This window comes from Pristiophorus japonicus, chromosome 11, assembly GCF_044704955.1.
Source record: "Pristiophorus japonicus isolate sPriJap1 chromosome 11, sPriJap1.hap1, whole genome shotgun sequence".
In the NCBI taxonomy this organism is placed as follows: Eukaryota; Metazoa; Chordata; class Chondrichthyes; family Pristiophoridae; genus Pristiophorus; species Pristiophorus japonicus.
In genome coordinates, this window is record NC_091987.1 from 57141532 (window position 1) to 57285710 (window position 144179).

Sequence of the window (144179 nt, forward strand, 5' to 3'; positions counted from 1 at the left end):
AATGGTGAATCTATATGAAACTTTAGTAAGACAACAGTTGGAACACTTTCAATTTTGGGTTCCACACGATAGGTAGAATATTGAGGCAAGAGAGAGTACAGCGAACATTCACCAGGATGCTGCCTTGTATGAGGAAATAAAAATACAAAGATTGATTTGAAAAATTGAGGCCGTTATCATTAGAGCAAATGAGATAAAGGATGATTTCATGGAGGTATTTGAAATTATGAAAGGGTGTGACAAAGTAGCTAAAATAGAATGAGAGATCTGGAATAAATGGATACAAGATTAAATGCAAGATTTAGGAAGAGAAATATTTTTATACAGAGCATTGTGCAGTTGTGGAATGTAGTAGATGTACAAAAAAAACCTTGCAAATACTGGAAATGCACAACTGATCAGTAATCCTCTAAGAAGTAATTTGCAGGTTGGTACTTTGTCGGAGGGCAATTTCTCAGAATTCAGAAACTTCACAATTTTAAGACCTCTATTCAAAACGTTAACTTATCTTCAAATCTTTTTTTCAATCCTGATGAATCTACAGTATGATTCCAGCACTTTGCTTTTTAAAAAATTAAGGATTGATTTATAAATGTTATACTTAGAATCATAGAATGGTACCGCACAGAAGGAAGACATTCGGCCCATCATGCCTGTGCTGGCTCTTTGGTAGAACTATCCAATTAATCCCATTCCTCTGCTCTTTTCTCATAGACCTGTAATTTTTTCCTTTCAAGTATTTATCCAATTCCTTTTTGAATGTACCTAGCAAATCTGCTTCCATCACTCTCAGGCAGTGCATTCCAGATCACAACAACTCACTGTGTTTAAAAAACAATTCCTTCATGTTGCCTCTTGCTCTTTTGCCAATCACTTTAAATCTGTGTCTTCTGGTAACCAACCCTTCTGCCATCGGAAACAGTTTCTCTTTATTTACTCTATCAAAACCATTCATGTAATACCTCATGATTTTGAACACCTATCAAATCTCCTCTTAACATCTCTGCTCCAAGAAGAACAACCCCAGCTTCTTCAGTGTCTCCACACAACTGAAGTCCCTGATACTATTCTCGTAAATCTCTTCTGCACCCTCTCCAAGGCTTAAACTTCATTTATATACCATCTGAAGGATGGTTTTGTATTTTTCAAGACAGGTCTTATTGAGATCAACAGAGAATATCCCATACATCAGTTATACTTCATAGATTTTCTTAGAATTAATTATTCAGGCTGTAAAGCAAGGTTTAAAAATTGCTAATTTCTACCTGAATACATTTTTTAATTTTGTTCTATAGCTTGTCTATGTTGTCAATTTAATAGACGTGGCATGTATACTAAAATATTTGTTTCTCCTGTTTGATTTACTTCCCAAAAAGTTAACATGTTTCAATCTGAAGTAAATTTTGCAAATTTCTACAATAGCAATCTGGTTGTAAGACAAACAACTTCAGGTCTCTTTAAGAATGGACCTATTCAGAAATCAATCTTTATTTAGATTATATAGTTTACACAGTTCCACGGTTTTAAAGATATCCATTATTGGCTTATATTGACTGGTCATCAATACAAAACTGCACGAAAGTAACTTGCAGTAAATGACTGCCTGTGATGTTGGCTTGTGTGGACAAATGCTGTAATTTACTGATGTGCAAAGGGATGTTAGTGACAGACAAGTACAAATGCTATGGTACAGGTTGGACCTCTCTGGTCCGGAAACATCCGTGGTTCGGCATTAGTTGGGCCTGAGGGAGAGGAGGGTTTATTAAAAAAAAGTTTTGACTGGCTGGAGCAGCTGTCAGTCAGTGAGTGTGTTCGATGATTGGCTGGAGCAGTTATCAGTCAGTGAGTGTATGCGCGGGTGCTGAGGGAGCCACCCACAGGCTGATAGCACGCACATACACACAGGAGCCCGGGTGCTGTCGACAGATGCCAGTAAGAGTGACCTACCGTGGTTCGGAAAATTCTCTGTTCTGGCACCAGAGGTGTCCAACCTGTACAGCTCTCTGCATATTTGAGTGCTATCAGCACATTATGAACAGTGCTGTTTCAATCTACCTGTTATATATCTACTAATTTTCACCTTAATTACAAATGACCAGTTAAAAATCCCATCCGTCTTTTCAGAGCTTGAATAGATTCAAGATTTCATTAACAAAAAAATAGAAACATCAATAACCAGCACATAAAAATCAGATTGAAAGCGGCACTGCTCACAATAATACTCTGGCTTCTACTGTAACAACTAAGCCTGAATCCTTAATCAAGCCAGTTAATAAATTTTGTTTTGATAAATAGTTCATTGCAGCTGTTAGATTGTTAACTGCTGCTTTTACAAGACAAATTTCACTGCAGTAGTTCTTCAGTATATTGGCAGCTACTAAAATAAATCAAAAAGGATTATACTAATCTATCACTTAAACACACAACTCTTCTCTTTCCCATAGCAGAATGTCACGTCTGTCTTGATTCTCTGTCTGCAACGCCAGCGTTAACGTAGATCTGCACATTTCCAAATACAGTGTTGTTGTCCACACCCTCGGGGAATTCCAGCTTCTCACAGATTAACTGTTTCAGGGGTAAATACTGTGAGATCTCATTCGGATCAGTAAAAAGATATTGTGGAACATTCTGAAAACAAAAGTGAATGTTAGGTTTAGAGAACTATCTACACAAAGTTTTTTTCCCCATCCAGTATCCTGAAATTACACGAAATGGATTAACACATCTGCTAAAATAGCAAACAAGAATATGAAGCATAAGTACAGGGCCCATTTATTTTAAGGCATAAACTGGCACAAGCTTCAAGATGCAGCAAAATGTACAGATCATAAAATAAGCAGTCAGTTCTTAACTGTAGAGACCTCCAACCAACTGCTTCTAGCAGTTATGCTTCATGGTACTCTCTGACAAAATATCAACAGTGTCCCTTTGTTTTTACAATTGATCTGCAAATGGATTCTATGCAGGAAGATTACCCTTCAAAACTAGGGCACTAAAATGCAAACACAAGTAATTCCCCCAACGCCTCCTCTGTTTTTAAAAGGTGAAATTAACAATCTCGGCCCATCATTTAATCAATATTACCAAAACACAACAGGAGGTATGAAAAAAAACTTCCTTGCATTTTACTGATGCAATCTGTTCACACATTTCCAAATGTCTAGTCAGCTTTTAATTCTTAGGTTATTCAGTTGCAAATCTCAGATATTTCAAAAAGTTACCTGAAGAGCTGATATATTACTTTCCCGGGAGCTGTATTCAGAGAGAAGGTAGTTTTTGTCAGCCTATAAAAGAAAAAGAAAATGGTTTTAAGCCACATTAATAGTCTTCTTTATTAAAAAAAATGGCCCAGAATTTGCAGTTGTAATGATGGCAAAACTGTCAGTGTTCATTGTCATAACAACTTCTGGAGTACGCACATGTGCAGTTATAGGTGGAAATCCAGAAGTTACTGTCAGTCATTCCCTGCTCCTCCACAGGACGTGCTGTAGAACTCCCCACAGCTGGCAATCAATTGAAATCATTGAACTGATGAGAATGCAAGCTGTTACGCTGGAATATCGCTCTCAAAAACCCACAAAAAAGTTAAGTCTTGTTGAATGAGGTGTAATTGGATTTTTAATGGTATACTGAGTCATAATTACTGCTGAACAACTGTTCTTGCCCTGAAAAACTAATTTTATATTTGTGGGAAGTCAATTTTTTTAAATTATGATAAAAATTCCATGGTTTTTATAATTTAAAAAAAAAGTTTATGATATTTCAGCTTCTACCTTAATCCCATGTGTATGTCCCAGTCTTTATTTCGCTCTGTAAAACGATTAAAGTGAAGGAAAATCAGTGCATTTTACTTCTTGGTTTGCTGTCTGTTAGAATTCTTTAATGTGATTGGCTGCTTAGCCAGCTTAATGGCATCACTCTTGATGGATGCTGGAGGTCTCCTAGACTTGGCGTCAAATTCAAATTAACATCAGGAGAGGTGAAATCGATGCCAGAGATAGTTAGATCTTTATGGGCAACTTTCTTTGAGGACAACGGCAAGCACCATCACTTCGCCGCTGACTGCAAAATCCGGGCCATTGTAACTTGAACTTCCATGGTTCTTTACTTTTTAAGTTTATATTGTGTTTTTGCATTTATCTCCAAAATGTAGGGTCTCTATTTTTATGGGGAAATACCACTGGTGTTTCAACTCCTTGTTTTTTGTACGGTCTAATTTTTTTCTTCAACATATCCTTTTCAGTTCCTATAAAGACCAAGGTATGGGGGTTCTGATAAAGGGTTATTCTTCAAATGTCAACATGGTTCCTTTCTTTACAGATGTTGCCCATCTTGCTGAGTGATCCCAGTATTTTCTACTTTTGTTCCAGATTCCAGCATCTGCAATACTTTTTCTTATTTTGAGTTCAGGGATGAGTTATAAATGTCCTTGAATTTTGAAAACTGCAAAATAACAGGACTTAATTTTCCCTAAACTAATATAATCTGTTCACTGAAAGTCACACAATTATGGATGAGGAAGACTATTCAGCCTATCTTAGTTTATCCATTCAAAACACTCCTACAGTCCCCCCATTTCTAATAGTTTCTTAAATGGTTCCAGAGTTATCATCTTCACTATTCTATCTGGAAGTCTATGCCAAGGGTTGAATACATTCAACAGAGGAGTGAAAGGAAAAAAACTGAAGGAGAAAAATCAAAAGGTATCTTAAAAATGTCACATTCTTTTGCAAATTAAAACAGAAAACCTCTCAAGACATACAGTACGATTGTCAAAAGAACATCCACATCTGGCAAAAGATCAACTCTTGCCCAGAACAAGACTCAACAGCAGGATGGAAGGTGGCCACATTGTGACCGAATGCCCAAATCTATTTATATTTGGAGACTTAGTGAATAAGGAAGATTTTACAGTTCAGCCCCAAAACTACTGCTATGAAGATGAGACAAAAACAGTGTGTGTCAGCAACACATAGAAACATAGAAAATAGGTGCAGGAGTAGACCATTCGGCCCTTCGAGCCTGCACCACCATTCAATAAGATCATGGCTGATCATTCACCTCAGTACCCCTTTCCTGCTGTTAGAAATTATTGAATGATAGGTAAAGTCCCCTATTTCAGTCTATGAAGAGCAGGAGGAAGGGTAGCAAAACAAATGCTGATTATTCTGTAGACCTTCTTGCAGTATTGGATTGGTGATCATCTGACTAGAGTCTCAATGGCCCAGTGATCTTTACCCCATGGACAATCCAAAAGATACATGGAGGATAAATATGATCAATTTTAAGTTTGTACTTTACAAAGTTAAGTTCACTTGTATGCATTACAGTTACTGAATCATATCTTAATCAATTGTTTAGTTTTAATACCACAATAATATAGATAAAGTAAATAGCTATTATCCATCCTTACCTCATGATAAACTCTGGTGTCATTTGTCCGTATGAGTACACCATCAACTCTCAAGAAAAATCTCAACAGCACGAAGAAACTAGATGGCATCACTCTCTTGAAGTAAAAGATGAATTAGTTACTCAACTGTACTGCCCATTAGCCTCCACTTCCACAGCCAAAATAATTTAACTTTAAACAATCTGCAATTTCTTTCATATATTTGAGCTATAGTAATGAGAAACATTGAAAATCACAACAATCTATTTTGTGACAATGAAATTAAAAAGGTATGCATCTCAACAAAAGATACAGTATCATCTTTCCTGCTGAAGATAACTGATGTCCTTTAAACAACATTCATTACAAACATGAGCTGTACCTAGTCATCTTTTGAATTATGCAGAATAACCTCAGGGTAAGGCACTATAACAACCTTGTCCTATATTTTCTTAAAAACTGTGTCCTTATTTAAGATGGCACTTAAAAAATGTATATACCTCCGACTGGCCTATTCACTGCAGCCATTATATTTATTCAGTTTCATTCATAATGGAGACATTTTAAGATGACTTTACCCCAATCATTCAGTGGGAAAACACTACACGCACAAATCTTTAAAGGTGACAGGACAAGTTGACATGGCTGTTAAAAAAGCATGTGTGATTCTTGGCTTTATAAATAAAGACATAGAGTACAAAAGCAAGGAAGTTATGCTATACCTTTATAAATCACTGGTTAGACCTCAACTGGAGTATTGTGTCCAATTCTGGGCACATATTTTCGGAAGAATGTCAAGGCATTTGAGAGGGTGTAGAGGAGATTTGCCAGAATTATACCAGTAATGAGGGACTTCAGTTATGTGGAGAGACTAGAGAAGCTGAGATTGTTATCCTCAGAGCAGAGAAGGTTAAGGGATGATTTAATAGAGGTGTTCAAAAGTATGAAGGATTTTGATAGAGTAAATAAGTTGAAACCGTTTGCAATGGAAACAGATCGGTAACCAGAGGACACAAATGTAAGATATTTGGCAAAAGAACCAGAGGCGAGATGAGAATTTTTTTTTACGCGGTGAGTTGCCTGAAGGGGTAGTGGAAGCAGGTTCAATAGTAACTTTCAAAAGGGAATTGGATATATACTTGAAATGGAAAAATCTGCAGGGTTATGGGGAAAGAGCAAGGGAGTGGGACTAATTGGATAGGTCTTTCAAAGAGCCTGTACAAGTATGATGATCTGAATTATTCTGTGCTTTATGACTCTATACATGGTGTGCTACAAGAGGTCACAGGTTTGATGTGTGATCAATGGTGGCACTATAATTGGCCTTGGGGAAGGGGAAAAATACTCCAAATCGTGATTATTATCCAACAAACCCTGATGGAAAGTACACATAGGTAGACAGGATTGGGCTCAGTTCTGATGTGCATCCCCTCCACCCCGCGCGCCCCCCCCCCCCCCATCAAATAATCTGCCCACACATTTTAAGAGTAGACACTTTGGCATTAAAATAGGGATCCACCCATCAATAGGATGGGCAATGCCTCCAGCTATGAGAGAAAAAAAGGGTGTGTGGGAGAAAGGGGAATTAAATTCAGAAAATTACTGAAATAAGGCTAAGTTTGTTAACACTTGTACTGCATGATTTATTTCACTGGACCTGGTGCAATGTGATTTCCTCCTGTACTTGATGAAATAATAATGACTTCAGTGCTTTTAAATTGTGTGTTTGGAGTAGGTCATTAGTGACAAACAAGTAGCCACAACTGTTCTCGTGCTCATAATAAAATAAGCAACCATTCTGTTTTCAGCTTTCACTGCTTAATGGGTGAAGTAATTAACAATTTTTGTATGGTTAACTGCCATATAATCCATCTTACCACTTTTACACTGAGCATGGAAACACCATGATCATGAAGTTCATCTTCAAACAACAAAACTTCTTCAAAATACATGATCTGCTCTCTTGTTTTCAATTTCTCCAAATCAATACGTTCGGTTGTGGGAGTAACCTACAAAAGAGATGAATGTATACCATTCAGCCAGCTAAAGAATGACAATATAATATTGTCTGAAGGAAAAAGGCAATTATTAAATGGGTATGATTATCCTTGCATCTCATTACAACGTCGCTGATTAAAAAAAAGCAATGAATCAATAAACTGGATAACATTTTGATGATTCATTTCAACACTGAGTACATTTTTAATTATTACGTATACCCACCTATCAAGAAAACTGTTTTAAACATTAGTAACATTATAAAAACAGGGTTGAATTAAAGTTAATGGGCTATAAATTTGTGTTCGCCACGAAAGTTGCCAGTGTCACCGGCAACTAGAGTTAACAGGCACTGAAAAAGGTCACAATGCTAAGGAAAATAAATTTGTCTGGGGGGCAGGAGATTGGTGGCATAGCGCGAACCTTTCATGCAACGCCCTCCTGGTGGCGTTAGTTGAGAGCTCCGGGCCGAAGTTACTGTCCTTAAGTGGCATTCAAGCTTCACACAGCCTCTGGGAGCATGTCTGTGAAGCTCGCAAGGAATTGTGTGCAATTATAAGGGGTAATGCAACCAATTAATACAAATTAAAATGCAGTAAAAAAAAATGCAGCTTTCAGCCGTTCCTTTCAAAAGGAAAATTAACATTAAAAAAAAGTCCCAAATGTGATCATTCAGCTCTTAAAACTGAATTAGCTTTCAAACCTCAAAAAATGGGAAAACTGCTTCAACATTAACGCAAGTGACTTAGCAAGCCAAGGAAGGGACACCCAGGGTCTCCCACGCAGCACTCCAGCTTTGTGCAGGGGGTCAACATTGCAAGAGAGAGGTCCTCTACCCATAGGGGCCAGGAGGTCCTCCAGAAAGAAGGATGTGGGACTACATCACTGAGGCCATCACTGCCAGAAGTGTCACCCCCACCACCTGGCGCGAGTGCCCAAAGAAGCTTCATGACCTCAGACCACTGATCAAGGTCAGTAAATGCATCTTCAAAAGCTGTCTCCTATCAACTGCATCACTAGCCTCACACACTGCTCAATGCATGACCCCCATTCCCACCCACTCACCTACCAACAATCACGAGGCACATCTCCCATTCCTAGCCTCACCTTACTCCCTTGGAGGAGACAGTGCTGGCCATTCTTGGCAGGGCATGGCTGAACCCTTGGCCAGCGGTGGGGCTGAAAGGATAAAAAATGTTATCCCCCTTCTTGCATGCACCTCTTGCTTTCCCGCCCTTCCCTCACCACAACTCCACCCTTGTGCCTTCATTTCACACACCTGCACACAATGCAGCCTGCTCAGCCAGTGGTTGACCAAGAAGAGGGAGAGGAGAGCGAAGATGATGAAAAAACACAGTCACTTGATTTCACACTCCCAGCTCCTCAAGTTCGACTAGCAAGGCCATTTGCAGTGCCCCCCACTGAAAGTCAACAGACTTCCACCAGCCATGCTGCAGCTATTGGGGTAGCACTGCGTGACATCAGTAGGATAGACAATGGTACACACAAGACAGTCACTAAGAGAATGCACAAGTGATGAGTTGATTTCTTGATGTCATATTGGATAGATAGATGTATAAAGTTGGATTGGAAGCTTTGCTTTGTAGTGGCTTTTATTTCCGCATTGTGGCCAAGAGGACACTGAGATGGTCAGTAACAGAGGGAAGGTAAGGTAAGGTGTGGGACAAATGTGGAAAGGAGAATTGCAATTGTGGTCACTGGTACCACAGGTAGATGATGCCATTCTGGATATCCATCCAGAAAGGGGCAGTCTGGGTTGCATCCTTCATTCTGCTTCCTCCTCTAGTGTCTTCCTTTTACCTCTGCGAGCGAATGCTCTAAATCTGAAATGGCTGCATAAAATGCTGGAAATACTCAGCTGTTCATTCAGGCGGCATCTCAACCTGAGACATGAACACAGTTTCTCTTTCCACAGATGTTGCCTGACCTGCTGAGTATTTGCAGCATTTTCTATCTTCTCAGAGACCTTCCTTTACCATCCGAGGCCTTGCAAGTATCCAGCAGCACTCCCTACACACTTAAAAAAACTTCTAACATCTATTGCAACAAGCCACTACTTCAATAAATCAAAAAAAAACAGTCCAAAAGCTTAAATCCAAACTTACCTGAAAGATGTATGTCTCCCTGTAAGAGGTGCTGACATTGTCACTGTCAGCCTGCTTGCACACTAGGTTTACCTGGCGTATTTAGGATCCAGCACTGAATTCAGCGCTAGGGTCGAAATTCGGCGTGGTGACAGTAAGTTGGCTTTGCACACCGATTGATGTCACCACGCCGCCATTTTATTTCCCAGGGTGCTGTCAGTTACCGGCAGCGCTAAGGGAGGGGGGAAAATGGCGGCCATCGTGGGACACGCCACCAGCTGGCGAAAGAGCAACAGCCACCATTTTTTCGCTGTTTCATTGGTGTTACGGAGTGGCGGTAAATAAATGAATTTCTAACAGTATTTGCACAAATTACCTTTAACTTTAAATCGTCACCAAGTAACGTTCCTTTATAGTCTGTAGTAAAAGTCCAATCATAGGGTTTAACAACTTCTTTCGAGTGTTCAGAATCAGCCCTAAGATTAAAACAGGTATATAGTTTGAAATTAATTATGCACAACTGCTCTGTCAACCATTATGTAATCAGCCACAACTCAATAAACAATCCCCCCCAAAAAATTTAGGATAATCCCAGCACGTGATCATAATGACCATTATGATACAATTTCTTAGTTAAATTGCACAACTAATAAAGTTAAAGTCTGATATAATGGGCTCAATTTTCCCCAAAGCTGGTTTTTGGCGTACTTGAAGAGTTACGCCCATTTTTTGGGGGGCCCCAAGTACACCCCAAAAAAATCATCCAAGTTTCCCCAGTTGAATTCTTCATTTTGGCACCGCCTAACCTGTCGTTTACTTTTGGGGGTGGAGCCCAAGATCTACACCAAAAAGATCGGGTTGCCACGGTAACCAGGGAGACAATGTGGGCTGAGACTGGAACGTGAAACATACAGCCAGCTCACAGCAACCTGCACAAGCACATTACAGCAACTTACCAAGCACATTAAACATTGCAGAAACTTACCTCCATTCCGCCGCCACCCCCCCCCTCCCCCGCTCCTATCCCTGGTAGAATGGCCTCCCGGTCCCCGTCCCCACACTTATCCCAGGCCGAGTGGCCTCCCCCCTCCCAGTCCCCACACCTATCCCACCCTATGCCGGTCCCCGCACCTATCCCTGGCCTAATGGCCTCCCCCCTCCCGACCCGGCACCTATCCCTGCCCGATTGCCTCCCGATGCCAGACCCGCTCCTATCTTGGGCCGAATGGCTTCCCCCTCCCGGTCCCCGTTCCTAACTATGCCCGAAAGGCTTCCCCCACCCGCCCTCTCTCTTACCTCTCCTGCTGCTGCTGCGCTGATTTACTTGCCTGTGCCGATTTTCTTAACTCACCAGAAGATTTATCTACAGAGGCCACATACGCCAGCCTAAGAAAAATTAGAGTAAATCGGAGCTGGCCAAACTTGCCTAAATGGCCAGAATTGGTGTGGTTGGCAGGTTCCGCCCCCATGACTCAAAAAAAAACGAACCTAAAAAAATCGTAACTAACTGAATTACGCTGGTGCACATTGATTGGGGAAACTTGTATTTTTTTTAAAACTTAGGCCAAAAAAACGGCGTAAATCACTGGGGAAAATTGCACCCAATATATCTGAAAATGAATTTGAATGCACTGTGGAAATCAGTACCCGCAAAGCTAAATTCAGTTATATTTAATACAGCAAGATCAAATCAGCACCATAATGGCAACAAATAAAAAATCAGGTCTTATTTATGGACATCACCTACTAAATTAAAGGATAGTTTTTTGAATTTGCAGTATTTGACCTCACCTGCTCTCCTGCCATGCCTCTGCACATGCTACTTTCACCATGCCATGCCCATTATCCACTGTTCTTAAGGCATCTGTAGCATTAAATGTAATTCCAAATCCACCAGCATGTTGCACCTTTAAGACATTATCACCGAACAACATCTCTGGAAGAGAATGCATCTTCATTTCCTCAGCTAACCTGTGTGGTTAATCAGTCAGAGGAAAGTTGAAAACATTCGGAAAGACTGCATCCATTAAGGTGCTTTCACCCATGTTGGGCAATCAGTAACATCCTCACCAATCAGCTGGAAGATCTAGTTTTACATTTGAGTGTAAACTAAAAAATATATGGTACCAACAGGACTCATCAATTTATTTTAACATGCATTCCACTGCTTGAGAAATAGATTTGACCAAATTCATCAAAAATGGTGGCTAAACAAAACTTATATGCAAATAGTTTTTCACATTGTATTTTGCATGTATTATTCCTAATCTACAATGGATACAATAGTAAGCTTTAAGAAACGGAGGAAAGGATATATCAAGTTTAGCCAATTTTGATCCAAGTTGGTAGCAAATCAACTTCAAATTTTAGCTTTGTTGATCATGCCATGAAAGTATCCAGAGGGGGGGAAATTAATCTACGGGAGTTGAAAAAGTCCAGTTGTCTTGGACTTGAATTCAGATTTTAGCAGAAGAACCATCAACCTCACAATACTAGAAGATCATGACCATTTAGTACTGTGCTGTAGACAAACTCAATAGATTTCTTGAGTATTGCTGATGATAAAGCAGCACATTCATCAATTTTGAATTACACTGATCCAGGATCAATAATATTTCTATTCTTACACATTAAGATATTACTAGACAGCAAATAAATTCAGTCTGAAAAGCAAGAGAAACTCATTTCATACTTTTCAATGTCTTTTGATTTCATAATATGGCTTTTGTTGGCAGTGAGTTTCCATGGTCCAAAGTTAAATTCTTGTTTGCTGTTTTTGAAACTGTGTGTTGTCATAGCGGTCAAATATCACCTGAGAGAAAATATCCAGTTACTCTATTAATCACCTCAATTATATTGTACATATACAACGATAATGCAATTGTATCTTTGATTACATAAATCCTTCTATCTGAGGATTTTAAACAAACTCAGTATTCTAGAAGTCACTTTTATATACTGTTGTTTATTGCTAAGAAATCTATATAAGGGACTGAGTCTATACTGTAGGCAGAGGTGACCCTAGAGCATGTTTTTAAGCATTCTGAAATAGCTTTGAAGTATGTAAATTAATTAATTATACCTGAAATATTAAAAGTTTTGTCATACAATACTTGACTTTATTGGGCTTTGCAGAGCTGGCTACTCTGCCAGCAAAATGAAGAGGCTCAATCAAGCAACAGACTGCAACTTCCAGAATGCACCAGTGTCACTCTGTAAGCACTCTGCATGACAGCTCCCCGAATGTATCTTAAGGTTGGCCTCTCTCTAATTCCAATGACCATCACGACATTTTGGAGCTAGGTAGAAACAAGATACAAGATACATCACAAGATACATCACAATGATGACTAACTGGCCTTTCACAGGATATGCCACAAGTCAATGCTCGTAAACCTGGTCTGTCCTATTTATCTTCACCTTGGTCCAGTTATGAAAACGGTTGAGAAAACTGAATGCAAAGAAGCCAATATTAGGACCGCAGAACATAATTCACATTGAAAGAGTCGCATAAAAAAAAAGATAAAAGTAACTGTGAATGTTCTTTTTTGTTTGTATGAAAATATCGAAACAAAATAAACTATGACTTTTTTAACTTTATCTGACATATGAAAGGAAAAACAATATTTCTAACTATATCTAAAAAGGTTATTTATTTATGTTACAGCACACTCCATGTACACATTTATTTATAATTACATGTGAGGACAGCAACTTTATTTCTTTACTTAACTGTTGCCGATGAGGAAAACACTGTATAAAATTCAGTATTGAAAAAATCATTGTTCATCACACAAGCAAAGTATCCATCACAGAAAATACTGATTATTTCTTGGAAAATTTGAACCAATGAAAAAAATTACTTATTTCACTGTCCGAGTACAGCTCTCTCAAACTTTTTTCAAAATCCAATGAGCAGCAATTAGCACCCCCTACCTTCACTTTGACATCAGTTCTTTCAACCACCAGTTCTTTCACCATGAGCAATGTCACAGGTCAGTTACTATCAAAAATAAACTTTGAATTTCCTGCCATTTCCTCATAGGCCAGCTATAGGCCACTGTAAACAAAAACTGCCTGCATCCCAGAGTGGCTCAATTCATTACAGCAGAGTCCATAACTTCAGCTCGTATTATTCAGCTGGACTCATACTTAGACGCAACCAATTAGAAAGAAATTGGGTTGGAAGCAATGATCCGATCATCCTAATATATACTGCATAAAGCAGCTAATTTAACTATTTCATTCTACAAAAAACTATTTCATCCAAAAATCTTGCAGTTATCAGAAATACATTTTAAAGAGAAACCCCTTGTGAACTGATCAGTGTTTTAAGTGTTGATAAATGAAACTCAACTAATTCAGCTTCTGAAAAGTGTTCATTTTAGCTCATTCAGTAGACAGCAAAACAAGTAATTGATATAAATGAAAAGAGAGAGTTATAGATCCCCAAGCAACAGTCAGTGTATCAAAGTAAAGCCTGAAGTCTGAAAACTTGTGAATCCTGACAATATAATGGTCACCACAACAAGGACACAGCATATTACGTGCTCTATGGATAAAGGCTTTTGTGTGCGTATGTTGTAGAAATATGTAGATTTGTGCGTGTATGGATTGAAGGACTACCATATAAGGCAATGCCAGTTCCAGTTTGATAAAAACAGAGTATGTATAAGCTTTTCCTTTGTTCAAGCAGCCGAGGAGCACATGCCTACGTTTGCGTGTTTTGTGACAATACTCCACTTGTAAATTGCTTTGTATGTTGAAGAAACAATACTCTGCTTGTAGATTGCTTTTTATGCTGAAGTTAAAGAATAAAATGTTTGTAACCATAAGACTGAATTTGCTACTACTCAAGCGAACAACAAAAGGTTGTTTATAATAACATTAATATTTACTAATTTCTGGCTGTGTATTTCCACTTTGGTCTGATATTAACAATATGGTACTTTTACTACCTTTGAGTAGACAGGAGAACATGAGATGAGGGACAGCTGTGGAGTTTGAAATCAGCACAATCCACCCATCTAATGCAGTTACATTGCCAATTTACCACCAGCATGCCACAGGTATTAAGCAACTGACCATTCTATCAACACCACTGATAAAGACCTGAGAAAATAATTTCATTGCATTCTTCTCTAATGTATTGGCAGAGCAGTAAGTGATCAGTTATGGCTATTTATTTCTTGGCTTTCCAAGTTCAGTTTCAAACCCTGCACCAAAAGATACTTTGTGGCAGCATTTCAATTTGTAGGAACAATTTTCACCAAGTAGATTAAATGTATATTTGAAAAGCTTTAAACTTCTCTATGAAATAAAACCATCATATCAGTGGGAGTTTAAAGCCCCCAATGCACTCTGGGCTCGAGTTCGATGTTACACCAAGACACCAATTTATCCACGTCCACAGGTCTCAATTATCTCGTTTTTCTGGCTTAGGTTGTTATCGAAACACTACCCAATCTGAGCTCTATCCACCAGTCGCCAGGCTCTTACCTGCATTTTTAACCCCTAATACTTCAACCAAACCCTGCCCTCTCCAATTGTTGCCCTACTCACTAATGTTATTACCAGCAGCCTCCCTCCCTCCCTCGCTGCCAATCTCCCACATTGCCTACTATCCCTCTCTCTCCCACACTGCCCCTCTCTCTCTTTCACTCACTGGCTACTGTCCCTCCCTCACTCACTGTCCCTCTCCCTTACTCTCTCACTCACTGCCTACTGTCTCACTCACTGTACCTCTCCCACTGTCCACTGTGTGTGTCTCTCTCTCTCACTGCCCACTCTCTCACTGCCCACTGCGCCTCTCTCTCTCTCTTACTGCCCACTGCCTCGCTCTCTCTCTCTTACTGCCCACTGCCTCTCTCTCTCTCTCTCTCTCACTGCCTCTCTCTCTCTCTCTTACTGCCCACTGCCTCTCTCTCTCTCTTACTGCCCACTGCCTCTCTCTCTCTCTTACTGCCCACTGCCTCTCTCTCTCTCTCTCTCTCACTGCCCCTCTCTCTCTCTTACTGCCCACTGCCCCTCTCTCTCTCTGCCCACTGCCTTTCTCTCTCTCTTACTGCCCACTGCGCCTCTCTCACTGCCCACTGCCCCTCTCTCTCACTGCCCACTGCCTTTCTCTCTCTCTCTTACTGCCCACTGCCTCTCTCTCTCTCTCACTGCCCACTGCCCCTCTCTCTGCCCACTGCCTTTCTCTCTCTGCCCACTGCCTTTCTCTCTCTCTCTCTTACTGCCCACTGCCTCTCTCTCTTACTGCCCACTGCCTTTCTCTCTTACTGCCCACTGCCTTTCTCTCTTACTGCCCACTGCCCCTCTCTCTCTCTTACTGCCCACTGCCCCTCTCTCTCTCTTACTGCCCACTGCCCCTCTCTCTCTCTCACTGCCCACTGCCCCTCTCTCTCTCTCACTGCCCACTGCCCCTCTCTCTCTCTCTCACTGCCCACTGCCCCTCTCTCTCTCTCTCTCTCTCTCACTGCCCACTGCCTCTCTCTCTCTCTCTCTCATTGCCCACTGCCACTCTCTCTGCCCACTGCCTTTCTCTCTCTCTGCCCACTGCCTTTCTCTCTCTCTGCCCACTGCCTTTCTCTCTCTCTGCCCACTGCCCCTCTCTCTCACTGCCCACTGCCTTTCTCTCTCTCTCTTACTGCCCACTGCCTCTCTCTCTCTCTCACTGCCCACTGCCCCTCTCTCTGCCCACTGCCTTTCTCTCTCTGCCCACTGCCTTTCTCTCTCTCTCTCTTACTGCCCACTGCCTCTCTCTCTTACTGCCCACTGCCTTTCTCTCTTACTGCCCACTGCCTTTCTCTCTTACTGCCCACTGCCTTTCTCTCTTACTGCCCACTGCCTCTCTCTCTTACTGCCCACTGCCCCTCTCTCTCTCTTACTGCCCACTGCCCCTCTCTCTCTCTCACTGCCCACTGCCCCTCTCTCTCTCTCACTGCCCACTGCCCCTCTCTCTCTCTCTCACTGCCCACTGCCCCTCTCTCTCTCTCTCATTGCCCACTGCCTCTCTCTCTCTCTCTCTCATTGCCCACTGCCACTCTCTCTGCCCACTGCCTTTCTCTCTCTCTGCCCACTGCCTTTCTCTCTCTCTGCCCACTGCCTTTCTCTCTCTCTGCCCACTGCCTTTCTCTCTCTCTGCCCACTGCCTTTCTCTCTCTCTGCCCACTGCCCACTGCCTCTCTCTCTCACTGCCCACTGCCCCTCTCTCTCTCTCTCTCACTGTCCCTCTCTCTCACTGCCCTCTGCCACTCTCTCCCTCCCTCTCCCCAATAATGCCCCAGCCTCCGATGCCCCGCTCATACCCTGCCCCTCACCGGCCTGCTCGGCTCCTCCGGCTGCCAATTCGCCGCCGTTGCTCCGCGTTTTCCTAGGCCGCAGTCCGCCGGAATTCTGGCCCGAGAGCGCCCGGGGAGCCGCCGACGGTTCCGCGCTCGCAGCTGCAACGTGCCAGGCGCGGGGTAGCGGCTTCTCCCGGCAAATACACAAAGAGGCTTTAAAACACAACTTACCCTTTGGCCTGCTCCTGTTTGTGGGCAAAACCGTCAAAGCCTCGCTGAGCAATTTGACTGCAGTCCTTCACCTAAAAGTGTCCGGGCAGTCGGAATGAGGAAGAACTTTCGGCGGCGGCGGGTCCGTCTTTAAAATCAACCGATTGCCGGCCGGTGGGGCTCTGTCTCCCGCTTCCCCTTCACCCCTGTCTCCTCTCCTCTCCTCTGTGGCTCAGTGGGTAGCTCTCTCGCCTCTCAGTCAGAAGGTTGTGGGTTCAAATTCCACTCCAGGAACTTGAGTAGAAAAAATCTAGTCTGACACTGGGAGTGCTGCACTGTTGGAGGTGCGGTCCTTCAGATGAGACGTTAACCCTCGCAGGTGGACGTAAAAGATCTCATGGCACTAGTTTGATGAAGAGTAGGGGAATTATCCCTTTACCCTGGCTGATATTTATCCCTCAATCAACATAACAAAAATGGATTATCTGGTTATTATCACATTGCTGTGGGAGCTTATTTGAGCCCAAATTGGGTGCTGCAGTTTGCTACATTACAACAGTGACTACACTCCAAAAATACTTAATTGGCTGTAAAGTGCTTTGAGATATCTGATGGTCATGAAAAGTGCTATATAAATCCAAGTCTTTTTTTTCTCTCCTCTTCACCCCTGCCCCCTCCCCCCCATTCTCATGCCTCCTCTCCTCTTCACCCCTTCTTTGTGCTCCTCTTCACCCTCCTGCCTCCCATCTCTTCACCCTGTTTCTGCTTTTTTCTTCCCCCGTCTTCTCTCCTACCCCCTCTGTCTCTGTCCCTAAAATAGCCTGATTATCCTGTAGTTTCCAGTTCTGATGAAGAGCTTACATCCAAAAGCGCTTTTCAGCTGCTGCTCGATCTGCTGAATGTTTCAAGCATTTTTTGTTTTTATATCAAGTTTCTGCCCTTTGCAGTTTTTTTTCAATTATCTATTCCATGAACTTTCATTTCTGCTTGTTGCATTTCAGGGTGCACATGAGGCCTGCAAGTAGTGTTGTGGATAGTTGAGTCTGGAGGTGCTGAAGACAGGTTTCAGAGGTGGAGAGGCTGAGATAGGGGCCGAGCAGTCAGTTGAGAAATCCGCACGAGTAGATTGGCCTACCTGGAGTTTACACTGTCTTTTAGTAAAGCAAATTAATCAACATCTTAACATGAAAATCAATGTTAAATGTTTTGGTTGTAGACTCTTTGTCAGAACTGGAAACTGGACGCCCTTGATAGTACAGTATCGAATAAAATTGAGGGAGCAGAACAATAGGTAGACATCAAAGGCCCAGAAAAATTGGCACTGTATGTGCGTCTGTGGCATAACCGCAGCATTGTCTGTAGTGCAAGTGGTAAGTTGCATGGAATGAGTAGTGCCATGAGATCTTTTTTGTCCACCTGAGAGGGCAGATGGGGCCTTGGATTATTCGAAAGACAGCACTTCATACAGTGCAGCAGTCCATCAGTACTGTACAGAAGTGTCAGCTCAGATTACCTGCTGAATTATCTGAAGTGGAGATTTCAACCCTCAACTATCTGGCTCATACAAGGGTGCTACTATTGAGCTAAAACTAACACTTAAATACCCTTTTAATTTTTTTCTCAAATATTTATCCAGTCCCCTTTTAAAAACTATTATGAATTCTGATTCCACCACTGGGGAAAAAAATCTGCTAACCTCTCTCTATATTTTTTCAGTGATGATCAAATTTATACCCTCTAGTTAAAGATTCACTGACCAGTGGAAATAGTTTTTTCTGCTCTATCTCATCAAGCTCTTCAAAAATTTAGCACTTCCTCTTAATCTTTGTTGTTCGAATGAAAAGAGCCCCATTTCTCTAGTTTCTTGGAAAATGGGAGAAAAGCCAAAGACCAATGCATCCTCTCAATGGAAACTTTGGGGGTCAGAGAGAGGGATGAAGATTAGGGCAGACAGAGGGGTTACACATACAGAGAGACAGGGGGAATTAAGGGAGACATTAACAGCAGAGGGAGAGGCATTAGAGGTTCAAAGGTAAAAATCTAGGCACACTGAGAAAGATTAGGCTCACAAAGAAAGACATTTGAGCCAAGGAGCATGTTTCGTTCCCAGGGACAGGTCAGATACTTCACCATACAGTTAGCCAATGCAATTAACAGGAATTTAACTTATTGAAAGAGAATTCTCTGAAGTTTGCAAAGGGGTGATCCTAACACCCACCCACTGCTAACCTACAGCTATTTACTCCCAACAACCTCATTAGCCATGCAGGGCAGTTTCAAAAGCCACCATTCATTGGCTTATTGTCTGTGGGAGGGAGGAAAAAATAGTTCTGGTGCAGCTAGTTTAAGGGGGGACCTTGCATTTACAGCTCGAGACACTGCAAGATGTCAAAGAGAGCAGCAGTTAAAGGCATGGCAGCAGCAGTAAGGGCATGAAGATTTACATCTGTGGAGATAATGTTGGCAGAAGTCAGGGCAAAGAAGGACCGTCTATACAAACAGCACATAGTGCTAAAAAAGATTTCATGAACTCACAAAGGTGGCCAAGGTAAGTACGTATTCGTGCTAACACACATCTTCTACCGCTAATAGAGCCTTTAATCACCTCCTGACATCATATATGTTTTCTCTCAGCACCTGCTGGTTAAGGGAACTCAGTAATGCAAAGGGCAACCTTTCTAAGCACTCACCAGCCATTTTCTCAGCTCACCTTTCGTGCAGCTAGTCTTCAAAAAATGTTTATGTAAAGGAAGAATGTATGTCCAATTCTCATCAAAATGGAATGCATGTACTCATATGGGGAAAAGGTTCATGCCAGTCACAGGCCTGGAACACTGCCTTCTCTTCCTCCAAAGGAAAAGTTGGTTTATAGCCAGTGCCAGAGAAATATCACTGTGGGGAAGGACCACTGTAAAGTCCTTACACAATACCACAAATCCACACGAGGCACATTCTATGGACAAGGTCACTCTATGACCTGCACCTTTAATCACAGGACCAAGAAGTGATGACCCTGCGTGGGACCTCCCTTTATATACCAGGATGACCAGGTGAGGAGTGTCTCCCACAAGTTCACCCCCTGTGGTCAAGGTGTACATTTCTCAAGTATATACAGTATTGCAGTGTTGTTACATGAAGGTTACATACATGACAACCACCATGATTGAAGAGCATGGGGTAATTTTGACTTTGAGCGATAGTATAAAATGGGCGCTGGCAGATCAACCACCCATCATATATTTCTCTAGTTTCTCTTTGATCTCCCCTCTTAATCTCTCCAAACTAATCTTATCCATGAGACCCACTTCCTGCACTCTTGACCTTATTCCCACTAAACTGCTGACAACCCAACTTCCTTTTCTGGCTCCCATATTAACTGACATTGTTAACGGTTCTCTCTCCTCTGTTCCCCTCTCCTTCAAATCTGCTGTCATCACCCCTCTCAAAAAAACAACCCTTGATCCCACTTTGCTAGCTAGCTATCACCCCATCTCCAACCTCCCTTTCCTGTCCAAAGTATTTGAACGTGTTGTAGCCTCCCAAATCCATGATCATCTTTTCATGAATTCAATTTTTGAATCCCTTCAATCTGGCTTCGCCCCTGCCACAGTACTGAAACTGCTCTCATCAAAGTCACAAATGACATCCTTTGTGACTGTGACAAAGGTAAACTATCCCTCCTCGTCCTTCTGGGCCTGTCTGCAGCCTTTGACACAGTTGACCACTCCATCAGCCTCCAATGCCTCTCCACCAATGTCCAGCTAGGTGGGACTGCACTCGCTTTGTTCCATTCTTATCTATCTAATCGTAGCCAGAAAATCTCCAGCAATGGCTTCTCTTCCCACTCCCACATCGTTACCTCTGGTGTCTCCCAAGGATCTGTCCTCGGTCCCCTCTTAATTTTATATATATAGATATATATATATGTTGCCCCTTGGCGATATCATCCGAAAACACGGAGTCAGTTTCCACATGTACGCTGACAACACCCAGCTCTATTTCTCCACCACTTCTGTCAACCCCTGCTTGGTATCTAAATTGTCAGATTGCTTGTCCGACATCCAGTACTGGATGAGCAGAAATTTTCTCCAATTAAATATTGGGAAGACCAAAGCCATTATCTTTGGTCCCTGCCACAAATTGCGTTCCCTAATTACTGACTCCATCCCTCTCCCTAGCATCAATCTCAGGGTGAACAAGACAGTTCGCAACCTAGGTGTCATATTTTATCCTGAAATGAATTTCCAGCCACATTTCCACGGCATAACTAAAACTGCCTTTTTCCACCTCTGTGACATTGCCCGTCTCCGCCCCTGCCTCAGCTCTTCTGCTGCTGAAACCCTCATTCATGCCTGTGTTACCTCTAGACTTGACTACTCCAGCTCACTCCTGGCCAGCCTTCCATATTCCACACTATGTAAACTTGAAGTTATCTAAAACCCAGCAGCCCGTGTACTAACCTGCACCGTCAAGATCACCCATCCCTTCTGTGCTTTCTGCCCTACATTGGCTTCCAGTTAAACAACGCATCGATTTCAAAATTCTCATCCTTGTTTACAAATCACTCCATGGACTTGCGCCTCCCTAGCTCTGTAATCTTTTTCAGCCTCACAATCCCACAAGATGTCTGCGCTCCTCAAATTCTGGCCTCTTGAACATCCCTCATTATAACTGCTCAACCAGCGGTGGACGTGCCTTCAGCTGCCTAGGTCCTAAGCTCTGGAACTCCCTTCGTAAACCTCTACACCTCTCTCCCTCTCTTTCTTCCTTTAAGATGCTCGTTAAAACCTACCTTTTTAAACAAGCTTTTGATCATCTGCCTTAATTTCTTCTGTGGCTCGGAGTCAAATTTATCTGTTTGTCTGTAACAATGTTGTGAAGGGTCTTGGGATGTTTTACTACGTTAAAGGTGCTTTATAAATAGAAGTTATTATTATTACATTACATAGAATTAAATAGAATGTACAGCACAGAAACAGGCCATTCGGCCCAACCAGTCCATGCTGGCATTTATGCTCCACTCAAGCCTCCGCTCATCTTTCCTCATCTAAATCTATCAGCATAACCCTCTATTTCTGTTCTCCCACATATGCTTGTCTAGCCTCCCCTTAAATGTATCTATACTATTTGCCTCAACCACTTCCTGTCGTAGTGAGTTCCACATTCTCATCACTCTCTGGGTAAAGCAGTTTCCTCTAAGTTCCCTATTTGATTTCTTAGTAACTTTCTTATATTGATGGCCTCCAGTTTTGTTCATCCTTTCCTGATAGGTATAACCTCGCAGTTCTGGTATCATCCTTATCATTCTTTTTTGCACACTCGCCAGTGCCTCCATATTTTTATAATATTGTGACCAGAACTGTGCACAAGGTTCAATACAAGTTTAGCATAACTTCTCTACTTTTCAATTCTATCCCTCTAGAAATAAACCCAGTGCTTGGTTTGCTTTTGTTACGGCCTTAGTGATTTGTGTATTTGTACTCCCAGATCCCTTTTCTCCTCTACCCCAATAAGATTCTTATTTGCCAAGTAATATGTAACCTCCTTATTTTTCTTACCAAGATGTAATACCTCACATTTATCTGTGTTGAAATTCATTTGCCAATTATATGGCCATTCTATAAGTTTATTAATATCGTCTTATAATTTGTTGCAGTCCTCCTCGGTGTTGACTATCCCTCCCAGTTTGGTGTCTTCCACAAATTTAGAAATTGTGTTTTTGATTCAAAAGTCTAAATCGTTAATATAAACTGTCCATGTGGTACTCCATTTCCTACCTTCTGCCACTCTCTGCGTTCCGTCTTTTAGCCAGCTAGCTATCCATTCTGCTCCTTGTCCCCTGACCTCTGCCTATTTTTATTAGTCTATTATGTAGTACCTTATCAAAGGCCTTTTGGAAATCTAGATATGTTACATTTACTATATTACCCTTCAAAGAATTCAGTGAGATTGGTCATGCAAGACTTTCCCATTTAAAATCCATGTTGACTATTCATTCTTATATTTTTGATTTCTAGATGTTTTTCTATTTTCTCCTTTAGTAGGGATTCCATTATTTTTCCTACTAAGCTGACTGGCCTATAGTTCCCTGGACATGTTCTATCTCCCTTCTTAAATATAGGTATTAAGTTAGGTATCTGGCACTACACTTAGTCCTCTGGCACTACACTTTTTTCAAATCAATTATTAAATATATGCAATAGATATAATGATATACAGCTTTCCCAATTTTTATTTCCATTGACAACCCATAAAATTGTTGCAGCATCAGGATGCCAGGAAGAGCTTCTAAGAATATTGGTGGCTTCCAGAGTAGCAGCGGCTACTGTTTCCAAAGATGCTTTCAGCTGGACATTCTCTTGGGACTTGCAAGAACTGATTGGGACTATTTTGTCTGTGATGATACCTACCAATATCACATCTGAGCCTCTGCCCAGCACCAGTGTGGTGCAAGGAGTGGGTGCAGATGTTGCTATCTCTCGAGAGTGGCCATGAGCCTACTTCCATAAGTCCCTCTCCAATACTATCACCGGAGGGAATTTCAGACATTGCAAGTGTAAGAGTGCAAGAAACTGGTCTCTCTGGGATAACAGTTACCCTGAGATGAGAGTCACCTCAGGCCCCTAAGGCTCCACCTGAACCTCCCAGTGCTCAATCTTACTTCACTGAGGGAGCACCTCATAGGAGTAGTAGATTAGGAGCTAGAACAAGTAAATTAACTGGTACAAAGTGTGATCACAATGTTAAGAATAGTTGCAGATAGGCAGAATGGATTTTTGTGGCACTTTCTGGTGAATGCTGTTTAAAGTAAACACAGCTTGGTCACATGAGTTCATTCCTGTGTTTGCTTTCAACTTTTGGGAATTGGATGATGGCAGGTGAAATGGAGACTTCTGTCTTTTGAAGGAACTTGGCAGAAATCTTGGACAATGAGAGGCTTTGTAAGAGTTGAGGAGAGGGTCACAGGCAGGCGTGAAATTACTTTAGTTTAGTGAGTGAACTCATTTTTTTTAAGTGCAGGGCTATCGGTTATGCTCTTCTTGCTCTGGCTGATGGTTCCCCCGCTGCACTTACTTTCCTTTCTGTGCACCTTCCTCGTTCTGTGACGTTGTAGGCGCTTCCTCCAGCTTGTCATCATTGTCATCACCTACAGGTTCCAGAAACAGCAAGCCTTTCTTTGTGACAATCTTAGGAAGCATGCAACAAGCCACAATGATCTTGGAAACTTCTGCCGGAGCTGTACTGCAGCGCTCCACTGGAATTATCCAGGCACCTAAAGCAAGATGTCAGAATTCCTGTACTCTGCTTTATAACACTTCTTATGATTCTATATTCCTCATTATATCTGTTCTCCCTTTTTATCTGTGGAAGCCTCACTGGAGTCATCAGCTATGAGTGGAGTGGAGGGCCAGTCACCAATTAAGCATGCTAGTACATGGCCTTGAGTTGTCAGGGCTGGAATGGTGGATTGTTGCCTGATGAAAGAGTCATGGCCACTCTTTAGGTATCTGTCATTGACATACAGGGTCAGGTGATTAGCACTGTACACTAGATAGAGGACTTTGAGATCCTTATGATTTCCATCAATTGCTCTCTGCATCAATGGGAATCCAGTAAGCCTATATAACTGCAAATCTCCCTTTGCTTCTTTGGTTCCATTAAGAAGGAAATTGATTATGCAGCCACCCTGAAAAGAATACCAGTGACCTTACTGATTGCTATTATTGCTCCGTGAAGCGCCTTGGGACATTTTACTACAGGTATTAAGAAAGAAAGACTTGCATTTATATAGTGCCTTTCATGACCACTGGACATCTCAAAGCATTTACAGCCAATGAAGTCATTTTGAAGTGTAGTCACTGTTGTAATGTGATACTAGGTTAACGGCACTATATAAATACAAGTTGTTCTTGATGCACAATTAATATGAAAAAAAATGATCTTATTGAATAGCGGAGCAGGCTCGAGGGGCCAAATGGCCGATTCCTGCTTCTTATGTTCTTATGTTAAAAGCCATAATGTTGACATAGGACCTCTGAATGGAAGTTGCCATTTTAATATGTTTTTAGTGGGTTACAATGCAGGAGTGCAATAACTTTTGTTCTGTATACCTATACATGTATATAACGTTAACCATTAAAAAAGTATTACATTCTTTTGTTAATACAGATAATTCTGGAATATAAAGTATTTTCTATATATGCAATAACTCCCTGTTTAGATGAATGTAAAAGCTGTTGTAAATTTGTGATACTTTTCAAAGAAGAATAATAAGTTCTCTCAACGTCTAAGCTGAACACCACCAAAAACAGATTAATTGGTCTTTCATCTGACTTGCTGTGGGGCTTTGCTGCACGTTTGTCTGCTTAACAACTGTGACTACACTTCAAGAGTAACTCATGCTGCAAAGTGCTTTGGGATGTCCTGAGGACAGGATAAGATGCTATATAAATTCAAGTTCATTACTAAAATGTTTGAAGGAAGAAATTGTTAAACCTTAGTAGGAAAGTCAATAAGGAGTCTACACTTTGAAATTAATTTATCTTTTCCTGTATTTTAAGATAATTTCCAGCAAATTTGGTATAATGTTCATAATATATATAGTACAATACAGTTCAGGCTGACATTGCATTCTGTTTGTATATTTCCAGTATAGCTATCTAGAGGATGTCAGCTAAATTCTGTATCAGATTCAAAAACTAGTGAGGTTTAAATTGTTTGTTTCACTTGTACTCCAGTATGCATTCAGGTGCCTTGCACGTGTCTATACTTTGTTTTCATTGAGTTCTGTAATATTCAGCTTCAGTTCTTAGAGAATGTAATCTTACAAAAAAATAGTAAAATTATGTCAGTATATAAAACTTATGAAATCTCCTCAGACTGGACCAAAGGACAGTATATATTGAAGCATTGCTTCCTGTTCAATAAAATCTGTCATTAGTTCAAGATAACATTCCATGGCCTAGAAATTCGGAAGGGCCCATTTTTGAGTCTTAAGCGTAGCGCCTGAAAATGGGCACTATGCAATCCAATTTCTAGGCATCAGTATACAATTCAGAAATAATAAAAAGGTTGGGAATGACTAAGGTTTATGAAAACAAGCACCAGTAAATAAAATTGAAAAGAATAAACAATGCAGGAAATAAAACCCTTGAGTAAGTATCAATAGCATGATTGTTCTTTATAATAATTTCAGTGACATTCCCCTTCACAGATTTCTTCCTGTTTAACTGTTGACCACCTGGATTTGAGCAAGATACACGTTCTCTGGCCTCAGTATTTGTTAATTTTAAACGAGCTTCGGCGTAGGCTGACAGGTCCAGCTGACTATCATGGTAACAGCCATCAAAAGCCATGGTTTGTGTCTGATTCAACCTAAAGGAATCCAAAAACTGAAAAATAAAAGTGCCTTTGTGATTATCACTAATATTGAGACATTTATATAAAAGTGACCGATAGACTTTAAAAGCAATCTTCCCATTTATAAATCAGTTTACTGCAGTCATTTATTAAGTGCATCTTCAACTCTGTAAAACCAAATGACTAAACAGTCAAATAATTTCAGGTTAATTAAAATCAGCTTCTTTCCTCCTTTTCATGTAACAATGGGATGAATTTTCTTCTAAGATTATGGGTCCTGTCATCAGGATTCAGGCCCTAGGATCAGGGAATTGCTGAGAACTGATCCTGGCTAGTTATCAGTTGACAATAGATGTATTTTTCCTGGTTTTTGTTGATCAGATCATGAAGGAATGGTGTTATAATGATTGGCATCAACACCGAGAACCCAACTATACAGAAACTCTTTCCAAGAGTTCTGAAGAACAGAAAGGTTTTTAAAGAAAACAGGATCTGTAAAGCTGCTCCCATAATACCAACATTCATACACCTAAGCTATTGCATCGAACTAGAAGCTACACCAAGTGCAGCATACGTTGGTAAATCACTGTTACCTTACTCAGCAGCCAATCTACACCATACGATTGGAACTATCAGTGGTAGGCAAGGTTACTCAACATTTATGGTGGTGCCTTCTTCCAGTCTAGCATAGGCACCATCTGCCCTGCCAGCCATGTGCCTGAGCCATCCATAGATGTATGAAACTACCGATTGACACCTTTTAAAGGCGAACACAACATGTAGCCACATACCTTTAAGTGACTGTATCCTTTTCCATGTTTTCACAATCCTTCACCAGCAGCCAGCATGAGACATGATATGAGCTGAGAGCTCACTTATACTACAGGTACAATGTCCAGAATCCGACTGTCCGAAAACCAGACATTTTTGCGGCAGCCAAGATGGCGACATCGGGCGGCTAGGGTTGAAGAAACCGGTAAAAACCGCAGCGCCGGGGGGGCCATGGGAGGCGAGAATTAGTGGGAATCAGCGAGGAGTGGTGGGTCGGCGGGCGGCGAGGAGTGCCAACAGCGAGGTCCGAAAACCAGCTCGGTCCCGGTGTTTCTGGATTTGGGACGTGTTAATTTTCTTGTCTGAAATCCGGAAAGATCTGAAAACAGGCACGGTTTCAGTCCCGAGGTTGCTGGATTTCAGACATTGTACCTGTATTATAATTAGAGAGACCCTGGAAATTTCACTGGACGCAAATCTGAGCTCAACGTATTGGCGTTGCGGGAGCAATCACTGACCCCATCAGTGCCGCTTCAGCCAGTATGTATGCAGAGGGTGTGCGAAGACGGGGCATCTGCAGCTGCGACACACCACGTGGATAATGATTAATTCAGCATGGATCTGGCAATGCAGCCTGAGACATTTGAGAGCTCCGAGGAGGAAGTGTATAGTGTACGTACGTTCCTAATAAAGAGCCAACTGATAATGATGGAGATCAAATTAAACGGCGTGCCGGTATCCATAGAATTAGACACGGGTGCGAATCAATCGATAATAAGCCAGAGGACTTTCAAAAACTGTGGGAGACCAAGGCAGAGAGACCCAAGCTGAGTCCGATAAATGCGAAGTTGCATACCTACACCAAAGAGCTCATACCAGTGATCGGTAGTGCAGCAGTAAGAGTGTCGTGTGAGGGAACTGTCATGTATTCAACTATCATTGTAACCCATGTATAAGCTGACCTAAGTTGTACACCTTGAGAACATTGACCACAAGGAGGTGAACTTGTGGGAGACACTCCTAACCTGGACTTTCAGGTATAAAAGGGGAAGCTCCACCCACCTTCATCACTTGAGGTCTTGGTAATAAAGGTAACTAGTCACAGAGTGACCTTCTCTCAAGTACGGGCCTCGTGTGCATTTATACTGTATAGTAAGGACATATCAGGAGCAGTTCATGATCCACCGTTATGGATTATCCCGGGCAATGGCCCATCATTATTCGGCAGGAGTTGGCTCGAGAAAATAAAATGGAAATGGTACGATATCAAAGCTTTGTCATCAGCGGATGATGATGTATGTGCTCAAGTGCTGAGCAAATTTCCCTCACTGTTTGAGCCGGGAATTGGCAGCTTCAAGGAAGCCAAGGTGCAGATTCACCTAGGCCCAGACGCAAGGCCCATCCATCACAAAGCCAGGGCGGTCCCGCACATGATGAGAGAAAAGGTCGAGCTCAAATTGGACAGGCTACAATGCGAAGGGGTCATCTCACCGGTCAAATTTAATGAATGGGCCAGCCCCATTGTTCTGGTGTTAAAGAGCGATGGCACGGTCAGGATTTTTGGAGCTACAAGGTCACGATCAACCAAGTTTCGAAACAAGATTAGTACCCGCTACCAAAAGCTGATGACCTGCTTGCAACGCTAGCCGGGGGAAAATCGTTCACCAAGTCTGATCTAACGTCGGCCTTCATGACACAGGAATTGGTTGAATCATCAACACGCAAAAGGACTGTTTATTTGCAACAGGTGCCCTTTTTGCATTCGTTCAGCGGCAGCCATATTTCAGAGAAACATGGAGAGCCTATGGAAATCCGTCCCCAGGATTGTGGTATTCCAAGACGACATCCTAGTCACAGGTCGTGACACCGCCAAAAACCTGCACAATCTGGAAGAGGTTCTGCGTCGTCTGGACAAAGTGGGACTCAGGCTGAAATGTTCAAAGTGCATTTTCTTGGCACCAGAGGTCAAATTCCTTGGACGAAAGATTGCTGCAGATGGAATCAAGCCTACAGACGCGAAAACAGAGGCCATCAAAAATGTGCCCGGGCCCCAGAATGTGACGGAGCTGCGTTCTTTCCTGGGTCTTCTCAACTACTTTGCTAACTTTTTATCCAAATTGAGCACAGTATTAGAGCCTTTGCACAAGCTGCTCAGGAAAGGAGACGACTGGGTGTGGGATGAACTTCAAGACAGAGCCTTTGAGAAGGCTCGAAACCTATTGTGTTCCCACAAGCTACTTGTACTGTATGACCCATGCAAGCATCTAGTTTTGACCTGTGATGCGTCGTCCTATGGGGTCGGCTATGTACTCCAGCAAGCCAATGAGTCAGATAAACTACAACGAGTTGCATACGCGTCTCGAAACCTGTCCAAGATGGAAAGAGCCTATGGCATGGTAGAGAAAGAGGCTTTAGCATGTGTTTATGGGATAAAAAAAATGCACCAGTACCTGTTTGGGTTTCGCTTCGAGCTGGAAACCGATCCCAAGCCGCTTATATCGTTGTTCTCGGAACAAAAAAGTTATCAATATCAACATGTCGTCCCGCATCCAGAGGTGGGCGCTGACATTATCTGCCTATGATTATGTCATTTGCCACAGACCAGGCACTGACAACTGTGCTGATGCATTGAGCCGGTTACCGTTGCCCACACCGGAGGTGGAAACGCCAATGCCTGCAGAGCAACTCATGGTCAAGAATGCCTTTGAGAGTGAAGGGTCGCCTGTCACTGCTCAACAAGTTAAGACCTGGACCAGCCAGGATCCGACCCTATCAGTTGTAAAATATTGTGTTCTTAACGGGGACTGGTCGATCATCCCCAAGGAAATGGGTGCTGAAACCAAACCGTACAGCCGTCGCAAAGATGAGCTTTCCATCCAGTCTGACTGTTTACTGTGGGGTAATCATGTTGTAATGCCCAAGAAAGGCAGGGCGAGATTTGTACGGGAGTTACATAGTATGCATCCTGGTATTTTCATGATGAAGGCCATCGCCAGGTGGCCTGGCATTGACTCGGACTTAGAGGCATGTGTGCATCAGTGCATCACTAGCATGCAGTTAAGCAATGTCCCAAAAGAAGCTCTGCTCAGTCTGTGGTCATGGCCATCCAAACCGTGGTCTAGAATCCACATTGACTTTGCAGGCCCCATCCTCGGTAAAATGCTTTTTGTGGTGGTGGATGCGTACTCCAAATGGATATAATGTGTGAGCATGTCATCCAGCACTTCCTCTGCCACCATCGAGAACCTGAGAGCCATGTTTGCCACACATGGTCTGCTAGACATCGTTGTCAGCGACAACGGACCGTGTTTCACGAGCCTGGAGTTTCAAGAGTTCATGAAACGCAACAGCATAAAACACGTGCGGTCAGCCCCGTTCAAACCCACGTCCAATGGTCAAGTGGAGCGGGCAGTTCAAATCATCAAGCCAAGCCTGAAACACGTAACTCACGGTTCCTTGCAGACACGCCTGTCACGCATACTGCTCAGTTACAGGACAAGGCCACACACACTCACCGAAGAGAACCTCAAAACCAGGCGCTCTCTTGTGTATGGAGAAAGAGTCAGACCGAACACTGTGAGCTCAAAGTAAAATGTGACCTTAGTCTTTTATTGCAGTCTCCATAGTGCCTCTCCAACCTGTGAAGCCTCCTTAAATACCTGTGCTCCCAAGGGATTATGGGATTCCTTGGGACTCCAGGGCATGAGCCTTCTGGTGGCCGTACAGAGTAAATACAAGTGTACATAGAAAACAACACTCCCCCAAAGTCAATAGGGTAATTATTTACAATGTGAGTCGATCTGGGGCCATTCTTGCCCTGGTTGATCGTCTCGGTGTGAAAGCTGGTGTTGTTGAATCTTTTGTTGGGCTCTCGCTGGGCTGCTATGCAACTGGCCTTGCTGGGCTGCCTGGTGTGTTGGGCCCTGCAGGGCTGCTGTGGATGATGGGTTCAACTTTGTGGTCAACCATGGTGCTGGTTGCCACTGATGTGTATGTTGGGGGATCAAAAAAGGTAGGACCCAAGGTGGGTTGCTCAGGATAGTCCGTGAATCTGAGTTTGATTTGGTCCAAGTGTTTCCGGTGGATGAGTCCATCTGAAAATTTGACCTGAAACACAGTGCTCCCCTCTTTGGCCATGACAGTGCCGGGAAGCCACTTAGGACCTTGTCCATAATTTAATACAAATACAGGATCATTGATTTCAATCTCGCGTGACACATTTGCGCTATCATGGTATGCACTTTGTTGAAGCCGCCTGCTCTCTATCTGTTCATGCAGATCAGGGTGAACTAACGAGAGCCTTGTCTTAAGTGCCCTTTTCATGAGCAGTTCAGCAGGTGGGATCCCAGTGAGTGAGTGGGGTCTTGGCGGTAGCTAAGCAGGACTCGGGATAGGCGAGTCTGCAGTGAGCCTTCAGTTACCCTCTTCAAGCCTTGCTTGATGGTTTGCACTGCTCTCTCTGCCTGACCATTGGACGCTGGTTTAAATGGTCAATGGTGTGACATGTTTGATCCCGTTAAGGGTCATGAATTCTTTGAACTCAGCACTGGTAAAACATGGTCCGTTGTCATTCACCAGGACATCGGGTAGGCCGTGTGTGGCAAACATGGCCCCCAGGCCTTCAGTAGTGGCAGCGGACGTGCTAGCCGACATTGTCTCACATTCAATCCACTTGGAGTACGCGTCTACAAGTACAAGGAACATTTTACCCAAAAACGGGCCTGCATTGTCGACGTGTACCATAGACCATGGTTTGGAGGGCCGAGACCATAAACTTAGCGGCGCCTCTCTGAGTACATTGCTTAACTGTGAGCATGTATTACATCTGTGAACGCAGGACTCTAAGTTCGCATCGCTACCGGGCCACCGCAAGTGGGATCTGGCTATCGCTTTCATCATTACGATGCTTGGATGGGTACTGTGGAGGTCATTGATGAAGGTGTCTCTGCCCTTCTTGGGGACCACTACTTGAGTGCCCCACAGAAGGCAGTCTGCCCGTGTAGATATTTCATCTTTGCGCCGCTGGAACGGCTTTATCTCTTCCTGCATTTCCAATGGAACACTGGACCAGCTCCCGTGAAGCACACAGCTTTTGACACGAGATAATATGGGGTCCTGGCTTGTCCAGGTTTTGATCTGCCAGGCAGTGACGGGTGATTGCTCACTCTCAAATGCTTCCATAACCATGGCTAGATCTGCGGGCTGCCATTTCCACCCCCGTGGTGGGCAATGACAGCCTACTGAGAGCATCGGCGCAGTTTTCTGTGTCTGACCTGTGGCGGATGGCATAGTTGTATGCGGACAACGTGAGCACCCATCTCTGGATGCGGGCCGATGCGTTGGTATTTATCCCTTTACTCTCGGAGAACAGGGATATAAGTGGCTTATGGTCGGTTTCCAATTCGAATTTTAGCTCAAACAGGTATTGATGCATTTTCTTTAACCCATAGACACATGCTAACGCTTCTTTCTCAATCATGCTGTAGGCTCTCTCAGTCTTAGACAGACTCCTGGATGCATAAGCAACCGGTTGCAGTTTCCAGAAATCATTAGCTTGTTGCAATACACACCCGACACCATATGATGACGCATCACATGCTAGTACCAAACGCTTACATGGATCATACAACACAAGCAATTTGTTTGAGCACAACAATTTTCTCACTTTTACAAAGGCGTTTTCTTGGCTTTTGCCCCAAACCCATTCATCCCCTTTTCATAGTAAGACATGTAGTGGTTCTAGCAGCGTGCTGAGACCCGATAAGAAGTTACCAAAGTAGTTCAGGAGTCCCAGAAACGACCGCAGCTCCGTCACGTTCTGTGGCCTCGATGCATTCTCGATTGCTTCCGTCTTTGCTTTGGTGGGCCTGATGCCGTCAGCCACGATCCTCCTTCCCAGGAACTCCACTTCAGGCACCAGGAAAACGCACTTCGAGCGTTTTAACCTGAGCCCAACGCAGTTGAGTTGACTAAGAACCTCCTCCAGGTTCTGCAGATGCTCGACTGTGTTCTGACCTGTGACCAAGATGTTGTCCTGGAAGACCACGGTGTATGGGACTGACTTCAGTAAGCTTTCCATGTTTCTCTGGAATATCGCTGCCGCCGATCGGATTCCAAGCGGGCATCTGTTATAAACAAAAAACCTTTGTGCGTGTTGATGCAGGTGAGGGCCTTCGATGATTCCTCCTGCGTCATGTAGGCTGAAGTCAGATCCAGCTTCGTGAATGCCTTCCCTCCTGCCAGCATTGCAAAGAGGTCGTCGGCCTTTGGTAGTAGGTATTGGTCCTGCAGGGAGAAACGATTGATAGTTACTTTGTAATCGCCATAGATTCTGACGGTGCCATCTCCCTTGAGGACTGGGATGATAGGACTGGCCCACTCATTGAACTTGATTGGGGAAATGATGCCCTCTCTTTGCAGCCGGTCTAGCTCGATCTCTACCCCTTCTCTCGTCATGTATGGTACTGCTCTCGCCTTGTGATGGATAGGTCGTGCCCCCGGAATTAGGTGGATCTGCACTTTTGCTCCTTGGAATTTCCCAATACCTGGTTCGAACAGCGAAGGAAATTTGTTAAAGACATGGGCACACAAAGTGTCGTTAGCAGGCGATAGCGCTTGGACGTCGTCCCAGTTCCAGTGTATCTTTCCCAGCCAGCTCCTGCCGAGCAGCGTGGGACCATCGCCCGGTAGCACCCAGAGTCATAGCTTGTGCACCGCTCCATCGTAGGAGACCTATACCATAGCACTGCCGATTACAGGAATCTGTTCTTTCGTGTAAGTTCTTAGTTTCGTGCGAACTGGAGTTAAGACTGGCCTTGAAGCCTTATTGCACCACAACCTTTCGAAAGTCTTTTTGCCCATGATGGACTGGCTCGCACCTGTGCCCAGCTCCATAGACACCACGAGTCCATTTGGTTCAACATTCATCATTATCGGGGGACAATTCGTGTCCCCATGTACCTCTGCCTCCTCGATCTGAGGCTCTGGTTCGTCATGATCCTCCATGGATCTGTCCTCCTCTGAAACATGGTGGTTTGCAGGTTTAACAGGCTTTGCAGCTCGCCTGCACACTCATTGGAGGTGTCCCATTGTTCTACAGCCCTTGCAAATGTATTCTTTCAATTGGCATGAATGGAAACGATGATCACCCCCACAGCGCCAAGAAGATATTAATGGCCTTGCATTCATCACCCTTGATGGTGGACTCTGAGACATCTGCGGATGTGTAGCTGCAGGTATATGTGAACTGCCCTGTACATTACGATTTGAAAGCATCATCACTTTGTTCACAGTACTTGTAGCAGCACTTGTGTGCTGAGAGATTTGCTTCGTATTGTCACTGGTGGCAATGAACGCTTGGCCTATCGCTATGGCCTTACTCAAGGTTGGGGTCTCTGCAGTCAAAAGTTTGTGAAGTATGGTTTCATGGCCAATGCCAAGTATGAAAAGTCTCTGAGCATCTGCTCCAAATGTCCTTCAAATTCGCAATGTCCTGCAAGGCGTCTTAGCTCAGCGACATAACTCACCACTTCCTGCCTTCAGACCGTTTGTAGGTATAGAACCGATACCTTGTCACCAGAATGCTTTCCTTCGGGTTCAAATGCTCTCGGACCAGTGTGCACAAATCATCGTACGATTTCTCCGTGGGTTTCGTTAGAGTGAGCAGATTCGTCATGAGGCCATACTTTGGTGCCCCACAGACGGTGAGGAGGATTGCCCTTCGTTTCGCAGGACTCTCTTCCCCGTCTAGCTCGTTGGCCATGAAGTATTGGTTGAGTCGCTCCACAAAAGTTTCCCAATCATCTCCCTCTGAGAATTTCTCCAGGATGCCCACTGTTCTCTGCATCTTTGGGTTCGCTATCTGTATCTTGTCACCAGTTGTTGTGTATGAAGAGTCAGACTGAACACTGTGAGCTCAAAGTAAAGTGTGACCATAGTCTTTTATTGCAGGTCTCCAGAGTGCCTCTCCAACCTGTGAAGCCTCCTTAAATACCTGTGCTCCCAAGGGATTATGGGTTCCCTTGGGACTCCAGTGGACGAGCCCTCTTGTGGCTGTACAGAATAAATACAAGTGTACATATATAACATCTCTAGTCTATCCTGACCTTAACGATTATGTCGAAACCCGACGTCGACGCCAGCAGTAGTATCACAACCGTGCCGCATTGTCACGCGACATATCTGTAAATGACCCAGTGTATGTACTTAACCATGGTCAAGAGCCCACGTGGCTCCCGGGCAATGTTATGGATAAGGAGGGTGACCGGGTGTATATGGTTAAGCACAAGAATGGGCAGATGTGCAGGAAACACATTGATCAAATCAAGCTAAGAAGCACTGATGACCCGGAACAGTTGGGAGAAGACACCATGAGCTTTGACGACTAAACAACTCACATCCAGCCAGCAGAAGGACCCACTGAGGTCAACGCCCAGCCCCAAGTCATGAGAGACTCGGAAAGCACTGGGATTGAACGGAGACGGTCAACCAGGGAGTGAAGGGCTCCAGACTGTCTGAACTTGTAATATGGACTTGTGCCAAGAACTGTGGGGGCGAGGGGATGGGAATGATGTAAAGTATGTACATAAAGGTCTGCCCATCATCAGGGGGCACTACCATCGGAGGTCCTAGGCTCATAGGTACACTCGTGCTGGGCCCGGTTTATAACCTGAACTTCACCTTTGCATCTTCACGTCTGAAGCCATTAAAGACTGACCAGGTTACACCTAGTCACTGGCTCACAGTACGGAGTTCATTGTATCATTTCATACACCACAATGAGAAAAGCCAATTTTGTTGGAAAAGGTAAACTCTCTGCATGTTCTGCAAAGCTCATGCCTTTTTAAACTAATACAACTGGTGTTTTTCTACAGCAAGAAAATAAAGTTTTATCCAGTAAAATATCCTAAAACAACCTGTGGGGCCAATTATATAGCTTGTGATCTGTACTGGGGGCATAAATATAAGACAGCCAACTAAGAGAACAAATAAACAATTTAGGAGGAATTTCTTTACACAGAGTGGTGACAATGTGGAACTCACTGTCACATGCAGTGATTGAAGCAGATAGCATTGACACATTTAAGGGAAGACTTGATGCATACATGACAGAAAAAGGTATAGAGAGATATAGGGGCAAGGTGGGAAGAGTGCAAGGAGGCTCGGGAAGAGTAGAAGAACTGGCATAGATCTCAAAGGTCTGTATTTGATTGTTAAATGACTAAATATACTTTGTGTGTGTGTGTGTTTATTTCTGGCTCTCTCTCTATCCTTGTGTATGTCTGTGATTCTATCTGTTCTTGGGTGGTTCTGTGTGTGTGAAACTGGTTCTCACTCTGCATCCTTGCATGTGATTGTGGTTCTCAATCTTTATATTTCTGTGTGATTTTCTCTGTTTGTGTGTGTGTGTACTGCAATTCTCTCTGTACCCCTGTTGGTATCTGTGCTTTATTCTCCCTCTCTCCCTGTGTGTCGGTGGTTTTCTCCCTGTATTCCTGTGTCCTTGTGGTTCTCCCTCTTTTCCTTCTGTGTGTCTGATTCATCCTCCCTCTCCTTGGGTGATTTGGGCTGCTCCAGACCTGCACTGCTGCCAGCTCCAGACCTGCACTGCTGCCAGCTCCAGACCTGCACTGCTGCCAGCTCCAGACCTGCACTGCTGCCAGCTCCAGACCTGCACTGCTGCCAGCTCCAGACCTGCACTGCTGCCAGCTCCAGACCTGCTATCTCATTCAATGTTGGCCTGCTCCAGGACCACTTTCCTCCATGATGGCTACTCCAGATCCAGATTGAACCATAAAATCCAACAAATGGCATGTTCAAACTTTCTTACCCCATCCTCACTGCTGTGCTTCAGCTACCTCCCTCCAACTCACAAAAAGCAAGGTCCCACTCTCCTTGGCTCCCATAATACTGAACTCCCAACTTGTTTTACTTGACTCCAGCAATATTCACCAGCTCTCTTTCCTGGGTCCAGACTCACTGCCTCTCTTTCCTGGACCCATCTCTCTTTCATGGCCTCTCTCTCACTGCTTTTCTTTCCTGTTACCCTGTGACGCAGGCTAATTTTAGTTGATTTAATTCTGCAGCCTTGGAAAGTTCTGCATTTAGGAACGTAGGAAACATAGGAACAGGAGTAGGCCATTGAGCCACTCAAGCCTGTTCCGCTATTCAGCGAGACCTTGGCTGAACTATGACCTTACTCCATATATCCGCCTTTGGCCCATATCCCTTAATACCTTTGGTTAACAATAAGCCATCAATCATAGATTTAAAATAAACAATTGATCTAGCGTCAATTGCCGTTTGCAGAAGAGAGTTACAAATCTCTACCACCCTTTGTGTGTAGAAGTGTTTCCTAATTTCACTCCTGAAAGATCTGGCTGTAATTTTTAAGATTATGCCCCCTAGTCCTAGGCTCACCAACTAGTGAAATAGTTTCTCTCTATCTACGATATCTGTTCCTCTTAATATCTTGAAAACTTTGATCAGATCACCCCTTAACCTTCTAAATTCTAGGGAATACAATCCTAATTTGTATAATCTCTCCCCATAATTGGAGTCCGGGTATCATTCTGGTAAACCTACGCTGCACTCCCTCCAAGGCCAATATATCCTTCCTAAAGTGTGGTGCCCAGAACTGCTCACAGTACTCCAGGTGTGATGTAATCAGGGTTTTGTATAGCTGCAGAATAACTTTTAACCCCTTGTATTATAGTCCTCTAGATATAAAGGCCAGCATTCCATTAGTCCTTTTGGTTATTTTCTGTACCTGTTCGTGACATTTTAATGATCTATGTACCTGGATCTCCCAAAGTCTCTTTGGACCTCCACTGTTTTTAGCTTTTCACCATTTAGAAAGTACCCTGTTCTATCCATTTTAGGTCCAAAGTGGATGATCTCATATTTGCCTACATTGAAATCCATTTGCCACAGTTTTGCCTATTTACTTAATCTGTTGATATCCCTTTGTAATGTTATGCTTTCATCCACAAATAACTACAATGCTGCATATCTTTGTGTCAATTGACAAATTTTGATATATGGCTTTCTATGTTATTAATACATACTGTGAATAGTTGAGGTCCCAACACAGATCCTTGTGGGACACCACCAGTCACATCCTGCCAATTAGAGTACTTACCCATTATCCCTACTGCCTGTCAGCAGCCGCTGAGTAAATTTCCTAACCAGGTCAGTAATTTGCCTTCAATTCCATGGGCTTCCACCTTAGTTAACAGTCTCTTATGTGGGACTTTAGCAAATGCCTACTGGAAGTCCATATAAATAACATCCATAGACATTCCCCTGTCCACTACTTTAGTCACCTCCTCAAAAACCTCATTCAGATTTGTCAAGCATGACCTACCTTTCACAAATCCATGCTGGCTCTCTTAGTGCTGCTTTTGGCTGATTTATCCAGAAATAGTAGCACTGAATGCAACCCATTCTAAGCCAAACAGTTAAAATCGGTTGAAGAAGAAATATCATATAGGGGAGAAATTCAGTTGGGCCTCTGTTACGCCTTTAATCCAGGTGGAGTGGTACTTTTAGCGCCTTGAAAAATGTTGCGCCTCCCGCCCAGAAATTCATCAAAATGGGTCGAAGAGCTGACAGGGGTGATAAATCAGTTGTTGCACACCAAAGCTACGGGGGGGGGGGCGGTGGGGGGGGGGGGTCCGATAACGAAAGTTTGGTCGGTACATTTTGCGGATCCACTGCGCATGCGTGGAACTCCGAATCAGATCCCGGGAAAAGACGACTCTTAAAATCAAGTATGTGCAAGTAGGCAGACAACGAGTGCACCTCTAGCAGCCTTTGAGGCACTGCTAGAGGCCGTGGAAGGGCATCCCCCAGAGTGTTTAGGAGGCTGTGGAGAGAGGTGGCACAGCACGTTTCTGCCCACGGCATGGTGCAGAGGACCGCGACTCAATGTAGGAAGAAATTCAATAACCTTACTAGGGTCGTCAGGATGTGTACTCGTTACATTATCCTTGCAATGCATTCATGTGAGCTTCACTGCTTCACACTGCCCACACATTCTCTGTTTATGCCAGGCCATGTTCCTCATTGCTATACACACCCTCATAGCCTCCCCAGACATGCCCCATCCATCCAAGCGTCTCTCACCTAGCACCCGACTCAGCCTGAGGACATCTACCAACCCTCCATATACGGTCACAGGTCTTCAGCCTCATACTTACTCGTAGCCCCTTGTGCCCAGACCCCACCTTTTACATATCCACTGTGAGCTGCCACGCAGTCTGAGATGCAGACATTCACACGTCACAACATTAGTAGTGAGTCACTTACTACAGACACATGTTGCACACCAGTAGGTACAGACCCACTGACAACTTATTGTTTTGCTCATTGCAGGCCAAGCTCGCCCACAACAGGTGAAAGCAGGAGCAGACAGGAGGAGGGGAGCCAGACCTCCAGGACCTCACCGCCATCGAGGAGCGAGTGTCTGCCCTTATGCGCCCACTGGGCGGAGCAGTGGCGGCCGGGTTCTCAAAGGGATTTCAGTTTTCTGTGACGGCTCTGACCCTTGATCCCACATGCCCACAACCTGCATCTGCAAAATAATGATGCCCACTTCTTCTTGCCTTCCTGCCCCCTTCCCACTGCTACCTGCTACCCACACTTATGTTGCTTTGTGCTTACAGATGATGAACCAAATGAGCCCGTCAGCCAGTGACCTCACATGAGGGGGAGGATGAGGAGGATGTCCAGATATCTGTGGCGACCAACTCGGGCTGGAATAAAGATGGATCAGGTTGCACCTGTGAGTTTACAGTAACCAGACTCTTGAGTCATTACAATTGGCAACGAGGTAATTTAAGAGCCTGCGCATGTGCAATGGGCATGGTTGGAATCCTGGAGAGATTCGTGAAGGGCGAGGATTGGGCGGATTTTGTCGACCGCCTGGAACAATATTTTGTGGCCAACGGCATGGAGGCAGAGGCCTACTCAGTCAAGTGCAGGGCAGTTTTCCTCACCATTTGTGGTCCGAAAATTTATGCCTCATGAAGAATCTGCTCTCGCCTGTACGTCTGGCGGAAAAAGGATACGAGGAATTGTGTACATTGGTGGGTAACCATCTGAAGCCACAAGAGGGAATCATTATATCATGCTACTGTTTCTACATGCATGTTTGTGCTGAGGGCCAGATAAAGTTGGGATTTGTCGCCGACCTGCGTTTCCTCATCCCTTTAAGTAGCCACCAACTCTGCAAGCCTGTACTGACCTTTTTTACAGATCTTGTCAATGAGGCGCACACACCGAATTTACCGTCCGGGGCGCAAGCGTGTGCGTTGCACCAGGATTACGTCATGATCGGAGTGATCATCAGCAGCCAGGCGCTACTGGTTTGCGTCCCCGCTGAGCCTCTAATGAATTTTCCGTCGGGGTGCTAAAAACTACACGCCCAGTCGCTAAGCTCTAACGCTCCCATTAATGCCCCCTCAGGCCGTTAACTGAGGCTATAGATAACCGAAAATCCAATGTATTTATCTCATTTGCATTAAATTATAATAGGCCCATCCATTTGTAAGGTGGTATATTAATTATGCTTTTTACATGAATGGAAATGAGGACTTAATTGATAAGGTTGGGGGAAAGCCTCTGTTGGATTTTATAGGAGAATTGGGTTTAGATGTAGATATTGCTGTTGATCGAATATGCAGAGCTTTGTTAGATGTTGTATTTTGTTGCAAATGTAAATGTTGCCACTGTGAGAGTGATACTGCCAAATTATGTCACAATCACTTCGAACTCAATTTCAGCAAGTTGGAATGCAGATACTGTAATAAGGAAAAGTACTTTACATAATGCATGAAGTGAACCTTTAAAGAACTTTCTCAATCTCTATTTCATATACACATTTTTTAAATTAACGATGTTAGTCATCTTACCTTGGCTCTCAGTTTCATTTTTTTCCTTTCTTCGATGGTAGTTAAGTAATTTACAGCCGCGTATTCAATTATAGAAAGGAAGACAAAGAGAAAGCTGACCCAGAGGTAGATATCCACAGCTTTGACGTAAGATACTCGAGGCATGGATGCATTCACTCCAGTTATAATTGTCGACATTGTCAGAACAATTGTTATTCCTTTCAATGGAAAAGAAAGAAGTAGGTGCAAAGATTATTGACGATACGAGGCAGACAGTAGTTAAAAGAACTTGGGCCCAAAATTCTGGTCTGGATCAAAAGCAGAGGATGGGTGGATCATCCATCTGTGGTCAGAATCTCCTGTTCTGTTGGGATTTTGCCCCATTTTTTTTGATCACTCAATCCATGATGGTGGCAGTTAAACTATTCAAGCACTGCCACCAGCAGGAATTTAGAAAGAATGCAGCCTGGAATCTTGTGTGACCAGTTCTTTCTGGAGTTTTTTTTATTCGTTCATGGGATGTGGACCACTTCTCAAGGACAAATAGGGATGGGCAATAAATGCTGGCCTTGCCAGCGATGCTCACACCCCAGGAACAAATTTTTTAAAAGTGCTATTAGGAATATAAAAATCTCTACAAGTACAAGCTCAAAATTTATGGGATCAACACTCAGTACAAAAATTTCAGCAAGCATTTTAATGGACAGTTTCAGAAGGTGTGCACTGAATCATACTGAATTCATAGTATGAAGTTAAATTAACTGCAGGCAATTCAGGGTTATGCACTAATATCAAAAAATAGGTAATTCAGTTTGGATACAAAAGCATGAATTTCCTCAATGCCACTTACACCAAAATTGACACCAGTTTCTGTGCCAATGGAACTTATGCCCAAATGTCCTGCAGTGCATATGGCACAGAATAAGTGGCACAAGTGCATGCCACCAATAGGAGTAAAAGTGTGTGGGCTGCTTACTTCTGCTTTGACACCTCCCTCTCAGAGGCTCTTGCCTCCGCTGGTCATCTTCCTCTTCCATTATTATGCAGTACAGGGATATGGTCATTGGGAAAACCATTCTAGATGCTTGGTCCTTCTCAGCATGGAAGTGAGGGGGGGTGGGGGCGGTGATTGCAGTGGGAGGAGCAGAAGCCTGAAAAATTATGTCACTGAGACTGACAGCACTTGATTAAGTATAGTGCAGGTCTCAGCAAAAAAAGGTTAAATCACAAAATGGGTATTGAACTCCAGAAATCTCTGTTACATTGATATCTGGTGACCTTGGGCGTGCTGCACCTAAATATACAGACGTAAATCTACACCAGCGCATTACTGCCGTAAATGCAGGAAACTTGCGTGATCTGTTCCTTGGCATGGGATATAGTTAAGTAATGAGTGGCACAGAGTTTCAGGGAATGTGTCGCAAAAGCAGCACAATAGATTGAGGAAACTCATGTGTAGTGATGGTTCATCATAAAACTGGTATAATGAGTTCCCTCAAAAAGAAAAATCGGCATTATACCGCTCTTATACCATAGTTATGCCAACAGTTATAAGGAAGTTTTTGGCCAATAATTTCTATAAAACAAGGCAATGTGTAGGTTAAGGGATTCTGAGCAACCGAGTGAGAGATTCTGTATCAGACTGGCCTGAGCTTCAGTTGTAATGAAAATTCAGAGAGTTTTATGAAACTTAAGCCTAAATGTCCATCTTATTATTGAATGTTAACAATTGGAATTTATCCTTATCCTAAATCTCAGAAAAGTGCTCTCAGCCATACCAGGTGGGATTTTAAAATTTGTAGTTTTATTTCAGAGTTTTGTGCTCACGTTATTATCTTGTGCAAGGACATGTGCTAAAATAGAGCTATTTTATCCTTCATATATCTGATGATCCATGCATATCCTCATGTATCTGATTCTCCTCATATCTCTGACACATGTATTTGATTCTCCTCATATCTCTGCTCCATTTCCAAGACCCCCTCCATGTATCATGGTCCCTAACCCAGCCATGTAGCTCCAACATTAAATGTCGCTGATTTCCGTACTTTCACTCTTGCACTGTCAAGAAACAGTAATAGGAGCTGAAGCAATTCCAGTTATTTGAAACCAGCTAAGTAAAGGGAGCAGATTCAACCCAGTTTCTGGTGAATGTTAGCACACAGCACAATACTGCTTATCATTTGGGACTGACTGGCACTAAATTGTCAATCACATTCTGGATGATAAATGGAAAAAATTACACTAGAGTTGTAGGAAGTCTCTTGTGAGGTTTTAAGTTAAGGTACATTGTTTCGTTTCATGTAATCTGAGCGTGCTTCATGCTGGCATTGACCATATTGATAGACTTCACCTTGATAAACACAAGACACAATAAAGCAAACAAAAATAAGTTACCCAGTGAAACCCGAGCTGGGACTGCTCTTCTGTCAATCCAGAAAGAAACCCAGGACAGCATGACCATTAACATGGTTGGAAAATAAGTTTGTAAAAGAAAAAAGAAAATGTGCCTCCTTAGGATGAAATTAATAAACAATCTGTTGTACCAACCTGAGGAGAAAAAAAAAGTTACAAAGAAAGTTATGGTAAAATTTCCTCTCATATATGTTTTCTTTTACTATAAACCCAAAAAGTAGTTAGTTATATGTTTCAAAGTAAGGGAAAGAATTTTGATGACTAATTAGAGTATGTAACACTATAATTTTCAGGAGCTTCAATATTACAAAGATCTGTGATTTGCATTTTATATACAGTTTTCTGCAAAAAGTATTGCGGATTTGAATATATGCTAATTTTATTTTTTGCAAACTTATTTGTTAAAATTGCAGAAACATCCAATAGTATTTGAATGAAAATGAATTTAACTACGTTAGCTTTCCTGTTGTCGTAGTTTTACCAATTATCATATTTGCCAGTCATTTTTTATGTCATTTTACAAGATATTTCTGTTTCTATTTTAAACACAATTAGGCCCCAAGTTTCCACATGATTTGCTCCTGATTTTTAGGAGCAACTGGTGGAGAACGGAGTATCTTAGAAATCGGAATTCTCCACATTTAAGTTTTCTGCAGTTCTAGTCAGGTAAAACAGTTTCACTTTTGAACAGAATTTTTTTTTCAAAAGGGGGCGTGTCCGGCCACTGACGCCTGATTTGAAAGTTTCCACAGTGAAAACGTACTCCAAACTAACTTAGAATGGAGCAAGTGAAGATTTTTGTGGGCTTGAAAAAACCTTGTCTACAGATTAAAAAATCAGGCGCAGGTTACAAATTAGGCGTCGGGAACGAGGTGGGGGGGGGAAGGGAAGTCATTAAATTCTACAATAAATCCTTAGTTATACTTATACAAATATTATACAAATAAATCCAACCTGAATAAAAATTTATAAGCAAAGAAAAGATTAAATAAACCATGTTCCTACCTGTGTGAAAGTGCTTCAGGCAGGCCTTTCAGGCAGCGGTTTGCCGTCGGGACCGACCGACGGCAGGGGGAGGGAGGGAGAAAGCTGCAGGAAGCCTCATTACTTGAGGCAGCCGTTTGCCGTCGGGCCTGACGGACGACGGGGGGAGAAAGCTGCAAGAAGCCTCAGTGCTGATCATGGAAGGGCAATGTGGTTTTATTAAAAAATGTTAAAAATTGAACAGCTACAAAGAATTTGAATAGTCTCAAACAAGTGCATGTGTCCCATTTATCACAGTCTATCTTTAATTACAGAATGCACTCCCTCACCCTCACACACAGAAATATCAAGAAAATTAAAATGCAAGCCTTTGCAAAGGTTCAATAAACAAATTTCACTTTTTCTGCAGCACTTTTTAAAATGGCCGAGTGCCAATGTTTACTTCAGACTGCGCGTGCGCGAACGCTCCAACGCGCACGCGCAGGGTTGCCGGCACGAAAAAAACTCATTTAAATTGTACCCGCCCCCTCCTACTTACAAAATCGGCGCGAGTGGTAGGCTCCGCCCCCTGGGCGGCACGCCAAGCAGACATCGAGCTGCAAAGCGCTCGAGAATAGCGCGGTTTTTTTCAGGCGCCGTTTTCGGCACGAAAAACGGGCGCCCAGCTCGGAGGGGCGCCTGTTTTGCCGCGTGTGGAAACTTGGGGCCATAGAGTGTTTAGATTCTACTCACCTTTTCCATTATCCAATTTTCACTTTTATCAATTTTTTTTTAAAGCAAATTCAAAACAGGAATGACATACAAACTCAATAATATAATGAATGATTAGCCTAAAATCTATAGTAGGAAAAATCTTGAACACATTAAGTGAACCTGTCAATATGTAACTAAAGAATACAGAGGATGTAAAGGAAAATTGGCATGAATTTAGATGTAATAATAAGCTATTGGAATTCTTTGAGGTGGTAAATATAGTAATTGATTAGGACAATGCAGTGGCTATAACGTACTTGGTTTTCAGAAGATGTCAGGTTTTAAAGAAGATTAATACTTGTGGAATTCATAGAATGTTTTATAAATAGATTAAAAATTGTCTGAGCCATAGAGCACAGTAAAGGTGCCGATAAATGGACAAATCTCCATCTTGGGAGAAGTGCCTAGTGGAGTTCCATAAGAATCTGTACTCGGTCCCTGCTGTCTACTAGCTTCATAAGTTATGTGGCAGAGGGTATTTATTATATTATAAAATTTATGAATTACACAAATTAATATGGCAAGTGTAAGATATAGGCTAGAGTGGATATGTATCCCAGCATGCTTTTCCAGCAGGCCAAGAAGACATTGACTAAATCTAGCAAGCTATCAATCTCCCACAATTAGCAGCTATAAATAGCCAGACAAATGGGCTGCGAATAACATGACCAGGGCGGAGTCCTTGATTAGATCGAGCAAGCTAGCAATCTCCCACAATTTCTGGACTGAAAAGAATATGAAAAATAGGATAAGGTGAGGTATAAAACAGTACAAGAAGTTCTATATGTTGAGGCAGAGCAGGAAGAGTACTGACGTCAATGTTCCTCCCAAGAGCATTGGGTAACATCCTCTCTGTTGTATTAATTGCTTTAACTTGTTGAAATTGCTGGGCCGTTCTTGAGCGTAAGAATTGTGCTTTGCTAGTGAGTCAACCTGTTGACCTCTATGTGTTCATTTCACTCTACTAATAAAATATACTCGCTACACACCATATTGGTTCAGATTCTCTCACACAGCTATAAATTAGATTCATAGCAGAACAAGTGGGAGAAAGGCCCCCAGCGGTGGAAGAAGCATCCAGGGGAAGAAAGGAACAATGGGCAATGTGGTCTGGAGCAGGATCTATATCTTGATCACTCCTATGCCATTGGGATTCTGCTGCTGTTGGCCCACCTGGGACTCCCCTGGTGACAAGATTCCACCCTGCTACTGGACCATCTGGTGGAGAGGGGGAGGTGCTCCTCCCTGCTGATTCATGATCCATACTCTGCTCCTCCAACAGCTCCCAGATCTTTCCCATTCCTCCAATGGTCCCCAGATAAATGCTGCTCTTCTAATGTCTTCGAAACTGAATTATACTTTGACGCTGCCTCGTGCATTGGTCTTTGCCAATTGTTGGCTCTGAGCTGAATCTTTACTCCCGTACTGGCTCCAATCCTGCCCTCCTGCTTGGATGCTTCTTTCTTAAGATAAGTCCCCAAAAATTGGGCTGGTTTTATTTCTCATATAAACCTGGAGTCTAAGATTCTTCCTTGTTCTCTGGCGCAGGTCCATGTAATCTACGGTCTCCCTTTGTGACAATTTGTATGTGCATTTTGGCTGCCTGTCTGGATCCCAACCTCCTACTCCCACTTTTCTTTTTCATAATTTCTGAGCCCAGCTCTGCACTCTCCTCTTCATCTCATTCAGCCATGGCCTCTTTCACTTTAGATTGTTTCAGCACTGTCATTCCCTCAATCCCTCCCCTCTCTCAACACCACTCTTCAGTGTACCATTTCTCCTGCTGCTGTCCAAGACTCAAACCCTTGACTGAGTCCATGGCCCTTCTCTGCATATTCCATGGGATTCTGCATCACACCCATCGTAGCATCTGCAACTGCCTCTCCAGATTAGTAACCCCATTTGTTTCATCCTTCGCTCCTGGTAACCATCACACCCAGCTTATTCCTCAAGGGTTAATCTTTCAGCACTCCTCCCCATTGCTCTAACTTATTCTATGCTCCCCCTACCACTGATTGACAATTAAGCACTTTCCAAGTGTGTATGGCCCTCCAGAATGTTCGGTTTCTCACAAACAAGGTCTAAACCAACCATCAGCTCATTAGGAATGAATCTATTGACATTGTGCCGACAAAGACCCGGCTTACTCCATCATCATAACTTCCTCAGCTGGTTACATTTTTCATTACCTGCACTACCCAAACCGCTGTGGCAGTGTCATAACCCTTATTGCTATGTACCATCAGTATCCAGCAAGTATGACGCTGTTCTTAGCGAGCACAGTTCAGATAATTTGCTGTCACACCATACAATGTCAATTTAACTCCTCACTATAGTATTTCTTCCTTTCTGCTATCGATTATTCATAAATCTGTTCTAATAACAGAAACTTACCAGTACTGCTATAAAATGCAAGTCCACTTGATGCACGAAATTCTTGTATGAAATACTGAGCAAGTAAAATCTGCTCATCTGTCTTAAGTGGTTCATTTTCATTCTTCCAGTGGAGCATTAGATCTTTTTCATTGTAAGCATCTGGAGGAAAATATTAAAGTATTAACAGATACGGTCAAGCCAAGATTACGAACAGGCCATACCAGGAATTATAATAACAATTCTTTTGCTTCTTCATGTGCATCAGCTGTGGCTCAGTTGGTAACACCCTTGCCTCTGAGTCAGAAGGTTGTGGGTTCAATTCCCACTCCAGGGACTTGAGCACAAAAGTCTATATTGACACTCCAGTGCTGCCCTGTTTGGATGAGATGTTAAACGGAAGGTCTCACATAGATGCAAACGATGCGATGGCACAATTTCGAAGACGACCAGGGGAGTTATCCCTGGTGTCCTAGCCAATATTTATCCCTCACTAAAAATCAGATGATCTGGTCATTGTCACATTGCTATTTGTGGGTGCTAGCTGTGTGAAAATTGGCTGCCATGTTTTCTAGACTGCAATAGTGACTACACTTCATTGGCTGTAAAGCGCTTTGGGACGTCCGGTGGTTGTGAAAGGCGCTATATAAATGCAAGTCTTTCTTTATTTTTCAAAATAATGCACTGTGCCACTAGTCACAGATACCAATGTAAGAACATGGAAGAAATGTAATAGTAAGATTTTCATTTGTACATAATTAACAAGTCAATTCATTATGAAGAGCACTCATTAGATTTTCATAAACAAATTCAGGATATAGTTTGCATTATTGCCCTCCTTTCATACAAATACATGTTTCCTTTGGAATTCAATCAATTAGTTAACCTAATGGAAATGGCTATTCTAGGATGACTTTGCTGCATTAGTTCTTGGCCACTGTCATAAAACATTGTTGCAATTTCACACGTAATTAGACAAAGGGAACTTTTTCCTTAGCACGAAATACTCCCTTAAGTGACTTCTGTAACAGACATTTTTGAGTAGGACACCAAAGTAAAAATTTAATTAGATACCTTCCATTTAAAAAAAAAGGATATTGACATCTGAACTGGACTAAATTTGAGTATTCACTAATAACCCCAAAATGCTCTATTTTGGGTTACTAATGGTTGTAAACATGGTTCAGCATTCATCCCTAGTATGAGCATTGAAAAATTATATCCGAGTATATTGCGTATTGAAATGGGAATCAGTTAGTGTAATTGGCAAACTCCCCAGAAAATAGCTCCGCCTAGGCTAATGGGAAGCAGAATCATAGAATCATAGAAATTTACAGCATTGAAGGAGGCCATTTCAGCCCATCGTGTCCGCGCTGGCCAAAGAGCTATCCAGCCTAATCCCACTTTCCAGATCTTGGTCCATAGCCCTGTAGGTTACAGCACTTCAAGTATCCTTTAAATATGGTGAGGGTTTCTGCCTCTACCATGCTTTCAGGCAGTGAGTTCCAGATCCCCACCACTCTCTGGGTGAAGACATTGCCCCTCAAATCCCTGCTAAACCTCCTACCAATTATTTTAAATCTATGCCCCCTAGTTGTTGACCCCTCTGCTAAGGGAAATAGGTCCTTCCTATCCACTCTATCTCGGCCCCTTATAATTTTATACACCTCAATAAGATCTCCCCTCAGCCTCCTCTGTTCCAAAGAAAACAAACCCAGCCTATCCAATCTTTCCTCATAGCTAAAATTCTCCAGTCCAGGGAATACCCTCATAAATCTCCTTTGTAAACTCTCTAGTGCAATCACATCTTTCCTGTAATGTGGTGACCAGAACTGCACACATTACTCTAGTTGTGGCCTAACTAGTGTTTTATACAGTTCAAGCATAACCTCCCTGCTCTTGTATTCTATGCCTCGGCTAATAAAGGCAAGTATTCCGTATGCCTTCTTAACCACCTGGCCTGCTACCTTCAGGGATCTGTAGACATGCACTCCAAGGTCCCTTTGTTCCTCTAGACTTCTCAGTGTCCTACCATTTAATGTGTATTCCTGTTTCTTGTTAGCCCTCCCCAAATGTATTACCTCACACTTCTCCGGCTGAAATCCATTGGCACTGTTCTGCCCACCTGACCAGTTCATTGATGTCTTTCTACAGTCTACAGCTTTCTTCTTCATTATCAACCACACAGCCGATGTTAGTATCATTTGCAAACTTCTTAATCATACCCCCTACATTCAAGTCTAAATCATTGATATATACCACTAAAAGCAAGGGACCTAGGACTGAGCCCTGCGGAACCCCACTGGAAATATTAAGTATAGAGAACTCCACAAGATTGAGTACTATTATGTCCTTGGATGCTCTAATAATGACTCCACGAAGCAATGTGTTGTACTTGAACTGTAGTGACCTTAGTCCTTTATTTGTTATCTCCAGAATGAAGTTCACACCTTGTGGCCGGCCATTTATATTAGGCCAGGCACACCTGTACAGGTAACCTACAAGTCTCCCACTGATGTGTCCTCTGGTGGCACACCTTGTGATGGAGCAACAGTAGCCATGTAGGATACATGACATCACTCTCCCCCAAGCCTTGAGTGCAAATCGCCTCTGCATTGACTGTGCTCTGGGCTTAGCTCTATCTGGTTGACCCTTGGCAGGTTGTTTCAATCTTGGGTAAGTGGTTGGTGCAGTAGAGTGCTGGGGGTTGCTGTTTGTGTGTGTCCTTGACCATCCATTCTCCCCCTCCCACATATAGGTTATGCCGGAGGCTCAGTGCGTTCATATACATTCAAGTTCAGGAAGACAAGTTTGCATTCATTTGTGGTTTAGTTGTGAGACCGGTACGCAAGACTGGTGAGATACATTATCGATGCATGCTGGGGATCGGTGACCGGTGCGTAAGGACAACCTAGTTCCAGATGGCATCCAGGCAGTCTGGTGGCGGCGCGGTGCCCAGTGCTGGCAGTGGGAACCCGGTTGGCTCGAGTTGCCTGCTCTTGGGGCTGTTGCCGTGGTTCCTAGCACGGGCCGGTTCACAGATGCCTGTGACCGCCCTGTCCTTTCTTTGCACCCTGGGTCGCTGCTGCTCCCTGAGGGGCTGTCATCTAGCAGTGCACAGGGAACTGCTGACTCGCTAGCCTGGGCGTTGTTTGGTTTGGGATCCTGGCTGGTCCCGGTCCCCTTTGGGAGGACTGTAGCAGTGACCCTTCATTTCCGGGTATGGCCTTGGTGGCGATGGGGTCTGGGGGCTGCGCCTTAGCACAGTTTGCTCTTTCAAGCTTGTGGCGGTTGGTGCCATCGGGTGCTTGAGAGGTGGAGCCGATCAGGGGCAGGGTATCGATACCAGTGCCGTTGCCCTCCTGAGATCGCTTGCTCTGCAGCTTGTGTGCATTGGCTGCTTGTGACCACACTCCATGGTGCATAACTCTGGGCCCAGGGACGCAGGCTACAGCATTGGGTAGCTCGCTGGACCTGTGCGCTCCCGATGAATGTCTGCCCGCTGCATTGGCTGCGTGCAGTTGAAATCCTACATCGTACAACTTTTCATTACTTATTGTGGATGCTCTGTAGCTCCGATCGCGATTGTGCGACTTTTCCTTGCTTATTGCATGTACACAACTCTGATCATCAGTTACACATTTTATCTCTAACTTACAGTTACTATTACATTGCTTGAGTGTGTGGAATTGTCCCTTTAATTGTAGTGGGTTGCAGGCCTCTTTTAAGACAGCCTTGCTTTCTTTACCCCAATCCTCTTCTCCGTTTGGTGCCACATGTTGCTCCGTCAGCGCTGCATCCCGTGGTCTGGCCGCGGCCTTCTTTTTCTTCAGTGCCTCACCTTGTGGTTTGGGTGCCATCTTTCCTCCATCCATGACGTTGATTGCGGTGATCCTCTTCTCCCTAGATTTTGCCACCGAAGCTGGGAAGTCGCCTTTGGATCCGATTTTCTTCCTCCGGAGTCCTGCCACTGGAGCCTGGAAGGTGCGTTCGGGTCGTCTCAGCTGGATCATCTCCACGCAGTCGTACTGAGCGGTCTGTGCCTCGGGTGCTGTGCTGGTCTGCTCTCTGGTGCCGGATCCACCCTCGAGTGAGGGCTTGCTGTGCCTCTGAACGCGGAGGATGTTTATCGCTGGAGGGGTGAAGTCTTCCCACTTCCAATGGATCTTCTCCATCCACCTTCTTCCAAGCAGCGTTGGTCCATCACCTGCAACAACCCACAGAGGTAACTTGTGCACCGCGCCATCATGGAGTACCTTTACATTCACACTACCAACGACTGGGATAAGTTCATCGATGTAAGTGCGCAGCTTTGCCTGAACCGGGACCAACTTGGGTCATTCAGCTTGATTGTCCCACAGCCTCTCAAAGGCTTCTTGATTCATTACTGACTGGCTTGCCCCTGTGTCCACTTCCATGAAGACTAGAATGCCATTTATCTCGACTTCCATCCTCAACGGGGAACACTCGGTGGTGCAGGTAAACATGCTATATACCTCATCGTGGGGCTGAGCTGCCTCTCTGCCTATCATTTCGTAATCCATGCTGGATTCAAAGCCATCTGCAGACTCTTCATTGACACAGTGAGTCATATTTCTCTTACACATTTGCTGGAGGTGGCCCTTTGTGCTGCAGCCCTTGCATACATAGTCCTTAAAGCGGCACTGATGAGCTCTGTGATTCCCTCCACAATGCCAGCAAGGAGCTACTTGATTAGCCCCCCTCGGCGGACTCTGAGTTAAGGGACTCGGGGGCCTGTTCTCTCTTCCCTAAGAGGGTTCGCGTTCTACAGTCCAGCCTCTAAAAGGCGCCACTCGGTGCACAGTACCTGCCGGGTTTGAGTTCTGAGGGTGAGTCATCTGCCTAGAATCACAGGTCGAGATCGTGAATGCCTGGCTCATAGAGATGGTCTTCTGCAGTGTGACTGTGGTATCTGCAGACAGTAGCTTATGAAGAAGGCCCTCATGGCCGATTCCAATGACAAAAATGTCCCGCAGCGATTCGTTGAGATGGTTGCAGAAATCACATGGTGCCACCAACCTCCTGAATTCTGCAGCGTATTTCACGATTTCCTGGCCTTTGGGCCGTCGGTGGGTGCAGAACTGGTGTCTGGCTGTGAGGATGCTCTCCTTGGGCTTGAGTTGCTTATGGATCAGGGTTACAAGCTTCTCGTACTCTTGGTTGTTGACTTCACTGGTGCCAGCAAGTCCCTGATGAGGCCATAGACAGGGGGCCCACAACTGGTTAGCAGGATAGCTCTGCGCTTATCAGCCAGTGTGGCCGGGTCGTCTCCTGCCAGGTCGTTTGCTGTGAAGAAATGGTCGAGCCTCTCCACAAAGGTGTCCCAATCATCACCATCGGTGGACTGCTGCAACGTAGCAAGGGTAGCCATTTTCGCATGAAAGACCGTAATCTCGTCGCCAATTGTTATGTCCTTGGATGCTCTAGTACTGACTCCACGAGGCAATGTGTTGTACTTGAACTGTAGTGACCTTAGTCTTTCATTTGTTAACTCCAGAGTGAGGATCACACCTGGTGTCCTGCCTTTTATACTAGGCCAGGCACACCTGTACAGGTAACCTACAAGTCTCCCATTGCTGTGCCCTCTCGTGGTGATACCAACAATAGCCATGTAGGATACATGACAAATACTTTGAGCTAAAGCTGATGTGACCTTAGTTTCTTTAATAAAACTCCAGAGTGCCTAAACAGCATGGCAAACAACCTTTTATACTCCCTTGCATGAGGTGTGCAGGTGACCCTTGGGCCTCCAACAGTTGCGCCCTCTAGTGGCAAGTCTTACACAGTTACAATGTTTACATACATAACATCACTCCGCCTCCCCCCCCCCCCCACAAAGTCTTTGATACAAATTATTTACAAGTTGAGACAATCCGGGGCCCTACGCTTCCTAGTTGATCGTCTGAGTTCAAACTCTGGCATTGGTGAGTTGGTCGGACCATTGCTGCACTGTGGCGCGGCTGGTCTGACAGGACTGTTGGGAATGGTGGGTTCATCCTCTTGATTGACAGCGAGGTCGATTGCTGGTTGGGTGGATCAATGATGGTGATGTCCTCTTCAGGTTGTTCCTGGTTGTCAGTGAACTGCAGTTTGGTCTGATCCAAATGCTTTCTGCACATTTGTCAATTCAATTGACTATAAACATTCTATTCCCCTCCTTGGCCTAGACAGTGCCAGTGACCCATTTAGGACCATGACCGTAAATAAGGACCAACACAGGGTTGTTAAAATCAATGTCATGCGGTACAGCCATGCGATCGTGGTATATGTTTTGCCAGTGACGCCGGGTTTCCACATGATTATTTAGATCCGGGAGGACTAGGGAGAGCCTGGTTTTGAGTGCTTTTCTCAAGGGGGAACCCCAGTGAGCGAGTGGGGTCGCGTCCGGTAGTAGAGCAGAACATGAGATAAGCGGGTCTACAAGGAGCCGTCCGTCACGCATTTCACGCCTGTTTCGTTTGACTGTTGTAGGTGGGTTTAAACGGAGCAGACCTGACATGCTTGATGCCATTGCGGGTCATAAACTCGTTGAATTCCGAGCTGGTGAAACACGGTCCATTGTCACTGACAAGGACGTCGGGCAAGCCATGGGTGGCGAACAAGGCCTGAAGGCTTTCAATGGTGGCAGTGGATGTGCTGGATGACATGATTATGCATTCAATTCATTTAGAGTAAGCATCCACTAAAAACATCTTTCTGAGAAAGGGGCCAGCAAAATCTATGTGGATCCTGGACCACGGTTTGGAGGGCCATGACCACAGATTCAATGGAGCCTCCCTTGGTACATTACTCAATTGTGAGCACGTGTTGCACTGGTGTACACATGATTCTAAGTCCGAGTCAATGCCGGGCCACCAAACATGCGACCTGGCTATAGCCTTCATCATAACTATGCCTGGGTGGGTATGGTGTAGGTCGCGTATAAAGATTTCTCTGCCTTCTTTTGGCGAAACCAGACGATTACCCCATGAGAGACAATCCAACTGGATGGACATTTCATCTTTGCGTCGGTGAAATGGTTTAATTTCATCTTGCATTTCCCCGCGAACGGCCGACCAGCTCCCATCGAGGACACAACTTTTTACAAGTGATAGCACAGGAGCCTGGCTGGTCCAGGTCCTGATCTGGGGAGCAGTGACGGGTGACCCCTCGCTCTCAAAAGCATCCATGACCAGAATCAAGTCTGCGGGCTGCGCCATTTCCACCCCGGTGGTGGGCAATGGTAGCCAACTGAGGGCATCAGCACAGTTCTCCGTGCCTGGTATGTGGCGGATAACATAGTCATAGGCGGACAATGTTAGTGCCCATCTTTGGATGCGGGACGAAGCATTGGTGTTTATACCTTTGCTTTCTGAAAACAGCGAAATGAGCGGTTTGTGGTCGGTTTCAAGCTCAAACCGAAGTCCAAATAGGTATTGGGGCATTTCCTTAACCCCATATACACATGCCAACGCCTCTTTCTTGACCATACTGTAGGCTCTTTCAGCCTTAGACAGACTTCTAGATGCGTATGCAACCGGTTGAAGTTTTGCCCGATACATTGGTTTGCTATAACACACAGCCGACCCTGTACGAAGATGCATCACAAGTTAGCACTAATCATTTACACGGGTCATATAGTAAAAGTAACTTATTAGAACAAAGTAGGCTTCTGGCCTTCTCAAAGACTGTCTCTTGAGATTTACCCCAAACCCATTCGTCACCCTTACGTAGCAACATGTGCAACGGTTCCAGCAAAGTGCTTAACCCGGGTAGAAAGTTGCCAAAATAGTTGAGGAGCCCCAGGAACGAACGTAGCTCCATCACATTCTGTGGTCTGGGTGCATTCTTGATGGCCTCTGTCTTTGAGTCCATGGGTCTGATGCTGTTTGCCGCAATCTTTCTCCCCAATAATTCGACCTCTGGCACCAGGAAAACACACTTGGAGCGTTTCAGCCTGAGTCCCACTCTGTCAAGTCGACTTAGAACCTCTTCCAGGTTCTGCAGGTGTTCAGTGGTGTCACGACCGGTGATCAGGATGTCGTCTTGAAACACAACGGTGCGCAGAACCGATTTCAGTAGACTCTCCATATTCCTCTGAAAGATGGCAGCAGCCGAGCCAATCCCAAAAGGGCACCTGTGGTATATGAACAGTCCTTTGTGCGTGTTGATGCACGGCAATCTTTTCAAAGCCAGCTCCTCTGTCATGTAGGTGGAGGTTAAGTCCAACTTGGTGAACAACTTCCCCCCGGCTAATGTTGCGAACAGGTCATCCGTCTTGGGTAGTGGGCACTGGTCTTCTAACGAGACTCGGTTGATCATTACCTTGTAGTCTCCGCAGATTCTGACCATGCCATCGCTTTTCAACACTGGAACAATCGGACTGGCCCACGCGTTGAACTCGACTGGCAATATGATTCCCTCTCATTGAAGTCTGTTCAGTTCGATCTCGACTTTCTCCATCATATATGGAACTGCTCAAGCCTTGTGATGAACGGGCCTTGCATCGGGGACTAGATGGATCTGCACCTTGGCGCCTGTGAAGTTGCCGATGCCTGGTTCGAATAGCGACGGAAACTTGCTCAGCACTTGGGCGCACAAGGCATCATCCACTGAAGATAGTGTTTTGATGTTGTCCCAGTTCCATCGAATCTTTCCCAGCCTGCTTCTGTCAAATAGCGTTAGGCCATTGCCTGTTACAATCCACAGTGATAAATCATGCACAGATCCATCATACGATACCTTAACTGCCACACTGCCAATGACTGGTATGAGCTCTTTGGTGTAGGTGCGCAGCTTAGTCTGAATCGGGCTCAGTTTGAGCCTTTGTGCCTTGTTGCCCCACAATTTCTCAAAAGCCTTCTGGCTCATAATTGACTGACTTGCCCCCATGTCCAACTCCATTGATACCGGAATACCGTTCAATTTGACTTTCAGCATGATAGGAGTGCTCTTGGTGGTGAAGGTGTGTAACCCATACATTTCTTCCTCAGATTGAGTTGCCTCTCTTATTTGTTCTGCGTGATCCGTGCCGGATCGATCATCCTCTGCCGACTGCCATGTGGTGAATTGCAACACTCTTGCACATTTGCTGGAGGTGCCTCATTGTTTCACAGCCTTTGCACAAATGGGGCCCAAGTTTCCACAAGAAAAAAAACGGGCGCCCCTCTGAGCTGGGCGCCCGTTTTTCGCGCCTAAAACGGCGCCTAAAAAAATCCTCGGTATTCTCCACCTACTTACAGGTCCTGTGGCACTCGGCGCAGTCAGCACGAGCTGTGGGAGGGCGGAGCCAGGTCCCGGCGCTGAAAACAGTGCCGGGACCTCTGCACATGCGCGCTACAGTCGGCACGCAAGTGCAGTAGCTCCAGGCACCGAACTGTGAGGGAGGGGCCCGAAGCACACAGCCCCTAGCCCTGGCTGAATGGCCTCACTGGGGCTGCGTGAATGAGGCTCCTCCCACGGCCAGCTCCTGCTCCCCGCCCGACCAGACCCGACACTCGCTCCCCGCCCCGACCCGAGACCCGCTACCCCCCCCCCCCGCGACCTGACACCCGCTCCCCCCCCCCGACCCGAGACCCAACACCCACTCCCCCCCACCGCCCTGACCCGACACCCGACACCCGCTCCCCCCCGCCCCGACCCGAGACCCGACCCCGACCCACTCCCCCCCACCGCCCCGACCCGACACCCGACACCCGCTCCCCCCCGCCCCGACCCGAGACCCGACCCCGACCCACTCCCCCCCACCGCCCCGACCCGACACCTGACACCCGCTCCCCCCCGCCCCGACCCGAGACCCGACCCCGACCCGCTCCCCCCCCACCCCGACTGACCCGACACCCGTTCCTGTTCCCCGACCCGACGCCCCCCCCCTCTCTCCCTCACCCCCTCCCTCACCCTCTCCCTCTCTCCCTCCCCCCCCTCTCCCTCCCCCCCTCTCTCTCTCTCCCCCCCTCTCCCACCCCCCCTCTCTCTCTCTCCCTCTCTATCTCCCTCTCCTCCCCTCTCCCTCCCTCCCTCTCTCTCTCTCTCTCTCCCTCCCCCCCTCTCTCTCTCTCTCCCTCCCCTCTCTCTCTCTCTCCCTCCCTCTCTCTCTCTCTCTCTCTCTCCCCCTCCTGCTCAGCGGCACGAACGGCTGCAGAATTCTCCCTGGCTGAAGCACTTTCACACAGGTAGGAAGATGGTTTATTTAATCTTTTCTTGGCTTATAAATGTTTATTCAGGTTGGATTTATTTGTATAATATTTGTAGAAGTATAAATAAGGATTTATTGTCGAATTTAATTAGTTCCCTTCCCCTCCCCCCCCACCTCGTTCTGGACACCTAATTTGTAACCTGCGCCTGATTTTTTAATGTGTAGAACAGGTTTTTTCAGTTCTACAAAAATCTTCACTGGCTCCATTCCACTTTAGTTTGGAGTATATTTTCACTATGGAAACTTTCAAATCAGGCGTCAGTGACCGGACACGCCCCCTTTTGAAGAAAAAATTCTGTTCTAAACTAGAACTGTTCTACCTGACTAGAACTGCAGAAAAAAAAATGTGGAGAATTGCGATTTCTAAAATAGTCCGTTCTCCACCAGTTGCTCCTAAAAATCAGGCGCGAATCATGTGGAAACTTGGGCCCATAGTGCTTGAATCGACATTGATGGGCTCGATGATTACCCTGAAGCGCCAACATGGTGCTAATGGATTTGCATTCATGCCCAATGGCGGACTCTGAGTCATCCAAGGTCTTGCAGCTGCAGATGTGTAGGCCCTGACATATGCAGTTCTGCCTGCTAACGACGTTATTTTATGCAGAGTACTTGCCGGTGAGCTTCGATGCTGGGAAGATATCTGTCTGGTATTATCGCTCGTGGATGTGAATGCCTGGGCTATCGTGATGGCTTTGCTCAGGTCTAGGGATTCGGCAGACAGCAGCTTGCGAAGAATAACCTCGTGGCCGATGCCGAGCACAAAAACATCCCACAGCATTTCCCCCAAAAATCCAGCAAATTCACAAGTTCCCACAAGGCGTCTCAGGTCGGCATATAACTCGCCATGTCCTGGCCCTCGGAGCGGTGGTGCGTATAGAAGTGATACCTGTCCATTAAGACGCTCTCCTTCAGCTTGAGATGGTTCCGAACCAGCGTACACAACTCTGTATATGTCTTCTCCGCTGGTTTCTCCGGTGCTAACAGATTCTTGATGAGAACATATATTGTGGACTCATACATGGTGAGGAGAATCGCCCTGCGCTTGATCGCTTTATCATCCCCAGCTCATTGGCCACGAAGTACTGGTTGAGACACTCAATGAAGGCTTCCCAATCATCACCCTCTACATGTCCCTCTAAAATACCAACGGCAGCCATGAAAGTTTGTAATCTGTTACTCGTCGCCAATTGTTAACTATGGAAGAACTCCACAAAACTGAGTACTGTGAGCTAAAACTAATATGACCTTAGTCTCTTTGGCCCCAAGTTTCGTCCCGCGACGAAAACGGCACACCTCCGAGCTGGGCGCCTGTTTTTCACGCCGAAAACTGCACCTAAAAAAAAGTCTGATATTCTCGAGCTCCTTGGAGCTCGATGTCTGCTTGGCGCGGCGCGCTCTTCGCAGCAGGGGGGCGGAGCCTAACACTCGCACTGATTTTCTAAGTAGCAGGGGGCGGGTACAATTTAAATTAGCCTTCGTGGTGCCGGCAACCCTGCGCATGCACGTTGGAGCGTGCGCGCATGCGCAGTCTTACACAAACATTGGCACTCGGCCATTTTTAAAAGGACTGCAGAAAAAGTGAAGATTTGTTTCTTGGACCCCTGCAAAGGCTTGTAATTTAATTTTTTTTGATATTTCTGTGTGTGAGGGAGTGCTTTTAGCAGCACTGCTGAATAAATCACATGCTGAAATCAGTGAGTTCAGCTTTTCACTGCTAAACTTGCAGAACCGGTGCTGCATTGGTGCATGCAAATTAAGGACTGTGTGTTTGGAGAAATAAGAGTGCCAATTCAACTTTGCAATGGATCAACGTCCACCAAGAACAAAGAATTTCTTGCATGAGGAAGTGGAGATATTAGTCAACATAATTGAGCAGAGATGGCAGGAGCTAGATACCAGCAACAGAGGTCGCATAAAAGTGCCACCAAAAGAAATGAAGAAACGCTGGAACCAAGTTGCAGAAGATTACTGCGCAGTGGTGCATACCAGGAGATCTGGAAGTCAGTGTAAAAAGAAATGGCACGACCTTGGTCAAGTAGTTAGTGCAAGTAATATTTCCCATTTTTAATTTAATCGTAATTGTAACCTGGCTATCTGTATGTCCCACCTTGCAGACTGACACACTCTGTAAAAAGTTATATTTTACTCTTTGCAGAAGAAATTGGCCCACAACAAAAGGGAGGCAACTCAGACAGGAGGAGGCGTGCCCAATCTGCATCCACTGACACCCTTGGAACAAAGGATAGCTGCTATGATGAGTCGTACATGGAGAAAAGCAATCGGTACAGCACAAGCTGGGCCCGCACGCGAGGAAGAGCGTAAGTCCTGAAAATGCATCATGGCCCTTTAAATCAACCTGCTGCCTGGCCTGCTATGTGTGAGAGTACTCATGCCACCCATCCGGCCCCCTCCCTTGCTGTTAAGCATTTGACTGTTCTGATGTATTTTGCAGAACATGATGATGATGATGATGATGATGATGATGATGATGCTGCTGCTGCCAACCCTGAGGATCCTGAGGGTACAGAAAAAGAACCAGTACAACCAGCTGCGGACGATCCAGACTGGATGATGGCAGCGATGACTGAAATGTCTGCAGGGGAGAGCTTCCAATTTAATGTTTATGAGCCCCCATCAAGGGGCATCAGCGTTTCAACCCCGAGCATAGGTCTTGGTTCCACCTTCCATGGTTTCGCTTCCGATGTTGCGGGTCCCAGTGGTGCTGCTGGTATAATGCAGCATTCTATAGTCAGTGCACTACCGTCCCAGCCTGCGCCTCCCTCTCGCATAGGTTCTGGTTCCACCTACTGTGGTTTTGATTCCGACGCTTCGGGTCCCAGTGTTGCTGCTGATATTATGGAGCAGTTTACACCCATTCGTCCAACATCCCAGCCCACGGCTCGCACTCGAGTGCTGTTGTCTGGAACACCGAGCGTCCTACCGTTCCAGCCTGAGCCTCTCCCTCTCGTTCTGCCGTCTGCAACACAGAGCATCCCACCATTCCAGCCCGAGCCTCTTCCTCCAGTTCAGCCGTCTGGAACACAGAGCGTCCCACAGTCCCAGCCTGCGCCTCCCTGTGTAGTGGTGTCGCTTGTAACACCGAACATCCCACCGTCCGTGCCCGCGCCTCCCAGTGTAGTGGTGCCACAAGGCAGACCCAGGCAGAGGAGAAGGAGATTGGAGACATGCTCTCCTGAGATGCAGCGTGCAACAGATGCGACTCAGGTTGTGGCATTGGGTGTGGAGACCAATGAGCTTACCTGATCACTCATCGGTGGCGTCAATGCAGTGGGTGAAGAGTTGACGGTCCTGATGGGAGAAATAGCAGTAATGACACGGGAACTTAGGGAGGGAATGTCCGAGGGAATGCAATCGACGGCACAGACCGTCAGGGAGAGCATGCAAATGACGGCACAGGCCATCAGGGAGGGCATGCAAGTGTTGGCACAGGCCGTCATAGAGGTAGCTGCTGCAATAAGGGCACACAGCCCAGCCAATCAAATGACACCCCCATGAAGAAGTGAACATTCACTGAGATGTGGATGAGACATGGTTGCAGCCTTTCTTTGCTGCTTTTGTTCTTGTTCTTGATGTAGCTGTAGTAACGTTTTTCAAATTGAAATTGTTTTGTAAGTTTTGTAACTTTACAACTTATAAGGGATCTTATGGTTTTTAAGTGATCTTATAGTGTAAATGCTCTCACATTTTTTTGTATCTTATTTAATTTTGCACCTAAAAAGTGATCCTGAAGTTTAAGTGTTCTTCAGAGTGTAAGATTTTTCACAATGAAACTGTTTTGTAACTTTACAACATATAAGTGATCTCAGGGTTTTCAAGTGATCTTATAGTGTAAATGCTCTCACATTCTGTAAATTATTTAATTTTGCATCTAAAAAGTGATCTTGAAGTGTAAGTGATCTTAGAGTGTAAAAGTTTTCACATAGAAAGTGTTTTGTAACTTTTGTAACTTTACAAGTTTTTAAGTGATCTTCAAGAGTCATATTAAAAAGTATAGTTTGATACAACAAATATTTTATTAGAGTGACATTAACTTTTCAATAAAATATTTTTTCATTAAAACTGTTTCATGTTCCATTAACACAACACAACATAGGAACAACTGCAAAGAATAAACATGTCCATATGCAAAAGTGGTCGCAGAGCCCTCAGGCATCAGTAATTGAAGCGTTCACGGATGAGCTGCTGGCGCAAGTCTCGAGCAATCGTTAAAGGGGCACGATGGACGGCCCTCCTCCGACCTCATGCTTCAGCATCAGGCACTTGCATTCTTTCCTGATTGTCGTTATCATCCACATCCTGGTCTTCCGTAATACTATCATCATGCACTGGACCCTCACGTCGGTCTTCGGGTTCCACTACCAGCTCCTGCTGCCTCATGATGGCTAAGTTATGAAGCATGCAGCACACAACAGTGAAGTGACCGAAAATCTGAGGAGAGTATAGCAACTGTCCTCCGGAATGGTCCAGGCATCGGAATCGCTGTTTCAATATGCCAATGGTCCTCTCAATGATGCTGCACGTCGCAATGTGCGCCATGTTATATTGACGGTCAGCTTCTGTCCGTGTCACGCGTAGGGGCGTCATGAGCCAGGTGGTCAGGCCGTACCCTTTGTCTCCCAGTAGCCAGCTCTGCCCTTCTGGCTGCTGCTCAAACATGTCAGATAGAACGCTATCGCGTAGGATGAACGCATCGTGGGTGCTGCCAGGGTATCTCACATCGACTGACATGATGTGCTGCTTGTCGTCACACACGAGCTCCACATTGATAGAGTGGAAACCTTTCCTATTTCGGTACTGCTCAGATTCCTCCACAGGTGCTCGCAAGGCTATGTGGGTACAATCAATGCAGCCCTGTACCTTTGGGAAGCCGGCAATCCTGAAGAAACCCACAGCCCTCTCATGGATCGCTTGTGCGGTCATTGGGAAATTGATGAAGTCATTCCTTCGCGCATAAAGTGCAGCCGTGACCTGGTAAACGCAGGCATGTATTGCACATTGAGTGATGGCACACACATCTCCAGTTATAGCCTGAAACGATCCCGAGGCATAGAAAGAAAGTGCAGCTGTTACCTTCACTTCAACAGACAAGGCAGTTGTCCTTCTGCTTCTGGGCTGTAAATCTGCTCTCACCATATCACAGATCTCAGTGACAACTTCTCTGCGAAAACGCAGCCTTTTCACACAATCAGCCTCGCTCATGTCCAGGTACGAGCGCCTGGTTTGATATTGTCGACGTGGGTAAGGTCTCCTGCCCATCAACCTACGGGCTACGACGTTCCTGGTGCGGTGAGCTCTAATCAATTCTCTCCTATGCAGTGAATTGATGGCAAACCATTGCATAATATGTGGTGTTGACAATGCAGCACCCATTCTGCAAATTTAAATATAAAACTATCTATGTGGCTGCCTCTCCCTGTCCAAATGGCCTCAGTCCCCCTCACAGCTCGAAGGCTGCTGCTGTATCTTCGGCTGCCGTCGAGCCACTGACGCCGCCCCTAAATCATGGCCGAACGGCCTCAAGCACCTTAAAGAGCTGTGTGTGTCCGGTGTTGATTCTTCGGCTGCCGGCCAGCCACTGATGCCGCTGATATCCCATGGCCGAATGGCCTCACATCGGTCCGATGTTGATTCTTCGGCTGCCGGCCAGCCACTGACGCCGCTGATATCCTGTGGCCGAATGGCCTCACATCGGTCCGGTGTTGATTCTTCGGCTGCCGGCCAGCCACTGACGCCGCTGATATCTCATGGTTGAATGGCCTCGGGTCCGTCCGGTGTTGCTTCTTCGCGGCCAGCCACGAAGAGAATGAAGGCCTGCCTCAAGCACTGCAGCTCAGCTCGAAGCTTGCTGCCGCTGCCGTCGAGACACTGACGCCACACCGCTGCCTGTCTCCAACATGAAAGGCCTGCCTGAAGCACAGCAGCTCGAAGGCTGATGCTATTTCACACAGGTAGGAACATGGTTTATTTAATCTTTTCTTTGCTTATAAATTTTTATTCAGGTTGGATTTATTTGTATAATATTTGTATAAGTATAACTAACGATTGATTGTAGAATTTAATGACTTCCCTTCCCCCCCTCCCCCCACCCCACCTCGTTCCCTATGCCTAATTTGTAACCTAAAGTTAGTTTGGAGTAAATTTTCACTGACGAAACTTTGAAAACAGGCATAAGTGGCCGGACACGTCCCCTTTTGAAAAAAAAATTCTGTTCCAAAGTGAAACTGTTCTAATTGACTAGAACTGGAGCAAACTAAATGTCGAGAATTCCGATTTCTAAGATACTCCGTTCTACACCAATTGCTCCCAAAATTCAGGAGCAAATCATGTGGAAACTTGGGGCCTTTAATACAACTCCAGAGTGCCTAAGCAGCATGGCAGACAACCTTTTATACTCCCTTGCACGAGGTGTGCGGGTGACCCTTGGGCCTCCAACAGTTGCGCCCTCTGGTGGCAAGTCTTACACAGTTACAATGTTTACATACATAACAGGAAACAGCCCTCCAGTCACAAAAACACCCATCAACCATTACTCTTTGCTTCCTGCCTCTGAGCCAATTTTGGATCTAACTTGCCACTTTGCCCTGGATCCCATGGGCTTTTACTTTTGTGACAAGTCTGCTATGTGGGACCTTATCAAAAGCCTTGTTAAAATCCACATACACTACATCAAAGGCACTACCCTCATCGATCCTCCTCAAAAAATTCAAACAAGTTAGTCAGACACGATGTCTAGTCAGAGCTACATGTTTTTTTATTCATTCACGGGATGTGGACATTGCTGGCAAGGCGGTATTTAGTGCCCAGCTCTAATTGCCCTCAAGCAGAACACAGGTCACGCACACGTGTCTGTCCTGTGACATTCTGAACTCAGCTGGGCCTTTTGGAGGAAGGCACCAAACATAGGCCTTACAGGAAGGGAGGGGAAATCAAAGTAAACCCATGTCACTCTTAAGCTTAGATACTTAAATTATAGAGCTATATATGAAAACAATGCCTCTGTTGACCCTACTAGACTGAGAATGATGGATGGGGCAGATTATTTAAAATGGGGAAAAAAGTTGCAGGTCATGTGATGATACAACAAAGATTTCATTCAGTTTTTTTCTAAGGCTTTCATTACTATACACAGTGAATATTCAAGAAGATGTTTATGTAGCTCTCATTTTCCATATAGGGTTTGTATATGGTTATCTGTTTAACACAAATAAATGCAAACATCTATGCCACATAATACTTTCAGGAATCAGATTTATTGCTATTGATTTGAAAAATATGCAAGTACCATGAGTAATTTTATCATGGTGCTAACACATGTTTTGATGTGATTTATGTTACTATATTTGTGTTGGTAAAAGAATAAAAAAGATTTATAAAATATTTTATGCCCTTTGACTTTTCCAGTATTTGATTGTGTCATCCTGATTTTTACTTTGACTTTAGTTCTCATCAGTCTGTTAATGAAAATAATGATATAGACAACTATGGAAACAAAGAACATTTCTGCCTATGATAGTTATATCATATTGCATAAAACTATATACAAACCCTACATTTCATAACTGCCTTAAGTGCTTTGAAGAATAAATACATGTAGTTAGTCAAATTCAGAAGGCTAAAAAATAGATACTTACAGCTTTCAAGTTCAAGTGAGCAATTCTGAGTATCAAGGGGAAAGTTGCTAAAATCCATTGAACACATGGCAGTGACTGTTGTCCTACAGAAAATATTCATAATATATAAATTATGCTTTAATTTCAGCCGCATAAACAAAACAGTTTGAAAAATAGACTTAACACCATTTAAGTGATGTTTACTAAATTTGATGATAAGCTTGGAGATACATCAACCCTAAAGATTAACCCAACTTTGGAGCCACGTATGATGATGATCATCATCATCATAGGCAGTCCCTCGAAGCGAGGATGACTTGCTTCCATGCCTGAAAGGAATGAGTTCACAGGCGTTTCAATGAAGGACCTAATATTCCAGATCCCAAATTACATCTTGGAGGATGGAAGATGCCTGTGCTTGAATTTTTTTAATGTGTGGTGGCCATTGTACACCAGCCACCACACGGGCTTGACAGAGCTAGGTCTTGGTCCAGTGGCATGAATTAACCAAGACGACTGGAGACCAGCTCTGCTGCACGGACCTAGTGCTCACACATATTGCAGTGTGGGCTGGCTCATGCTGCTCCTAGGCCCTCGCCTCTTCTGGGCCCCAGGCTCACGCCTCTCGTGGGCCCCCGGTCACTTCCTTCTACCAAGTCTTGCTGCTCCTTCGTCCCTCCTGTTGTGCCTGCCTGCACTGCAATCAGCGACCGGACTTCATAGAAACATAGAAAATAGGCGCAGCAGTAAGCCATTTGGCCTTTCGAGCCTGGTATGAAGGGCCTGGGTGACTGCACTCCCTCCAAGCAGCTGGCCACTGTGTTTTACTTCAGTGAGTCATTCAGCTCCATTGGAGCACCTCCTGTATCAAGGCCTCCATCTCTTCAGCATTAAAGGGCACAGTGTTCCCCACATGTCTTCACTATGCCATTGTGAATAATTCATTCATTTTTCTTTACCATCCAAATTTCCCCTTTTGTGGGGAGTTGCAGTCCTTTAAGAGCTGTTCCCAAGCTCTCTGGGCAAGCTCTCCTTTTGCTTGTAACATAGTCAAATAAGAAAGTGGGGTTATGTCACAAAATTCGACACAGCACACACCCTGAGCTATGGACACACATCTGTCTGCACTTTGGGCCAGCTTAATCCTATTTAGTATCAATGTAGCCAACCATGCAAAAAGTATCACAGGATTTGCACTCATTTCCATATTTCAAATGCAATTAAACTGTCGCAATATAGATTTAGACTGCTAGGAGCAATAGCTTCTTACTGCACAAGAAGTTTAAGGAGCCATATTTCTCAACCCAAAAAAAATGAAAGTACAGAATTTAAAATGATGCAAACATTGATTTTTGAATCACTGAAATATCCAGTTCATGATTGATAAGTTTCTATTATGTTTGTTTATAATATAGAATCAGATTTACGATACAATATCACAGCAACATTGCTTCAGAACTCCGAGAACCATAACTATAGTCACTGAGGCATGCAAACAGAACATCAGCTTACCTAATGCACAGCTAAATTACTATCCAGGATCCTGATGGTGGTGAAGCTTTTCTTACAAAGCCAAAGAAACAAGTTGACACCACTACACAAAGGATCTTCGTGCACCTTAAAATAGATGCGTGAGTTCCCATCTTAAGCCTCTGCCATGGCTTGACAGGCTGCATAAGAAATGTGATGAAAAAGGAGGAATACATTCACCTTTGCCTTTCTTGTGATAGTAGCTAATTTCTTCCACATTTGGAGCCAGGTATGAAGGGCCTGGGCGACTGCACTCCCTCCAAGCAGCTGGCCACTGTATTTTACTTCATTGAGTCATTCAGCTCCATTGGAGCACCTCCTGTATCAAGGCAGCCATCTCTTCAGCATTAAAGGGCACAGTGTTCCTCACATGTCTTCACTGTGCCATTGTGAACAATTCATTCACTTTTCTTTACCACCCAAATTTCCCCTTTTGTGAGGAGTTGCAGCCCTTTAAGAGCTATTCCCAAGCTCTCTGGGCAAGCTCTCCTTTTGCTTGTAACATAGTCAAATAAGAAAGTGGGGTTATGTCACAAAATTAGACACAGCACACACCCTGAGCTATGGACACACGTCTGCCTGCACTTTGGGCCAGCTTAATCCTATTTTTGCTTCAATCAAGATCGGATTTGACCATGATACAAACGATGCAAATTCTGAACTTCAACTCAGTCTGACATTAGGTAAACTCATTTCTAGGACTGATTTGGAGCATTGCAATGTGAATAGTAATTAAAGTACAAATAAAAATGTTTCATACAATTATTATATATACCTTGCTGCAGTTTGAAAGATTGTAGCAATAATCAGAATCATGTTAGTGCAATTTGGACTGTGGAATGGTTGATATGTTGGCGAGGCATAAAATAGTATGCATAGTGTATGCAATAAAAAATAGATTTTCTGTTTCTATTGACATCACAGAATTATGCACTTACAAGGTATTTGCAGAAGGAAAACCAACTGACTATTAATATGGAAAAACTATCCTCAGCAATACAAACATTTTAAATGTACAATGTTTCACCTTAGACTGTAGAGGATGTGGCCATCTGGATATACCCTTAGCATGATGTTCTCCATAGTTGTGTCATGTATGAAAGATCTTTTGGAGTGAACAAAAAACACATCTGGAACCCAAATTTTCTTGATTAATCTTCCGTCAAATGTCATACTTCTGTTGTTGGAACTTGGGAAAGCGAGTCTGCTATCCTTCCAGTAATGTCTTAGGTATAAAGTCATTGTAAAGTCCTAAGGATATGAATCAAACATAGACAAATGGATTGTAAATTAGAAGAAAGGATACTGTAAGAAATACACAATGTTAATGCTGGTAATTAGCCTTGAATTTACTGATGAGGGGATAGAAAACTAGGAAACGTAATTTGACATAATCTAAACATTTTATCACAGTGCTAAAAAAATCAGGGTCTCCTTATACCCACGAATCCAATTCAAATAAAAAAACCAGAATCCAATTCAAATAAAAATGATAAAAAGGCAGTAATATACACTGTGCTGTACCATACAATTATGTAGTACAGTTTTACTGTAAATAAATTCCTGCCCACAAATAACTAAACCTCAGACTTACCATATCAACTTCAGAAATGCTGTCAATGCTTTCAATCTGGACATCTATACCAACAGATACTGCTGATTCTTAAAAAAACAAATAAGAAACAAGTAATTTCAGTTTGACCTTTTTCATTTTTTTATTTCTCATGATTCCATAAGCAGCAGTACCTCGCCCATTCTTAATAATACAAATAAATAGCAAAAAAACTGCAGATGCTGTGTATCTGAAGTGAAAACAGAAAATGCTGGCAACACACAGCAGGTCAGTCTTTATGTGTATAGGGAGGGAGGAAATTGGAAGAAAAGTTGATGACATTTTATAGTTCAGGGCGAGAGCAGGAAGTGGCACCGATAGAGTTATCATTGTACTGGAAAAAGTGAGGAATGGAATGTGAGTAGGACTGGAACAAAGAATATTCCACGTATCCTATGAAAGGGCAGGCATTGCTAAGGTCCATATGTGTTCCTATTGCAACACCTTTTATTTGGAAAAAGTGATTGGAGTCAAAGGAGAAGTTGTTCAATGAAAGAACAAGTTCAGCCAGGTGGAGCAATGTGGTGGTGGATGGGGACTGGTTGGGCCTCCATTCAAGGAAGAAGCGTAGTGCCCGCAGAATGCCCTGATGAGAGGTGGAGGTGTAGAGGGACTGAACATCCATGGTGAAAAGGAGACGGTTAGGGCCAGGAATCTGCAAAATGGTAAAGTGGCGGAGGGCGTCAGAAAAGTGGTGGATGTAGGCAGGAACAGAGAGGTGGTTAGATGGCTGAGATGATCTTCACAGCAGATGATTTCCTGGAATGCATAAGGGATGGTTTTCTAGACCAATATGTCGAGGAACCAACTAGGGGGGAGGCCATCTTAGACTGGGTGTTGTGTAATGAGAGAGGATTAATTAGCAATCTCATTGTGCGAGGCCCCTTGGGGAAGAGTGACCATAATATGGTGGAATTCTGCATTAGGATGGAGAATGAAACAGTTAATTCAGAGACCATGGTCCAGAACTTAAAGAAGGGTAACTTTGAAGGTATGAGGCATGAATTGGCTAAGATAGATTGGCTAATGATACTTAAGGGGTTGACTGTGGATGGGCAATGGCAGACATTTAGAGACCGCATGGATGAACTACAACAATTGTACATTCCTGTCTGGTGTAAAAATAAAAAAGGGAAGGTGACTCAACAATGGCTATCTAGGGAAATCAGCGATAGTATTAAAGCCAAGGAAATGGCATACAAATTGGCCAGAAATAGCAGCGAACCTGGGGACTGGGAGAAATTTAGAACTCAGCAGAGGAGTACAAAGGGTTTGATTAGGGCAGGGAAAATGGAGTACGAGAAGAAGCTTGCAGGGAACATTAAGGCGGATTGCAAAAGTTTCTATAGGTATGTAAAGAGAAAAAGGTTAGTAAAGACAAACGTAGGTCCCCTGCAGTCAGAATCAGGGGAAGTCATAACGGGGAACAAAGAAATGGCAGACCAATTGAACAAGTACTTTGGTTCAGTATTCACTAAGGAGGACACAAACAACCTTCCGGATATAAAAGTGGTCAGAGGGTCTATTAAGGAGGAGGAACTGAGGGAAATCTTTATTAGTCGGGAAATTGTGTTGGGGAAATTGATGGGATTGAAGGCCGATAAATCCCCAGGGCCTGATGGACTGCATCCCAGAGTACTTAAGGAGGTGGCCTTGGAAATAGCGGATGCATTGACAGTCATTTTCCAACATTCCATTGACTCTGGATCAGTTCCTATCGAGTGGAGGGTAGCCAATGTAACCCCACTTTTTAAAAAAGGAGGGAGAGAGAAAGCAGGGAATTATAGACCGGTCAGCCTGACCTCAGTAGTGGGTAAAATGATGGAATCAATTATTAAGGATGTCATAGCAGCGCATTTGGAAAATGGTGACATGATAGGTCCAAGTCAGCATGGATTTGTGAAAGGGAGATCATGCTTGACAAATCTTCTGGAATTTTTTGAGGATGTTTCCAATAAAGTGGACAAAGGAGTACCAGTTGATGTGGTATATTTGGACTTTCAGAAGGCTTTCGACAAGGTCCCACACAGGAGATTAATGTGCAAAGTTAAAGCACATGGGATTGGGGGTAGTGTGCTGACGTGGATTGAGAACTGGTTGTCAGACAGGAAGCAAAGAGTAGGAGTAAATGGGTACTTTTCGGAATGGCAGGCAGTGACTAGTGGGGTACCGCAGGGTTCTGTGCTGGGGCCCCAGCTGTTTACATTGTACATTAATGATTTAGACGAGGGGATTAAATGTAGTATCTCCAAATTTGCGGATGACACTAAGTTGGGTGGCAGTGTGAGCTGCGAGGAGGATGCTATGAGGCTACAGAGTGACTTGGATAGGTTAGGTGAGTGGGCAAATGCGTGGCAGATGAAGTATAATGTGGATAAATGTGAGGTTATCCACTTTGGTGGTAAAAACAGAGAGACAGACTATTATCTGAATGGTGACAGATTAGGAAAAGGGAAGGTGCAACGAGACCTGGGTGTCATGGTACATCAGTCATTGAAGGTTGGCATGCAGGTACAGCAGGCGGTTAAGAAAGCAAATGGCATGTTGGCCTTCATAGCGAGGGGATTTGAGTACAGGGGCAGGGAGGTGTTGCTACAGTTGTACAGGGCCTTGGTGAGGCCACACCTGGAGTATTGTGTACAGTTTTGGTCTCCTAACTTGAGGAAGGACATTCTTGCTATTGAGGGAGTGCAGCGAAGATTCACCAGACTGATTCCCGGGATGGTGGGACTGACCTATCAAGAAAGACTGGATCAACTGGGCTTGTATTCACTGGAGTTCAGAAGAGTGAGAGGGGACCTCATAGAAACGTTTAAAATTCTGATGGGTTTGGACAGGTTGGATGCAGGAAGAATGTTCCCAATGTTGGGGAAGTCCAGAACCAGGGGTCACAGTCTAAGGATAAGGGGTAAGCCATTTAGGACCGAGATAAGGAGAAACTTCTTCACCCAGAGAGTGGTGAACCTGTGGAATTCTCTACCACAGAAAATAGTTGAGGCCAATTCACTAAATATATTCAAAAGGGAGTTAGATGAAGTCCTTACTACTCGGGGGATCAAGGGGTATGGCGTGAAAGCAGGAAGTGGGTACTGAAGTTTCATGTTCAGCCATGATCTCATTGAATGGCGGTGCAGGCTAGAAGGGCTGAATGGCCTGCTCCTGCACCTATTTTCTATGTTTCTATGTTTCTATGAGGGGAAGAAGCTTAAAAAAATATAAGAAAAACAAGTAACATGTGATGACCTGAGAATATGGTAGGTAAGTCAGGTCTGAAATTGAAACAGGAGAAGCAAGTAAAATAAGGTGGAGTCCAATGCTCTAAGAAGAAGAAAAAAGCAGGCTCACACCTGGCTGCTCTGCCAAAACGGTGGTTTGACAAAGCTTCCTCAGCCTAATTGCCTTCTGGCAGCCTGCATCTCCTAGTGCTGTGTCACTAGCTGGTGCTACAACTGCTGGCTGCACTTCTGAAAGTGTGTTTGCTGCCTGCTCCTGCTCATTACCAGCCAACTCTTCAGTTCTTAAAATAGTCTGGCAGGGTACAATGGAAGTCACATCGTTCTGAAAAGCAGTTGCCTTAAGCTTGGCTCTTCCTGCCATTGCCAGGTTAAGGGGTGCTCGGTCAACATGTCCCGCTATCTGCAAGGGAAGAGCCCACCATTAAGTTTCGCTCAATTTGATCCCCTAGTCTGCCTAATCCAGAACTTAGAGCATCCTGTAAATTGGAGCTCTTGGTTTCTAAAGCCACAGTCGCAACATTCAAGAGAGAAATTTCCTCAGATGGTTTCTGTCCTCAGATTGTTATGGGTTGCAATAATGATAGGCAGACGTATGAAACCTTGCTTCACCACTGCGCTAATGTCAGGCCCACATCTCTCAACACTGTTCGACAGTCCTTGCATGGTGCTATGAACATTCTCAAAGGACTAGAGGAAGCCCTTCTACTGAACAAGGAGTTCCCTTTAATCTGCAGCCTTGAGAGGTTAGTGTTTATTGGGCCTGCAGAAGAGGAATGTCTGAAGCTTGGCATGTATCCAGCTAGCTCTGCTTCTTCAGCTGCCACCTCAACATGCTCCTCATTCCTAAGTTTACTCATTATTCAGCGCTCCCTGCTGACCCTCACTCTCCAAGTCCCCCAGAATGGACATCTCTGAGCTGTGCTTTTGTGAGATGGAGTGATGATACTTATTGCTGTGATGCAATGCAGTATTGTGCAGCACTGAGGCCTTCTACTTCATATTGGGAGTCACAAAGATAAAGGAAAGAAATGTATGTTACAATAGTTGCAATATAAAAAGGTTTTTCATGCAGGTAACATACCTGAACATTGTGCGCCATGCTGCTGATCCGAAAAGCATGCTGGAATTATAGTCAGTGGGCGATTTATGGTCGTAACAATAATACCCCTTAAAGGAGAATACTAGACATGAGATCACCCAAATTCTCCTAACTTACCTTCAAGTACTCTCTTAATAGACTCAACTCTCACTATCTGTAAATCTTCCTCTTCATGCCAGTTGATGGTCTTTATGTGATTGTGGGCCACCTTCTCTTGCAAAATATAGATGGTAGAATTAGGAAAAGCACAAAGTCCCACCCCAGTGGCCAGCCTTCATCCCATCTTGTGTGAATGCCGAAAAATGCAGCATGTTGGTAATTTCTGTATGCACTGGGGGACCACATGCTAAAATTAAATGAGCAATCACATGGATATTTGAGTGGCAGGCACAAAGTGTGCCCCGAAGTGTGCCGGGAATGAATGTGCTCATGACAGCTGAAAGGTTGTGCCAGTGCTGCTTATGCAGCAGCAGGTTGGGATTTCTTTGTGATGGATATATACAGTAGGCACATTCTGTGCATAGTTACCTTTGCACTCTTCCTAAGGCCAGAATCTTTTTTCTCATCTGCTCTGAAGACCTATGGAAGTGGGAATTGTGCCCATATTGTCAGCCACCTCGTGCAATGTTTTCTGAACAGCAGGAGGCAAAAGAGGCTGCCCTCAATGGTAACAATCCTTTGCTGCACTAACTTCAGCCAAAGTTTTCACTTCGTCCATCTCTGCTAGCTTCCAAAATTGGTGTAAATCAAATCCTTTATGTTACTGTCTCTAGAAATTCCACTATGCAACCAATCTTGACCTCCCCGAACTCCTGAAACTTGTGCATGGAGTATGTTATAAAGAGTTTTAGAAGCTGATTTTGGATAATCCTGCAAGGTCAGCCCACTTCGCTTCCGGTGTGATCTTGAGTCCACACTGATACGTCCTTACTACACAGTATAAATGCACATGAGGCCCATGCTTGAGAGAAGATCAGTCTGTGACCTGTCCTTTATTCCTTAGCACTCAAGTGATGAAGGTGGGTGGAGCTTCCCCTTTTATACCTGAAGGTCCAGGTTAGGAGTGTCTCCCACCTAGTGGTCAGTGTTCTCACGGTGTACAAATTAGGTCAGTTTATACATGGGTTACAATGCTGGTTGAATACATGACATCACCTCCCCCCCCCAAAGTCTTATTGGGATCACAGGTTGAGTCTCTCTGGTGATTTACGCTCCCTTGTAGAGCGCCTGAGTTGGGGCTCCGGTTGTTGGGCGCTGGCCTGAGTATCTGCTGTTTGCAGTGCCTCAGGCCTGTCCAGACTGCCCACAGTGACTGGGCTCTCCTCCCTTTGGTTCCGGTGTTCGGTCACCTGTGGTGGAGTGAACTTTATATCGTGTTCTTCCTCTGCTTCTTCTATGGGGTTGCTGAACCTCCTTTTTGTTTGATCCACATGTTTGCGGCAGATTTGTCCATTGGTAAGTTTAACTACCAGAATCCTTTTTCCCTCTTTGGCAACCACAGTGCCTGTGAGCCATTTGGGCCCTGCAGCGTAGTTGAGGACAAAAACAGAATCATTTACATCAATACATTGCGCCCTCGCATTCCTGTCATGGTAGTCATATTGTGACTGGCGCCTGCTCTCGACAATTTCTTTCATGGTGGGGTGTATAAGGGATAATCGGGTTTTGAGCGTCCTTTTCATTAGTAGCTCTGCGGGTGGAACCCCTGTGAGCGAGTGTGGTCGGGATCTATAGGCCAACAGGAGGCGTGATAAGCGGGTTTGTAGGGAACCCCCTTGGAATCTGAGCATCCCCTGTTTGATTATCTGCACTGCTCGTTCTGCCTGGCCGTTTGAGGCCGGCTTGAACGGTGCCGTTCTAACATGGTTAATTCCATTGCCTGCCATAAAGTCCTGGAATTCAGTGCTTGTGAAGCACGGGCCATTGTTGCTGACCAAGATGTCCGGTAGACCGTGGGCGGCGAACATTGCCCGTAGACTTTCTATCGTGGCAGAGGCTGTGCTTGAATTTAAAATGCCACACTCGATCCATTTGGAGTAGGCGTCTACTACAACCAAAAACATTTTCCCCATGAAAGGACCTGCGTAGTCCACATGGATGCGTGATCAAGGCTTGGCGGGCCATGGCCAGGGGCTAAGGGGGGCTTCCCTGGGCGTATGGCCCAGCTGGGCACACGTGTTGCACCTGCGAACACAAAGTTCCAGATCTGTGTCTATCCCTGGCCACCAAACGTGTGACCTGGCAATTGCCTTCATCGTGACAATGCCCGGGTGCCCATTGTGGAGTTCTCTGATGAACACCTCTCTGCCCATCTGGGGCATGACTACGCGGTTTGCCCACAGTAGGCAATCGGCCTGAATCGAGAGTTCATCCTTGCGCCTGTGAAATGGTTTAAATTTCTCAGGGCATGCCCTGTACGTGGCTGCCCAGTCCCCATTCAGGACACATTTCTTGACGAGAGACAATAGCGGGTCTCTATTTGTCCAGACTTTAATCTGACAGGCTGTCATGGGTGAGCCTTCGCTTCCGAAAGCTTCAACAGCCATGACCATCTCAGCACCATGCTCGGTAGCCCCCTCAGTGGTGGCTAGTGGGAGCCTGCTGAGTGCATCGGTGCTGTTTTCGGTGCCCGGTCTGTGCCGAATTGTGTAGTCATAGGCAGCTAACGTGAGTGCCCACCTCTGTATGCGGGTCGATGCGTTTGCATTTATGGCCTTGTTGTCGGCCAAAAGGGACGTTAGGGGTTTGTGATCTGTCTCCAGCTCAAATTTCCTGCCAAACAGGTACTGGTGCATTTTCTTTACCGGATATACACATGCGAGCATCTCCTTTTCTACCATCCCGTAGTCCCTTTCTGCCTGGGACAGACTCCTGGAGGCATAGGCTACCGGCTGTAACTGACCCTTGGCATTGACATGCTGCAACACACACCCGACACCATAGGATGATGCATCGCACGTTAACACAAGTTTCTTACATGGGTCATATAGCGTTAACAGATTGTTGGAACATAACAAATTGCGTGCTCAATTAAAAGCCCTTTCCTGGCTGTCCCCCCAGACCCATTCGCGACCTTTGCGTAGGAGCACGTGTAGCGGCTCTAGCAGCGTGCTCAATTTGGGAAGAAAGTTACCAAAATAGTTCAGGAGCCCCAGGAACGAACGCAGCTCCGTCGTGTTACGGGGTCTGGGTGCTCTCTGGATCGCTTCCGTCTTGGATGCAGTAGGGCTGATCCCGTCTGCTGCTACCCTCATCCCCAGGAATTCTACCTCTGGAGCTAGGAAGACACACTTCGCCTTTTACAGTCGCAGCCCTACCCGGTCCAGTCTGCGTAGCACCTCCTCCAGGTTGTGGAGGTGTTCTTCAGTATCGTAACCCGTAATGAGGATGTCGTCCTGAAAAACCACCGTCCCTGGAATCGACTTGAGGAGGCTTTCCATATTTCGTTGGAAGATCGCGGCGGCCGAGCGAATCCCGAACGCACATCTGTTGTACTCAAACAACCCCTTGTGTGTCGTGATGGTGGTCAGCTTCTTCGACTCACTCGCCAGCTCCTGGGTCATGTAAGCTGAGGTCAGGTCCAATTTTGAAAAAAGTTTGCCACCGGATAGCGTCGCAAAGAGGTCCTCCGCTCTCGGTAGCGGGTACTGGTCTTGGAGTGACACCCGATTGATGGTGGCCTTGTAATCGCCACATATCCTGACCGACCCATCCGCCTTGAGCACCGGCACAATCGGGCTCGCCCAGTCACTTAATTCGACTGGCGAGATGATGCCTTCCCTCAACAGGCGGTCCAATTCGCCTTCTATCTTTTCCCGCATCACGTATGGCACCGCTCTAGCCTTGTGGTGTACTGGCCTGGCGTCCGGGTTTATGTGAATCACTACCTTGGCCCCCATGAAAGTGCCAATGCCGGGTTGAAATAATGAGTCAAATTTGTCCAGGACCTGTGAGCATGATACTCGCTCCACAGAGGAAATTGCATTGACATCGCCCCATTTCCAGTTCATGACAGCAAGCCAACTCCTCCCCAGTAGTGCGGGACCGTCCCTGGGACAATCCAGAGTGGCAACCTGTTCTCTGAATCTTTGTGGGTCACGACTACCGTGGCGCTGCCTAGCACCGGAATGATCTCCTTTGTGTAAGTCCGTAGCTGTGCGTCAATCGGCGATAATTTTGGCCTCCTGGCCTTGGACGCCCACAACTTTCTGAACTGTTTGATATCCATCAGGAACTGGCTGGCACCCGTGTCTAACTCCATTGATACTGGGATGCCATTGAGGAGCACTTTCATCATTATCGGTGGCGTCCTGGTGTATGAACTGTATACGTGCTCCACATGAACTCGCTGAACTTCAGCTTCCAGCGATTTCCCCCAGTGTCCATTTCTGCAATTTCTGCAGGTATTTTGCTCATCTCTGCAAACTCCGGCTGAATGTATGCCTCCACGCCTCCAGCATGAGTTGCGGTTTGAAACAAAAGGTCCCTTGCCAGTCGATCGTCCCTGACTGCCCCTGTTATTGTTCTTGAGTGCACCATTAACAGGTGTTGATGGCCCCATTACTGGCCGCATTGTCCCTTGCAATGGCGTGAATCGCTGTTCAGCTTGCCATTGTCTCTGTCGAACTCCCCCTCTGGATTCGACTACATGTTGGGGCATGCCTGACTGCCTTTGTCTGCCTGGAGAACTGTGTGCTGCTTTAACAATGTTGAATCTCTGTCCCAACCATTCCTTAACACAGTACCTCTCGTCTGTTCTGCTAGTGGCCATGCTCGCGTGGTTTAAATCCCAGTTTCTTGTCACCATTAATACGTCCTTACTACACAGTATAAATGCACACGAGGCCCATGCTTGAGAGAAGATCAGTCTGTGACCTGTCCTTTATTCCTTAGCACTCAAGTGATGAACGTGGGTGGAGCTTCCCCTTTTATACCTGAAGGTCCAGGTTAGGAGTGTCTCCCACCTAGTGGTCAGTGTTCTCACGGTGTACAACTTAGGTCAGTTTATACATGGGTTACAATGCTGGTTGAATACATGACATCACCTCCCCCCCCAAAGTCTTATTGGGATCACAGGTTGAGTCTCTCTGGTGGTTTACGCTCCCTTGTAGAGCGCCTGAGTTGGGGCTCCAGTTGTTGGACGCTGGCCTGAGTATCTGCTGTTTGCAGTGCCTCAGGCCTGTCCAGGCTGCCCACAGTGACTGGGTTCTCCACCCTTTGGTTCCGGTGTTCGGTCACCTGTGGTGGAGTGAACTTTATATCGTGTTCTTCCTCTGCTTCTTCTATGGGGTTGTTGAACCTCCTTTTTGTTTGATCCACATGTTTGCGGCAGATTTGTCCATTGGTAAGTTTAACTACCAGAATCCTATTTCCCTCTTTGGCAACCACAGTGCCTGCGAGCCATTTGGGCCCTGCAGCGTAGTTGAGGACAAAAACAGGATCATTTACATCAATACATCGCGCCCTCGCATTCCTGTCATGGTAGTCATATTGTGACTGGCGCCTGCTCTCGACAATTTCTTTCATGGTTGGGTGTATAAGGGATAATCGGGTTTTGAGCATCCTTTTCATTAGTAGCTCTGCGGGTGGAACCCCTGTGAGTGAGTGTGGTCGGGATCTATAGGCCAACAGGAGGCGTGATAAGCGGGTTTGTAGGGAACCCCTGCATCCCCTGTTTGATTATCTGCACTGCTCGTTCTGCCTGGCCGTTTGAGGCCGGCTTGAACGGTGCCGTTCTAACATGGTTAATTCCATTGCCTGCCATGAAGTCCTGGAATTCAGTGCTTGTGAAGCACGGGCCATTGTCGCTGACCAAGATGTCCGATAGACCGTGGGCGGCGAACATTGCCCGTAGACTTTCTATCGTGGCAGAGGCTGTGCTTGAATTTAAAATGTCACACTCGATCCATTTGGAGTAGGCGTCTACTACAACCAAAAACATTTTCCCCATGAAAGGACCTACGTAGTCCACATGGATGCGTGATCAAGGCTTGGCGGGCCATGGCCAGGGGCTAAGGGGGGCTTCCCTGGGCGTATGGCCCAGCTGGGCACACGTGTTGCACCTGCGAACACAAAGTTCCAGATCTGCTTCTATCCCTGGCCACCAAACGTGTGACCTGGCAATTGCCTTCATCGTGACAATGCCCAGGTGCCCATTGTGGAGTTCTCTGATGAACACCTCTCTGCCCATCTGGGGCATGACTACGCAGTTTCCCCACAGTAGGCAATCGGCCTAAATCGAGAGTTCATCCTTGCGCCTGTGAAATGGTTTAAATTTCTCAGGGCATGCCCTGTACGTGGCTGCCCAGTCCCCATTCAGGACACATTTCTTGACGAGAGACAATAGCGGGTCTCTATTTGTCCAGACTTTAATCTGACGGGCTGTCACGGGTGAGCCTTCGCTTCCGAAAGCTTCAACAGCCATGACCATCTCAGCACCATGCTCGGTAGCCCCCTCAGTGGTGGCTAGTGGGAGCCTGCTGAGTGCATCGGTGCTGTTTTCGGTGCCCGGTCTGTGCCGAATTGTGTAGTCATAGGCAGCTAACGTGAGTGCCCACCTCTGTATGCGGGTTGATGCGTTTGCATTTATGGCCTTGTTGTCGGCCAAAAGGGACGTTAGGGGTTTGTGATCTGTCTCCAGCTCAAATTTCCTGCCAAACAGGTACTGGTGCATTTTCTTTACCGGATATACACATGCAAGCGTCTCCTTTTCTACCATCCCGTAGTCCTTTTCTGCCTGGGACAGACTCCTGGAGGCATAGGCTACCGGCTGTAACTGATCCTTGGCATTGACATGCTGCAACACACACCCGACACCATAGGACGATGCATCACACGTTAACACAAGTTTCTTACATGGGTCATATAGCGTTAACAGATTGTTGGAACATAACAAATTGCGTGCTCTATTAAAAGCCCTATCCTGGCTGTCCCCCCAGACCCATTCGCGACCTTTGCGTAAGAGCACGTGTAGCGGCTCTAGCAGCGTGCTCAATTTAAGAAGAAAGTTACCAAAATAGTTCAGGAGATCCAGGAACGAACGCAGCTCCGTCGTGTTATGGGGTCTGGGTGCTCTCTGGATCGCTTCCGTCTTGGATGCAGTAGGGCTGATCCCGTCTGCTGCTACCCTCATCCCCAGGAATTCTACCTCTGGAGCTAGGAAGACACACTTCGCCTTTTTCAGTCGCAGACCTACCTGGTCCAGTCTGCGTAGCACCTCCTCCAGGTTGTGGAGGTGTTCTTCAGTATCGTAACCCGTAATGAGGATGTCGTCCTGAAAAACCACCGTCCCTGGAATCGACTTGAGGAGGCTTTCCATATTTCGTTGGAAGATCGCGGCGGCCGAGCGAATCCCGAACGGACATCTGTTGTACTCAAACAACCCCTTGTGTGTCGTGATGGTGGTCAGCTTCTTCGACTCACTCGCCAGCTCCTGGGTCATGTAAGCTGAGGTCAGGTCCAATTTTGAAAAAAGTTTGCCACCGGATAGCGTCGCAAAGTGGTCCTCCGCTCTCGGTAGCGGGTACTGGTCTTGGAGTGACACCCGATTGATGGTGGCCTTGTAATCACCACATATCCTGACCGACCCATCCGCCTTGAGCACCGGCACAATCGGGCTTGCCCAGTCACTGAATTCGACTGGCGAGATGATGCCTTCCCTCAACAGGCGGTCCAATTCGCCTTCTATCTTTTCCGGCATCACGTATGGCACCGCTCTAGCCTTGTGGTGTACTGGCCTGGCGTCCGGGTTTATGTGAATCACTACCTTGGCCCCCATGAAAGTGCCAATGCCGGGTTGAAATAATGAGTCAAATTTGTCCAGGACCTGTGAGCATGATACTCGCTCCACAGAGGAAATTGCATTGACATCGCCCCATTTCCAGTTCATGACAGCAAGCCAACTCCTCCCCAGTTGTGCGGGACCATCCCCCGGGACAATCCAGAGTGGCAACCTGTTCTCTGAATCTTTGTGGGTCACGATTACCATGGCGCTGCCTAGCACCGGAATGATCTGCTTTGTGTAAGTCCGTAGCTGTGCGTCAATCGGCGATAATTTTGGCCTCCTGGCCTTGGATGCCCACAACTTTCTGAACTGTTTGATACCCATCAGGGACTGGCTGGCCCCCGTGTCTAGCTCCATTGATACTGGGATGCCATTGAGGAGCACTTTCATCATTATCGGTGGCGTCCTAGTGTATGAACTGTATACGTGCTCCACATGAACTCGCTGAACTTCAGCTTCCAGCGATTTCCCCCAGTGTCCATTTCTGCAATTTCTGCAGGTATTTTGCTCATCTCTGCAAACTCCGGCTGAATGTATGCCTCCACGCCTCCAGCATGAGTTGCGGTTTGAAACAAAAGGTCCCTTGCCAGTCGATCGTCCCTGACTGCCCCTGTTATTGTCCTTGAGTGCACCATTAACAGGTGTTGATGGCCCCATTACTGGCCGCATTGTCCCTTGCAATGGCGTGAATCGCTGTTCAGCTTGCCATTGTCTCTGTCAAACTCCCCTCTGGGTTCGACTACATGTTGCGGCATGCCTGACTGCCTTTGTCTGCCTGGAGAACTGTGTGCTGCTTTAACAATGTTGAATCTCTGTCCCAACCATTCCTTAACACAGTACCTCTCGTCTGTTCTGCTAGTGGCCATGCTCGCGTGGTTTAAATCCCAGTTTCTTGTCGCCATTGATACGTCCTTACTACACAGTATAAATGCACACGAGGCCCATGCTTGAGAGAAGATCAGTCTGTGACCTGTCCTTTATTCCTTAGCACTCAAGTGATGAACGTGGGTGGAGCTTCCCCTTTTATACCTGAAAGTCCAGGTTAGGAGTGTCTCCCACCTAGTGGTCAGTGTTCTCACGGTGTACAACTTAGGTCAGTTTATACATGGGTTACAATGCTGGTTGAATACATGACACACACACTACAGGCCTAGGCTTAAGTTTGCAAATTCGGCCCTCATTAATTGAGATTTAAACAGCATTGTGTTAACTGAGTTTTGGATCGCAATTTTGAGCGACAGGAACTAAAATAAAATCAACAGCTGTAAGAATCCATTTATTAGCTGGTCACAATTTACTTTTTTCATTCAACAGCTTACTCTTTTGTTATTTACAGCCTTACAGTTAAGATTGATGGATCGTTAAAGAATGATTAATAGATTGGGCTACAGGACAACAACATGCAAAGTCATCTCAGATTAATTAAGTCCCCTGCCTTAAAGAGGAAAAACTTCTTCTTTGTCAATTTTTGTATCACAGAAATAACCATACATGAGCAAACTTAATCTTACATGTAATTTGTTCTTACCTAAATTTATCTTGAAGAGCAGTCTTTAATTAGTTATATCTACTAGCATCACAATGCAAATACAACAGCTAGCATGAAGGCAAACAAAACTATTCCAGAGCCTAAAATTTACAACTGGTCCTGTGTTTACTGCAGTCAATCCCATTGCAACTAACCAGCATGCATAATTCTAATATATCCTGCAAACAATAGGTGCAGTAAAATTAGTCTAAATTTATTCCACTTTCACCTAAAAGCAAAGCAAACTTTTCCCATGTCAAATAAACAAATTTTAAAAAGCAACCAGCCATTATAATTTGCAACATAAAGAAACCTTTGCCAGTACTAAACACATAAATAAGTATACACAATTGTACAAGTTAATAAGACATATTCAAGAAAACCATCTCATTTATAATGAAGTTATTTTGTCTATACAATTTGAATATACCTGCTTGAAATAATACTGCTGTGGTTTTTGGTACCATTTTGCTATTTACCTCTCAGAGCTAAAATTGCATTTCTATTGGTTCGGAAGAAAAACAGCTTTTCTTGGTCCCAAATTTAGTATCAGAGATAGAAACATAGAAAACAGGAGCAGGCCATTCGGCCCTTCGAGCCTACACTGCCATTCAATATGATCATGGCTGATCATGCAACTTCAGTACCCCACTCCCGCCTTCTCTCCATACCCCCTGATCCCCTTAGCCGTAAGGGCCACATCTAACTCCCTCTTGAATATATGCAACGAACTGGACTCAACAACTTTCTGTAGTAGGGAATTCCACAGGTTCACCACTCTCTGGGTGAAAAAGTTTCTCCTCATCTCGGTCCTATATGGCGTACCCCTTATCTTTAGACTGTGCCCTCTGGTTCTGGACTTCCCCAACATCGGGAACATTCTTCCTGCATCTAACCTGTCCAGTCCTGTCATAATTTTATATGTTTCTATGAGATCCCCTCTCATTCTTCTAAATTCCAGTGAGTATAAGCCTAGCCGATCCAGTCTTTCTTCATATGTCGGTCTTGCCATCCCGGGGATTAGTCTGGTGAACCTTCGCTGCACTCCCTCAATAGCAAGCACATCCTTCCTCAGATTAAGAGACCAAAACTGCACACAATACTCAAGGTGTGGTCTCACCAAGGCCCTGTACAACTGCATTAAGACCTCCCTGCTCCTATACTCAAATCCTCTCGCTATGAAGGCCAGCATGCCATTTGCTTTCTTTACTGCCTGCTGTACCTGCATGCCTACCTTCATGTACCATGTACCATGACACCCAGGTCTTGTTGCACCTCCCCTTTTACTAATCTGTCACCATTCAGATAATAATCTGCCTTCCTGCTTTTGCCACCAAAGTGGATAAGTTCACATTTATCCACATTATACTGCATCTGCCATGCATTTGCCCACTCATCTAACCTGTCCAAGTCACCCTGCAGCCTCTTAGCATCCTCCTCACAGCTCACACTGCCACCCAGCTTAGTGTCATCTGCAAACTTGAAGATATTACATTCAATTCCTTCGACTAAATCATTAATGTATATTGTAAATAGCTGGGGTCCCAGCATTGAACCTTGTGGCACCCAACTAGTCACTGCCTCCCATTCTGAAAATAACCTATTTATTCCCACTCTTTGCTTTGTCTGCCAACCAGTTCTCTATCCAAGTAAATACATTACCCCCAATACCATGTGCCTTAATTTTGTACACCAATCTCTTGTGTGGGACCTTGTCAAAAGCCTTTTGAAAGTCCAAATACACCATATCCACTGGTTCTCCCTTATCCACTCTACTAGTTACAGCCTCACTGTTAAATGGTCCAGAGGTTCCATAAGCTATAGAAAATACACAATAAGAGCTACACTTTTCAAACCATAGGTTAAATGATTAATAGGAAGGAACAATGATCGCAGTGATAAACTATTGAATAGTATAGTGAAATTGTCAGAAAACTTACCTCCAAATCCAGGTCTCATGGCAAAGTCATGGTCATCTATTCTAAGAAGTTGTTCAGATTTTGTTAAATGTATTTTGGTTGAATCTGATCGTTTGCTTTCCAGTCGACTAAAGCAAAACAAAACAAGTTTTTTACAATCTTAACAAAAAAACGTAGAAGCAACACTTTAAAAAAAAAGCATTTGACATTAGTAAGTACAAGAAATGTGTTGAATGAAATATGTCTTAATTTCATCACAAGAAACCAAATGTGCTCATAAAGAAGTGAATAGGGGGCCAAAATTGCAGTGGTGTGATCGCCGCAACTGATCTCACCGGGGTGGGGGAGAGAATCAGCCTTAACATCCCATTCCTGCTGTAATGGAATCCCATGCACCAATTCATATACTTTCACCCATGGAGCTTTAGATAGTGTAAGTGAATATGTGGAACGGGGTAAATCACAGAACATGATGGAGCCAGAGGAGTGGGTAAGAACGTGGGTAAGTAGAGGGAGAGGAAAGAGTGCCCAGGCCTTGGAGTCATGGAACCTAGAGTCAATCAATACGTGCCTGAAATTTCCGGCGTGGACACGATGGGCCACAATGGCCTCCTTCCGTGCTGTAAATTTCTATGATTCTATGAAATGAAGGATGATCAAGGAACATCAAGGATAAAATTGATCTTTGGCGATTATGAATTGACAGTCCCTTTTACACCAGGCCTGATTTTCTTTTTCATTGAATTCAATGGGAAAGATAATTGGGCTCAATTCATTATCACCTGTTTTGCACTATTGCTGAAGACCAATTTCATCCCCATCAAACCTAAATACAGGTTCTGAGGTCAGTCTCCAAGGATTTGTAGCAATTGATAGCTATGGCTTTGTATCCTACACCCTCATTTACAGTAACAGCAGGAAAGATTTTTCCTCCTTGCAGACGTCAATGGAATGTCTGCCAACGTCATTGAAATCTGTGAAAACTCCCCACCTCTGAAGCAACCAGGAATCAGTTGGTTATTCTGCTTCCTGATGCTGGGGGCCAGAATGCAGGCTGCTATCTCTCAGGGGTTTCATGTGATAGCAGCCATTAGACCAGGCACCCTGCTGGTTAGAGGTGACTCTGATCCAGAACCCAGTGGAATGCAGAGGGTAAGAGCGATCTGCACGAGGTTGCTGTTTCTCAGGGCAGCAGCACATACCAAGCATGAAGCTGTTTCCTTCATGCACATCATGCAAGTTGCACATAGGAGTTAATATCAGGTTGCCCATGCAGAAACTTCAGAGATGGAGCCACCATGGCTCGCGCCAGGCAGGAGTAAGCTGCCATGAGAAGTGGGCCACCTCAGCCTCATGAGCCTTAGTACCATAGCAGCAGTCAACTACCTCACATGATACTGGCCCTCTGATTGCACCTAGGAGAAGCAACAGAATAGATGAAAAAAGACATGTTTAGATAACACATGGAAGCATGGTATGAGGAAAGAGTAGAATGGCTAGGCTTCACTTTAGAATTCCTCATATTAAAAAGGGAATCTACACTTTTTCGTGCTCTGTTATTCATGGGCCCGGATTTTACTGTCAGCAGCGAATGAAAGACTGCTGAAAGGCGTTCATTACATTTACACATGCCACCGGCTTTCTATAGGATTTTGCACTGGAACTTGCTGTAATTAATAAACCAGTTCAGTGCATCACCCTCTGCAGGGGTTCTAGGACCTGTGTGAACAGGACAAGCAAATGAGTATCTCCTTGACCAATCAGATTGAAGAATCATTAATCAGCAGCGCAGAGTCTGAACCAAAAAGTGTCAGAATATTTAATTCAATGCCAAATCATGTACAGAAAGCGAAATAACAAGAGGGAAAGAAAAATGGGATTGAGAGAGCGATAAAAGAGAAAGAAAAAGTAAAAAAATATTTTTATACATATTTTTTAAATCTCCAGCAATAATTAAAATCTGAATGAATGAGACTCCACACTTGTAAAAGTTAATTTTCAGTGCTAGCAAGGTTGTTTTACAGTAATTAAGATTTATCACGCCATTAAAAACTCACTTGCACTTGCATGGACAAGCCCTAACTTTTTCTGGTGCATTTAATGGGTATCTATCACATAAGTACAGCAACTTCACATCATTCCATGCATTGCAATACCGACTGTCTGTGAAATACCGGTAGAGTGCAGTTTATGGAGGAGCAGGGAAACTCGGACAGCAACTTCCTGATTGCCACATTTAACTGTGCATACGCAGTTGCTGTCTGATTTACACTTTAATAATGGTGAGCGCTGTTAGCATCACTGTTATTTCTACAGCACAATCTGGCCCAGGGAAATTAGTGTCATACAGGAAAAGGTGCACATATTTCATGCTCACTTATTCAGTCAGATTATTTAAGTATGCATGTAGGACCAAAGAGAACTGATGCACTGTGCTGTTCTCGGATGAATACTGGTTTGAACAACTTGTATATTTTTCAAAGTTATAACCTATGAAGAGTTGGGCCATGAAGAGGCAGTGGAGAAGGTCGCAGTGGTCAGTTGTATCAAAAGCTGCAGACAAGTCAAGGAGGATGAGGAGAGGTCACAGTTGCACAGGATATTGATGGCATTGGGGTAGTCTTGTTGTTGTGGACAGGGTGGAAACTGGACTGACAGGATTCAAAGAGTCAGTGATGAGAATGTTCGGTAGAGTTAGGTAACAATGGCACACTGAAGAACCATGGAGACAAAGGGGAGGTTAGGGATGAAATGGTAGTTCACGACGATGAAGAGATTTGCATAAGATGGAGAAAATAAAACAATCAGATGACTTTGTTAATGATAAAGGCTTCCCATATAGTGAGTTCAAAACCTACACCCAACTGATATTCTAAGTCAATTCACCTCAGTGGAACTATTACATCAGCTTTCAGCAAGGCTGCCAGCTACAGCAATTTACCATAGTGCAGCCTCCATGGAGCTGGGCTTTCAGGCAAATGGGAACGAAAATTGTTCAAATAAATCCTGCGTTACAAAAGTGAGCAGAGCTGAGCTGGAGGTCACCATTCAGAACATCCACATTTCTTGATGCCAGGATGTAAAGGAGAAGCTGGGATGGGAAATGTAAATATTGAAACCATTTTTCCTCAAATATGTTCATTTTGACCGAGTTATTACAGACTGCCACAAAGCAGCTTACCTTCTCTGCTTGATGTCCTCGGTTGTGGGCTGCTGGTGATGTTTTTTGGCGTGACTGGTACTTCCCTTCTCCATTGCAACCGGCAACAAGGTGAGAAAGAGCAGCTCCCAAAATAACAGCATGGCTTTTACTTCACAGGTTTCTTACACATAGAGACAGCCAAGGCAATTCAAGGCGTTATGTCATTTTAAACAGGTCACCTACGACACCCATAAGAAAAGTATCAGCCTCTCTGAACATGCGACACGTTTCATCTCCTCACTTTCTTTTTCTCGATTCCGGAATCCGCCTTTAGTCAGACGGAAAACCCTTCTTAAAACTCAGTCGAATAACCTTCAGAATTAAACCCTTTCGGTGCCTGACTGGACTGGGCCCGGTTTTATGATTTAGGTTTACTTTCTCGTTTGAAGTGAGTGTCACATTCAAACCCGCGCGGCTCCAGAACTGGAAAACAACAAATGAATGCAAGATACATTTCCGAGAATTAGGAAAAAAGGAGTGACGTGGATTCGTTTTAATCCTCTTCATAACCACCCAGACACGACGACCCAAAGAGTGCAATAACAGTAAAACCTGATGAGGCTGGAAAGGAATCACTAGAAAAGCTCCCTCAGTCTCTCCTACCCTACTGGAAAACACGAGTAAATATTTCCAGCCTGACGAGACGGGAAAACTCCTAAATGTTACATATTATAATCCTCAAAGGGCTGCTTTGACCCACATATTAAATATCCGCCAGTTAAGTATTTCACGTGAAAGATTTGTTTTATTTACTTATTTGCGTTTATATTTATTTTATATCTACAAAAAAAACACGGACGACGTCTCAGAATTTCTTGCGATGTTAGATAGATTTTTCAGAGGGGGTGTTACAAAATAATAATGGTGTGTCATTTTAAAAAGCCAAACACAATAACGATTGGTAGATACATCTATTGATGCACTTACCAGCACTAATCCCCATGATTAAAGCTGGAGTTTGGCAATTGCTCCAAATAATCGCGGATTCGGAAGACTGAAACCTGCAGAATTGGGAAAATCTATTTACTGTAAATGATTGGGGGTGGGATGTTAGGATCTGGTGTGATTAAATAAAAGTGAATAGTTCCATCAGGCGACTATGAATTGGGGCAAACGGATTTGATTATGTAGATCTTCCCAATTCGATGGAGGGGAGAGAGAAGTTAAAAAGCTTTTCACGAAGCGGCTCGGCGAGAGGGGACATCGGTCATTCCAGATTAAATGCTTACTAAATACGGAATTCTGGGCTGTTTGTGACAGATCTGCCGCTGTTTGCGCAAACATTTCTGACGCACAAATCTCGAGAATCAAAACTGAGAACTCCGAAAGTAGAAAAGGGTCAGAGAGAGAGAGAGAGAGTCAATGCAGGCTTGAGACTGAATCAAAGAGTAAGGGAGAATCAAAATACCAAGAATCAAAGAAAAGTATAAATAAATTTAAAAAACGACAAAATGTGTGAAATTCACAGAAGAAAATTGAACGCTGTACATAATTACTTTTCCTGTACATTATACCTTTGTTCCATCAATTTTTTTTACTGTTTTGAACACACACCTTGGATCCAAATAACTTAAGTTTAATTGTTTCCATTTTAATGTACTCTCAATTAAGTGTGTCTGTAGGCAAAACAGCAAAGATGCAGGCAATATATGAGGGATGTTTGTTTACGTAGCGAGTGGCTAGGATCAGGAATGCACTGCCTGAATTGTGATGGAGGCAGATTCAATAGTAACTTTCAAAAGGGAATTGGATATATATTTGAAAAGGAAAACAATGCAGGGCTATGGAGAAAGAGCGGGGGAATGTGACTAATTGAATAGCTCTTCAAAGAGCTGGCACAGGCTCGATAGGCCGAATAGCCTATTGTGAACAGGAAATGCTCACAGGAAAAATCTGATAATGATTTGACAAGAGTGCAGTTTGTTCTCGTGGGCTGTTTTATTATAGTGTAAATTGAGTGGATATTAACTTGCTGTGCATCTTTTCTGTTTCAAATTATTTAAAGGCTTTAAGCTACAGGATGTAGATCTCTTATGATATTGTCCAGGACCTTTGCTCGCTGTTTTAGAACGCCCTGATCCACAACAGCAGCTCCGAGTTGCGGATTTGTATAACACTTAACCAATGAGAATTGCTCTCTAGGCCTACCCATTTAATGTTTGTTCTAGTTGTTGGACAATTATAATCCTGGATTCTGATTCCACATAATCTAATTCTACTTTAAATCCAAGCATTTTTGCTGGCCGTTAATATCCTGATAGAACACTGTGGAACAGCGATGTCCTTCAAAACATTTGCTTCCATTTTTGTAAGTAGTATTTAAAAAGCGGACTGCATGTATTGGACAGCTAATATATATCGGCCTGAGAGAAACCCGTTGTTTTATTAATATTTGAATAGGACGGCAGCTATTCTCCAGGATTATTAGCTACAGAGGGTTCATGAAGCAGTGGGTTAAACGTTTTTCTGAATGTAGGTTTATTCTAGGATCATATGTTCATTTGTGTGTAAGTTGTCATCTTTCCTGCCTGTTGGTTGGTTTTATCAATTTCTAATGGCAATATAAACAAGGACAGAATGTGTGACTTTAAAATGGGTACTGAATTGTTTCTCTGAGCCCCGGCCCAATTATCCTCTCAATTTTAATCCGCTTCACTTGAAGACTACATTTGTGCAACGCTAAGGGGGCTTCTCTATGTATTTGTTATAAATACATACACACATGCTGCATTTACCTATAGACAAAAGGTTAAAATGCCAACATTATTTATTTGAATTTCACAAACTAGACGGAGTTAGATTATTCACATATATTGCAACATCTGACCATCGGACTGACTCCTTTTCAGAGCTGCTTTGAACTCCCGGAATAACTTGCTTGAGCGTCTGCAGGGTAAGTATTGCCTGCAAACCTGTCCCGACTGCAGCGGCCCCTGAGCTGAGCGCCCCGTGGGACTCGTGGCCCCACATCACGGAAAACAACCGTTTCGCTGACTCCTGAGGAACGCCGCTGAGTGGTTACTGTCGGAAAGTTGTGGCTCCCCTGGTCACCTCCACTATCGAGGACATCTTTCAGGACACACCTTGCACAGAGAGCAGCTGCGACTGAGCTATCGCTTACTATGTCTCAGAGTCTCCTCATTGCTCCCATTTTAAAGACAAATGTATCACGAAACAAGGTGATAGATATCTACTTGAGGATGGGGATTCGACACGTACATGAGAGGACGGCTTTCCCTCGTGAAAAGCCGGGATCTACACGGCGGCAGCGCTCATCTACAGAGACCTGGATCACCCTGACTACGTGAAACGTTTGACCAGATTCAAGAAACTGGGAGATCTGTGGCCCCATCAGTTTCTTGAATTGCGGACCGGATGCACACTTTGTGGGCAGAGCTGGCTGCCGATGGCTTTGCCGCTGAAGCGGAGACTCCGGGTTGAGGTAAGGCGACGGGAAGAGGTCAATGGTCCTGGGTGTTCAATCTCGGTGGGCTTTTACCAAAGGCTATCTCGAGTTACAAGTGTGAGATCTTGCTTACAATTACAGGATTATAGAACATTTCATTGTAGGTTTCAAATATAAAGCTGTTTTACACTCAATTGATTATTTGCTGGAATCATGGAGTGACATGGTGTAATAAACTGATTACTTTGGGCAGTGACAAGCAACAGCACAAGAAATAATTGCATCAGTGTGCAATACCGTGCTTTGTATTGCAGAGATAACGAGGTTCAAAATATCACTTTATATTGATGTTTTCCAAGAAGTTAGGATATACTTTTCAATCGTTTGGATACAAGTTTGAACGAAAACAATCTCTTGTTCATATCTAGCAAGACACAGCCAGGGCTTTTCTTTATTACAGTATAATGTCACACTTGTGTATTTGTCAGTGGTGCAGGCCTTAGCTTTAACTAAACATGAATATCCTAATACAGAGGTTCATTTTAATCACAATCTGTATTACACTGTGCAATAAATTTCATATATCTCCTTTAGCAGTGACCTTCAGTGACAAATGCTTTTAAATTGAAATATATATACTTGTTTTGTATCAAATAATGTTACTAATAGGTAGCTATAATTGATATGCAGAGCAATTCTAAAGATGAATGTATTTGAAACAATTATGCGCTTTCTCTGAATAATACAGCTGCTGTGAAAGATTTCCTTATCCACCTGGAGGAGATTAAAGCTCAGAGCTGCAGGGTGAAGGATCCTGAAACCTCTTGAGCTCACAGCCGTTCAATGAATAGTGGCAGAAATAGAAGTCCACTGAAAGGTCAGTCACTGAGAGCTACTGTGAAGAAGGTGCCCTCCTTGGTTGAAGATTAAATTAACTTTTTATTACAGCAGGAGTAGAACATATTGTCCAATAAGCACTTCTGCTGTAATAATGTCTGTTTCCTTGACATGTTTACATTGGATGTCCTGCGTGTATCAGAAAATCAGAAATTGCATGCAGGAACTTAACAATTAATACATTCCAGGAACATAGGCAGTGTAGACCCCAATGACGGAGACATAAGAACATAAGAAACAGGAACAGGAGTAGGCCATATGGCCCCTTGAGCTTGCTCCGCCATTCAATAAGATCATGGCTGATCTGATCATGGACTCAGCACCACTTCCCTGCCCGTTTCCCATAACTCCTTATCCCCTTATCGATTAAGAAACTGTCTATCTATGTCTTAAATTTATTCAATGTCCCAGCTTCCACAGCTGTCTTCCATTGACACTTAGACACAGAGGTCGGAGGCACAGTTGGAAAGGCCTGTTGTTTCCAACCATGTAATTATTTTTAAATCTAGGTCCTTTAAATTCTCTATCTCCATTTCCATGGTATCTAGCAACCCTGAATGGCCACAAAACAAGTGTGAAAATGGATCAATGGAAATATGCCACTGAAAATGATGGAGGAAATAAGGCAAAATGGGCAGATTTCAACATTATTGATTTCTGTCACATGCCCCACTGTCTGATTAGTGCCACAAATTGGGTAGTGACCAATGAAAAAAGCTAGGCTATAGCTTCCAGGGAATGAGAAGTTTGATCTTATTGTGCACTGACTGTTGTAAGAACTGCTGCCACTGCATACTAATATAATTAAGGAGCAGGGAATTAAATTATTTATATTGATCTTAGAATGAAAATCTGAGTCTTTTCTTCAAGTTACATGTACATAAGGATAGTGATGCAAAGTTAGTCAGCATTTTACATAGGATTACATGGGATATATGGCATAAAAACAGGCCATTCGGCTCAACCAGTCCATGCCGGCATTTATGCTCCACTCGAGCCTCCTCCCGTCTTTCCTGATTTAAATCTATCAGTATAACCCTCTAGTCCCTTCTCCCTCATATGCTTGTCTAGCCTCCCCTTAAATACATCGATACTATTTGCCTCAACCACTCCCTGTGGTAGTGAGTTCCACGTTCTCACCACGCTTTGGGTAAATTTGCTTTTGAACAAATTAGAGAGTGGGGAGCAGTAGACCGGGAGCTGGAGAGATGCGGCCTAGGGTACTATTGTAATGTTCACCTTCATTTTATATGCAGATCATAGATTTTTTTACTTTGCCTCACGTTATTTGTCATTGTTGGTTTCCTACAGTGTAATAGGTAATCTAAAGCACGTACTAGTGGGAGTGTTTAACTCTCTCTAATGCATTGCCCTAACTGTGGTCTAATCTGTAACCAATCAAATGTCAGCCTTGAGGCACCAAATGTTCATCATGTCTTCTGTCCTCCTCAAGCACGTGTAGAGTCTTGTCCACTGAGAGATGATGTAAACTTGTCAGAATGAATTATTTGTGAGCTTTTCACAACATCAGTTTGAGAAGATATTAAACTTCCTTTAAGCTAAATGTAATCCTATTTTTCTTAGAAGTGAAAGATAGTTTTTACTGCAGACTTGTTTGTTCTGATTCTTATTTTACAAAATGTAAGATAAACCTCAGAGAAACTATCATTTTTACATAGAATATCTCAGATAAACACTGCATGAATTGTCAAAATATGTATCCAGCTTTTGTGGTAGCCTGGGGCATTGCTGTTGATTCTACTTTTTGTAAAGCATGTTCATTTTGATTAGAAGTAGATTTACAGGCAACTCTCGATGATCAGCACATAGATGCAACGGGAAACTGTTGCAACAGCATTTAAAATTCCGTGTGTGTGCGCACTGCTGCAGCTGCTGTCTCTTGCGGCCGCCGCTGACGTCGGTGTCCTTTCGGTCGGCGCGCTCCGAAACCCTGGAGCTAGACAATCTCCTCCTGGAGGCCACCTGCATGCTTGCTGGTAATGTCCATACTTAACTGCCTTGTTACTATTTGGAGCGGATTGCACAGTATTTATTCATTGAAGTTTTAACTTTATAATGTCAACTCGCTCTAACGGAGAAATCGTTTACCTGGCAGAGCCAAATCCCGGAGGGGCCCGGATAATCGAGAGTTGTCTGTACTTTGAGAAATTGTTTTTCTAAGTTTTCTACGTTAGCTTTGCATAAAAGTAGTGTTTGCCTTAAAAGAAAATAGTCCTTTGTTACCTGCACAAGAGTGCATTTATTGTTGTATTGTTTCAAGGAAAAGATTTTAGCTACATTACATTTTTCTTGTAGTTCATACAATAATGCATCAAAAGTTAACAGCTTTGACCATTGTTCAGCATAATCCAGCTCATTATTAGTATTTATTGAGAAAGGAACTTCCTCTTTCTGTAATATGGATCAATGCTTATGAATGATTCCAGCATATTCAAACATCTCTGTGAATGGAAAAGAGAGCAGAACATCAATTGATCTTATCAAAAACTAATGGAACCCAAGATTTATACAACAAATTAGTGCAGTTACTAATATTGCTTTAACTGTTCATCAAGAATTACATCCATTACCAACACTGCAGTAAGTGTTCAAGTTTGGACTTTTACGTAATGATGCCAGCATGTTGCTATACTGAATCATGTGGCTTCCATGATGAATGCCCATTTTTAGTGCAGTTCTGCATAGGTCTGATGACCTACAGAGTAAGTAGTTGTTCTCCTCATGCTTCTTAAAAAATGCCATTTTTTATTTTGAATGTATACAGTAATTTTTTTCACCTTAAGGCCACACCCTCACAATTTCCCAATAAAGGCTTCCATCCTTCTGGCAATGGAAACCTCGAGACAGCTACTTCGAGGATAGCCAACTTAACATCATTTTTTCTTCCCTTTGTGTCAGTAATTACCTCACAAATGCTTGTTCCTCCACTTCCCCATTGTGTACCTGAGATCAGGAACTCACCAGCTGAATCGTCATGGGCATTAATCTGTATTCTTTCATTTAGTTATCTTGTGCTCCATCACAATATGGTTTGGTAAAATGGGCCTCAGTTTAGGAAAGAAGTTTCCTTTAATGCAATGGTATTACACAGAGATGCCTATCAAACCCATTTTATAACCCAAAGTGGCCCAAAATGGTGGATTTCAGGTTAACTATTAAAACTTTACTCAACCTAGGTAATTTTGGGCTTGGTTTTATTTGTCTTTTTAAAATAAAATATTTATGGCAGGAATGTCCGACTATTCACATTTTAGAGTTTCGCACCACTATTTGTGAGTATTTACATTGCTATTGCTTTTTTTAAAGCAGTAGTCCAATAAAGAATAAATCAGTCCTAGAAATCTAGCAGTGAGTATATGTTTGTCACCAGACATGTGCTTGAACTAGTCTGTCAGACTAATGCACGCCTGCCAGACTAGAGCTAATGTTCAGATTATTTTTCTAATAGAATAGTTGGAGGGACTTCAATACTACTGATTTATTGGAAGAGTATAAACCAGTTTTCCCCGTAGTGATGGAGGAGCTGATGTGTATGATAAGAACATAAGAGCATAAGAAATAGGAACAGGAGTAGGCCATAAGGCCCCTCGAGCCTGCTCCGCCATTCAATAAGATCATGGCTGCTCTGATCAGAGACTCAGTTTCACTTCCCTGCCTGGTCCCATAACCCTTTATCCCCTTATCATTTAAGACACTGTTATGTATTCAACCAGCAATGTAACCCATGTATAATCTGACCTAAGTTGTACACTGTGAGAACAATGACCACGAGGTGGTGAACTTGTGGGAGACACTCCGAACCCGGACCTTCTGATATAAAAGGGGAAGCTCCACCACTTCCTGCACTTGAGTGCTAAGGAATAAAGGACAGGTCACAGACTGACCTTCTCTCAAGCATGGGCCTCGTATGTATTTATACTGCATAGTAAGGATGTATCAATGGCGACGAGAAACTGGGATTTAAACCACGCGAGCGTGGCCACTAGCAGAACAGACGAGAGGTACTGTGTTAAGGAATGGTTGGGGCAGAGATTCAACATTGTTAAAGCAGCACACAGTTCTCTCGGCAGACAAGGGCAATTGGGCATGCCCCAACATGCAGTCGAACCCAGAGGGGGAGTTCGACAGAGACAATGGCAAGCTGAACGGCGATTCACACCATTGCAAGGGACAATGCGGCCAGTAATGGGGCCATCAACACCTGTTAATGGCGCACTCAAGGACAATAACAGGGGCAGTCAGGGACGATCGACTGGCAAGGGACCTTTTGTTTCCAACAGCAGCTCATGTTGGAGGCGTGGAGGCACACACTCAGCCTGAGTTTGCAGAGGTGAGCAAAATACCTGCAGAAATTGCAGAAATGAACGCTGGGGGAAATCGCTGGAAGCTGAAATTCAGCAAGTTCATGTGGAGCACATATACAGTTCATACACCAGGACGCCACCGATAATGATGAAAGTGCTCCTCAATGGCATCCCAGTATCAATGGAGCTAGACATGGGGGCCAGCCAGTCCCTGATGGGTATCAAACAGTTCAGAAAGTTGTGGCCGTCCAAGGCCAGGAGGCCAAAATTATCGGCAATTGACGCACAGCTACGGACATATACAAAGGAGATCATTCCGGTGCTAGGCAGCGCCACGGTAGTCATGACCCACAAAGATTCGGAGAACAGGTTGCCACTCTGGGTTGTCCTGGGGGATGGTCCCGCACTACTGGGGAGGAGTTGGCTTGCTGTCATGAACTGGAAATGGGGCGATGTCAATGCAATTTCCTCTGTGGAGCGAGTATCACGCTCACAGATCCTGGACAAATTTGACTCATTATTTCAACCCGACATTGGCACTTTCATGGGGGCCAAGGTAGTGATTCACATAAACCCGGACGCCAGGCCAGTACACCACAAGGCTAGAGCGGTGCCATACGTAATGCGGGAAAAGATAGAAGGCGAATTGGACCGCCTGCTGAGGGAAGGCATCATCTCGCCAGTCGAATTCAGTGACTGGGCGAGCCCGATTGTGCCGGTGCTCAAGGCGGATGGGTCGGTCAGGATATGTGGCGATTACAAGGCCACCATCAATCGGGTGTCACTCCAAGACCAGTACCCGCTACCAAGAGCGGAGGACCTCTTTGCGACGCTATCCGGTGGCAAACTTTTTTCAAAATTGGACCTGACCTCAGCTTACATGACCCAGGAGCTAGCGAGTGAGTCAAAGAAGCTGACCACCATCACGACACACAAGGGGTTGTTTGAGTACAACAGATGTGCGTTCGGGATTCGCTCGGCCGCCGCGATCTTCCAATGAAATATGGAAAGCCTCCTCAAGTCGATTCCAGGGACGGTGGTTTTTCAGGACGACATCCTCATCACGGGTTACGATACTGAAGAACACCTCCACAACCTGGAGGAGGTGCTACGCAGACTGGACCAGGTAGGGCTGCAACTGAAAAAGGCGAAGTGCGTCTTCCTAGCTCCAGAGGTAGAATTCCTGGGGATGAGGGTAGCAGCAGTCGGGATCAGCCCTACTGCGTCCAAGACGGAAGCGATCCAGAGAGCACCCAGACCCCGTAACACAACGGAGCTCCGTTCGTTCCTGGGGCTCCTGAACTATTTTGGTAACTTTCTTCCCAAATTGAGCACGCTGCTAGAGCCGCTACATGTGCTCCTACGCAAAGGTCACGAATGGGTCTGGGGGGACAGCCAGGAAAGGGCTTTTAATAGAGCACGCAATTTTTTATGTTCCAACAATCTGTTTAAACCATTTCACAGGCGCAGGGATGAACTCTCGATTCAGGTCGATTGCCTACTGTGGGCAAAGAAGTGTTCATCAGAGAACTCCACAATGAGCACCCGGGCAATGTCATAATGAAGGCAATTGCCAGGTCACAGTTTGGTGGCCAGGGATAGACGCAGATCTGGAACTTTGTGTTCGCAGGTGCAACACGTGTGCCCAGCTTGGCAATGCGCCCAGGGAAGCCCCCCCTTAGCCCCTGGCCATGGTCCACCAAGCCTTGGTCACGCATCCATGTGGACTACGCAGGCCCTTTCATGGGAAAAATGTTTTTGGTTGTAGTAGATGCCTATTCCAAATGGATCGAGTGTGACATTTTAAATTCAAGCACATCCTCTGCCACGGTAGAAAGTCTACGGGCAATGTTCGCCGCCCATGGTCTACCGGACATCTTGGTCAGCGACAATGGCCCGTGCTTCACAAGCACTGAATTCCAGGACTTCATGGCAGGCAATGGCATTAACCATGTCAGAACGGCACCGTTCAAGCCGGCCTCAAACGGCCAGGCAGAACGAGCAGTGCAGATAATCAAACAGGGGATGCTCAGAATCCAAGGGGGTTCCCTACAAAGCCGCTTATTTCACTTCCTGTTGGCCTACAGATCCCGACCACACTCGCTCACAGGGGTTCCACCCGCAGAGCTGCTAATGAAAAGGATGCTCAAAACCTGGTTATCCCTTATACACCCCACCATGAAAGAAATTGTCGAGAGCAGGCGCCAGTCACAATATGACTACCATGACAGGAATGCGAGGGCGCGATGTATTGATGTAAATTACCCTGTTTTTGTCCTCAACTACGCTGCAGGGCCTAAATGGCTCGCAGGCACTGTGATTGCCAAAGAGGGAAATAGGATTCTAGTAGTTAAACTTACCAATGGACAAATCTGCCGCAAACATGTGTATCAAACAAAAAGGAGGTTCAGCAACCCCATAGAAGAAGCAGAGGAAGAACACAATATAGAGTTCACTCCTCCACAGGTGACCGAACACAGGGTCCAAAGGGAGGAGAGCCCAGTCACTGTGGGCAGTCCGGACAGGCCTGAGGCACTGCAAACAGCAGACACTCAGGTCAGCACCCAACAACTGGAGCCCCAACTCAGGCGCTCTACAAGTGAGCGTAAAGCACCAGAGAGACTCAACCTGTGATCCCAATAAGACTTTGGGGGGGAGAGGTGATGTCATGTATTCAACCAGCAATGTAACCCATATATAATCTGACCGAAGTTGTACACTGCGAGAACAATGACCACTAGGTGGTGAACTTGTGGGAGACACTCCTAACATGGACCTTCTGATATAAAAGGGGAAGCTCCACCCATTTCTTGCACTTGAGTACTAAGGAATAAAGGACAGGTCACAGACTGACCTTCTCTCAAGCATGGGCGTCACGTGCATTTATACTGCACAGTAAGGACGTATCAGACACTGTCTATTTCTGTCTTAAATTTAGTTAATGTTCCAGCTTCCACAGCTCTCTGAGGCAGCGAATTCCACAGATTCACATCCTCTGAGAGAAGAAAGTTCTCCTCATCTCAGTTCTAAATGGGTGGCCCCATATCCTAAGATCCTGCCCTCTAGTTCTAGTCTCCCCCCCCTCCAGTGGAAACATCCTCTCTGCATCCACCTTGTCCAGCCCCCTCATCATCTTATATGTTTCTATAAGATCATCTCTCATTCTTCTGAATTTCAATGAGCAGAGGCCCAACCTACTCAACATTTCCTCATAAGTCAACCCACTCATCCCCGGGATCAACCTAGTGAACCTTCTCTGAACTGCCTCCACAGCAAGTATCTCCTTTCGTAAATATGGAAACCAAAGCAGCACGCAGTATTCCAGGTGTGGCCTCACCAATACCCTGTACAGCTGTAACAAGACTTCCCTGCTTTTATACTCCATCCCCTTTGCAATAAAGCCCAAGATTCCATTGGCCTTCCTGATCACTTGCTGTACCTGCATACTATCCTTTTGTGCTTCATGCACAAGTACCCGCAGGTCCCGCTGTATTGCAGCACTTTGCAATCTTTCACCATTTAAATAATAACTTGCTCTTTGATTTTTTTCTGCCAAAGTGCATTGACCTGACATTTTCCAACATTATACTCCATCTGCCAAATTTTTGCCCACTCACTTAGCCTGTAATATGTCCTCCTGCAGCCTCTTTATGTCCTCCTCGCACATTACCCTTCCTCCCATCTTTGTATCGTCAGCAAACTTGGGTACCTTACACTCAGCCCCCTCTTTAAAGTCGTTAATACAGATTGTAAATAGTTGGGGTCCTAGCACTGATCCCTGTGGCACCCCACTTGTTACTGATTTCCAATCAGAGAATGAACCATTTATCCTGACTCTCTGTTTTCTGTTTGTCAGCCAATCTTCTATCCATGCTAATATATTATCTCCAACCCTGTGAACTTTTATCTTGTGCAGTAACCTTTTGTGTAGCACCTTGTCAAATGCCTTCTGGAAGTCCAAAGACATCACATCCACTGGTTCCCCTTTATCCACCCTGTTCGTTACAGCCTCAAAGAATTCCAGCAAACTTGTCAAACGTGACTTCCCCTTCATAAATCCATGCCTACTTTGCCTGACCAAATTTTGCTTTTCCACATGTCCTGTTACTGCTTCTTTAATAATGGACTCTTAACATTTTCCGAACCACAACTGTTAGACTAACTAGTCTATAGTTTCCTACTTTTTGTCTACCTCCTTTTTTGAATAGGGATGTTACATTTTCAGTTTTCCAATCTGCTGGGACCTCCCCAGCATCCAGGGAATTTTGGTAAATTACAACCAATGCATCCACAATCCCTGCCGCTACTTCTCTTCAGACCCTAGAATGCAAGCCATCAGGTCCAGGGGATTTATCGGCCTTTAGTCCCATTATCTTACTGAGCACCGCCTCCTTAATGATTGCGATTGTTTTAAATTCCTCCCCCCTTATAGCCCCTCGACTATCCGCTGTTGGAATATTGTTAGTGTCCTCTACTGTAAAAACTGATACAAAATACTTGTTTAGAGTTTCTGCCATCTCCATGTTCCCCATTACTAATTCCCCGGTCTCGTCCTCTAAGGGACCAACATTTACTTTAGCCACTCTTTTTCTTTTTATATACCTATAGAAACTCTTGCTATCTGTTTTTATATTTTGTGCTAGTTTACTTTCATAGTCTATCTTCCTTTTCTTAATCATTTTTTTAGTCATTCTTTGCTGGCTTTTAAAAGCTTCCCAATCTTCTGTCCTCCCACTAGTTTTGGCCACTTTGTATGCCATTGCTTTCAATCGAATACCGTCCTATATTTCTTTAGTTAGCTACGGATAGCTTTCTTTTCTCTTGCATCCTTTCCTCCTTACTAGAATATATTTTTCTTGAGAGTTGTGAAATATCTCTTACTTCCCAGTCCATTTTAGCCAACTCTGCCCTCATACCTTCATAGTCTCCTTTATTTAACCTTAGTACGCTTGCTAGAGATCCAACTTTCTTACCCTCCATCTGAATTTAAAATTCAACAATGCTATGATCACTCATTCTAAGGGGATCCTTTACTAAGAGATTGTTTATTAATCCTATCTCATTACACAGGACCAGCCTACCCACTGGTTGGTTCCGTTACATACCATTGAAGGAACCCGTCCCTTATGCATTCTATGAACTCTTCCTCAAGGCTACCCTGACCAATTTGATTTGTTCAATCAATATGGAGGTAAAAATCACCCATGATTATTGCTGTTCTCTTTTTACAAGCCCCCACTGTTTCCTGGTTTATGTTCCGACCAACAGAGTTGTTACTGTTAGGGGACCTATATACTGTGCCCACCAGTGTCTTTTCCCCCTTATTATTCCTTATCTCCATCCAAACTGTTTCAACATCCTGATCCTTTGAGCATATATCATTTCTCACTATTGCAGTGATTCCATCTTTTATCAATAGAGCTACCCCACCTCCTTTTCCTTTCTGTCTGTCCTTCCGGACTGTCAAATACCCCATAATATTTAATTCCCAGTCCTGGTCACCTTGCAACCACGTCTCTGTAATGGCTGTCAGATCATACCCATTTGTCTCAACTTGTGCTGTCAACTCATCTCTTTTGTTACAAATGCTACGTGCATTTAGACAAAGTGCATTTAAATTTATTATTTTACCCATTTTTCCTGCTTGTTTCCTCTCTTCTTCAAACTCACTTTCTTTATTTTTGCTTTCTAGTTTTCGCTTTTCTCCCCTCGTTACTGAATCAACTCTCAGGTTCCCACCCCCCTGCCAAGCTAGTTTAAACCCTCCCCAACAGAACTAGCAACCCTGCTCCGTTGAGGTGCAACCCATCCGGCTTCCATAAGTGGTGCTTGCATAAGATCCCTGTTAATGTAGAGATGGCTGTGGCTTAATGTTCCCTATTGTTTATAGTGGCATGGCTCCACATAGGAAGGTTGGATCATCTGCTTTGTATGGTATGGATGTGAGGTCTTGAATAAATTGAAGCTTGAATAAATTGCACCCTCTCCACTACTAATTCCAAGTTGGCTTTCTTTGTGTTCTGATAAAACACGAGGACCTGCTAATATTATATCATGTGAGTGAGCCAGATATTTATACCATATCTCTGTGAATCTACTTCTGAAATGGGTTGGATCCACTACTTACTTTTTTGATTTATATACTGTATTTATTTATTTCATATATTTTTATAATATAACCTGTAATTTAAACCTATTAGCCTTAATGATTTTAATTGATTTTATTTATAAAATTGGGTATCATTTATAATTTTTCTTAGGTTGCCCATTGCTGCCCCAGAAAAATTAAAGAACCTTCTGACAGTGTCAAGCCTAATGAACTCTCTTCCTGACAAGAACAAAATTGGTATAGTCTCCAGATCAGTTTAATAATATACCTTTACAGTGTTGGTGTATGTCATCAATAAGAACAAAATAGCTCATCACACACTTCTAGAGCAAGGTTAGACCTTCACTGCAGCTCCACCTTCACTTTTCCTACATGACTTCAGCCTTCAGTAATGGATGGAGGGCTGCCATCAAAACGAAGGAACAAGCAACAACAGAGTGAACTTGAGATGTAAATGTCAAATCAAATAGGTAAATGATTGAGTAAGAGTCCCATTAAGGACTGGTGATGGACAGGTACCACTTATTTTTACTGCTTCTTTTTAACATTGATAAAAAATTTGCTGGTAACTTCTACTTTGGTTGTATCTTCTATCTTGGGCCTTTTTCAGTTCAGAATATTACTCCAGGCATGATAAGTCCAAGAATGATCCAGACTGCAATTAAATAATCTTGTTTTAATAAAATTGAACACTGGAACACTTTTGTATTCATTGTATAAAGTAATCATCTACCGCATCTTATGTAAATAAAAATGAAATATAATAATTATTTTCAAAATGCAGGCAGCACAGAATTACATGCCTTCCTCCAGTTTCTCAGAATGTTCTTATTTACAAAAGCTGCCCCTTTCTTGAAAATATGACCCAGGAATCTTCAAAAGAATATTGATTCTGGGAGTTAGGGGCTGGATTTTCGGGGTGCAAATCGGGGCGGAGCGCAAAAGTTTGCGCCTGGAAATAGTTTGCCCGCTCGTCATGTATTTTCACCCTAAAAGTTATCTGGAGGAGCGTTGGCGTAAAGTCAGGCATTGAACGAAGCTTTTGACGGTGAAATAGGCGGCCATTATGTGCATGCGCATTAAATTTTCTTTTTCCCTTTCGCTTTCCTTTCCAGTTGCAAACGCAAATGCAGGGCGCGCCAACTTCCTGTGTGCATGCGCATTTAAACCGCCCCACTTCAGTCACTTCTGCTGTGATGGAGGATCAGGAGGGAAGGCACCATGCCTGGCGCTTTGCCCAGGAGGCTAGTGAGGCCTTAATGAGAGGAGATGGGACTCACTCCATCTTGCTGGGGGAACCAGACCACTCCCTGCTGTGTTCAAAAGAATATGGAGGGACATTGTGCAGGAAGTGTCTGCTGCAGACACTGTGCCCAGGACTGGTACACAGTGCCGAAAAAAATCCAACATCCTCACGAGGTTCATTAGGTTGCGTACCATTTGCATCAATGCATGCCACCATGACTTGTAACATTAATCTCACACACTATGTGAAGTCTTTCATTTATCTGGTCCTCTCAACACTCAGTGGGGTACCTTTCACAGTGTATAACAAAGATGAAGCCTTACATCGATAACCATTGGCTTTTAATGATCTATGTACAAAAATTGTATCATTAACATTATCCCTCGCAATGCACTCCAACTGCTCCTATTGCTTTCTGAAAGATCACTTACAGCCCCCATGTTAGATGCCTCTAACCCGCAAATACTTACTGACGAAGCACATGCAAGATTGCATCAGACTGAATGGAGGCTTCTGCAATATCAACACAGTATCACTTATTCTACTGTGGTAGGCATATGTGGCACAACAGCAGAGAGACCCTTTTTGAACCCTTCCTATTTTTCTCTTCGCAGTCAAAACACTGCCACAACAGAAGGGAGCAGCTGCGGACAGGTGGTGGTCCACCTCAAACATTACCTCTGACAGACGTCGAGGAGCGGGTTTCTGCCCTCATCAGAGTCCCAGGTCGGACAGTTGCCAGGGGCAATGCTGAGCCCCCTTCAGGTAGTGAGGGTATGTAAATGGATCACACTACTGAATCCATTGCACTGCGAGATATAATGGAGTTGCGGCGGCTCTCAAATGAGCCTGTGCTATGCCACCTTCTTCATGCCACCATGCCCCCTCCTCTGCTGCTAACCACTCGTCTGGTGTATTCTACTTTCAGATGACCAGCCAGAGGTGCAGCATCCCTTGAGGGAGGCCTCCACGTCAGGCCATGCAGCCGATGACGAGGTAATGGAGGGCACTGCTCCAGCAGAGCATCCGAGCCCACCAGTTGCACCCTCCGGATTAAGTACTTCTGGGGACGACGCAGACTTTGTGGGTTTTGAGGAGGCTCCTGGCCCCAGTGGCATACAGCAGTGCCGGGTTGGAATCGCGCAGGCCATTTCCCCAGAGGGTGAGTTGGCAAAGTCGTTCTGCTCACCAACAGCAGACCTTGAAGTAGACCTGGTGGAAATGTCCAGGGAGAGTGCAGCGATGAACCGTGACCTTATGGATGCATTGGGACGGATCCCAGCGAGCATTGACAAACTCACTGTGACTGTTGCGGAGGCAGCATTGCAGATTGTCGTTGCAAGTCGGGAGTCCAGCAAAGCCATCATTGCCCACACACAGAGGCTGGTGGCCTCGAGAAGCAACAGTGGAGTTCCGGAGTGTGTGGCGCATGCCATTGATCACGCCACAGACTCGGGCACATCACAGGCACAAGCTTTGCTTGAGCTTGGGCAGGTGATGCAGTCCATGTCTTCTTCCATACTATCTGCATTCCCCACAGTCCCACAGGGAAGTGATGGAGCTGAAACAGCCCAGCAAGCTGTGGAGAGACATCATGCTCCGGTTGCTAAGGCCCAGCCCCATCGGAGAGTGAGTGGCTCCAGGGAAATGGGAGGTGCTGTCATTCCTCAGGATGACAGTATTCTGAATCACTCCACTCACTCACTGACCATTCACCATAGATGATTGACACCCCAGCCACCTCTGTCTGGTAACACCGAGGAAGAGGCGCCCAGTCGAAAGCCGGGCTTTCCAGGGCAGGAGCTGGTCCAGTGCGTCTTCAGATGCTGTCTCAATTGTCTGAGCCCCCCAACACAGCAGCCCTCTAGCAACCTGGCTGTGTGCCCTAAGGCCTCATTGAGGAGCATCAGCAGGCATGGGAGGGGGTTGAAGGGAAGGCAGGTGGTGGGGGGGGAAGTCAATCCAAGATGCACTAATGACTGGCAAAAAATCATTGTGCCTTGAAATCTTATGCACTGCAGGAAGCAGTCTTTTTTACCTTTCAATTTTGTGCATTGCAGGATGCAATTATATTTTTCTTTATATGTTGTTCAATGCAGGAAGCAGTCTTTTTTGCTTTAAATTTGGTGCACTGCAGGAAGCAGTCTTTTTTCCTTTCAATTTTGTTCATTCCAGGGATCAGTGATGTGTCCAAAAGTGTTCAATCATTTTATTATGTAGCATTTTGTGTGTGTGTTTGTGGGTGGGGGGTGGATATTTTTCTCTCAATATGTTAAATATTGGTAAAAATTGTTCTTTGATCTTTGACATTGCTGTTTTGTGTCTCATTTGCACAATCAGTTGTAGAGTAGCCAGCAGGGTGGCATAGAGTGACGAGGCAATGCTCAAACCTCCCATTGCCCCTTCAAGCCAACCAACGTTTTGATGAGCTGACGATGTAAGGCTTTTGCAGCGGTCACATTTCCACCCTGCCTCCACTGTGGTTGTGGTGGTTGCAGTATCGGTTCCTCGCCAGGCTTGTCTTCCTCGTCTTCCTTGTCCTCTTCCTCCTGAGGTGGTCCTGTAATCCCCATTGGCAATGCCTGTCCCCTCATGATGGCTAAGTTGTGTAGCATGCAGCACACGACAATAAACTCAGAGACCTGCTGAGGGGAGTATTGAAGGCTGCCTCCGGAGCGGTTCAGGCATTGGCAGCGCTGCTTCAGCATGCCAGTTGTCTATTCAATGATGTTGCGGGTGGCTGCATGGCTGTCATTATAGCGATGCTCGGCTTCTGTGGCAGGGTTCCGGAGGGGGGTCATGAGCCAGGTGGCCAGGTCATATCCTTTGTCCCGATCAGCCAGCTCTGACCTTGTCTTTGTCGTTGAAATATGCGTGAGATACTGCTCTCAAGCAAGATGAAAGCATCATGTGTGCTCCCTGGATAGCGGGCATTGACTGCGAGGATGCGCTGAGTGTGGGCGCAGACCAGCTGAACGTTTAGGGAGTGGTATCCCTTTCTGTTTCAGAAGACCTCTGCATTCGGTGTTGGTGCTCGCAGGGCGATGTGCATACAGTCAATGGCACCCTGAACTTTGGGGAAGCCTGCAAATCATCCAAAACCTATAGCCCTCTCATTCTGGCTCTCCCTTCTCATTGGGAACTTTATGAAGTCCATCCTGCGTGCGTACAGTGCATTAGTCACCTGGCGAAAGCAGCAATGTGTAGCGTGCTGCGAGATGCACCTTATGTCGCCTGCTGCTGCCTGGAGAAAGTCAGAGGCATAGAAGGCCAGCGCCACAGTAACCTTCACCTCAATGAGCAGCACAGTCCTGTTGCCACTGGTAGGCTGTAGGTCTGCCGGTAGGAGCTGGCATATCTCTGTCAGCACTTCATTTCTGAAGTGCAGCCTTCTAACACATTGCGCATCAGAAATGTGGCGGTATGAGCGATGTTGCTTCCTCAAGGTTACGAGCAAGTGCAGTATTTGGCTAACGCCTAAAGCAATGAATGCCAGTCCATTTGAATCCTGTCAAATATTGTTCAGTGACTTTCAAAAACTCATTGATTTCCACTTAATAAAAAGAATCATTGCCAAATTAATAATAATCTTATGCTGATTCATAAAAACATGTGGGATCTACATAGAATTCTGTCTGAAACATTCAAACCACTCCCATTGTTTGTCAGTGGCTAAATGCGTTCTCACTGTGTTGATGATCCATGCGGATCAGGAACATTCTATGTTCAGTCTCCACTATGGCCTCAGTTAGCTCAGTTCAGCTAGACCAACAGTAGGGTGCTACAGTTGAATTCATCATCTTGGTTTAGACCACTGTCAAGTGTAGTCCCTGTTATGTATGCATGTTAATGTTATACTGTAACATTCGACCTGAATGTACCTTCACCCTGTATATGCTATACCTGTACACCAGAGGGTGCTGCTGCTGGAGACCTAAGGGTCACCTACACACTGCAGATAACCAAGTATAAAAGGGAGCTCACCTCTTGGTGTCCTCACTCTGGGAGCTGCAATAAAGGACTACAGTCAATACAGTTCAAGTGCCATACCCTTGCCTCGTGGAATCATTAAGAAAGTGCTTGCATTCACAACAGTCCCCACTCCTGATTATTATCTAATGACCCCTGTTGGAAGTGCACCTATGGATGTCAGTTGAGACAGAATTGGGCTCGGCTGCAATGCTCTGAATGTTCGAAAAGGCCCCAGATTTAGAGCCCTGTAATTGTTCTTCTGGCTTACTGGGGGCATATCTGGGCCACAGAGGAAATTTAATCTGGCCTATGGATGCGACGTGCCCCTTTTGCTATTTTCATCGCTATTGGGGAAACTGCCATAGCTGGGGGAGGAGGGATTTTACTGTGGCACATTGCTGTAGCATAAATGGGAGAGCTGTGTTCAGTAAATATAGGTGTCATGTATTTGCTTCATGGGTTCTTTGCTTAAGAATTCATAGCAACACATTGCTATTAAGAACTAGTTGGTTTATTAACAAAGGTTTAACAATCACACTACACATTACCAGTTCATCCACTAGGCTCACAACTGCATACCTCATCGTGGCTGACCTAGATCCTACTGACTGGGGTTTGATTGAGTCTTGTGAGCATCACGTGACTGGCTAAACCACTCACAATGCAACAGCTCTACAACTATTTTAGTTGAAACCATCAATCAACTGCCCGCTTATTAAAGGGGGCACTAAAACTGACAAATAAACAATGTAACTTTTGACCATTAACTTAAATCAAATTAAAATTTGGTTGCCGGGTTGATGATGCACTCCAGTCCCTCCGACGCCTACCTCTCGCGGAAGGCCGCAAGCGTACCAGTGGACACCGCGTGCTCCATCTCCGGGGACACCCTGGCTCAAATGTAAGCAGTCGGGCTGAACGACCCTCTCGCCATGAACTCATTGAATGGCGGTGCAGGCTAGAAGGGCCGAATGGCCTACTCCTGCACCTATTTTCTATGTTTCTATGACCTCCCGCTGCCTGGACTGGGTGATGGCCACCTTGGCCATACCCAGGAGCAATGCTATGAGGAGGCCATCCGACCTGCCTGCTCCCTTCCGCACAGGTTGACCAAAGATCAGAAGCATGGGACTGAAGTGCAACCAGAATTTGAGGAGCAGCCCCTTCAAATATTGAAAGAGGGACTGCAACCTCACACACTCTACATAAACATGGAACACGGACTCTTCCAGACCGCAGAAATTGCAGGCGGCCTGGGAGTCTGTGAACCGACTTAAAAATCTTCTGCACGGGACTGCCCCATGCAACACCCTCCAGACCAAGTCCCCAATAAATAGAGGGAGGACTTCCACGTAGAGAGCGCTCCATTGGGGGCAACAGTTCTACAACTATTTTATGTAGAAACAATCAAGTGCCCCCTGATTAAAGAGGGGGTCACACTCCAAGAACTTTTCAAGTGCTCCTTTTTTATTGAGGGCACCAAAAACCACAAATTATACAAGCGCCCCCTGGCTAAAAGGGGGTGGGGGGGACTAAAACCGACAAACTTAAACAAATTAAACTTTAGACATGGTTCAAATTAAAATTTGGTTGCCGGGGGTGATGATGCACTCCAGTCCCTCCGGCGCCCACCTCTCACTGAAGGCCGCGAGCGTATCGGTGGACACCATGTGCTCCATCTCCAGAGATACCCTGGCTCGGATGTAATTGCGGAAGAGAAGCAGGCAGTCTGGCTGAATGACCCCCTCGACCGCCCACTGCCTGGACCGGCTGATGGCCCCCTTGGCCATGCCCAGGAGCAGTCCTACGAGGAGGTCTTCTGACCTGCCCGCTCCCCTCCGCACAGGGTGCCCAAAGATCAGGAGCATGGGACTGAAGTGCAACCAGAATTTGAGGAACAGCCCCTTCAAATATTGGAAGAGGGGCTGCAACCTTGCACATTCCATAAAAACGTGGAACACGGACTCCTCCAGACCGCAGAAATTGCAGGCAGCCTGGGAGCCCGTGAACCGACTTAAAAACTAATTGCACAGGACTGCCCCATGCAACACCCTCCAGGCCAAGTCCCCGATAAATAGAGGGAGGACTCCCGTGTAGAGTGCACTCCATTGGGGCAACAGCTCTACAACTATTTTAGTTGTAAACAAAATAAACATTAAATCAAGTGGCCCCTGATTAAAATGGGGGGGGACACTCCGAACACTTTTCAAGTGCCCCCTTTTTTTTTTTAGGGCAGTAAAAACACAAATTATACAAGTGCCCCATGGCTATAAGGTGGGGGGGGGGCACTAAAACCTGGCACAATAAACAAATTAAACTTTAAACATATAAAATCAAATTAAAATTCGGTTGCCGGGGGTGATGATGCACTCCAGTCCCTCCGGCGCCCACCTCTCACGGAAGACCGCGAGCGTCCCGGTGGACACCACGTGCTCCATCTCCAGGGACACCCTGGCTCGGATGTAACCGCGGAAGAGAGACAGGCAGTCGGGCTGAATGACTCCCTCGGCCGCCCGCTGCCTGGACCGGCTGATGGCACCCTTGGCCGTGCCCAGGAGCAGTTCTACGAGGAGGCCCTCAGACCTGCCCGCTCCCCTCCGCACAGAGTGCCCAAAGATCAGGAGTGTGGGACTGAAGTGCAACCAGAATTTGAGGAGCAGCTCCTTCAGATAATGGAATAGGGGATGCAACCTCGCACATTCCATAAAAACGTGGAAGACGGACTCGTCCAGACCATAGAAATTGCAGGCGGCCTGGGAGCCCATGAACTGACTTAAAAATTTATTGCACAGGACTGCTCCGTGCACAGAAACATAGAAACATAGAAAATAGGTGCAGGAGTAGGCCATTCGGCCCTTCGAGCCTGCACCACCATTCAATAAGATCATGGCTGATCCTTCACCTCAGTACCCCTTTCCTGCTTTCTCTCCATACCCCTTGATCCCTTTAGCCATAAGGGCCATATCTAACTCCCTCTTGAATACATCCAATGAACTGGCACCAACATAAGAACATAAGAATTAGGAACAGGAGTAGGCCATCTAGCCCCTCGAGCCTGCTCCGCCATTCAAAAAGATCATGGTTGATCTGGCCGTGGACTCAGCTCCACTTACCCGCCCGCTCCCCATAACCCTTAATTCCCTTATTGGTTAAAAATCTATCTATCTGTGATTTGAATACATTCAATGAGCTAGTCTCAACTGCTTCCTTGGGCAGAGAATTCCACAGATTCACAACCCTCTGGGAGAAGAAATTCCTTCTCAACTCGGTTTTAAATTGGCTCCCCCATATTTTGAGGCTGTGCCCCCTAGTTCTAGTCTCCCCGACTAATGGAAACAACCTCTCTGCCTCTATCTTGTCTATCCCTTTCATTATTTTAAATGTTTCTATAAGATCACCCCTCATCCTTCTGAACTCCAACAAGTAAAGACCCAGTCTACTCAATCTATCATCATAAGGTAACCCCCTCATCTCCGGAATCAGCCCAGTGAATTGTCTCTGTACCCCCTCCAAGGCTAGTATAAGGTGACCAAAACTGCACGCAGTACTCCAGGTGCGGCCTCACCAATACCCTGTACAGTTGCAGCAGGACCTCCCTGCTTTTGTACTCCATCCCTCGCGCAATGAAGGCCAACATTCCATTCGCCTTCCTGATTACCTGCTGCACCTGCAAACTAACTTTTTGGGATTCATGCACAAGGACCCCCAGGTCCCTCTGCACCACTGCATGTTGTAATTTCTCCCCATTCAAATAATATTCCCTTTTACTGTTTTTTTTCCCCAGGTGGGTATCCTCACATTTTCCGACATTGTATTCCATCTGTCAAACCTTAGCCCATTCGCTTAACCTATCTAAATCTCTTTGCAGCCTCTCTGTGTCCTCTACACAACCCGCTTTCCCATTAATCTTTGTGTCATCTGCAAATTTTGTTACGCTACACTCTGTCCCCTCTTCCAGGTCATCTATGTATATTGTAAACAGTTGTGGTCCCAGCACTGATCCCTGTGGCACACCACTAACCACCGATTTCAAACCCGAAAAGGACCCATTTATCCCGACTCTCTGCTTTCTGTTAGCCAGCCAATTCTCTATCCATGCTAATACATTTCCTCTGACTCCGCGTACCTTTATCTTCTGCAGTAACCTTTTGTGTGGCACCTTATCGAATGCCTTTTGGAAATCTAAATACACCACACCCATCGGTACACCTCTATCCACCATGCTCGTTATATCCTCAAAGAATTCCAGTAAATTAGTTAAGCATGATTTCCCCTTCTTGAATCCATGTTGCGTCTGCTTGATTGCACTATTCCTATCTAGATGTCCCGTTATTTCTTCCTTAATGATAGCTTCAAGCATTTTCCCCACTGCAGATGTTAAACTAACCGGCCTATAGTTACCTGCCTTTTGTCTGCCCCCTTTTTTAAACAGAGGCGTTACATTAGCTGCTTTCCAATCCGCTGGTACCTCCCCAGAGTCCAGAGAATTGTGGTAGATTATAATGAATGCATCTGCTATAACTTCCGCCATCTCTTTTAATACCCTGGATGCATTTCATCAGGACCAGGGGACTTGTCTACCTTGAGTCCCATTAGCCTGTCCAGCACTACCCGCCTAGTGATAGAGTGATTGTCTCAAGGTCCTCCTTTCCCACATTCCCATGACCAGCAATTTTTGACAAGGTTTTTGTGTCTTCCACTGTGAAGACCGAAGCAAAATAATTGTTTAAGGTCTCAGCCATTTCCACATTTCCCATTATTAAATCCCCCTTCTCATCTTCTAAGGGACCAACATTTACTTTAGTCACTCTCTTCCGTTTTATATATCGGTAAAAGCTTTTACTATCTGTTTTTATGTTTTGCGCAAGTTTACTTTCGTAATCTATCTTTCCTTTCTTTATTGCTTTCTTAGTCATTCTTTGCTGTCATTTAAAATTTTCCAAATCTTCTAGTTTCCCACTAACCTTGGCCACCTTATACGCATTGGTTTTTAATTTGATACTCTCCTTTATTTCCTTGGTTATCCACGGCTGGTTATCCCTTCTCTTACCGCCCTTCTTTTTCACTGGAATATATTTTTGTTGAGCACTATGAAAGAACTCCTTAAAAATCCTCCACAATTCTCAGCGGCAGGGAATTCCACAGGTTAACAACTCTCTGAGTGAAGAAGTTTCTCCTCATCTCAGTCCTAAATGGCCTGCCCCTGGTTCTGGACTTCCCCAACATCGGGAACTTTCTTCCCGCATCTAACCTGTCCAGTCCCGTCAGAATCTTATACGTTTCTACGAGATCCCCTCTCATCCTTCTAAACTCCAGTGTATAAAGGCCCAGCCGATCCAGTCTCTCCTCACATGTCAGTCCAGCCATCCCTGGAATCAGTCTGGTGAACCTTCGCTGCACTCCCTCAATAGCAAGAACATCCTTCCTCAGATTAGGAGACCTCCAGGCCAAGTCCTCAATAAATAAAGGGAGGATTCCCGCGTAGAGAGCGTTCCATTGGGGGCAACAGCTCTACAAACCTGTGGGCATACTCACAGGTGCAAACATTACAATATGAAAAGTGGCCTTTTAAATAATGCTGAACCTCACTTTATCCAGAATCAAGGCCTGGCACACTAGTATATGTGCTACATGAAGGCATATTAGTGCTGGGCCAACTGAGGTGGGACTGGTGATAATTCTAACAGATGATGTCATCAAGACAGTTTCCCCTCTTCCAGTGATATCCTTATGGAGGGGTGGGGTTTTGAATGCAAGAAGTTCCTACTTCCAGCAGAATTAGAGAGAGTACAAAAAAGGGCAAAGACTTTGTCGCTATTCCTGGCACAGAATGGCTACTGTGTTTGCCTACCTAGCAAGTTTCTGAATTTCAAAAGTAATTAATTATGTGAAGTGCTTGAAATAGTTTTGGTGTAACAGGATGTTATGTAAAGGAGAGAATTGTTAATACAAGTTAACCAAACACCACAGTAATATGGCTAATAATGCAGAAAATGCTGGATATGGTCTGTGCCTGATCAGTTTTTGCACTAGAAATAAAATTCACAGCAATTCAAAATAAGCAACTGGAATACAACTTTCTTCGCACAGTTCAAATTCTAATTCACCAGTATTTTGAATTTAGGAGAAGTCTGCACACAGCAGGTCTACTCGTATGAGAAAAGAGATAAAAAGAAAAAGCAGCAAAATAGTTGTAAACAAATAGGAGTTCCATATTTTAAACACCAGAGGGTGCTGTTACATATACGCCATAACAGCTGAAATTGTATTTTTACATTCAATGAATCAGCGTTCTTTGCATGTCACAGATCACACCTAAGGAACACAACTGCAGTGCTGTGATGTGCAGGAAGGAAGGATTGCATTTCTCTAGCAGCAAAAAGTGTAGCCTCCCATTTTGTTCTTTAAAACAGTAAAAAGTGAAGTCACACAGAGGTTCCATCTCAAGAATAATAAGAGTTATGGATTAAATTAGTAGGCAAGGCCATTGAAGCAGACAGCAAAATGGGCTCAAGGGACAATTGGATGCATTAATGGAAGGAAAAGGTTGAGAAATAGAATTTTCAAGTTGCTCGAGAAGGTGTTGGGATGAGCGCTGTAATATATTAATTTATAGAATTATGGTTGTTACTATCTGGTGCTTCGAAATTAATAGCACTTTGCAATTTGTGGAGAAACTCCAGTTTAACCTGAAATTTAGGGGTACTAATAGAAAAAGCTTGTGCAATAATCAAAAATGTTGCTGCTGTTCAGAGTTGCTGCTTTGTGTGGCTGATTGAAGTAGCCCATTGAATTATTAATGAGATAGTACAAGTCCAATGCACAATTTGCATGCACCCAAATTAGACACACGACAATGAGCCCCAATTTCAGAGTCATGGCTCATTAACAATAGAAAGTGAGCCTCCAGAATGACGAATCAAACGCTGGATTGGAGTGGGTGGCATTTGCTGTGCAGGGGCAGAAATTTAAAGGGCTGCGCCTTGATTTTTCCTTACAGCAGAACTGTAGCGACTGCTGCACCAAAGGAAAGGGAATTTCCCCTTTTCGATAGTCTGGATATAATTGGCATCAGAGGTGTCGAGGGAGGGAGGCAGGGATTGAGGGAGAGTGAAGCCACAATGCGCGTGCCATTCTTCATCTCTCTTTCCCTGATCGAATGGAACTATTGTGGTTCATAAATCCCATGACATTGTGCAAACTGGTTTAGATGGCTGTATGGATGCTAGCAGTATGCCTCAAATGTTGGGAAATCTTGCCATACAAAAGAATCGCACTACCTTCTCATTCTGATTTTTTATTGGGAAATTGCTGATCGCATTCTCCCTGGTGAGCCAAGTAGCTTCCTTGATGCATCTAGGCACTGTGTAGTAACTAAGCTTGCGAAAGTTTTCTGTTGCAGCTTAGAAGGGTGTAGAGACATAAAAGTTCATGATGGCGATGGCCTTCCATGCAACTGGCAGTGCCATTCCTATAGTTGAAGTTATCTGCAGGTCAGTTGCAACAGATGGCATAATTGCATCATTGCTTCCCTGGTAAACTTCAGTCTGCAAAAAAAGTTCTGTTCAGACATTCCGAAGTTGATGTGGCTGGGTCTGTGAGCACAGCTGTGCGGCAATGGCTGGTGTGGGCAGTCCATCTCTAAAGTAAGCTAACTTTCTACTCATTCTTTCATCCTCTTCATCCATCTACAAAAAACTCAATCACAAAAGTTGGCTAAGAAATCCCAGGGTCAGCTCATTTCAATAGTACTAGCATGGCAAGGGTGCCATGCTAGTACTATTTCAGCCAACAGGAGGCCAGATACACAGGGCCCAAGTTTCCACATGACTTGCGCCTGATTTTTATGAGCAACTGTTGGAGAACGGACTATCTTAGAAATCGCAATTCTCCACATTTTTTTTTCTGCAGTTCTAGTCAGGTAGAACAGTTCTACTTTGGAACAGAATTTTTTCTTCACAAGGGGGCGTGTCCGGCCACTGACGCCTGATTTCAAAGTTTCCACAGTGAAAACGTACTCCAAACTAAAGTAGAATGGAGCAAATGAAGATTTTTGTAGAACTGAAAAAACCTGTTCTACACATAAAAAAATCAGGCGCAGGTTACAAATTAGGCGTCCAGAACGAGGTGGGAGGGGAAGGCGGGGGGAAGGGAACTCATTAAATTCTACAATAAATCCTTATTTATACTTCTACAAATATTATACAAATAAATCCAACCTGACTAAACATTTATAAGCAAAGAAAAGATTAAATAAACCATCTTCCTACCTGTGTGAAAGTGCTTCAGGCATGGAGAATTCTGCAGTCAGCCTGAGGCGCCCGTTCTTCCCGCGGTGGGGGGGGGAGGCGCCCGTTCTGCCCGCGGGGGGGGGTAGGAGGCGCCCGTTCTTCCCGCGGGGGGGTAGGAGGCGCCCGTTCTTCCCGCGGGGGGGTGGGGCGAAGGAGACAGTGAGAAGGCTGCAAGTGCTGATGTGCTGATGGCAATGTGCTTTTATTAAAAAAATGTTCAAAAATTAAACAGCTACAAAGAACTACAAAAATGGCCGAGTGCCAATGTTTTTTTCACACTGAGCATGCGCGAACGCTCCAACGCGCACGCGCAGCGTTGCCGGCAGGAAAAAAACTAATTTAAATAGTACCCGTCCCCTCCCACTTACAAAATCGGCGCGAGTGTAGGCTCCGCCCCCCTGGGCGCCGCGCCAGGCAGACAAGGAGCTGCAGGGCGCTCCAGAATCGCGATTTATTTTTTAGGCGCCGTTTTAGGCGCGAAAAACGGGCGCCCAGCTCGGAGGGGCGCCCGTTTTTTATCGTGTGGAAACTTGGGCCCACAGGGAGGGAATGGAACATTCAGAAAGGGCAGCTAACTGAATCAAAGCGAAGCAAGTGGCTGTACCATGATGGGTGGTATCACGTGAAATCATATTTCTTGCCCCAGAAGCAGACTCCCGGAAGAAGGAGTGAAATGGCTCATGCAAAAGAGGGGAAAAGGTGAGCATGTAACTTCTGTGAGGCTACTGTGGAAGTGCTGCTGGACCAAACAAAAGAAAGAAGGGATGCAGTGGAGTACCGGGGAAGAAGCCATCACATGCAATAGCATGGGCCACGTGGAAGGAAGAAACTGTGGCTGGAGATTGCTGAAGAGAGACCTCTGTCAACAGTGACGCCCACACATCCACCCCCTCATTTCCCTTGCACTCAGCAGTCCAAAAACAGCCACTTGAGGGGCCACAGATCGTGTAGATGAGGAACTGACACATGGTGAGATACAGAGCACAAGGGAGCCAAAGGATGTCGATGTGGAAGTGAAACCAGGAGTAGTTGAGTAGAGGTCTATGACGTCAACCCCGTGGCTTCCGAGGAAACAGATGATGATCTTAGGGGTCATGCCATGAAAAGGATTCCAGCAGAGCATTATATATATATATGGAGGTTCTGCAGAACCTCTCCCAAGATGTGCAGCAGATGGCTAACTTAGCAGTGAAGTGCACTGCTGTACTGCACGCCAACAACCAAGAGGGTTTCACCTCATTGCAGGACAGCCTAGAGAAACCTGCAGCTGCAAGAGTATCTGTAATCCTTTCCCCACTTCATGAGAGATTCATGCAAGTCAGCCTGCTCAAAATTCTGCCACTGGATGAAGGACTGCAGGTCTTAGAGAACTGTCTGGAGCAGTCAATGTTAACTGGATTGAAAAGTATACCTGGCAGCATCTTGGAGAGACTAAAGGATATTCAGTTGATTTTCTCTCAGGGATTTAAAGATCTTTCTGATTCTGTGAGATTTGTTCTCCTGCTGATCTCTGGTAAGCAGAATCCTGTTCCCAGTACCAGTGGAGTAGATAACGTGCATGCCTCAGTGACTGCTTGCCTCCCACAGAGCACAAAGGAGCAGTCCATTAGTTCCCTGCACAATCCTTCATCTTTGCAGTTTGCCAAGGCGCCCATGACAAAGGAACATCCTGAACCAAGTCCACCTCAGGATTTGGGGCCTGGGGAGAAGCGCCAACTCCATCCCGAGAGTTTATATTTTACATTTTTCATTATATTTTGCAGGAGCTTTCGACATCTCACATCCCGGGCCCTTATGTGGCACAAAAAAGAGGTGTCAGAATGGGGCACAAGGGATGTGCATGGTGACAAAAAGCAGGGCAGTCCTCTTCCCTTCCAATGGGCGGTACAGACCTCCCCAGGAGATCAACGCAGCCTGGTTGCACATCGCACAGAAGGGCACAAGCAGCGATGTCGTTAGGAGGACCTGGCTGCAATGGCGCAAACCTTTCAATGATCGCAGTAGATCATGAAATGTTGCTGCAAAGCCACAGTCAACCTTATCCTGCTGTGCCACTCATCACATCCCCATCACTCTGCCTTCTCTACCCTACTCCTGCACATCCTTACTACACCAACTGACCTTGCACCTCCACCCATCCCTCTCTCTATCTGCATTATCACTTCCCCATCTCACTAGTCACTTCTCACACTCACCCTCATCCTAGTCCAATCATACCAACTAACATCACACAAGGGTAGGCACTTGTGTCTTTTAGCCAATGTTGATGTAAAGTTTCTGTTTATGTGTTGTCAAACATTAAAATATTTATTTTCAACACTTTGCCTTCTTGGACAGGTTTGTGTGTATCTTTGCAAGTGGCATAGTGAGTTGCAGTGATTGTTGAGACATAGCGGTACCCCCCGCTGTGAGTGTGAAAGGAATGGCTTGGGAATTGTAGGGATACTTTCATCATCATACGTGGTCTCTCGGAATCGAGGAAGACTTGCTTCCACTCTTAGACTGAGTCCTTAGGTGGCTGTACAGTCCAATACGAGAGCCACAGTCCCTGTCACAGGTGGGACAGATCGTCGTTGAGGGTAAGGGAGGGTGGGACAGATTTGCCGCACGCTCTTTCCGCTGCCTGCGCTTGATTTCTGCTTGCTCTCGGCGATGAGACTCGAGGTGCTCAGCGCCCTCCCGGATGCACTTCCCCACTGAGGGCGGTCTTTGGCCAGGGACTCCCAGGTGTCGGTGGGGATGTTGCACTTTATCAGGGAGGATTTGAGGGTGTCCTTGTAATGTTTCCTCTGCTCACCTTTAGCTCATTTGCCATGAATGAGTTCCAAGTAGAGCGCTTGCTTTGGGAGTCTCGTGTCTGGCATGCGGACAATGTGGCCTGCCCAGCGGAGCTGATCAAGTGTGGTCAGTGCTTCAATGCTGGGGATGTTGGTCTGGTCGAGGATGCTAATGTTGGTGCATCTGTCCTCCCAGGAGATTTGTAGGATCTTGCGAAGACATCATTGGTGGTATTTCTCCAGCGACTTGAGGTGTCTACTTTACATGGTCCATGCCTCTGAGCCATACAGGAGGGCGGTATTACTACAGCCCTGTAGATCATGAGCGTGGTGGTAGAGTTGAGAGCCTGGTCTTTGAACACTCTTTTCCTCAGGCAGCCGAAGGCTGCACTGGTGCACTGGAGGCTGTGTGGAATCTCGTTATCAATGTCTACTCTTGTTGGTAAGAGGCTCCCGCGGTATGGGAAATGGTCCACGTTGTCCAGGGCCGCGCCGTGGATCTTGATGACTGGGGGGCAGTGCTGTGCGGCGAGGACAGGCTGGTGGAGGATCTTTGTGTTACAGATATTTAGCGTAAGGCCCATGCTTTCGTACGCCTCAGTAAATACGTCGACTATGTCCTGGAGTTCAGCCTCTGTATGTGTGCAGACGCAGGCGTCCTCTGCGTACTGTAGCTCGACGACAGAGATTGGGGTGGTCTTTGGACCCGGCCTAGAGACTGTGAAGGTTGAACAGCTTCCCACTGGTTCTGTAGTTTAGTTCCACTCCCGCGGGGAGCTTGTTGACTGTGAGGTGGAGCATGGCAGTGAGGAAGATTGAGAAGAAGGTTGGGGCGATGACGCAGCCCTGTTTGACCCCGGTCTGGACGTGGATTGGGTCTGTATCGGATCCATTGGTAAGGATCACGGCCTGCATGTCGTCGTGGAGCAGGTGGAGGATGGTGACGTACTTTTGGGGGCATCTGAAATGGAGAAGGACTCTCCATAGACCTTCGCGGTTGACAGTGTCAAAAGCCTTTGTAAGGTCGAAGAAGGCCATGTATAAGGGCTGCCGCTGTTCCCTGCATTTTTCCTGCAGCTGTCGCGCTGCAAAAATCACGTCCGTTGTGCCACGTATGTAGGGGACGAAATCCGCACTGTGACTCCGGGAGGAGCTCCTCAGCCACGAGAAGAAGATGGTTGAGGAGGACTCGAGCGACGACTTTCCCAGTGGCTGATAGAAGAGAGATTTCTCTGTGGTTGCCGCAGTCGGACTTGTCCCCTTTTTTAAAGATGGTCATGATCACTGCATCTCTGAGATCTCCCAGTATGCTCTCCTCCCTCCAGATGAGAGAGATGAGGTCATGTATCAGCGTCAACAGTGCCTCTCCACCATACTTTAGTGCCTCAGCAGGGATTCCATCCATTCCCATAGCCTTGTTGTTCTTAAACTGTCTTATGGCTTTTCCTACCCCGTGCAGTGTTTACTGAGGTGGTGGCAGGTCGCATGCTGCGGGATCAAGTTGCGAACACTCGAGCCAAAGGCAGAGTCTCGATTGAGGAGATCTTCGACATGCTCCTTCCAGCAGGCCCTGACTGCCTCGGTGTCCTTGATGAGTGTTTCCCCGTTCTTGGCCAGCAGTGGGATGGGGCCTTGGGAGTTTGGACTGTAGGTGGCCTTGACTGCGATGAAGAATCCTCGCACATCATGGCTGTCGGCCAACTATTGTATCTCCTGTGCTTTCTCCATCCACCATCTGTTCTTTAGGTCCCGGATTTTTTGTTGGACTTGAGCCTTGAGCCGTCTGTAATGCTGCGTTGCTGTTCCCATGTTGGGTTGTTGCTTAAGGCTCAGAAATCCCCTGTGCTTACAATCTTTTAGCTCTTGGATTTCCTAATCATTCTCACCAAACCAGTGCTGGTGTTTCCTGGTTGAGTGATCGAGCGTCTCTTCGCAGGCACTGGTAATGGGATGCTTCATGCTGATGTGGGGTGGTGCCAACCTGGTGCATCATATACAAAATACTGCGGATGCTGGAATCTGAAATAAAAACAGAAAATGCTGGAAATCTCAGCGGGTCAGGCAGCATCTGTGGAGAGAAAAACAGAGTTAAAGTTTCGGGTCGATGACTCTTCGTCATGTAGCAGCCAGGGTGTGCGGCGTCAACTGAAGTAAAACTGGCCATGGTGAAGCCATCCCTGGCAGCAATGCGGTCTGGTGATGAAGCCCTGTGTCCTGTGCAGCATCAGGTAATTGCAGTGAAGGCTGGTGTTGTTGTTGGTGCTGCTGGTATGCCTGGTGATGTTGGTGTTGGGGTTGATCGTGGTGGGATTCTAAGGATCAATATGAGTTTTTTTCAAGGCCCCTTGCTGATGGAATAGATGGCAGCTGAAGTTGAGATGACAGAAGCAATCTGTCACTGGTGAGAGAGGTTGTTCTAAGGAGATGATAGTGGATAGAGAGTTTACTCCAAACACTTCCAACCTGCATCAAGCTCAAAAGTGTATTCCAAATCCTGAAGGCTCCAGCTGCTAAGATTGGAAAGTGAACTGCTGTGAAATGGTAGCTTTTATTCCGCATTTGCAGCTGTCACCTATTCAGAAGAATGTATACTCATTGAAAACCTGACCTATTTACCTGATGTGATTCCTGAGCTCCTTGAACCTTGTCAAAAAACTGGAAAATTGGAAAGTAGAGGCTAAAATTGTCTTTAATTGACTTTTAACTAGTGCGTAATGATGTAAATTGCCACCCCTGCCACTTGATGTCAGGTCTGTTAAGCGTTGACAGACCTGACACCTGGGAGCCTAGTATGGAGACGGGTTGTCAACAGGCTCCCCGCCCGCTGTCAATCATTTCCATTTTTACAGCTGACCTACCTTCAAACCCACCCTCTCAGCGCTGGTAAAATTCCAACCAGAGCTTTGAAATGTCAATCAGGCCCTTCCACTAAATTCATCAGAGGCCAGGAATTTCTAGCCCAATAATTTTTGGCTGACTGACAATATGGAACATCCAGTGATCATATGAAATATGGGACAAAACATTTGTTCCAAGAATGTAGAGCACACTACAAAAAACATTGTACTTTAGCGCAGTGTTTCTCTTCCCTCCATCTCGAGGCACAAATGCAAAACTATGCCCAAAGAAAATTGCAAATAATCCCAATTTGCATGTGTGTGCAATGTTGTATTTTCGTCTCGTTGATCTAGACCAAAGAAAATTAGGCCATCAAATTATTTGTTGATAGTCATAGTTAATTTATATCCACTTAATGGTAATCTTACTCCCTGTTTATATTGTAATGCTTCAATTTGAAGTGCATTGAATCCTGGGGCACTGATGCCAGTGATGGCATTTGACATTGTGGCATCCATTTTATTCTGTTTGAGCCAGGATGAGCCCCCAGCTACCTGTGCAGGCCAGCAATACACTGTTTTCCATTGCCAGCCTGTAGAACCTTCCCCAGTGCTGGGGACAGTCTGTAGTCAGAATGATAATGTTGCCAATCAACTTTGTAATAACTACACTCACAAGTTTGCCTATGCATAGTTGTTTTAGAGCAACCTTTGACCAAAACTCTTGCAGATCTTGTGCAGTTATTCAGTGTTGCTGAGTTCTCCGTGCACTAAAAACGGGGATAATTCAGCAGCAGCAATGCCAGTTTATCTTACCAATTCAATATTGAAGGCAAAACTACAATCCTCCTTTTTGAAAGTTGCTTTCATATTATTTAATGCTCCCCCTAGCCGCAAAAACCTTCCCACCCACTGCTGGTCGCTCAGTGTCCGCCTCCCCATGCCCCCGGATTGCCTCCTCCTCGCCTTAGTGCTATACTTCTGGCCTGACTGTGCGGAAAAGCCACTGGGGTTCCTGCCCCTACCCAATTGGCAAGCTGATGCCATCGGACAGGCGATGTGATCGCTCCACCTACCACTTGCCCGATGTGCACGCAACCCAAAAATTGGACCTATTGTCTTAAGTCACATGTAAAGTGCCGCAAGAAGTTCAGTGACCTGACCAGTGCAGGTAAAGTAACACACTAACCACTTTCCCTTGTTTTCCTTGGGCACCATAGGCACCATCACGCTCTTCGCCATCTAAAATTAGCAGTTGCACAAGTAGCCCTTCACACTGTACTCTGTATTAAGGTTCGTACAATATATGTTGCCATCTCCCCGAACAGTAATTAATTGCAAGCACAACCCTAAAACCCCTTCCTCCACTTTAACAGGCCAATATCATCAAATCTCTTCAGCTGTCCTGTACTACCTGGCACGCTTCAGTTGCGAGCCTCCACCAGTGCTATACTGCATGCATGCTTGAGCTTTAGTGCGAGTAGCAGCCATTGTAGCATGTACTTTGCTTGTAATTCCGAAAGAATTACACATGAAGTCGGTCACATGATAAATGGGTTTATCTGTTGGGAAGGTCTGCAGTGAATTCATTCCACACAGTAGCGATAAATAGCTTCCATCCATGTTGCTTTTGAGTGCAAAATGCTTCACTCAAATTTGTCAAACAAATAGTTTAGTGGAACGATCAGTAAAATTCAAGCTTTATATATTTGAATACTGTTATATATGTGGACTTGTATTTACTCTGTACAGACACCAGGGGGCTCATCCCCTGGAGTCCCAAGGGATCCCATAATTCCTTGGGAGCACTGGTATTTAATGAGGCTTCACAGGTTGGAGAGGCACTCTGGAGACCTGCAATAAAAGGCTAAGGTCACACTTTACTTTGAGCTCACAATGTTCAGTCTGATTCTTTCTCCATACACAAAAACTGGCGACGAGATACAGATAGCGAACCCAAAGATGCAGAGAACAGTGGGCATCCTGAAGAAATTCTCGGAGGGTGATGATTGGGAAACTTTTGTGGAGCGACTCGACCAATACTTCGTGGACAATGAGCTAGATGGGGAAGAGAACGCTGCCAAACGAAGGGCGATCCTCCTCACCGTCTGTGGGGCACCAACGTATGACCTCATGAAGAATCTGCTCATTCCAGTGAAACCCAAGGAGTTATCGTACGATGATTTGTGCACACTGGTCCGAGAACATTTGAACCCAAAGGAAAGCGTTCTGATGCCGAGGTACCAGTTCTACACCTACAGAAGGTTTGAAGGCCAGGAAGTGGCGAGTTATGTCACCGAGCTAAGATGCCTTGCAGCATATTGCGAATTTGAAGGACATTTGGAGCACATGCTCAGAGACTTTTTCGTACGTGGCATTGGCCACGAAACCATACTTCACAAACTTTTGACTGTAGAGACCCCAATCTTGAGTAAGGCGATAGCCCAGGCGTTCATTGCTACCAGTGACAATACGAAGCTAATCTCTCAGCACAGAAGTGCTGCTACAAGTACTGTGAACAAAGTGATGTTGTTTTCGAATTGTAACATACAGGGCAGGTTACACATGCCTGCAGCTTCACGTCCGCAGATATTTCAGAGTCCACCATCAAGGATGATAAATGCAAGGCCATTAACACCTTGTTGGCGCTGCGGGGGTGATCATCGTTTCCATTCATGCCAATTCAAAGAGTATGTTTGCAACGGCTGTGGAACAATGGGACACCTCCAACGAGTGTGCAGGCGAGTTGCAAAGCCTGTTAAATGTGCAAACCTCCATGTTGCAGAGGAGGATAGATCCATGGAGGATCACGATGAACCAGAGCTTCAGATAGAGGAGGCAGAGGTACATGGGGTGCACACATTCACCACGAATTGTCCCCCGATAATGCTGAATGTTGAACTAAATGGACTCCCAGTGCCAATGGAGCTGGACACGGGCGCGAGCCAGTCCATCATGGGCAAAAAGACTTTCGAAAGGTTGTGGTGCAACAAGGTCTCAAGGCCAGTCTTAACTCCAGTTCGTATGAAACTAAGAACTTACACGAAAGAACTGATTCCTGTAATCAGCAGTGCTACCGTAAAGGTCTCCTACGATGGAGCAGTGCACAAGCTACCACTCTGGGTGGTACCGGGCGATGGTCCCACGCTACTCGGCAGGAGCAGGCTAGGAAAGATATGCTGGAACTGGGACGACGTCCGAGTGCTATCACCCGCTGACGACACTTCGTGTGCCCAGGTCTTAAACAAATTTCCTTCACTGTTCGAACCAGGCATCGGGAAATTCCAAGCAGCAAAAGTGCAGATCCACGTAATTCCGGGGGCGCGACTCATCCATCACAAGGCGAGAGCAGTACCATACAGGATGAGAGAAAGGGTAGTGATCGAGCTAGACCGGCTGCAAAGAGAGGGCATCACTTCACCGATCGAATTCAGCGAGTGGGCCAGTCCTATTGTCCCCAGTCCTCAAGGGAGACAGCACCGTCAGAATCCGTGGCGATTACAAAGTAACTATCAATCGTTTCTCCCTACAGGACCAATACCCACTACCAAAGGCTGACGACCTCTTTGCAACGCTGGCGGGAAGAAAGACGTTGACGAAGCTGGATCTAACTTCAGCCTACATGATGCAGGAACTGGAGGAATCATCGAAGGCCCTCACCTGCATCAACATGCACAAAGGTCTTTTTGTTTATAACAGATGCCCATTTGGAATCTGATCGGCGACGGCGATATTCCAGAGCAACATGGAAAGTTTACTGAAGTCGGTCCCGTACACCGTGGTCTTCCAGGACGACATCTTGGTCACAGGTCGGAACACAGTCGAGCATCTGCAGAACTTGGAGGAGGTTTGTAGTCGACTCAACTCACGTGGGGCTCAGGTTAAAATGCTCAAAGTGCGTTTTTGTGGCGCCTGATGTTGAGTTCTTGGGAAGGAGGATTGCGGCGGACGGCATCAGGCCCACCAACGTGAAGACGGAGGCAATGGAGAATGCACCAAGGCCACAGAACGTGACGGAGTTACGGTCGTTTCTGGGACACTTGAACTACTTTGGTAACTTCTTACCGGGTCTCAGCACACTGTTAGAACCACTACATGTCTTACTACAAAAAGGGGGCAAATGGGTTTGAGACAAAAGCCAAGAAAATGCCTTTGTAAAAGCGAGAAAATTGTTATGCTCAAACAAATTGCTTGTAGTGTATAATCCATGTAAGCATTTGGTACTAGCATGTGATGCATCGTCATATGGCGTCGGGTGTGTATTGCAACAAGCTAATGATTTCGGGAAACTGCAACCGGTTGCTTATGCATCCAGGAATCTGTATAAGGCTGAGAAAGCCTACAGCATGATTGAGAAAGAAGCGTTAGCGTGTATCTATGGGGTAAAGAAAATGCATCAATACCTGTTTGAGCTAAAATTCGAATTGGAAACTGACCATAAGCCACTTATATCCCTGTTTTCCGAGAGTAAAGGGATGAATACCAACGCATCAGCCCGCATCCAGAGATGGGCGCTCATGTTGTCTGCATACAACTACGCCATCTGCCACAGGCCAGGCACAGAAAACTGCGCCGATGCTCTCAGTAGTCTGTCATTGCCCACCACAGGGGTGTAAATGGCGCAGCCCGCAGATCTAGCCATGGTTATGGAAGCATTTGAGAGTGAGCAATCTGCCCGGCAGATCAAAACCTGGGCAAGCCATGACCCCTTATTATCTCGTGTCAAAAGCTGTGTGCTTCACGGGAGCTGGTCCAGTGTCCCAGTGGAAATGCAGGAAAAGATAAAGCCGTTCCAGCGGCGCAAAGATGAAATGTCTATACAGGCAGACTGCCTTCTGTGGGGCAATCGAGTATTGGTCCCCAAGAAGGGCAGAGACACCTTCATCAATGACCTCCACAGTACCCACCCAGGCATTGTAATGATGAAAGCGATAGCCAGATCCCACGTGTGGTGGCCCGGTATTGATGCCGACTTAGAGTCCTTCGTTCACAGATGTAATACAAGCTCGCAGTTAAGCAATGCACCCAGGGAGGCGCCGCTAAGCTTATGATCTTGGCCCTCCAAACCGTGGTCTAGGGTACACGTCGACTATGTAGTCCCGTTCTTGGGTAAAATGTTCCTTGTGGTTGTAGATGCATACTCCAAGTGGATTGAATGTGAGATAATGTCAACTAGCACGTCCGCTATCACTACTGAAAGCCTGCGGGCCATGTTTGCCACTCACGGCTTACCCAGTGTCCTGGTGAGCGACAACGAGCCATGTTTTACCAGTGCTGAGTTCAAAGAATTCATGACCCGTAACAGGATCAAACATGTCACATCTGTCCCGTTTAAACCAGCGTCCAATGATCAGGCAGAGAGAGCAGTGCAAATCATCAAGCAAGGCTTGAAGAGGGTAACTGAAGGCTCACTGCAGACTCGCCTATCCCGAGTCCTGCTTAGCATCCGCACGAGACCCCCCTCACTCACTGGGATCCCACCTGCTGAACTGCTCATGAAAAGAGCACTTAAGACATGGCTCTCGTTAGTTCACCCTGATCTACATGAACAGATAGAGAGCAGGTGGCTTCAACAAAGTGCATACATAGAAACATAGAAAATAGGTGCAGGAGTAGGCCATTCGGCCCTTCTAGCCTGCACCGCCATTCAATGAGTTCATGGCTGAACATGCAACTTCAGTACCCCATTCCTGCTTTCTCACCATACCCCTTGATTCCCCTAGTAGTAAGGACTTCATCTAACTCCTTTTTGAATATATTTAGTGAATTGGCCTCAACAACTTTCTGTGGTAGAGAATTCCACAGGTTCACCACTCTCTGGGTGAAGAAATTCCTCCTCATCTCGGTCCTAAATGGCTTCCCCCTTATCCTTAGACTGTGTCCCCTGGTTCTGGACTTCCCCAACATTGGGAACATTCTTCCTGCATCTAACCTGTCTAACCCCGTCAGAATTTTAAACGTTTCTATGAGGTCCCCTCTCATTCTTCTGAACTCCAGTGAATACAAGCCCAGTTGATCCAGTCTTTCTTGATAGGTCAGTCCCTCCATCCCGGGAATCAGTCTGGTGAACCTTCGCTGCACTCCCTCAATAGCAAGAATGTCCTTCCTCAGGTTAGGAGACCAAAACTGTACACAATACTCCAGGTGTGGCCTCACCAAGGCCCTGTACAATTGTAGCAACACCTCCCTGCCCTTGTACTCAAATCCCCTCGCTGTGAAGGCCAACATGCCATTTGCTTTCTTAACCGCCTGCTGTACCTGCATGCCAACCTTCAATGACTGATGTACCATGACACCCAGGTCTCTTTGCACCTGCCCTTTTCCTAATCTGTCACCATTCAGATAATAGTCTGTCTCTCTGTTTTTACCACCAAAGTGGATAACCTCACATTTATCCACATTATACCATGATAGCGCAAATGTGTCGCGCGAGATTGAAAACAATGATCCGTATTTGTATTAAATTATGGACAAGGTCCCAAGTGGCTTCCCGGCACTGTCGTGTCCAAAGAGGGGAGCAGGGTGTTTCGGGTCAAATTTTCAAATGGACTCATTCACCGGAAACACTTGGACCAAATCAAACTTAGATTCACGGACTACCCTGAGCAACCCACCTTGGACCCTACCTTTTTTGATCCCCCAACATACACACCAGTGGCAACCGGCATCACGGGTGACCACGAAGCAGAACCCATCATCCACAGCAGCTCTGCAGGGCCCAACACACCAGGTAGCCCAGCCAGGCCAGCTGCACAGTAGCCCAGCGAGGGCCCAACAAATGATTCAACAACACCAGCTTTCACACCAAGACGATCAACCCGGGCAAGAAGGGCTCCAGATCGACTCACATTGTAAATAGTTACACTATTGACTTTGGGGGGGCGGGGGAGGCAGAGTGTCATATATGTGGACTTGTAATTACTCTGTACAGCCACCAGAGGGCTCATCCCCTGGAGTCCCAAGTGATCCCATAATCCCTTGGGAGCACAGGTATTTAAGGAGGCTTCACAGGTTGGAGAGGCGCTCTGGAGATCTGCAATAAAAGACTAAAGTCATACTTTATTTTGAGCTCACAGTGTTCAGTCTGACTCTTTCTCCATACACAACAAATACGAACAATTCAAAACAATTTATAAGAGTGCTGCATAAATGCTTCAGTCTAACATATATTTATAATAGCAGCTTAATATTGAATAATGTTAGGAGCAACCAATTGCTACTTTTCAGTGTAGAGGTGAAAGTTCATAATTATTTTCACGCCATTAGAATTAGTTATTTGCATGTACGATTTTGTAAGAGAAAAATGACAAATTTTAAAACGTTGGTAAAATCGCAGGGCCAAAATTTGAACCCTGTTATTTAAAAATGTTGGGATGCAGATTAATGTTACTGCAATTGAAAGCCTCCATTAGGTTATTTACTCAACCAGTACATGCAGGTTCCATATTAGACTGACACCCCATTTATTTTACAGGGTAGCCTCCAACCTGAGAAAACTGTCAGAGGTAACAACAACTTGTATTTATATAGTCCCTTTAATGTAGTAAAATGTCCCAAGACACTTTGCAGGAGTATTATAAGACAAACAATTTGACACCGAGCAATGTAAGGAGAAATTAGGGCAGGCGACCAAAAGCTTGGTCAAAGAGATAGGTTTTAAGGACCATATTTAAAGAGGAAAGAGAGGTAGAGAGGTGGAGAGATTTAGGCAGGGAAATCCAGAGCTTGGGACCTAGGCAACAGAAGGCATGGCCACCAATGGTTGAGCGATTATAATCAGGGATGCTCAGGAGGGCAGAATTAGAGGAGCGCAGGCATCTTGGGGGATTATAGGGCTGGAGGAGACTACAAAGATAATGAGGGGCGAGGTCATGGAGGGATTTCAAAACAAGGATAAGAATTTTGAAATCAAGGCGTTGCTTAACCAGGAGCCAATGTAAGTCAGCGAGCACAGGGGTGATGAGTGAATGGGACGGCGAAAGTTAGGACACAGGCAGCCGAGTTTTGGATCACCTCAAGTTTACGTAAGGTAGAAGGTGGGAGGCCATCCAGGAATACATTGGAATAGTTAAGTCTAGAGGTAACTGTTATGTAATGATGTGTGTATCGTCCCAGTACCTTAAATATAATGTAAGTACTATGCCACACCACAGAGGGCGCTGCGGTGGGAAACCCTGGTAATACCTGTAAGAAGGACTATATAAGGGTGACCACCACACCTGGGAGGCACTCTGGAGCCGAACAATAAAGGACGAAGGTCACAGCAGTTAGACTTACACCAGACTGTGTGGAGTCAGTGATTTGTGTGCTACATACACCACATTGGCGACTAGGAAGTGGACGAACTCCACGCAACCATGGCTACTCTGGGCTCGCTAAAGGATTTTACCGCGGGCAATGATTGGGAGGCCTTTACGGAAAGGCTCAAGTACTACTTCACAGCAAACGACCTGACGGAGGACACATACGCAATGCGAGAGAAGCGTAAGGCGATATTGCTCTCCAGTTGTGGAGATGAGGTTTACTGTCTCGTCAGGAATTTGTTGGCACCTGGGAGCACCAGGGACAAGTCATACGAGGAGCTGACTGAACTCATTCGTGACCAGCTGAAACCGAAGGAGAGCATCCTCACGGCCAGATACAAATTTTACCATCACTGCAGACCTGAGGACCAGGATGTCACCAAATATGCTGCAGACCTCAGGAGACTCGCGGCGCCGTGTGATTTTGGCGCACACCTTGACGAGGCTTTGCGGGACGTTTTCGTTATGGGGATTGGCCACGAGGGCCTCCTTCACAAGCTGCTGGCCACGGAACCCACAGTCACTCTGACAAAGGCCATCACCATCAGCCGGGCACATATGACCTTGACTTACAGCACCAAGCAAATAATCCACACAGTCTCAAACCCGGCAGGCACTGTCCACAGGATAGCGCCCACCATGGACAAAACTGTAGAACGTGGCTCTGCCCGGGGCAGAGAGCACGGACCTTGGGATCCTGGAGCTCAGAGTCCGTCGAGGGGGGCCAATCAAGCAGCACCATGCTGGCGCTGTAGAGGGAGCCATGGGGCTCACCGGTGCAGGTTTGCAGAGTACACATGCAATACCTGCCACGTTAAAGGCCACCTTCAGCATATGTGTAAAAGAAATCAGACTCACCTTGTGGCTGGGGAGATGGGGGATGATCCACTGTTCAGCGAGGAGCAGGTAGAAGAAAATGAGGTGCTTGGACTGTATACGTGCACCGACGATTCGCCCCCAGTGATAAGTGAAGTAAAAATCAACGGAGTCCCTGTGAGTATGGAAGTGGACACGGGCTCGGGTCCGTCGTTGATGAGTCGGAGAACTTTTGATAAACTGTGGATTAACCCAGCTGCACGACCCAAGCTGGTCCCGGTCACGGCGAAGCTGCGTATCTACACCAGGAAACTAATACCTGTTCTCGGCAGAGCGATGGTGCAGGTATCCCACGGGGACGAGACGCACGCTTTACCTTTGTGGGTTGTTGCAGGCGATGGGCCGACACTCCTCGGCCGGAGGTGGATGGGGACGGTCCGTGGGAGCTGGGAAGACTTCATTCCTCCACAGGCTGCTGCTACCCGGGGTGCTGCCGTGCCCCGGGTCCCCAGAGAGCAGCGCCGACCGAGCTGGAGCTGCAGCCTCAATCCACCCACAGGCAAGTCCCAGGCCCGGACCTCACACCGAGACCCTGCAGCCTTAATCCCCACAGGCAAGTCCCAGGCCCGGACCTCACACAGAGATCCTGCAGCCTCAGCCCCCACAGGCAAGTCCCAGGCCCGGACCTCACACTGAGACCCTGCAACCCCAGCCCCCACAGGCAAGTCCCAGGTCCGGACCTCACACCGAGACCCTGCAGCCCCAGCCCCCACAGGCAAGTCCCAGGCCCGGACCTCACACAGAGACCCTGCAGCCTCAATCCACCCACAGGCAAGTCCGAGGCCCGGACCTCACACAGAGATCCTGCAGCCTCAGCCCCCACAGGCAAGTCCCAGGCCCGGACCTCACACTGAGACCCTGCAGCCCCAGCCCCCACAGGCAAGCAGCCCTGCACAGAGGGGCCTAGTGGGGGGGGTGGGGGTTGAGCCGGCGGGGCGCTGCAGGAGGAGTGCTGAGGGATCCAGGGGCCGGCGGTTCGGAAGGGCCCCGCAGAGGAAGAGGCCGTTGGGCGCGTCCCGCAGAGGAGCTGGTATCGTCGGTCGGCGGCCATGGCAGCCGCAGGGGAGGCCGCTACGGAGGCCGCGGGGGAGGCGGCAAGTGCGGCCGCTGGAGAGGCCACGACGGCCGCAGGAGAGGCGGCAAGTCAGGTGGCTCCGGAGGGGAGCAGAGGCTGCGGCGGCGGAGGGCATTCGGATCGGCGGAGAAGAAGATGGCGGCGGCATCGTGTTGGAGCTGCAGAGCATCAAAGATGGCGCCTTAAAGAGGAAATGCACCCGGGAGTCTTAAAAGGGCCTTACAAAGAGGTGGTCCCCACAAAGGACTTCTGTTTGGCAGAGCGAGTCTAAAATGAGCTATGTTAATGTGAGATAGTGAATTTATAATAAGAATTACTTTTTTTATGCTGAATGGCCACTGTATTTGTGTAAAATAATGGATGAAGTACAATTAATGATAACGGTTAACAAGGAAATTAAGGTTCCGCTACCAGTCAATAACCAGTTAATGTACCAGATAATATGTACCATACTAACGCACTGTCTATGCCCACCTGCCTTCCGTTGGACAAGTGTGATGTTATGTAATGATGTGTGTATCGTTGTCCTGCGTCCAGGTGGGGGGGGAAGGTAATGTTATGTAATGATGTGTGTATCGTCCCAGTACCTTAAATGTAATGTAAGTACTATGCCACACCACAGAGGGCGCTGCAGTGGGAAACCCTGGTAGTACCTGCACAGGTGCTATATAAGGCTGACCACCACACCTGGGAGGCACTCTGGAGCTGAACAATAAAGGACGAAGGTCACAGCAGTTAGACTTACACCAGACCGTGTGGAGTCAGTGATTTGTGTGCTACATACACCACAGTAACAAAGGCATGGATGAGGGTTTCAGCAGCGGATGAGCTGAGGCAAGGGCGGGACGGGCGATGTTATGGAGATGGAAATAGGCGGTCTTCGTGATGCTGCAGATATGTAATTGGAAGTTCATTTCAGGTTTAAATACAACACCAAGTTTGCAAACAGTGTGGTTCGGCCTCAAACAGCAGATGGGGAGAGGGATGGAGTCGGTGGCTAGCGAACAGAGTTTGTGGCAGGGATCGAAAACAATGGGTTCGGTCTTCCCAATATTTAATTGGAGAAAATTTCCGCTTATCTGGAACTGGATGTCAGACAAGCAGTCTGACAATTTAGAGATCATGGAGGGGTCAAGAGAAGTGGTAGTGAGGTAGAACTGGGTGTCATCAGCGTACATGTGAAAACTGACGTTGTGTTTTCGGATGATGTCGCCAAGGGGCAACATGTAGGTGAGAAATAAGAGGGGACCAAGGCTAGATCCTTGGGGGACATCAGACGAAATGACGCGGGGGTGGGAAGATAAGCCATTGCAGGTGATTCTCTGTCTACGATTAGATAGATAAGAAATGAACCAGGAGAGTGCAGTTCCAACCAGCTGGACGATGGCGGAGCAGCGTTGGAGAAGGATGGAGTGGTCAACCTTGTCAAAAGTTGCAGACAAGTCGAGAAAGACAAGGAAGGATAGTTTACCTTTGTCACAGTCACAAAGGATGTCAGATTGGAGGGATTCAAACATGGAGTTGCGGGAAAGATGGGCACGGATTTGGGAGGCGACATGATCAAGGACTCTGGAGAGGAAAGGGAGGTTGGACATGGGGCGGTACTTTGCAAGGACTGAAGGGTCAAGGGTTGATTTTTTGAGAGGGGTGATGACAGCAGATTTGAGGGAGAGGGGACAATACCTGAGGAAAGAGAACCGTTGACAATGTCAATGTCATGTATGTACATGCTGTTTGTAGTCACCAGATGGTGTCATTGTTGGAGGCCGCTGAGCAGCACGCACATGGTGCTGCTCTGGTATAAAAGGCCAGCTATTTTGTGAGTCAGGCACTTTGGGCCGTGATAAGCAGAAACAAAGTTGTACCTTGTTCAGTTAAACAGCACTCAGTTTGTTACTTTATTGCATACTTAACAGTCAACTAACATGGGAGCCAGAAAAGAAAGTTGGGTGGTCAGCAGTTTAAAGCTTCAACATAACCAAACTGACCCCAGTGCCATTGGAGGCACAAAAATATACATTCTGAGATGTTTTTGAAGTGTCTCTGGGTGCTAGCAACAACAAAAATAAACAGTTGCCACTGCTAGGACTTAAATTAGGACCACTATATCAGATCTAGCAATGGGAAAACTAACCTCAATATAGTTCTCTCATGGCAAATCTGTGGCGGCCTTGACCTAATATCAGGGAAAATCCCAGGCAGACTGGCAAATGCAAATGTAAATGTAACTTTCCACTAACCAGATTAGCAAATGCATGGTTGGTTTGAGTTGTGTTTGTTATAATGGACCAATTATGCATACGTTAATCTCACATATGCAGTTATCCATTGTTGCTGAACCTGCCCTGCACTATAAATTGAGTAGATTTAGCAGCAGGGGAACCAAGTTATACTGTCAAGGCAATTCCAGTGGAAGTGGTTCTGCAATGTAAATGAATTATGAGACACAGACATAGTTTAGAGAGTCAGGCTTAGCTTTTTAGTTCCTAAAACAGACAAATAGGGTTACATTAATTACAGAGATCAGGATGACTTTGTTAGACTCTGTGGCCCTGATATTTACTGACAATATCCAAGGTGGCGGATGGGACAGCAGCTCACTCGGGAGCTCTCCCCAACCAAGCCTTCATCTGACCATCTGATGCCATCTTCCACTTCTCTCTCCCTCAAACCTCCCCACCCTTCACTGTCTAAGCCCCCTCTGGTCCTAACTCCGTCTCTCAAAGTACTGTACCTACCCTTTACTGCAAGGGTCCACTGCCCATCCCCCACCCCCCAACCTCGGCCCACCTTCAAGGCCAACCTCCTCGCTGCCAAGTCCCTCCAGTTGGACCCTCACTTCTCGCTCCCCACGGACGACACAGCTGCTCCAACCGATCCCCGGCGATCTCAATGCTGGTGAGCCTTCGACCAGCTTCAAACACAGGTTTGGGCCTACCTCATACGCGAGCCTTCCCTCCGGCGATGTCTGGGCCTCCATCCATCGACAACGTCCTGGCCTCCCTTCCTCCAGCGACGCTCTGGCCTCCCCCCGACTGCTGGCCCCACTCAACGGCAGAGTCTCTGTCGATTACAATGGAGTGCACAATGGCTGTGGTCACTCTGACCTCTCTGATCTCTCCTCCTTTCACAAAATAGACCTCTGACATTTCCAATGCCTACCCCCAGCCAGGCCTTGGATCTCTTACCATCTCACCGAAGGGCGCTGCTCAACGCCGAGCTTACGGCCCGCATCTCGCCACAGGCAATTTGTCTCATGCAGCATGCCTGGTCTCCAGTCGTCTTGGACCCCTTGTCACTGGATCAAGACCTTGCTCAGCTAAGCCTGTGTGGTAGCTGGTGTGCAACGGCCACCCCACGTTAAAAGAACTCACGCACAGGCATCTTCCACCTTTCAATATGAAGTGCGGGACCTGGAACGTCAGGACCCTCATGGACAACTCCAACAGTGACAGACCAGAACGCCGCACTGCTATAGTTGCCCAGGAACTTAGACGCTTCGATGTCGACCCAGCAAGCAGGGGAAGGCTAGCTCAAGGAACAAGGAGGAGTTTACACCTTCTTCTGGAAAGACAAAGAGAGAAGAACGCCACCTCCACGGAGTCGGTTTCACTATCAAGAACGAGCTGGTCGACCACCCCAGAGACTCCCCCTGCGGGATTAGCGAACGTCTCATGACTCTCCGACTCACCCTATCCCAGAACTAATGTGCCACAGTTATCAGTACGAATGCCCCAACACTCGATGCAACAGATGAGACCAAAGAGGGTTTTTACTCCAGCCTCAAACAATCCCTGTTCCGCGTCCCTACGGACGACAAACTGATCCTCCTTGGCAACTTCAATGCCAGGGTCAACAAGGACACAGACCTCTGGGGAGGTATGATCGGTAGAGAGGGGGTTGGGAAAACCAACTCCAGAGTACCCTGCTCCTGACAAAAAGCCGAGAACATGACCTTGTCATCATGAACACCTTGTTCCACCAGAGGGACAAGAACAAGGCATCGTGACAACACCCTCGCTCCAAACACTGGCACCTGCTTGACTATGTCATTGTTCAAGCTTGGGATTGCAAGGATGTGCGTATCATCCGTGCCATGACAGGAGCTGATGACTGCTGGATGGACCGCCTAATCCATACCATCATTAACATCAATACAGCCCCAAAGCGGCGACGGCAGCAAAAGCAATCCTGCAAAAGAATCAATGCTGGGGCACTCAAAGACCCAGCTAAGAGAATCCGAGACAGCCAGCACCTCACAGCTAACCTGGCGACCCTTGATGACCCCACGACACAGAATGCCCACAGCGCTTGGTCTGTCCTCCAGGCCTCCATAACCAGTGCCTGTGAAGAGACGCTCGGTCACTCAACCAGGAAACACCAGGACTGGTTTGATGAGAATGACCAGGAGATCCAAGAGCTAATAAATCGCAAGTGCAGGACATTTCTGAACCTAAAACAACAACCCAACTCGGGAACAGAAAAGCAGCATTACATAGAAACATAGAAACATAGAAAATAGGTGCAGGAGCAGGCCATTCAGCCCTTCTAGCCTGCACCGCCATTCAACGAGTTCATGGCTGAACATGAAACTTCAGTACCCAATTCCTGCTTTCACGTCATACCCCTTGATCCCCCGAGTACTAAGGACTTCATCTAACTCCCTTTTGAATATATTTAGTGAATTGGCCTCAACTACTTCCTGTGGTAGAGAATTCCACAGGTTCACCACTCTCTGGGTGAAGAAGTTTCTCCTTATCTCGGTCCTAAATGGCTTACCCCTTATCCTTAGACTGTGACCCCTGCTTCTGGACTTCCCCAACATTGGGAACATTCTTCCTGCATCCAACCTGTCCAAACCCGTCAGAATTTTAAACGTTTCTATGAGGTCCCCTCTCACTCTTCTGAACTCCAGTGAATACAAGCCCAGTTGATTCAGTCTTTCTTGATAGGTCAGTCCCACCATCCCGGGAATCAGTCTGGTGAATCTTCGCTGCACTCCCTCAACAGCAAGTATGTCCTTCCTCAAGTTAGGAGACCAAAACTGTACACAATACTCCAGGTGTGGCCTCACCAAAGCCCTGTACAACTGTAGCAACACCTCCCTGCCCCTGTACTCAAATCCCCTCGCTATGAAGGCCAACATGCCATTTGCTTTCTTAACCGCCTGCTGTACCTGCATGCCAACCTTCAATGACTGATGTACCATGACACCCAGGTCTCGTTGCACCTTCCCTTTTCCTAATCTGTCACCATTCAGATAATAGTCTGTCTCTCTGTTTTTACCACCAAAGTGGATAACCTCACATTTATCCACATTATACTTCATCTGCCACGCATTTGCCCACTCACCTAACCTATCCAAGTCACTCTGTAGCCTCATAGCATCCTCCTCGCAGCTCACACTGCCACCCAACTTAGTGTCATCCGCAAATTTGGAGATACTACATTTAATCCCTTCGTCTAAATCATTAATGTATAATGTAAACAGCTGGGGCCCCAGCACAGAACCCTGCGGTACCCCACTAGTCACTGCCTGCCATTCTGAAAAGTACCCATTTACTCCTACTCTTTGCTTCCTGTCTGACAACCAGTTCTCAATCCACGTCAGCACACTACCCCCAATCCCATGTGCTTTAACTTTGCACATTAATCTCCTGTGTGGGACCTTGTCGAAAGCCTTCTGAAAGTCCAAATACACCACATCAACTGGTACTCCTTTGTCCACTTTATTGGAAACATCCTCAAAAAATTCCAGAAGATTTGTCAAGCATGATCTCCCTTTTACAAATCCATGCTGACTTGGACCTATCATGTCACCATTTTCCAAATGCGCTGCTATGACATCCTTAATAATTGATTCCATCATTTTACCCACTACTGAGGTCAGGCTGACCGGTCTATAATTCCCTGCTTTCTCTCTCCCTCCTTTTTTAAAAAGTGGGGTTACATTGGCTACCCTCCACTCGATAGGAACTGATCCAGAGTCAATGGAATGTTGGAAAATGACTGTCAATGCATCCGCTATTTCCAAGGCCACCTCCTTAAGTACTCTGGGATGCAGTCCATCAGGCCCTGGGGATTTATCGGCCTTCAATCCCATCAATTTCCCCAACACAATTTCCCGACTAATAAAGATTTCCCTCAGTTCCTCCTCTTTAATAGACCCTCTGACCACTTTTATATCCGGAAGGTTGTTTGTGTCCTCCTTAGTGAATACTGAACCAAAGTACTTGTTCAATTGGTCTGCCATTTCTTTGTTCCCCGTTATGACTTCCCCTGATTCTGACTGCAGGGGACCTACGTTTGTTTTTACTAACCTCTTTCTCTTTACATACCTATAGAAACTTTTGCAATCCGCCTTAATGTTCCCTGCAAGCTTCTTCTCGTACTCCATTTTCCCTGCCCTAATCAAACCCTTTGTCCTCCTCTGCTGAGTTCTAAATTTCTCCCAGTCCTCAGGTTCGCTGCTATTTCTGGCCAATTTGTATGCCACTTCCTTGGCTTTAATACTATCCCTGATTTCCCTAGATAGCCACGGTTGAGCCACCTTCCCTTTTTTATTTTTACGCCAGACAGGAATGTACAATTGTTGTAATTCATCCATGCGTTCTCTAAATGTCTGCCATTGCCCATCCACAGTCAACCCCTTAAGTATCATTAGCCAATCTATCTTAGCTAATTCATGCCTCATACCTTCAAAGTTACCCTTCTTTAAGTTCTGGACCATGGTCTCTGAATTAACTGTTTCATTCTCCATCCTAATGCAGAATTCCACCATATTATGGTCACTCTTCCCCAAGGGGCCTCGCACAATGAGATTGCTAATTAATCCTCTCTCATTACACAACACCCAGTCTAAGATGGCCTCCCCCCTAGTTGGTTCCTCGACATATTGGTCTAGAAAACCATCCCTTATGCATTCCAGGAAATCCTCCTCCACCGTATTGCTTCCAGTTTGGCTAGCCCAATCTATGTGCATATTAAAGTCACCCATTATAACTGCTGCACCTTTATTGCATGCACTCCTAATTTCCTGTTTGATGCCCTCCCCAACATCACTACTACTGTTTGGAGGTCTGTACACAACTCCCACTAACGATTTTTGCCCTTTAGTGTTCTGCAGCTCCACCCATATAGATTCCACATCATCCAAGCTAATGTCTTTCCTAACTATTGCATTAATCTCCTCTTTAACCAGTAATGCTACCCCACCTCCTTTTCCTTTTATTCTATCCTTCCTGAATGTTGAATACCCCTGGATGTTGAGTTCCCAGCCCTGATCATCCTGGAGCCACGTCTCCGTAATCCCAATCACATCATATTTGTTAACATCTATTTGCACAATTAATTCATCCACCTTATTGCGGATACTCCTTGCATTAAGACACAAAGCCTTCAGGCTTGTTTTTTTAACACCCTTTGTCCTTTTAGAATTTTGCTGTACAGTGGCCCTTTTTGTTCTTTGCCTTGGGTTTCTCTGCCCTCCACTTTTCCTCATCTCCTTTCTGTCTTTTGCTTTTGCTTCCAACAAAAAACCCCGGACCTAAAGAATAGATGGTGGGTGGAGAAAGCACAGGAGATTCAGCAGCTGGCCGACAGCCATGATGTGTGAGGATTATTCACCGCAGTCAAGGCCACCTACGGCCCAAGCACCCAAGGCCCCACCCCACTGCTAGCCAAAAACGGGGAGAAACTCATCAAGGACACTGAGGTAGTCAGGACCCACTGGAAGGAGCACTTTGAAGATATCCTTAACCGAGACTCTGTCTTTGACTCGAGTGTCCGCGACTCCATCCCACAGCATGCTACCCACCATCATGTCTGCAAAACCCCAGCCCTGCACGAGGTAGAAAAGGCCATCCGCCACCTCAAGGCAACAGGAGCGGATGGAATCCCCCCTGAGGCACTAAAGTATGGTGGTGAGGCATTATTGGCGCGAATGCATGACCTCATCTCTATCATCTAGAAGGAGGAGAGCATGCCGGGAGATCTCAAAGATGCAGTAATCATGACCATCTTTAAAAAAGGGGACAAGTCCGACTGCGGCAACTACAGAGGAATTTCCCTGTTATCAGCCACTGGGAAAGTCATCACTAGAATCCTCCTCAACCATCTTCTCCCTGTGGCTGAGGAGCTCCTCCCGGAGTCACAGTGCGGATTTCGTCCACTACGGGGTACAATGGACATGATCTTTATGGTGCGACAACTGCAAGAGAATTGCAGGGAACAGCACCAACACTTGTAAGTGGCCTTCTTTGACCTCACAAAGGCCTTTGACACTGTCAGTCACGTGAGACTATGGAGCGTCCTCCTCCATTTCGGCTTCCCCCAAAACTTTGTCACCATCCTCCGCTAGCTCCACGATGACATGCAAGCCGTGATCCTGACCAACAGACCCAATCTACGTCCAGACTGGAGTCAAGCAGGGCTGTGTCATCGAGCCAACCCTCTTCTCGATCTTCCTCGCTGCAATGCTCCACCTCACAGTCAAGAAGCTCCCCGCTGGAGTGGAAATAAACTACAGAACCAGTGAGAATCTGTTCAACCTTCATCATCTCCAGGCCAGATCCAAGACCATCCCATCCGCTGTCGTTGAGCTACACGCTTGCGTCTGTGCACACTCAGACACTGAACTCCAAGTCATAGTCAAAATCTTCACTGAGGCGTATGAAAGCATGGGCCTTACACTAAACATCCGTAAGACAAAGGTCCTCCACCAACCTGACCCCGCCACACAGCACTGCCTTCCCGGTCATCAAGATCCACGACGTGGCCCTGGACAACGTGGACCACTTTCCATACCTCGGGAGCCTATTATCAGCAAGGGCAGACATTTATGACGAGGTTCAATGCTGCCTCCAGTGTGCTAGTGCAGCCTTCGGCCGCCTGAGGAAGAGAGTGTTCGAAGATCAGGCCCTCAAATCTGGCACCATGGTCTACAGGGCTGTAGTGATACCCACCTCCTGTATGGCTCAGAGACGTGGACCATATACAGTAGACACCTCAAATCACTGGAGAAATACCACGAATGATGTCTCCGCAAATCCTGCACATCCACTGAGAGGATTGACGCACCAATGTCGGTGTTCTTGATCAGGCCAACATCCCCAGCATCTGGAGTAAAAATAAAATGGGGAAGGTGGCTCAACAGTGGCTAACAAGGGAAATTAAGGATAGTGTTAAATCCAAGGAAGAGGCATATAAATTGGCCAGAAAAAGCAGCAAACCTGAGGACTGGGAGAAATTTAGAATTCAGCAGAGGAGGACAAAGGGTTTAATTAAGAGGGGGAAAATAGAGTACGAGAAGAAGCTTGCCGGGAACGTAAAAACTGACTGCAAAAGCTGCTATAGATTATGTGAAGAGAAAGAGATTAGTGAAGACAAACATAGGTCCCTTCCAGTCGGATTCAGGTAAATTTATAATAGGGAACAAAGAAATGGCAGACCAATTGAACAAATACTTTGGTTCTGTCTTCACAAAGGAAGACACAAATAAACTTCCGAAAGTACTAGGGGACCGAGGGTCTAGTGAGAAGGAGGAACTGAAGGATATCCTTATTAGACGGGAAATTGTGTTGGGGAAATTGATGGGATTGAAGGCCAATAAATCCCCGGGGCCTGATAGTCTGCATCCCAGAGTACTTAAGGAAGTGGCCCTAGAAATAGTGGATGTATTGGTGATCATTTTCCAACAGTCTATCGACTCTGGAACAGTTCCTATGGACTGGAGGGTAGCTAGTGTAACACCACTTTTTAAAAAGGGAAGGAGAGAGAAAGCGGTTAATTATAGACCGCATAGCCTGACATTAGTAGTGGGGAAAATGTTGGAATCAATCATTAAGGATGAAATAGCAGCGCATTTGGAAAGCAGTGACAGGATCGGTCCAAGTCAGCATGGATTTATGAAGGGGAAATCATGCTTGACAAATCTTCTGGAATTTTTTGAGGATGTAACTAGTAGAGTGGACAAGGGAGAACCAGTGGATGTGGTGTATTTGGACTTTCAAAAGGCTTTTGATAAGGTTCCACACAAGAGATTGGTGTGCAAAATCAAAGCACATGGTATTGGGGATAATATACTGACGTGGATAAAGAATTGGTAGGCAGACAGGAAGCAGAGAGTCGGGATAAACAGGTCATTTTCAGAATGGCAGGCAGTGACTAGTGGAGTGCCGCAAGGCTCAGTGCTGGGACCCCAGCTCTTTACAATATACATCAATGATTTAGATGAAGGAATTGAGTGTAATATCTCCAAGTTTGTGGGTGACACTAAACTGGGTGGCGGTGTGAGCTGTGAGGGGGACGCTAAGAGGCTGCAGGTTAGGTGAGTGGGCAAATGCATGGCAGATGCAGTATAATGTGAATAAATGTGAGGTTATCCACTTTGGGGGCAAAAACGCAAAGACAGAATATTATCTGAATGGCGGCAGATTAGGAAAAGGGGAGATGCAACGAGACCTGGGTGTCATGGTTCATCAGTCATTGAAAGTTGGCATACAGGTACAGCAGGCGGTGAAGAAGGCAAATGGTATGTTGGCCTTCATAGCTAGGGGATTTGAGTACAGGAGCAGGGAGGTCTTACTGCAGTTGTACAGGGCATTGGTGAGGCCTCACCTGGAATATTGTGGAATTTTAGTCTCCTAATCTGAGGAAGGATGTTCTTGCTATTGAGGGAGTGCAGCGAAGGTTCACCAGACTGATTTCCGGGATGGCTGGACTGACATATGAGGAGAGACTGGATCAACTGAGTCTTTATACACTGGAGTTTCGAAGGATGAGAGGGAATCTCATAGAAACATATAAGATTCTGACGGGACGGGACAGGTTAGATGTGGGTAGAATGTTCCCGATGTTGGGGAAGTCCAGAACCAGGGGACACAGTCTTAGGATAAGGGGTAAGCCATTTAGGACTGAGATGAGGAGAAACTTCTTCACTCAGAGAGTTGTTAACCTGTGGAATTCCCTGCTGCAGAGAGTTGTTGATGCCAGTTCATTGAATATATTCAAGAGGGAGTTAGATATGGCCCTTACGGCTAAGGGGATCAAGGGGTATGGAGAGAAAGCAGGAAAGCTGTACTGAGGGAATGATCAGCCATGATCTTATTGAATGGTGGTGCAGGCTCGAAGGGCCGAATGGTCTACTCATGCACCTATTTTTTATGTTTCTATGTTTATATGAAGCACTGACCACACTCGACCAGCTCCGTTGGGTGGGCCACATTGATCGCATGCTCGACACATGACTCCCAAAGCAAGCGCTTTACTCGGAACTCCTACACGGCAAGCAAGCCCCAGGTGGGCAGAGGAAACATTTCAAGGACACCCTCAAAGCCTCCTTGATAAAATACAAAATCTTCACTGAACCTGGGAGTCCCTGGCCAAAGACTGCCTTAAGTGGAGGAAGAGCATCCGGGAGGGCGCTGAGCACCTCGAGTCTCATCGCCGAGAGCATGCAGAAAGCAAGCGCAAGCAGCGGAAGGAGCGTGCGGCAAACCAGTCCCACCCTCCCTTTCCTTCAACCACTGTCTGTCCCACCTGTGACAGAGACTGCAATTCTTGTATTGGACTGTTCAGTCACCTAAGAACTCACTTTTACAGTGGAAGCAAGTCTTCCTCGATTTCGAGGGACTGCCTATGATGATGATGATGATATTTACTGGGGCATGGTTTCGGAGTGAGGTGCAGAGAAGGCGGGGCAGGTTGAGGAATTATGGTCAGGAAACCCGGAAGAAATCTAGATCAGCGATGCATCACCACCCACGGAAATAGCTATTGAATTCCAACAGATGAAAACTGAGTCTATGGGTTGGTCAGGTATGTGGTGATGGGGAGGGGGAAGCGGGGGGATCGGTAAGCCCGGCTCAAGGGAGTCCAGCTCTGAGGAATTTCCAGCCATAATTTAAAAACAAAAGCATAAGTTATTAAATACAAAGATAAATGTAATTTTACACAAGCAAACAGGTTTAAAAGCAACACTTTAGTCATGTAAAAGTACTTGAATAGCAAAATAAAAGCATGTCATTGACTCAGTATTATTGAAGTGTGCACAGTAACAATCTGGTGTAACATTCAACATGTGCTCTGCTGGAGTTGCAGATATGTTGCAGTTTTGAGCTGACAGATCAGCTGTTCCAGCACCATACAATAGTGATATGCTAAACATTTCTTTTAATTTTAAGTTAATAATTACAGCAAGAAATTTCAAAACAAATTAGAAAAGATACCAAAATATCTGGTTCCTCAATAGCTGCTTAATCTAGTAAGCAGTTGAGTGGTATAGACCAGGAGGATTCCTGTTTCGATCCTCAATCTGAGTTAATCTAATCCCAGTGATGCTACAATTGGCCTCAGCGTCCACAGATTAGGGAAGGAAAATCAGACAGGATTCCTATTTGCATTCTGTTATGTATGTAAACACTATCAATGTGTAAGACTTGCCACCAGGGGGCACATCTGTGGGAGACCCAAGGGTCACCTGCACACCCTGGGCAAGCAGGTATAAAAGGCAGACTACCATGCTGCCTCCTCACTCTGGAGTTACAATAAAGAGACCAAGGTCACAACAGTTTGAGCTTAAGATATACAGTCTTGTGGAGTTATTCTAAACTAACAATTGGCGACGAGTAACAGATCACGAACTTTCACGCAGTTATGGCTGCCGTTGGTAATCTTGAGAGATTTGTTGAGGGTGATGATTGGGAAGCCTTCGTTGAGCGTCTTGACCATTACTTCGTGGCCAACGAGCTGGAAAAGGAAGAAACCGCGGTCAAGCGCAGGACGATTCT

The 144179-nt window shown here is 45.5% G+C and overlaps 2 protein-coding genes across 3 annotated transcripts; both read right to left on the reverse strand.

The window, feature by feature from the left end:
• Window positions 1–1456: 1456 nt before the first annotated feature.
• tiprl (TIP41, TOR signaling pathway regulator-like (S. cerevisiae)) lies at window positions 1457–17302 on the reverse strand. Of its 2 annotated transcripts, none has more exons than XM_070892916.1 (8): window positions 17013–17302; window positions 12188–12307; window positions 11287–11466; window positions 9872–9971; window positions 7270–7401; window positions 5414–5509; window positions 3222–3284; window positions 1457–2628 (listed from the first exon to the last, which is right to left on the reverse strand). In XM_070892916.1, exons 2-8 carry the CDS (start codon window positions 12289–12291, stop codon window positions 2452–2454), a joined length of 852 nt encoding a protein of 283 aa, XP_070749017.1. In that variant the 5' UTR covers window positions 12292–12307; window positions 17013–17302; the 3' UTR covers window positions 1457–2451. The 2 variants fall into 2 exon arrangements, with proteins under 2 accessions (XP_070749017.1, XP_070749018.1); XM_070892917.1 differs by lacking the exon at window positions 17013–17302 and adding an exon at window positions 16818–16882.
• An 8767-nt stretch (window positions 17303–26069) lies between these two features.
• Window positions 26070–87321, reverse strand: LOC139275730 (gamma-aminobutyric acid receptor subunit rho-3-like). Its single transcript, XM_070892918.1, is given in 9 exon segments — window positions 26070–26366; window positions 41019–41232; window positions 43412–43564; window positions 47561–47701; window positions 65390–65472; window positions 67926–68149; window positions 68493–68560; window positions 84097–84203; window positions 87257–87321. Coding segments are annotated over 8 exon segments (1188 nt in total). The 5' UTR covers window positions 84116–84203; window positions 87257–87321; the 3' UTR covers window positions 26070–26080.
• Window positions 87322–144179: the final 56858 nt, after the last annotated feature.

Bases quoted from the DNA above. Each gene is read 5' to 3' on its own strand.
- tiprl (XM_070892916.1), bottom strand. From the start codon at position 12,291: ATGACAACACACAGTTTCAAAAACAGCAAACAAGAATTTAACTTTGGA. The intron at 11,467-12,187 runs GTATGAAATGAG...TTAACCACACAG, and splicing joins AAATCAAAAGACATTGAAAA to GTTAGCTGAGGAAATGAAGA. The intron at 3,285-5,413 runs GTAAGGATGGAT...TTTCTTTTATAG, and splicing joins ACACCAGAGTTTATCATGAG to GCTGACAAAAACTACCTTCT.